This window comes from Astatotilapia calliptera, chromosome 8 (genome assembly GCF_900246225.1).
Source record: "Astatotilapia calliptera chromosome 8, fAstCal1.2, whole genome shotgun sequence".
NCBI classification, from domain to species: domain Eukaryota; kingdom Metazoa; phylum Chordata; class Actinopteri; order Cichliformes; family Cichlidae; genus Astatotilapia; species Astatotilapia calliptera.
This window is the reverse complement of record NC_039309.1, coordinates 1,864,042-1,985,937: the sequence shown is the minus strand read 5'-3', so window position 1 is coordinate 1,985,937 and position 121,896 is coordinate 1,864,042. Positions and strand designations below refer to the sequence as shown.

The 121,896-nt window shown below is 46.1% G+C and overlaps 1 protein-coding gene across 1 annotated transcript; it reads left to right on the top strand.

The window, feature by feature from the left end:
• The first annotated feature begins 1,822 nt into the window (after window positions 1–1,822).
• Window positions 1,823–109,380, top strand: LOC113027959 (glutamate receptor ionotropic, delta-1-like). Its single transcript, XM_026177826.1, has 15 exons — window positions 1,823–1,974; window positions 16,203–16,256; window positions 29,098–29,271; window positions 34,830–34,991; window positions 37,237–37,356; window positions 66,567–66,668; window positions 68,400–68,522; window positions 68,832–68,906; window positions 68,992–69,331; window positions 70,007–70,145; window positions 79,950–80,145; window positions 84,012–84,178; window positions 97,373–97,613; window positions 100,894–101,032; window positions 106,833–109,380. The coding sequence occupies exons 3-15, from the start codon at window positions 29,149–29,151 to the stop codon at window positions 107,297–107,299; spliced, it is 2,394 nt and encodes a 797-aa protein (XP_026033611.1). The 5' UTR covers window positions 1,823–1,974; window positions 16,203–16,256; window positions 29,098–29,148; the 3' UTR covers window positions 107,300–109,380.
• The last annotated feature ends 12,516 nt before the right edge of the window (window positions 109,381–121,896 follow it).

Genomic DNA, 121,896 nt, shown 5'->3' with positions numbered 1-121,896 from the left:
ACGTGTTATTGATTAGCAATGTTAAACTAATCAATGTGATATTTTAACTTTTAGCTTTGTGTCCCCAAAGACTACTTTCAGTTTTTAGTTTCCAATTTCCATCAAGCAGCCGATGGTTTAATGCAATCGTAGTACCGAGCAGGTGGTTCACTATAAAACTCTGTAATAGGGACAATGATACTGACAAACACCACGGAAACACCAAACCTTTCATCCTAAGAGAGCAGTTTGCAGTGCTTTGATTGGTGACTGTTTTCAGTGGCAGATTAATCAATATTTGACAATCAAGTGAGCAGTACAGATGCTATAATGCAGGCCTCGTGTTTATGGGATCATTGCTTTTTTTAAATAGTGAAAATTACAGCATTTCCATATAATACTGTCACGTTCCCATAGTAAGTGGTTATCCATCCCATGCTTACTCCATAGTTTATTCCAACATCCAACTGTATTGTGTTTCTGCTTAAGTACAGTAAAGAGAAACAGAGCCCAGCCTTGTTTCTGTACACATTTGGCCAATAAAGCTGTTTGTGATGTAACGACTGTCTGAAGATATCAGTATGATCAGGAGTTACTGTGGTTATCAAGAACAAAAGCTGGCAAAGCCAGGGTTAAATGTTATGTTACCGGCTGGTGTTCATGTGTGAATGAATACATGAATGCACAGATGGTAGAACCGCAGCTGTGCAGTGGGCGATCTCCTAAAAACTACAGGAAGAACTGTAACGTTGGTTGTATATTTGATTGCAATGTGCAGAAAAAAAATCATGTGGAGGATCGTGCCTGGTATAAGCGAACAGCAGATTCACCAAAGGTTGCAGTGTCCAAAAGTTTCGGCTCGTGCTAAAAGGCTCACTAAGCATTCGTCTGTACAGGAGTCCCTAAATACGCAGTTTGGAATGACAGTATGATTTGGGACACAGTCGGGTGGAGTTTTAGTCATTTTTAGCATAATTTGATTGTTGTAATCCAAACAAATCAAGACTCTTTCAGGTGCTTCCCCATCAGCTGTTGGTTAGGCTATAATTAAACCAACAGGTCGATGGCAGCGTGCAGAACTCGGTGACTGAAACAGGTTTGTTGTTCACATTAAAGCCCGAGAGGGAAAACCTCTGAGCTGCGGGTCAGTCGGTTGGTTCTCTCACCTCAGATGCACCGAGCCCCCGCGACATGAAACAAGCCGCCACAGGCAGTGTGTGTGTTTGTTTGCATCGACGTGAAACTATAAAGCAAGTTCAAAACAGAAATATCCCACCTTACATGTCGCCTTCTTCACCTGTTTCAAGGTGAAAAATTGGATCTCACACCAAGTGGCTCGCATTTTTGCAGACATTGTTTTTATCTTCCTCCGTTCAGCAGACGCGCACAGTTCAGGCAATTTCAAGCTCAGCTGTCATGTTTTAGAAAACATTACAATGACTTGCATTCATTTCCTGGAGCAACACGACTCGCAGCGCCTACAGCTGAACATCTGTTTTAATGACTCGTTCGCACCAGTATCAAAAACATCTGAACTAAGATGCTATCAGACGAGCTTGAACTCACTCACATCATCTCTCCATCCTCAGAACAACAGCTAACACAGTGAAGCAGAGCAGAACCAGCAGAGTCAGGAGGTTGGCTGACGAGGCGTCTGATTGGATGCACGCATTCTGGAACATCCTGTTTGACCCCGTACAGCTCTAAAGCTCAGCAGCAACATCCCCTCACAGATGACACATCGTGGATTTGACTTCACAGTGAATCTGGCACTTTTCACACATGGATTAAATACCACAGTCTCTAAACTGTGAACTGTGAATCTATTAATCATCAGGTTGCTCTTTTTTGATCTATAAAATTCCTCGCATTTGCACATCTATCCTCACATTCCTCTGTTTTCTCTGCTTCGCTCACCGAGGTGTCAGAACAATCCTTGTACTCGGCGCCGTTCCAGCAGGGCAGAGGAGGCGGGAGACCGAAACAGCTTCCGAGGTAGCGGAGATGACTGGTTTCCATGCCTACGCGGCAAACGGTTAAAACCGGGTCTCAGAGTGAGTTTTGCAGAGGCTGCTCACACCCCTCAGGACTGAGCAGGATAAATCCAGTAAAGCTTCAGGTGTTCTTGAAAATGAGTTACGAGCTTGCATAATTTCCTCTGGGATTAATAAAGCATTCTGATTTTGATTGATGGATCAAAGGCTGCTTTTGCCCAGAATAACATGCAACAGTGGAAACTATATCATTTTTAAGATGATCTTTTTCCACGTTAATGTGCTGACACTAGTTTCAGAACTATGATATACATAATAACCTTCCAAGTGGAACATTATTGCTATAGAGCAACACGATCATTTAACTGCACTGCGTGTTTCCACTTCGTGGCTGTACAGTAGTTCTCGCTTTTCTTTGTGCTTTCCTTCAGTAGCAGCTCCTAAAGGAATATTCAGAGCTCTGCAAGAGAACCATAACTACAAGTGGAAGGCCAAACAATGAACTAATAATTCATTATGAAGCCGAACCTTTAGCTGAGTCTTTGCAAGGTCTTTCTCACCATTCACATTGCCGATCACTGGCTTCAAATCCTCCATCCTTCAGACCTGCATACTCTCGACACACGAGGCCGGCCATTGTTGTGCAGCAGGAGGAAGCCAGGACCCAGCACAGTCTGACAGCGGGTCCAAGAATTTTATCCCAACACCTTAATGCCGTCAGGCTGCCGTTGGCTAGCCTGTTCACCTCTATGCATCCTTCTATGGATATTCCTATTGGCTCTATCCAAGCCTCTTAGAGTAACTTCCTGTTTCCTGGAATCTCCTCCATGTTCTTCAGACTACACTGGGAGACACAGCAAATCTATCTGATGGCATGTCTGTGAAGGTCCTCAGTCATCCAGGTCATCGTAGCCTAAGGAGCTTGGAAAGAAAAGTGTCTGGACTTCTTTAAGTTGCTTGAAGACGTTTCAGACATTGGCTCATGTGATTAGGTAGAGGATCATTAGGATCCCATGTCCCTCTTGGGGGGACACTCCCATAGGGCTTAAATCTGGGACCCTCCACCAATTGACCGTAGAACTGAAGAAGCTCTTGGGTACATCTGAAAGAAGTCCAGAAGCTTTTCTTTCCAAGCTCCTTAAACTGTATTGATGTGCCATTCTGGAGGAATTTGACTACCTGCACCTACCTGTTAATACATTAACGTACATGCGCGTCCGTCAAGTTCCTCAGTCTTCCTTAAACGTGACCCAGGCCTCTCAAAAAGCTGGTTGTGTTGTGGACAAAAAGTACCAATTGACTTACTGCCCAGTGCGACTCAGTTCTGAGCTCAAGTGTTTGCACTTGGAATGAAACTATCAAATTGCTTTCCACTGTCTGTGTTTCCACAGAAGCTTAAATTGAAAAGGTAGCGTCTGTTACAGCAGATGATGATAAATTAGTATTTTCTTCATTTATTTGAAAGATACTTTGAAGGAAGTAATGAATAAAAATTTATCTGCAGGCTTCACAAAAAATGGGAAACATGTCATCGAAGCCCACTGCAGTCGGTAAATTATCAGTTTAATATTCATTGTAATATCAGCATCATTATGTGCTGCAACAAGCTCTGATAAGATGTGTCAAATGTTGGAGAAAGTCATATTTGTCTGTCCGACCAAATAAATGAGATGTTCTGGGTGATTCAGGAGCTCATTTCTTTTGTAGTTTCAGTGAGAAATAGCATTCATAAACACTCACTATTAATGTCACTTTACAGATTGATATCATTTGTTTATGTGACCACAAACCTTCCTCTCATTCTCACCTTCCACGTCTTCTACCAAGCTTACAGGCTTTTCAAATTAAACTGAGACTTTGCATTTCAAGATTGTCGCATTACAGACACAAAAAGTCAAAATCCATGTTTTTCTGCTTTCTTTCTAAACTTCTTTTGGACAAGCGTAATCTTTTTGTAGTTCTGTTAGAGGACATACCGTCCATTTTTGGAACACTTGAGGGTGAAGATAGTTTCTAGAACTCTTTTCTCAAGCACCAAACCCAGGGTAGAGTTTGTGAGGATGTCTGCCTTGAGGCCGAGTTTTCAAACATTCAAATGAAAGGCAGTGAAAGGAGCTGGTGCTTCCTGGATGCCTCCAAAGTGAGGTGTTTTGGGCACGCCCAACTACGAGGAGATCCCAGAAAACACCAGGACACGATGGAGAGATTATGTTGGCTAACTTGGGATGTTGACGCCAGAGTAGGGAAGGCAGCTGGTGTCCTGCGACGTCTCCAACCTGTTTGGAACTCGACCTCCCTGAATGTTAGGGTCAAGATCAGACTATTGAACTCTATCGTCTTCACTACTGCACTTTACGCTAGTGAAACCTGGCGCTCAACAAGTGCAATTATTCAACACCTGAACGTGCTTCAACAACGTGACCTGCGGCGAATCCTGAGAATTTCCTACCGGGACCGAATAACAAACGAGGAGGTCCTACGAAGAGCAGGCACCCGCCCATTAGCCGATGTTGTCGCAGAAAGGCGCTTCCGCTTTGCGGGCCATATTTTACGCCTACCCCCTCATCGCCCAGCTAAGATTGCCATGACATGGCGTCCACACACTGGCAAGCGAAAGCAAGGCCGACCAAAAACCACATGGCGTCGAACATTCATGGACGATCTGAGAACTGTCGACATTGCCTGGGACGAAGCTGAAGCAGTCGCTGCTGACCGACATCGATGGAGATCACTAGCTGCCCGATGCGCCGCCCGGCGTAGGAGGAACTAAGTGCTAAATAAGACTTGGGATAATCGAAACAGGAGGTCCAAACAGGAGGTCCCCGCCTTTGGACCTCCCTTTCCAAAGGCAGGAACCCTACTGATGAAAAATGGTTCCATTTCCATATAAAGAGGAAGACTTGAACCAACCACAGCATATCCCTCAACATCGGTCAGCTCAGTGTTGTTCTTCTTGGGACAAGAGGATGATGGGAAGGTTGGGTTGGGGTTATGGGAGGGTTAATGTGATGTATGTTACCTGGAGGAACGAGGGTCCCTCAACATAATACGTAACACAGTAACATTTATGGTCTTCGAGGTGAAATTTGCAACAGCATAAGAGCTTTACCTAAAGAAGACAGACATAAATAACCTCACAAGGACACACTAAAGCACAGCTAAAGACATAATACGATAAAACACAGGTCTCTGGGAACACGGACACGCTGCTTTTCTGTCTGCAGCTAAAGAGAAAGGTGCTGATGATTTCACAGGAAATCCAGCTGCTGTTATCTCAGAACACAGGCTGTATTTCCACAGGCCTGCTGAACGATGTAGCTACACTCAGAAGGGGAAAAACATTACATATCCATCACAGAGAAATGGACCTTTTCAAAATCAGGCTAAAAGGCATTTAAAGCTCCTCTTGATGCGGATTGAGCAATCAGATTTCAGTCCCTCTTGAATTCATCTTGGATGCATTTGCACTTGTCCTTTGAGACCACGTACCTCCCCGGTCCAACCATGATTTAGCATAGATGGGATATTTAAGGTTTGCAGTGTAGATGATCCATCGGCAGGCAAATACCTGTAGGAAATATCCACAATTATTCAAGTAGTACATTTAAATAAACTGGCCAGGAGTTATAATAAGTATTCAAGTCAGATCATTTCCAGCTGAATTATTTCTGTAACATATGAGCTGAAATAGCAGAAACAGCCCTCTGAGGCCTGCATCTTTGCACTGACTGTTGCATGTTCATAAAGAAATAGGACCAAAAACCTTAACGAGTTAGTTTCATATGGGAGCTGTTGCTTCCACTCACCTCCACAGAGCCGTCAGCCTCACAGCGTTTGTGCCGACGAGGCAGCAGAGCTCTCGCAGCAGTGAAGGAGATGCTGCCTGACTATTTTTTTTAGCGTTCTCGGTGAACTGACACCATCTTGACTTTTTAAACATCATCTCGCAAAACCAAAAACATGAAACCTCCTCGTTCTCAGCTTTCTTCTTGAACTCTCACGTTGTGAAGAGCTGCTTTTAGTGCTACTCTCGTGGGCTTTAACACTCAGAAGGACGGCGAGGCGGCCGTTTTTCCCCGTACACTGACGAAGCGAGCGGGATGAGTGCTGACAGAATCAACTCGACCTGCAGTCAGTCTGGGAGTCACAGCGGCCTGGATGGACGGAGGTCATGACGTTGCTGTTAAGAACAGAGCTCCCTTAAGTACAGGGACGCCCTGGATTGCGAGCATCCGCATCCTTCGTGTTCAAATGAAATTGGAAAAAGTGTTTGTGTGCTTCGTTGTAGTGCAGGTGCAGATGTGAGCATCGCTGCTGGCTGCAGTGGACGGGTTTTCTTTGTGTTTGTTCTTTGTGTGCCTTCCTGATGCCTGTTAGTCTGTAAACTGAATGTAAAGGACACTGTGGTGCAGAAATAGAGACGGATAACGAGCCTGATGTCACGGCAGAGTACCATCCACATCAGGGACTGAATGTCAACAACACTCCGAGGCTTCATCTTCATCAGCTCTGCGACGTCAAGCAGACAAAGATCGAAGATTGATGATATCCTCTGCTTTTCATTTCAACCTGAAGAGGGTTTCCTTGTTTCGCAAAGCTGATTCTCGTTACACACACACACTGCTCACAGAGTGGGCAAACACACTGGACAGCGTCATCTTTGTGTAATAGTGGCAAACTTCACAATAACTGAGGAACACGTGTGACTGAGCCCGGCTTGACCTGTGCTGAGTAAAGTAACGTGCACGCTGAGCACTCCGGTTCAGCCTCTCCGTGGATCAGCCCCCGCGCTACACCTTTGATCTGAAGCGAAACACAGCGCCGTCAGTCTGCCTTCTTGAGTCGACCGCCGATGTTCTTTCTTCTTCAGTGTGGAGATGTTCACTGGTATTAATTTCAAACTAAATATTGTCTCTGTTCTTCAGTCCGCCTTGAGCTTTAAGTCGTCTTTGCTCTTCAAAGCTTCCCTCAAAAACTTTTCTTTTTTCTTTTGGAAGGATTGAAAGAGAGTCGATAAGAAGCCGACCCCAGCTGTTTCACTCGGTTTTCCATTTGTATCTCCATCATATTGGAACAACAACTCAATTTTGTGCTTTGACGGGAATCTTTTTCCCCTCCACCTCTAGAGTCCTGGGTGGATGTCCCACACGGAGGTCCATCCACACGAGTCTTTTACATTAACGTGGTGTTAAAAGCATCCTGTCTCGAGTGTAATGGCCCTGCTTCCCACTGCTCCCACCACCCATTAATGTTTGCTGTCAGGGATATTAAACCCATAGAGAGAGAAGGAGAGAGTCTGCGAGGCAGTGGAGCGAAATATAAACCAGCGAACTCCCTAATCCCCGCTGCACCGGACCACTCGCATCCCCCGAGCTCTGCTGCTGGCTTCAGATATAAAGCAGGAGCATTTCTAACAACTCAGCACGCTGGATTGTCAGCATCCATCCATCCATCCACGTTTAATTAGTTATCACAGTCCAAGCTGAGAACTTCCTGTCCAGAGCCTCCGCCTCCATCGGTGTCATCCAGGCGTAATCTCACATGTGCTGCATCACCCCCAAGCATCTCCTCTCACGCCTGAAGAAACCATTTCAGTTTCTGAAATCGAAGCCTGCAAAAATACTTATTTTCAGCAAATAGGGGAGAATTTTTGTTCTTTTCCAGTGACAGATTAATCAACTTCACGGTAATGAAGCAAATGTCATCCAGCACAACAGTGTGGCTCTTCGGTGTTTTAAATAGTCCTGTGGCACAGAGGAATAACAGATATAAGGCTCTGACACACACACACACACACACACACACACACACACACACACACACACACACACACACACACACAGAGGCTTGTTAGTAGGAAATATGCAATTAGCTCTTGGGCGCTGCATTATGTAATGACACCCACATTTATTTCTAATACTATATAATAAAAGTACCCCAGTAGTGCATTTCAGGGAGGAGAGCAGCTTCTCGTTCAGCAACATTCAGAAACACAACACAAAGTTAACGGCCAAAAATAAACAACCGTCTTTACCTAGAAGCTTCGTCACTCGATATTTAGCAGAGTAACCTTGATTGTGTTTCACAGCTTCCATGTATATCTGCTCTCCCGATCGATACGTCATTAGCACCTTGTAAGGTCGAGGTGCTGCTGGTGGATTTTAACAAATAGTTGGACAGCCGCTGTGGAGGAAAAGATGCTGCTATTCCAACTCCACGCTGTCTTCATTCTCTCTGAGCCTTCAGGCTCTTATTGTTGTTTCTCTGTCTGAATATTTATCGGCAGCATTTTTGATCTGCGGCCAAAGAAACCCTCCCAAAAAACTGCAGTACTTCTTACTAATACGTCCAGCACTGCAGACTCTTTGTGTAGAACGTTAACCACGCCTGTTATATCTGTTGGCTGTGCAGGATCTCTTGGTTTTCTTGATAATGGTTTAATTTGTCTCTTCAGTAAAATCAGTTCACGGCAGGCGTTTTTAAACCCGGAGAAGACGGTTTAATCTGTGCCGACGTGGCGTCTTTGGGAGGCGACGCGTCAGCCGGAGAAAAAGCCTAGCCGTAATCCTAACGATCTTTGGCTGCCGAGCGGCTTCTGTAATTAGCCTGCCAACCTCACAGCGCCACTGAGGGTGGGGCTTATAATCTAAAGCAAACTTGGAAGGGTTTGTGCTTGGTAATAACACGCCGGTGTCAAACCTGCAAATAAAAACTGAATGTTTGTCGTTTTTCTTAACGAGTCGGAGAGTGGCTCTAAAAGTTATTTGTTCAAAGGGTCAGAGGACTCTTCACTGACGTGCGTTAAATATAAATGTTGCTCTGCATGATGGAAAGTGAAGACAGATTCAAACACAATCTTTCAACAACACAAGATTTATGTGCTGGCTCCTCGGTACAGAACTGGCTGCAGGCTGTTGATACAATATTTATTTATTTGGTTATTTATTCTTCTTAACTGGTCTCCACTGGATGTTGGTAGACCTGCTCAGAGGTGTGGGCCAATTCAAACTCAGGCGAGTTACCTCTAAGACCGCTCGGAGTTGCGTGATTTGTTCAGTTTTAATTTGACTGCCTTTAAAAAGTGTAACAGATAATATATAGCTGATACAATGTAACATCATTATGCAAAAATTAACCTTTAAATAATAACCGCATGAGATTAAAATGAATAAACAGTGATTAGCTGAGCACATGGATGTCACATTTGATTGGGGTAATCTTGATGGTTTACCGAGGTCGAGCTCATTCTCTTCTTGCAGCTGACTGAGAACGTTTCTAAAATATAAAGAAAAAACTTCAGTAAAGTCTGAAAAGTTTTCTCTGTGGAGTTTTACGAACCTGTGGAAAAAAGAAAGATGATTCAGTAATGAGTAAAACTGCTCTCACGTGATTTGTTTAGCGGGTCTGTGCAGAAACGGTTAAACACTGATAACCAAGCAGAAGTGATTGTGCTGATCCTGGGTATCAGAAACCAGCTGCTGTCAAAACCACAGAACACATTTACACTGCAGCCCAACAGACACTCACTTGTTTCCCAGCCTGTTATATCTAGCTTTTCTCTCTCTTGACATGTTTCCCATCTGACTTTGTGCTTTCAACTGCTGAATAAAAGCAGAAGCACCGCTCTAGGAGTGATGCAAAAAGATGCAAGCAATCCATACAGCAGTCAGCTGTAGAGCAACTCCACAAAACTTACACAAACTAAAAACTACCAAACTGCCAGCTGCTGTGACCATCCTGCAACTTTAGCCTGTCAACATCCAACATGGGCTGAAGCTAAACGGTCACGGGGGGGTTGGGGGTTTCTTCCAGGAGTGGAAGGACTCCCTTTTACCAGGTTCAGGGACAACAGGGGGCTATGAGATCTTAAGGATATGTTGGGTTCTGGTTATTCGACCTACATGCTGCCAACAGAGAGAGGTCATTATTCTGGTTACAGTGACATAAAGATCTATCTGTTCTTATCTTATTCAAGACCTTGTGTGTCAAAGAGGTTAAAAAGTCTTGTGATGCATGACTGTGTATCCCCGTTGGGTCGTTGGACACTGATGATGATTAGCAGCAAGCTCAGCAGTCAGATTATCCTAACTTGTATGTCGTACTGTGTGTTGGCTGCTCTAAAGTCGTGGTGAAAGGGTTAAGCCTGCAGGTGTGTGTGTGTTTCAAACCTGGAGTTGAGGTTAGCACAGTACAACTCTTCCCTTTGAATGCAGTTCTGATCTGATGCTTTTGGATGTCAGTCAGTATTTCAGTTTGTTACGTGCAGCGGATGCTTCCTGCAGCGTCTGCCTTCGTTCCTCAGACAGACGAAGTGATCAAAAGTCCTGACCTGTGTGATGTCACGTATGAGACGAAGGAGAAAAAAGGCTAACTGTCTAAAGTCAACAGGACGCTTTGTTTACAGCCACAGTTCTCCCCGGGCCTCGTGTCTTTATGATTTCCTCAGCGTGTCGTCTGCCTCTCTGCTCTCAGTCGCGCTGAGCTTCTCGCACATTTGTGTAGCTGTCAGTCATGTGAGTCAGCCTTCATCATCGTCATCCCCCTGTACCGTCCCCCCGGGCCGACTGCTGCGGCGCGATGGGTCGAGGTCACGATGTAACCTCATCAGACAGCTCAGCGAGAGGGATGAGACGGAGCGAGCAGGCGGAGGCTCGTGCGTCGCTGCTAAACCGTCCTGACCTTCCAGGAAATATTCACAATCAAAACAGTGTCGCTTTCCCCCCCTGAGTATCCAAAAAATGGCGACATCAGTCTGTCACCGTTTTGGGCCCGTGGCCCGAAATATCTTGACTGACATGATGGCAGGTCTCTTGATAGTCATCGATCCCTAAACTGCCAGCTGAGTCAGTTCGTGATGGGACACGAGCGCCATCGGACTCGTTTTTGACCACGACACAAATGAACATTCAGACGGTGGAAATATGAGCTATAGCCACAAGTTTACCACAGGTATATAAAATGCGTAGCCACACAGTCCGCCTGTACTAACGTTTGTAAAAGAGCAGGTCGTTCTAAGGCAGCGGTCCCCAACCCCCGGGCCACGGGGCTGCGAGAGTTGAGGCTCTGGTGTGAAATTTATGGTTTTCAGGCTTTTTATCGTGAACTCTGTTTCCCTGGGTCTTTCCCATGTTGTAGTTGTGCGCCTTATTTTGAAAGAAATATTTACGCATTACCATAGCAACCAGAGAGCATTAAGGGGCAGAGAGGAGGATGTTACTCTGAATGTTGTTGGCACATTTCAGGAGGACGCTGCTAATAAAGTTGCACAGTTACACAGTAAATTCACGTTTATTATTATATTTACAGAATACCACAGTTTTTGTCTTGGTCGTATCATTTTATTTTGTTGTGTTTATCCTGCTGGTCTAAAGAGTATGGAAGCCCGTTTCCGCCACTAAATAAAAACAAATTTCGAGAAAAGTTTCTCAAAATTTCGAATTAGCTCTGCCAATCAAAAATCTACGTGAATGAGGTTCTTGTTACCCGGAAGCATATGGCGCAGAGGAGCGCGCACTCAAAAACGGATCCCAACAAATTGGCGCTTTCGCGAGTACGTTTGCTGATAGTAACACCGTGTGATTGTGCATTCACGACTGGATGTAATACCGGCAGCTTAGCTGTTGTAGCTGAGGGCTTCAGCTTCCGGGTAACAAGGAAATGACATCATTCACGTAGATTACTGATTGGCAGTGCTAACTCGAGTTACTTTTCTCAAATTTTTGAGTTAATAAGTCGAAATTTTGAGTTAATAAATCGAAATTTCGAGTTAATATGTCGAAATTTTGAAAAAGTAACTCGAAATTTCGAGAAAAGAACTCGAAATTTTGAGTTATGGATCCTTTTTTTTTTAGTGGTGGAAACAGGCTTCCATAAAAGAGCCTACCGAGGGGCGGGGCACTTAAACAGCTTTAATCTGATTGCCGTTTGACGTCAAGAATAGAAAAAACTGAGCTTTTAATTACACTGGACTCATTATCCACAATGTTACGATATGATCACCCTCCATCCGAGCATCTGTGAGACGGGAAATATTTTAAGTGACCGAAAGAAAGAAAAATCCAACTCTGTTTGATTTTCTTAGGAGGGTTAAACACAGCAGCTTCGTGCAGGTTTTAAACACTTAAAGACGCCATCATGGATCTGTGTTTTTAAGGCTTAGTATCAGTGTTCCTGTGTTGTGGTGAGGCACACTTTGCCGACGACACTGTTCCAGCGATCTACAGTTAGTGCCAAGATGTGCAGCAAACTGCCAAAAACAGGAAGAAGATGGCTTCTGGCAGCCAGACAGAAAAAAGAAACCCCAAAAATAGCTTTCACAAATGTTTTATGAGTAAAGAAACATAGAAAAGCCAATTATTTGGTCTCAAGGATGTTGAGAAACTTTAATGGTGGAATGTGAGTGTGGTTTATAAAACCCTCCCGAACGCAGCTTGAATTTTGAAACTCCTCTCTGATTGGTTAGACTCGCAGCCTCCATGTTGTTCAGCTGTCCATTCTCGCCGTGAGTTAAAAGCATAAATTTATTACATCTGAACGGCAGCCAAACTCACCTAAGACGGCTCTTAAAAAATAGCGAGATTGATGTAAGAAATATTTTGGATAATGCAATTATATGAACGGTGCACGGCGAGTCCGTCGGGAATAACAAGGTCAGCATGTTCTGCCAGTTCTTATATCGTGAATTAATTCCACTCCATACATTTTTATTCTCTTATTTTCTTCTCAGCCTTTGCTTCATCGTGTTTCTGCAAGCTCCCCTCTTCACCCACACTCGTCATTAAAAGCTACAATATACATGTTTTTACCTTCAGGGTTGACGGGTAATTGTTGTTGATAACCAATTTCTGTGCCCACAGTAGCAGAAAATAAACCAGAGGGCAATGTGGGCTGCATTTTAATGACCGAGCAGGAAGTAAGGACCCAGAGGCAGAATCTAAATAACACCAGCGAGGAAGAACGGAGTTGGATGGGAGGACGGAGGCGATCGAGGCGTGCGTGAGAACGCTCGCACTCTATCCAGGTCCAATAAAGGTTATGGTGACATCTCCACGTGGGAGATGTGAGGTGTGCTATGAGAACAGGTGCTGTGGCCTTTGCTATAGGTTAACCTGACATCATGTACACACACCGACTGGTTTCCATCACTTCACATAGAATCAGTATTGACTTCTCATTCATTATTTGGTTGTAAGTCTTTAAGGTGGGTGGGGTGCAATGAGATGTATGCCACATGAAGGGCAGAACGCCCTGCAGAACGCCGCGTTGTCACATGGCGATCAGCCTCACTCGCTCTGCACATGAATCGTGCAGCTGACTGGTGTATCTGCTCATAGCAGATGTGCACAAATAAAATGTGGGAAAAACACTTCTTTCTAAAAACGTCTGTGCGCGTTAGCTCTGTGGACATGCAGTTCACGAGCTGTTTATCCTCGAGGTTGTTGCTTGTGTGGAGCTTCACGAGTGTGTCAGCGTTTGTTGATCTGGAAGCCGAATGTGGAACCTGTTAGAAAACATCTGTCAGTCCGAGCCCCGAGGACAGAGAGCAAAGACGTGACACGAACTGATATTCATGGCCGAACGCTGTGTGGGAATACTCTTGTTTAGTGTGTGTGTGTGTGTGTGTGTGTGTGTGTGTGTGTGTGTGTGTGTGTGTGAAGTGAATGCACTCAGTGATGTAATATCCCAAACACAGATTCTTCTTCTGACTCCACCAGCTTCCTGGCTGCGTTCCACTGTCTGAATATGGATAATATGGAAAACCTGTTTCAAATGCCTCGTCTCAGGTATTTGTTCCCAAAGTCAGGACTGGACACAGTTTGGTTTTGTTAGAATCTGTCACGAGGTTTGGTCCTGCTCATTAGAGGATGTCTGTAAAATGCTAATGATGAATGAGCGATGGCTCTGTTGTATTCAGGTGTAGCTCGGCGCTATGACAGGAATCCAGCACGCAGAGCCTTTGAACAGCAGGCAGGTTTGGCACCGTTCCCCATTCAGGTGAGCTAGTTTCAGGCATGCTGGCTCATCATCATGCCTGACGGTTAGCCTCTTGGAACGGAGCCACTGGAAATGAAATTACCTGATGTGACACGTGAAAAAGGTCTGAAAAGGCTTCAGGCAGCAGGTGATATCAGTGAATCACCACTGCAGTCAGGTACAGGCTTTTAGAATGCTACATGCAGACATATTAGCATTAGCATAGGTAACATGATAAAAATTTGTGTTTATATCTATTTAAAAATATAATCTTCTGTGCTCTTTGTTGCATTTGATGAGATATGTGATTTTTTTAGCAACAGATCTTTTGAATGGCTGAAAAATTAGCTAGCTGTTTACTGCTAGTTAGCTGTTTACTGCTAGCTGGCTGTTTACTGCTAGCTAGCTGTTTACTGCTAGCTGGCTGTTTACTGCTAGCTAGCTCTTGGCTATCCTCTGAAAAGTGCTTTAAAAATGTTTGGTGGTCCCCCCAACTTAGCCAAGAAGGCCATTACACACCAGACTTTTTCGGGCTCGGCCGTTTGCAATGACTGCATAATTATGCTGTAAGATTTTGCGGCATTTTTTAGTTTTTGTTTTTTTTCCCAATATTACTTATTGATCTTGTTCAGAAACATCAGCACCAGCTCTTCATCATTTGATATCGACTTCATTTTTTTTTCAGTGTTTTTTGGAGACGATTTATTTGCAGAAGCTCAACGATTTCTTTTTTATTTTATTTTTGCATCTCAAAAAAATGTGAACTTCGTGCCATTTTTTGAGGCACGCTTGGTGTGTAATGAAACACGCAACTTTTTGACAGCTGCTTTCCATTGAGGTGTGAACACCTCTGCACTCCCTACAGGAGGCAACTAGACTTGTTCAGGCTGAAGCACCTGGGGAGGGATTCAGTGGCGGATTGCTGGTGTCGTAAGCCACCACGTCTGGTCACTGGTAGGCATTCAGTGGACATCGATGGCTTCAGAGGACAACCCCCACGAGAGGCTGAATACCTCGGACTGAAGAAGCTGATTGGATGAGAGGTGAAACTTAAAGAAGTCCAGTTCTTCTCAGGACTAGTGTGACCTGGACTGAAGACCTACGCAGATAAACACTCAAACCTTTATCAGGATACAGCAGCAGTTTTTCTTCGGCCAACAAACTTTGATATTTGTTACGAAGCATTAATAAAAAGAATAAACCAGGAATGTTCTCATTTCATTTTTCATTCAGTAGCATGATCACATTTTGAGACGTACAGCACGTGTGTGTTCAGTCATACTTCAGACCAGATGTTTCCTTTCGTTCTTTTATTATCTCTGTGAAATATTATTTTTTACTTCATATAATTTCGATCATTAGCTAACGACTCTGTGAGATCGTTGGTTTAAATATGCTGCTTCTAAACATGGAGCCAGAAGGCAGAACAACACCCACACGGCTCTGCAGTCAGACCATATGCTGGCGTGCGGCGCCGTGTGGGCACGCACTCAGATACATCCCTGCCTCCATCAACCTTTCACCTCTGAGACAATACAGGGTTTGCTGTTCAACCATCTCGGGTGGAGCCAAGTGTAAATGTCAGAATTAAGCGTCACTCAGGGAGAATAAAGGTTTATTTTTAAAACTGAATCATGAAGCAATGAGCATTTTGGGTGTTTTACAGTGATTTTACTTCTTCTTCATGATATCGCGTCATTATTTGAGATAACTCCACAGTTCTGTCATGTTTTGGGGGCGTTTGCATTACTAGCAGCTGCCTCTGTGCACGTGTTCCAGCTGGTCCAGGCTGATCTGCAGGACTGAGCTCTGCTCCACTTTGTGCTGTCAGCTGCGAGGCTGGCTGTCATCTGTAGGATGCTGCGTGTTATTAGGATTATCACATGGTGGCAGAGGACCGGCCGAGCTCCGGGGGCTTTGCTAAGTGCAAACCACTCGCTTTCTCAAAAGCCTCTGTTGCTCGACATTTTGGCAGGACGAGCCGTGACAGCGGAGGAGGAAGACGAAGGGGAGGAGGCCGACTTGAACTTTTCAAACGTGCACACCGCAATGACACGGGCGAGAACAAAGGCAGACGAGGCAGCTGTGGTGTCAGTACAGCAGCTGCTCCTCGGAGGCCACACTGCAAGATCTGGCTGCTGAACCTGAAGTGTGATAAAATGCTGCGTCAGCCTCTGAGAAGCGGCGTGTGATTAAATCGGCTTTGGGCGGTCCTTGTTATTAACCCCTCGTCTCTGTGTCTCTGTGTGTCTGCAGGCAGTGGAAACAAATCTGGCCTCCAAAGACAGTCACTGGGTGTTCGTCAACGAGGTAAGTCACACGAGACATTCAGAGCACGTGACACAAACTTTCTCCATCAGTGAACTTCTGATAGCAGGAAGTCCATCGTTCCCGACTTCCTGTGCTGTGAAACAGGGCAGAACCAATGAGACTGAAGCAGGGAATCATGCAAAGCTACTCTAGTAGAGTCCAAGAATAGAAACAAGCTGCCAGCTGTCAATCAATTAGCCTTTTTTCAAGCATCCCTCAATATTTTTTTATTTTTATCGATTACATTTGTTTTGGGTTTTTTCAGTTTTAGAATTTTGTTCTTAGCTTTTCAAATACTTATTTATGCTGTTTTGGCAGCTAGTTTGAAGCTGACTGTAACACATGAACACGCTCATTCATTCCCGATATTGTCAGGATTACTTACTGCCAGCAGATTAGACATGTGACCCTCCCGTCTCCAGACAGCTGACCAGAGCCGGCTACACAACAGCTGGTTAAACCAGTTAGTGTTAGCTGTGAGGCCCTTAAATATCAAACTTTCCCTCTGATAACCAGTTTGAATACATTTCCCCATGATATGAGAGTTTATTCAGTTTCATTCCAACAACGTTAGATAAAACAGCCACGCCCCACCTCAGTATCACTGTCATCGGACAGAAGTGAGCTTCGCTGACTCTTCCACTCATGTTGGACTCCTTTGACAAAGACTTACGGCCTCCTGCAGCCATCTTTTATGCTTTGTGCTGTTCTGGTCTAACTGGGGCAATAGCGACGTCTGTGCTAACCTCTTTAGCTCGTTGCTTTAACCGTTTCTCCTGACACGTCTGCATCGGTTTGGATAAAATCTCAGCTCGATTTAAATGTTGTTCTGAAAAGAACACAAATGAGTTCCTTTAAAGCATCATTTACATCACAGCGCGCCAAAGACTACCGAACTACCAAGCTTGGTTTCCTCTGGAAAAGTTTTCTCGCCATGTCGGCTTTGAGTTTTGATGATGTTGCTTTCATTACGGCTGATTTTGGACCAGAACAGTGGGACGGGCTGCACAGAGAACAAAAAGGCAGATAAGTTAAAGAGCCCCGTCCTGTGTGCTTGTTCTGATGGAAACCATTTATATGTGTGATACAAACACAAGCTGAGTGGGTTTGTTGCCGCCTCTCTCCAGCGGCTGGCTTTTTTTCTCCCCTCTGACGGGGATCGGCGAGCGTGGGCAACTTTCCATGCTGGAAGTAAAATTGAAATGATTGGAGGTGAAAAGAGAAAATGACAGCACCCTCCACCGCAGCTGGGATTGTGTTCAGTCACAAAATACCGACATCTCCAGAGCCGCGACTTCTCCCGACCTGCCTGCTCTTGCCAACTGGTTACAGGTTTATTTTTTTATAGTTTTAAATTATCTTTCCTTTTTAATTGCTCACTCTGCTCTCCCAGTATCAATCTTAAAGCAGCGACCCAGCCAATTAACTGAGCTGACAAGTGTTAACAGCATAATTCAGAGATGGCTGTTGGTGTCGTCTGCTGAAGGCTGAATACAAAAACCTCAGAGCTTTACTTTCAATGCCAGATTCCCTTTCCCCCCATTTTTCAGCTCCCAGCTTGGTAACAGCCTCCTCATTCACTTCAAATTATCTCCTTTATTTCAAAGTCATCATTCAGCTAATTACTGCATTTTTAATTAACCAGAAGATCGAAACAATGTTCAGATCCTGCAGCGTGTTTGGGCTTTTTGGCACATTAGACTTGTGATCACACGTTTCCTTTGATAAACACGCCCGTGCGTCTCGTCCTTCCACACTGTGTATGTATAATATCCTGTACCCATCAAAGGAAATCATTTAAATCATTCACAATTTTTTATTGCTCATTTTCTCCACTTTGCCACCTCCTCTTCTCCTTCCAATATGCTTTTAATTAGATTAACAGCAAATTATGATGTTTACATAGAAATATTCCTCAAAATATTCCAGTTATCTTCATTAATGTGGGATTTAAACTTCCTATGAAAGGAAGTGGGGAAACTCAGTCTACTGCATGTGTGATTTCTGGAATTCCTAATTATCCAAATTAAATTTTACATTTTTTAAATTATTCATGTTATTTTCACTGCTGGAGAGATCGTGGTAGGCAACAAAAGACAGGAAAGGTAAGTGGTCCTAAAAAGAAACAGCTGGAGGAACATATGCAGCCAATCAGGTTCATTGGCAGCAGGTTAGTGATTGGATATAAAAGGAGCCTTAGAGAGGCACCGTTTCAGAAGTAAAACTGGGAAGTGGTCTCAGGAAAAAAGTCGTCAGGTCTCTGAGACCCGACGACTTTTTTCCTGAGACCTGAGGATGTCCTAAAATGTACACTTTACTGGTGGGGATTTGGTCCTTCACTTATGTGGTATAGGAGTTTTGTGGGTTTCCAGTTTCATCTCTTAACCGGGCAGCAGTCTAGGAGTCCAGTTGCGCTTCTGAGGATATTTATTTCCATCCACCTCTATCTGCCTTCATGACCATAGGTGGGGGTAGGACCGCAGATTGACCAGCAAGCTTCACTATCACGTCTCTCTCTTCGTCACATCTGACATTCACATATCTATCCATCTATCAGTCGCTCGCTCCGCTCTCCCCTCACTTGTGAACAAGATCCTGAAGTATTTGAACTCCTGCACTTGGAGCAGCAACTCATTCCCGACCTGGAGTTTGCACCCCAGTCTTCTGTGGCTGTGTCACAGTGGGCTTCATGGTGGTGGGCTCTAGTGTAAGCAGAAGTCCACTACCTGATGAAGCGATGACATCCAGAGCATTTTCTTACTTTTTCATGAATGCAAACCACATGAAGCGTGTTGGTGTGAACCTTACAGGTAAAGATGGACCTTTTCCATAGATAAGAGAAGCACCAGCTTCCTTGTTACCATGGTGCCTCCTCCCCCTAATTCCTCCACACAAACATCATGTGAAATCGGCTCTCCAGCCTCCAACCTGCTTCATAAATACTGTTCTGTCCTTGTTCCCCACTTTGCTCTAAAGTTTTAGCAGCCTCTGTGTGTAGTGTGTCACCGAGCTCAGGCAGGTAACAGAGGTAGTTTCAAGTCCTGGTGGCGGCGCAGTGAGATGTCAGATGTCCTGCCAGCAGGTAGACACTGCCGACGAGCTAATTTCCATTTCCTTCCTCTTCCCTTCTTCCTGTCTGCTGTCAGCACCTCCCCGCGTAGTGTTCAGGTACACGGAAAAGACTTTCACCTTCATTGTGTAACGCAGACCCACAAAAACACACCACAACAACAGGTGAACAAAAACTCCAGAGTGATTTTAAACGCAGCGACGTGAAGGTTACAGTTCGTTTGAAATGGATTATTAATTATTAACTATTAAAAGGCCTCAGACTAGGTTTTTCAGTTATAAATTCATCCTTTAAGCCGCCAGTTTAAATTAAAATTATTATCATAATACTTCTGGTCAGATTTTACATTTAGATTAAAGAGTTTCCAGAAATCTCCATTCAGATGCTGGCAGACTTTTCCCCTGATTATCTCATCGATGGCAAACGCGGGGCTGAAAATACAAAGTGCAAACCAAGTGTAAGTGAATCAGTCTCCACAGACTGTTTACAGCTGGTCTCTATAGCTAATCTCCCCCTTTATAAAAACTGTACAGGAGTGTTTTTATAACGCTTCTGTTTAAAATGTTCTAAGGCTTAAAGTTATCCATTAAGAGCCATTAGCTGTCTGCTAGACTCCTCAGGTCATTGCAGTCCCTGAACCGGACCTCTGTGGTGCCATCCACCCATCCATCCATCGATCCATCCATCTTCTGAAATTGTCTGCCAGTCTTCACTTGTCTCCCAGTGATGCTGCAGTAAACTTCAAGGGGTACAACCATAACCAAGGATAACCCTGATGGCTGTAGAATAGGCTTGGCCAACTCCAGGCCTCGAGGGCCGGTGTCCTGCAGGTTTTAGATCACGCTGGGTCAGCACACCTGAATCAAATGATTAGTTCCTTACCAGGCCTCTGGAAAACTTGTTGAGGAGGTCATTTAGCCATTTAAATCAGCTGTGATGGACACATCTAAAACCTGCAGGACACCGGCCCTCGAGGCCTGGGTTTGGACACCACTGCTGTCGGACCTCCAGCTCTCCATGTCTGTGTCAGCAACTGAGTATAATCTAAGCTTCTTGTCAGGGTTGGCTGTGTGGCAGGCAGGCAGGAGTGGTGGGCCCAAAATGCAGGACTCAACATGGAAGTCAAACTTAAAGCGCAGCTTTATTGCTGGGACAAAAAGCAAAAAAAGCAAAAGCAAAGCTAGACACACTGACATGAGGCACAACCTTTCACAATAAAACAGGAAACAATTCACAAAGACGTAGACAAAGAAACACAGACTTTACACGGGCAGAACGAAACCAGAATGAACTAAAACCTACTAAATAATAACCATCATCATCATCATCATACCATAGATCAAGAAAATACCCAAAAATACAAAATCAAACCAAGACGTGAGAACTGAAAATACTGGGTCAAACTGACCCAGAACCGTGACACTTCTGCCCAACACACTTTGCACCTGACCCTGATAGCGCCTCCTGCTGGTGCTAAGGATACAGACGGCCACGCCAGCTCTAAGGGCTGCACTTCATAGACGAAGACCGGCCTGGAGGTGGGCTCCCTGAGGCTGGGCTCCACAGTGTAGGCCTGGTAATCCTGACCTGGACAGCATGAGCTGGTCCTTTGATTTTTCTTTGACTTTCTTTCATGGGGGGCACTTAAATCAGTTTGCCTGGGGTGACCCTATTAGGGGCAAAGGCCTCCAACAACATAGCCCCTGCTGTCACTGGTACACACAAACCCCTCCACCACCATAAGGTGGTGATTCATGAAGGAGGTGTTGTTGGTCCCCTTTGAAATGTTTTTATAGCATTAATGTGACACATAAATGAATCACTGAATCTTTAATTGCACTAAGAGACCATCCAAAAGTCTGTGCCTACTATCTTATTTATATTTTAGAACTAATGAGCTGATAACTTCGCACTCCACCCCCTCAAAGATGCAGTGTCTTCTGGCTTCAACAAACTCAGATCCAAAATACCAAATTGAAGGATTCGAAACAGCGACCACGGTCTGCAAACCTGTGGGTGACATCACCGTGCCCAGATCTAGCTTTTCCATGCATGGGTGCACGACTGAGAGACCTGCATTACAATGAACGGTTCCGCAAACACAACCAATAACAATCTGTTTGATGTCACTGATTGGATGGGTGAATTATCAAAAGTCTGTTTGTGCATTTTGAGCAAAGCAAGAAAATCTGCTGGTGCAGAAAACGGCTCCATGAAAAGTTTGTTTTATAGCACTTTAGGTTGTTTCCAGCCCGTAAAGGCTTCTGCATCTGCAGGATTCAGCTATAAATTTCACTTTTTTTCCCCAGGTACTGCAGTCTTTGCCAGAAATCCCTGCTCAAATAACCACACAGTTAGCGTAGTGCTGGGTGGCACTAAAGTACAAAGCGAGGCATGCTGTCAACAGAAGGAGAATGGCCTTTTCACCCTCTGTCTGCTGGCAACACAAACAGCCAGACAACACCACTGATGCCAATTAAAAAGACCTGGAGAGGGACAGAGACTTTGAGAGAGCAGAAGGGAGGAGAGAATCGAGAACAGAGCTGTAGAGGGAGGCAGTGTAACGGTAATGAGAGAAAGAGGTGAAGAGCGATGAGGACAACAATTAACCAGAGGGGGAAAGAGCGGCAGTGAGGGAGGGCTGGCAGTGAGAGGCACAGCAGTGAAGCCAAGCGGTCGGACGGTCGAGTTTGATCCGACGAACATTAATAACTCTGCACAAAGCGTCTGTGATCAGCTAAATAAAAATCCTCACATGTGTCAGAAGAAGCTGAAAGAAGAGTCCCGTGCTTTTTCAGTCATTAGTCGAAGAAAACAGATATAAACTAATCTGCTGACAGAAAACATTTGCAGCTCATCACTCCTGGCTACTATTTTACATTGAGAGCAGTGAGTAAAGATCTCCCTGGAAAACACAGATGGATGACGGGTGGTGGACGGGTGGAAACAGCAGGGCAGCAGCAGCACTGACTAATCAGGTGGAGAAATACTGAACATGAGTTGGTATCAACCTGTATGGTGTAGCTGTTAGTCTCCTACGATCAATCCTACGAGTAGAATTGATTAGAAATTCTAAACTAACAGGCTGAAAGTACAGGCTGTAATTAGGCTCTGTGGTATCTAACAATGAGCTCCAGATTGGTTTGTAAGCTACTGGATGACTTGTGTTGGCAATAAAGGGAAAAAACTGCTCCAAGTTGAGCCAATCAATGCTTTTTACTTGTTTTGGTCAGCTGATACTGACAGACACAAGATACAAGATGAGGAAAGGTTAGGAAATCTCACAGGTTTGTGTTTGCACAGGATCCAAAGTGAGATTAACAGCCAGTTAATCTACTCTATACCTACGTCCGGTCCAGACCACCCACCACTCCTCAAACTTTACCAAGAGGAAGCTAATATATGGCAAAAAATCAGCCTATTGGTGAATTTAAAATATTATTTTATATCATAAGCGATCTGCCTGATATTGTGTTGATGCCAAAGCAGCTTCATTAGACGCTGAAGGTCCTTTAAGTCCTGTACATTGTGCGTCGGGTCCTCCATGGATCAGACTTGTGTGTCTGGCACATCCCACAGATGCTCGAAGGCTGGTTCACCACAGTTCCTTCCTTGCATGGGTACCGACCACTGCACTCTCAGACTATGTTGATGGTAAACGCTAGGCTGGTTTAGCAAGGAAAATTCATGTTGGAGTACTGATCCCAATATTCCCAAACACAATGGCAACAATGAGCTGTTTAAAGATAATCCGGTGTAATGTTGTGCTGCTTCGTGCTGTTGCCATACCTCAGAAGAAACTGTAGAAGGTCCCCAAAACTTGATTCTGTTCATCTGGATGTTTTCAGCAGAAACGTTTCGTCACTCATCCAGGTGACTTCTTCAGTGTCAGCTGACTGCAGGACTGAAGGACTGAAGTCATTATGCTGTTACATACAACATTTGTTGTTGTAACAGCGTACCGACTCCAGCTCTTCACTTCCCCAGGACAGAGGAACTTTCAGAGACCTTTCACCCCTCATTGACACCATAGAGTAGAACAAACTGACAAAAGGAGCTCTCACCACCTCCTCACTGGTGCTTTTCTAGTCTTTGTAAGTCCGAACAGTCATTTGTGTTAAAAAAAGAGTTCATGTTGAACAAAATCTAATTACCTGCAGTGCACGATGGAAAACAGTTGGTGCAGATGAGATGAAAATGGACTCTAACTGTAAATGACACCCGTTCTTCTCTTTGAAATGCAAATCAGACTCTTTGTGAACATGAAGCAACCCCAGGTTACATTACAGCTGCTGCAGGTGTGACTGTTAAACAATCCATCTGCATCGACGGCTAAATCCATCAGAGACCCGTTTCTTTCTCACGGTTTTCCTTTTCTTCCTCCTCTTATCTCCGTCCATCAACACACAGAAGGGAAGCCAAGGCCGATGGAGTGCAGGTAATGAGAGCAGGGAAAGTCTTCCAGCAGTGGATTAGTAGGTAAAAAGCAAACTGAAGACTAATCATGTTCATAACAAATGAACTCCAAACTGTGAGTTAATTTCAGCTCATTTATTACAATCAAGACATTTAATAAAGTTGCACCCAATTAGTCCCCAAGTTCTGCAAAAAACACTCCATAATGTCTTATTTTAGTGTGATTTTAATCAAAATTCACTCTGCATTTACCCAAATAAACTGAGGGTAAGACACTGGTTCCAAGTTCTCGTGTTGAAGCGTGCCATGAGTTTTGAGTGTCTGTTATTACACCGGGCTCATCCCTCAATAATCAAAGTCAAAGCACGAAGAGCACAGAGATTTCATTATTGGAATTTTAAAAAATATATTTCATTTTCTCAGTTTTATTCGTTTAATTAGTCCAATCTGACACGTTTAAAAGTCTCCAGCAGCAGAGTTTTGACAGCTTTTATAACTACAGTTCACTTCAGAGAATCAACAGAGAATCAGCCGGTTTACAGAAGATTAATATCTGTTGCCTTAGCTATAACTAGCACCAGCTAATAACAGCTCATTGTCCCAGGTGTGTTTTTGCTTGTATTAGCGACTTGTCTTTGCTGGTTTGTCTCAGGTGCTTGTTTTTGCAACTTTTACACAACTACACCATTAATGCCCATCAGGGGGCCGGCGTCGGATGCTAGCCTCGGCTACATGTGAAGAACTTTGGACACGGCCTTACACCTGAGCAACTAAAGTGCAAACTACAAAGTAAATTAGGGTGAAAAGTCACAGCTTTCTACACTCAATGTTCTGAACATTATGAAAACACCAGGTAATCACACGGTGCCCTCGCTCACCGTGTGGTGAGAGGAAGAGGACCCAAATGCAGACACCTGGAAACAAAACTATATTTTAAGAAAGTGAGCTGTTTATTAGAGGCTGATGAAAAGGTACAAACACAAAGGGGAAGGGATACAAAAGTAAACACTAACCTAAAGACGAGGGAGACTTAAACTCAGGGGACTTGACAGACTCGCAACACTAAAGACACGACGCCATAACCAACACAGACCCGGGATGAAACTGGGCAGACGAGAACTAAACAGGGAAACAGAACTCACTATCAACAGGACTAACTGAAGTGTAAACTATACAAACAAGACCATTATAATACGAAAAATGCATAAAACTCAAAATGTTGGGTCAAAAAACCCGGACCCTGACTGAACTATCCATTAAGACTAAAAGTCTTTTGTCTCAGGCTGTAAACATGTTTTAACACTGGAGTCAGCCCCAAGTGGGCATTTGAGGAACTGCAGTCTTATTTATTTTCACTTCCTCATAAGCGCAGGTACTCTTGGACTGTGTGGTTTAAGACCCGAGTGCTCTGACATGCCGACTGTTTTGGCGTCCGTGAGGTCATGCGTGCTCCCCACAGGATGGACCCTGCTGGTGATCAGCTGATTACCATGAACTTCATGGTTTCCTGAGGATGAATCATAATAATATTGTTGATTCTCTGCAGTGCATCATCAGGTCAAAGCTGTCCTGCACGACTCTGATGTTGAACCCTCATATCATGCAGCACCTTGAGGAAGCTTATGAGCCGGCACCGTCTGAATAAACGGCGCTGACGTGTTAGCATGCTAATATCCCACAGTAATCATGTAAGGATGTATGAGAGCAGCTCTCTCCGTGAACCTGCTGATGTCTGCACTGCTCACACACAGCTCATCCCCACACTGCAGAGCCCTCACATTTTTCATCAGTGTGACAATTTTGTTTTCTGCTGTGTAATGAGCTGCACTCATGGTAGAAACTTGTGTTGCTTAATAACGCCTAACAGCAGTTGTATAATACCAGTCTCACGGCGGGCTATGATAAACAGCTCGCCATGGCGTGTTTTCTATCATCTGAAGTGTTAACCGACAGCCTCATTGCTTCTGAATAAGCTGCAGTAAGCTGTGCGCCCTGTGCTCTCGGTCAGGATCCCATCTTTCTTCACAGCACCATTACCTGTTCCTGAAAGCTACATCACACTGTGTTTTTCACCAAATAACTGCTCTCCAAACCTCTTATCTGATTCTTTCCGTGATCACCAGCTTCCCTCCCAGTCGCTGTCAGAATCAGCACCCCCCTCCCATTAAATCTGCTTGTGCCTGAATGCAGGTCATTACCATGCCCTGTAATATTGCATCCATCGGCGCCTCGCCTCAGAGGTGCCAAGTGCAACCAAATGGTCTGAATTGGATTTCTTTGAGTCCCTGCAGTCACTCAGAGATCAATCAAGCATCAAAGCGTGGCACGAAGCACCCGGTCGCAGCTAAAAGCCATGTTTTAAAATTATATATCAAAATAGGCCAAAGAATTAATAATAATAATGATGGATTGCATTTATATAGCCCTCAAAGCGCTTTACAATTCCACTATTCATTCACTCTCACGTTCACACACTGGTGGAGGCTACAGGTGTAGCCACAGCTGCCCTGGGACAGACTGACAGAAGCGAGGCTGCCACATCGCACCATCGGCCCCTCTGGCAACACCAGTAGGCGTGTCTTGCCCAAGGACACAACGACCAGGACAGATAGAGCTGGGGGATCGAACCGGCGACCTTACGGTTACAAGATGAGCTTCCCAACCCTCTGAACCTAACTAAACAATTCTTGTGTAGTTAGTGTGTAGTCAGTGTGTAGTTAGTGTGTAGTTAGCGTGTAGTTAGTGTGTAGTTAGTGTGTAGTTAGTGTGTAGTTAGTGTGTAGTTAGTGTGTAGTGTAGTCAGTAGTTTTGTTGTGTGTCAGAACAATGAGGCGCCTGCTGAGTGTTACAGGTGTTACAGCAGTGACACATCTGCTGCTGTCAGGCCTGCAGGTATCAGGCTGTTGTTCTCCTTCATCTCATAGTGGACAGAAATTATTTTTTGGAGCAGCACAAATAATTTGTGTGGCATCAGATTTGATGCAGAACAGCTGATTGTTCTGTAAATAGTTTGAAGTGTTTGTTTAAAAAACGCCTTGGCTGCATTTTTAGGTAAACAGCTGCAAAAAATGTTGTTGTTTGCAAAACTCAGTTACTTTTTTGAAGAAGTAACTATATAATTAACTGCCCAACATTGGTCATTATTTACTGTATTTGCAGACAGAGTTACAGACTCTCTCCCAGACCACAGACTCACAATACAGTCACAGCTTTATATAAAAGAAAATAAAAAAAATAGAAAGTTGTGTTTTCAAAATTGGAGTTGAAGTTATTTTTCCTTCCAATAGTGTTAACATGCTGCAGGTCATCAACAAGATTGTTTTAAATTTTCATTGTAAGTGGGCTGAAGCAGTTAATTAAAAGTAGTCTAACATAAATGCTGTAATTTGATTACTTTAATAAACATGTAACTTGGATGGATTCGATGCTGGCGTGACCACAGTGCACACGTCTGCTGTTGCTCACAGTGGTCCAAGGGACGCTCAGGGAGTTTGTGTGTTCGCTCAGACACGTGAAAAATTAGAGGGAACATTGCTCAGGACCCCAGCCCTCGGGGCCTGGACTCCCCCACCCCTGTTCTAAATGAACACTGATGTCACCGACCAGTCAAATCTGAACGGAGCTCATTTTGGCCTAAAAGTTTTTGGTTCCATCATAGCCGAGCTCGTACTCTGCTGCAGATACCAGCGTCTGTACAGCTTCCACTTAGTCTCTGCTTCAGTATCTGCCACAGAGCCGACCGTAAAATCAGTTTTCATGTGTTCTGCACGGAACATGAGAACTTTACGAGTCGCAAACGTTTCGTCTGCACTTTTGTGTCACCTCCACACACCCCAAACAAGCTGCCCAACAAACCAACAGTTTGCACACTGTTGGTTTGTTGGGGCCGCACTTGGTCATCATCAGGCGGATCATTCCTGATGATGTGACCCAAATATCTGACTTTATTCATCACATTTAGCTCAAACAGACTGAGGGGAAATTTCGATATCGTCGCGTCCAGCATCATCCTGCCGACTTCACTGAGAGCGCTTCTTGCAGACCAGCACAAAAATGTACAGAAAAGAGATGAAAGTAAACAAAGTGAATGAACCTGATCGTCTGAAGCTTCACACCTACTCAGGAACATTATTCCAGACTGGGATGTAAACAGGAACGAAGAGAGGGCGGCTGTAACGCCTGGCTCAACTAGTCTGATTCCACTTCAGGATGCACGTTAATAAATAACATTCGTGGAATAATAATTTTTATTAGCAGTGTCAGGAGCTCAGTAATAATGTTGCCTTTTTAAATTTGTTGTTCTTTAGGCCATAAAAAGTACTTCGGTAAACTCCACAGTTTTAATCAGTTGTGAGCATCTCCACAGTCCAGAGCACAAACATGTCCAGTTTGCTGTAAATGCCAGCATGATTTTCATTTTGCCCAAGAATACCAAACCGAGGTCATAGGTCACACAGCTCACGTTTTTTGGAGCAGGAGTAATCGCCCCCTAGTGGCCACTAGAAAGAAAGCAGGTTTAAGCAGCTTTCAGGCTTTGTCTACCTTTGAAACGCCGTGTACGGAGACAGCACAGAGGCTCGCGTACGTCTTTGTGTGTTCAGCAGGAGGGAGAGGAGCTATGCTTCAGCCAGCAAACTGAACTTAATGCCATCGCTGCAATTACCTGGAATCCAGCTTGTTTTGACTTTAAACCCTTTGGCCTGACAGAATGACATGTTTTCAAACCCGTGCAATAAATGAGCAACAAGTCTGCGTGACTTTTGTTTACAGGTTCACTTTTAATTGGATGAAGGCGACGTACATACAGAAATAGAAGAAAGTGGACTTTTCTAATAGATAAACTGCAGCAAGTCCTCGCTGCGTTCGCTTTTACTTAAGATGTAGACTGTAATTATGTTTGGTGTTATAAAACATAATAAAGCTAATATTCTTCATAGATATTTTTAATTATGCTTTTAGAGTTCGGCCAAGGCTATCTGTAATTACACCTCACAGAAAATAATTGGCTTTCTTCTCATCAAAGCAATTAGGCACAAAAGAAGCTTTTAAATGGCTGGCGTGCACCGTCCTTCCCGTTTGGCTTGACACTGACATTTGGTTTTCTTCGTGAAACGTCACATTCTCTGCAGTTAATTAACACGGCAGATGAAATAAACATACTTTTGTTCATCGGGCGCAGGGTTCAAAAACAAACACTCGAGAAATCTGCCACAATCAGCATCTGCCTCTCACCAAACCCTCGTCCGGCCTCTCGGGAGACAAACACTCAACCTCCAGCAGTTAATATGCAGACAAACAGACCGAGCGAGGTCAATAACGTCTCCTTCGCTTTGTCCCGCCGTCTCATCGCCACAGGAAATCAGCGACACAGAGATCCTGGAGCTTACCCACAGTGCACTGGGGCGCATGACGGTGATCCGGCAGATCTTCCCGTTGCTGAAGGACAGCAGCACCCGCTGCATGAGGCAGAACCACCGGATCTCCTCGCTGCTGTGTGACCCGCAGGAAGGACACCTGCAGAACCTGGAGGTAACAAGAATTCAGCTCAGTGTGCAGTAAAGGTTGTGCTATGGCAGAAAGTAGTGCTAGCTTTAAAGTCATGCCTCCCTGAGTTCTGTTATAAATGTGGACAAGTGTATTTGGGGTTTCCTCTAATCCACACAGACTCACATATATACATACAAACGCCCGCTTTAATATTTTAATAACTGGTGCTGAAGGTTCTGCAATGTCTTTAACCCAACGAGGCCAAGGCCTAAATCCTTTGCACAGTGATCAGGACCGGCTGCAGCTGGTAGTCTCTCTTTGCACTGTAGAAAGGATTTGTTTGACAGCACTCGTTGGACTGACCAAGACTCAGGAACTCAGTGAAGCTTGCAGAAGGAGAACTTTACATTTACACAAGTTTGGAAGGTTTGCATATTCCAAGGTTCAAACAACCGTAAGTAAAAGTTATCTGGATGTGTCTCTGCCAGGAAACCACCCAGTGTAAGTTAACTCAATTCTGCCAAGAAGAGTGCAGGATTATGCCAGAAGCTTGGTGATGGATACCGAAAGCATCCGACTGAGGTGCAACTTGCTAAGGGACATTTACCCAAATATTTCTGGGTGTCTGAGTATGTTTTAGCCTGTATGCATACCTGTGTGGATCAGGGAAAATCCCAAATAAATTGGGGACCCAACTCGTGTTTTTTAAACTTATTAAAGATGTATGGTGTACCATCCTTCCACTGTGCAAAAGAACAGTTCAAAGAAACACCAGAATTAATTGACATCCCTGCACACGATGAGTGTGCATGAATGGGTTTGAGTTAGGATTAGGTCGCTGATGATGACTTAGGCTACGTTCACTCTGCAGGTCTTGATGCTCAATTCAGATTTTTTGATCAAATCCCATTTTTTTGTCTGGTCGTTCACACTGCAAATAAAATGCGACAGCAAACGCGCTCTAGTGTGAACGCTCAAAGCGGCCGCATGCGCAAAAGAAGACGTCACACACAACGCGCTCTGTTTAGACCCAGAGCAACAGTATGTTTGACTGATGGCCGTTAATATAAAGACTTCGGACTTTACGTTTCCCAATTTTTGCTTTAAGTTATTTTGTTATTTACATAATAATGTAAATAACCTAATAATGATCCTTGTTGCTGTTTCAGAGGAGCGGTGCTTCGAAGGATAGCTGCAGATTTCTGTCAGAATCTGCAGATTATACAGTACAAATAAAATGTTCACGTTGTCTTCCCAACAGTTTCACGGGATGGCCAGGAAGCGTTCGCGATGTCTTCTCTGGCGCTGATAATCGGCGTCTGTCTTGTGTCAGTGACGTAAAAGACGCATTTAATGCGACCTGACCATCAAACAGCAGCTTTCTAAAACATCTGATATGTGTCGGATTCAGGACCACATACGAGAGTGACCCAGATCGGATTGGAAAATATCGGATTTGTGCCGTTCACACTGTCACACCATGATCGGATAGATGGTCGCACAGGGTCACAAAAATCTGATTTGATGCGCTTTCGCCTGCAGTGGGAGCGTAGCCTTAGACCTGAGTTGATGCAAAGTGGTACCTCTGCAACATGTAATGCACTTTTCCCTGTTAGGATACTTTAAAAACAACAATAGTGGGAATAAACACTGAAAAATCCACTGGAGTCCAGGTTCTGTGTGGAGGAACACTTTGGATAAGTCATTATAATTTAGGAATTTGTGTTTTCAAACAGTTTGTGTGGTCAGTGTTTAATTTATTCTGAGGAATTTGTCTCCATTTTTTTCCTTTCACATGGCTCCATCTGTCCTCAGCCTTTTGTCCTCCGGAGGACACAAAGACCTTCATCACACAACGGCAAAAATACCACAGAGATGTGTTTCAAACATGAAGATTCACATAGATGTGTTTCGCTCATCAAAGGCTCCATAATGAGAGTGCTGAATGAATGAATGCTTCAGAGAATGAATTAAAATGTCTGAGGGAATGAAGCAGTAATTCAAAGGGACTAATTATTAATCTGATGGGATGAGTAATTATGGGTGCAAATTATTCAGTTAAGTGAAAAAGAGAAATGTGATGAGAAGCAAAATCAGTTTCCTGTCTTCTAGACCTCCTCGGTCAAACTCTTCTCTCCACTTGTCGTACGTCCTGTTTTGTGATGGCGACCCGGGTGAATACACGCACACGTCCTGTCTTAACTTGTGGTGTTGAAACTTTTTTCTGCTGCACAAATCACTGATGCACATCCATAAATTCATGAGCGCATTCATAAAATTCAGCCGCCCACTCAAATACTGTGCACACGCACCGAGTGTACCAGAGCTGTCAGATCAGCTTCCAGCATCCAAACATCAGCTTAATGTTAAATGAGGACACAAACTTTTAGACAGAGTTCACTACCAGAGACTCGCTGATGACCCGGAACAACCACGAGGACATCACAGACCATCTGTTTCCATCACGTCCTGTCCTCTGACTCTTTCTCTGTCGGGTCAAACACCTGCATGTCCTCTCTCGCCACACACCTCCCGTGGGCCGTCTCCTTTTCCCCTTGTTCACTAGCTCCATCTTCATCATCCTTCTCCCAAACGACCTCGAGTTTTGTTATTGTTGTTGCAGAAAACCACAGTTAGTGTCGACTCTGTGGACAAACTCAGAATATCTACTACTGAGAAACTAAAGTTCTTACTTTACAGTCACGTGCAGGACTTTAAATATTGAGATCTTTTGATTGACCCATGTACTCCACATACCTCGAGGCAAGGACATGCCAGCCTATTGTGATCCCCGGGGAGTCGCTCAGCCCTGCTCTGTCAAACCTCTGGTGTGGCTAATTTATGCATTAAGGTGTCCTTTGGCATCATGATGGGTTATGATGCAACAGTCACTCCCATGTCGTCAAGGTTACTGTTGTTAATAGGCATATACTCACCCACACCATCATCTTTCCATAACCCTCAGAGGTCTAACCCGACCCTGGCGATTTACATTAAATGTATGTATGTGTACGTACTTTGTCTGTTCCTAAGTTGTGAGTCTGTGAGTTATGATTATTACTCAGACTAACGTAAAGTGTTCAGGCTAACAGAGCCACTAAAATACTGTCTTTAGTTCTTAACGTCTGAAATGATGAAGACACTTGAGAAGCTCCACAAAATTCGCTGCCTTTGCAGAACAACAAAAACTTGTACCTGTTTGCGCGTTCCCTCCCAGGCGTCTGGACTTCTGATTGGACTTCTACACGGTTAGGATTTGGCATGTCCTTGACAGCGTTTGATTTTGGCGTTTACATGTGGACGGAGATATTTTTTCAAAACTTCTTTTAAAAAATGAAAATGGAAAATCTCAGTTTTCAAAAATACCCGTGTACGTGTGAACGTAGCCTCAGCGCCTGACCCCAAACAAGCCGTTCCCGAAGAGTTTCCCATCCTTGAGATAAATGAAGTTTACATTTATTTTGTCTTTGGTACGTAAACCTAACCAGTGATTAGAACTGGAAGTAACAAGCAAAGGAAAAACTTATGATCAGAAGGCAGCATTTGGCCCTCCAACCTCCCCCTGAGGACCACATGTGCCTGTTAAACGTGTCCGTTACATCTCAGTGGCCGCTACCGCCACATCCACAGCACCAGTGATGCCAAAGGACAGCTTGTGGACAACAAGGGGACGCAGACACGCGACAATCTCTGGGCTTTCTGGTTTATGGACGTCAGATCACAGTAAAAGTTCACCAGGACACGGCTCACAAAGGCCGCTGCTCACGTTCAAACTACTCGCAGTTAAAAGCCTCATGGAGCTGTCGTTTTTTCTCACGTATGAATCGTGTACGAAAGCCGAGCCGCTTCCCCGCCTCTCAGTTTACACGCCAGTTTGCCTCGTGAAAAATAAGCCATCAAATTCAAGTTTATCTCGCTGACATGCAGAGGGCGCACAATAACCTCTGTGCTAGCTCGAACACACACACACAGTAACTGACTATTATTCCCAGGTGTGAAGAAGCACCGCTGACATTTACAGACAGCAAACAGAACAATTACTGTAATTCAGGACAAATGCTGTCTTTCTCTGCCTGATTTTGACATTTGTGGAGATGATTGTAGTTTTCACCAAACGTCCGACATCACGGCGGCGGCGTTATTATAAATTTTTCCTTTTATTCTGAAGATTATCTTCCTGTTTCTGTACATTTGCGTGCGCCGTCGTATTTCTTCACTGTGTCCTTGTCCTCACCTGTTTCCTCTCCTGTTTCCTCTCCTGTTTCCTCTCCTGTTCCCTTTTCTTCTTCCTCTCCATCCTTTCAGGCTGATTTTCTCTCATTTTAAACTTAATAAGCAGTCTCGTCTCCATCCCATGCTCCGCTTCATTCCCTCCTCAGCTGTGACTTTCTTCTTCTTGCTTCTGCCGGCTTCGCTGTGCGTTCACTCAGAGGGAGGTGTCTCAGTAATTTGTGTAAGAGAGGGTTAAATGTTCTTTGGTGCTGCACAGGAAGGATGAGTATGTTTTCAAAGAATGCCATCAGGATAAAGTGACGATTAGGAGACATTTGGGTTACACCTGTACAATGCAACCAGGGTGAGAGCATCTTAATCTATATTTCAGTCAGGCTCAGGTCAATGCAGTGAATATAAGCGGGAGTCGAGCCTTAATAAGCACTCACAGGGCTTTTACTGGGTAAACTGGGCTCAGCACACAGCAGGCAGAGGAGCAAACCAAGGAAAGATCTGAGCGAGTTACAGTTCATCATCAGGCTCCAGGTGGACGTCCATGCCTGCTTTCTGTGACCTCTGGGCACAAACTACTCGTGCAGACGTGAATAAAGTGCAACAGGAGCAACTCTGAGGATCAGAGAGCGACTGAGGAAAGCACAGCTGAACGTAGGTGCTACATGTTGGGGAAGAAAGCCAACAAACAAGCAGGAGCCTCACAGCAGGTCGCCGCAGGTGTGTGCTGTACACTGATGTGTGCTTCAGTGACACATGGAGACGTGCTGCAGGCTTCATGTAACAGAGGTCAGCTGTCACAGATGATGTGAGGGTGCTTGTGAAATGTAACACTAACCACATGCAAGAGACAGAAGCCATAAGATGTAACAACGACTTTATTAATTGTCTGATCCAGAAATTTTGATGTTGTTTCCCATCACAGAGGAATGAAATCTTCACGTGATCGTTCACCTGGCCGACAGAACAAAACATGCAGCTGATCACGAAAGTTAAAATAATGATAATTTTACATTACAGAGTAGAATAAAAGTAGGGTGTGTGTGTGTCAGCATCCAGCTGTGTCACACGTGCTCAGTGTTTGCAGATGTTCATAAATGTCCTCTTCCACCAATCACGTCACATCTCCCGTTCACGTGTTCACTCGCAGAAACCTACGATTTCATTCTCGAGATCCAGAGTGAAAATTCTGAAAACGTAGATCTTTGTCACACATACAGTAAATATTAGCATCTATATTCTTCATCGCCCTGCTGATGTGACGTTACGTTTGTTTCACGCGTCACGTTCGACAGATGTTACGTAACAGTCAGTGAAAAACTGATCGAAAGAAAAAGCGATCACGTGTATTCACCCTGCCCGTGTCTCGCCTTCAGGTGTCCAACCTGTACCTGTACGACAGCGTGCTGATGCTTGCCAACGCCTTCTACAGGAAGCTGGAGGACAGGAAGTGGCACAGCATGGCCAGCCTGAACTGCATCAAGAAGTCCACCAAGCCCTGGAACGGAGGCTGGTCCATGCTGGAGACCATCCAGAAGGTAAAACACATCCAGAGTAGAGCAGACCAAAACATGCCCGCTGATATCAAACTTACGATGGAAGAATTTAACCCTGAATCGAGTACTCGCCTTTTTCTTTCATTACAAAAACTGTGCAAATAAGAAGTTTTATCTGTACAGCCTCTCATTCAGTTTGGTTCAAAATAGTAAAGTTTTCTCAGAACTGTTATTTATTTAAAGAAAGTCGAGGCGAGCATTTGATTTGTACAATTTTCAAAATAAAAGAACAAACAGCTGCTTTGTCAACAGAAAATCAATCGCACATCAAAGATGCAGTGAAATTGCGCGCAGCAACCTGGAGTCAGTCCTCACAGTCTAATTGGAGAGAGATGCTCTTTGGCTGGGCTGATGAGTCCCTCCAGCACGCGCGGTTGTGTTTTATTAAAACACGAGTCTGCTTATCTGACACGCATCAGAGTAACCACCGCCGAGCTCATTAGCGCTCCTTTCCTACAGATTCCTGTAGAAAAGTCATAAAGCATCATGTTCTTGAATGATATTGACAGAAATATCCAGAGTTCCACCAAAGGATTATTACTCCTGCAGTCATCTTTGTATGCGGACGAGCCAGACAGAGCACGCGGCCGCTTAAAATTCTCATTTCATACCAAAAAGCTGCCGAAAACAGCAGCTCGTCTGATGAGGGGGAGGAGCCTCACCTCCGAGCTGATGAGGCTGTGACTCCTCACACGACCAACTGTCCTGCCTCTGCACTGGACCGGCATCGCTCGGAGGTCAAGGTTGCTGCATTTAACGTTTCACAAACTGCTCTGGAAATAACAAACGTGAGCTGCACCTGCAGCATCCATCAAGTGTAATGAATCTGAATGTGAGCTGTACAATCCTCAAACTGCCGCAGCTATTATTCCAGCTGGTTAGCGATGGAAACATTCATTCGGTCTTGTTCCATCTCAAACACGCCCTTTCTGAGGTTCCCCGTCCAACCTCGAAGCTCCTGTTTCGTGCTCCAGGCGGTCGTTTGTCAGTTTGATTGTTATGGACGCACTTTTGCTGCGTCTCACCTCAGAGTTGGTCATTACCCCCAGATGAGTCTGGGCTACTTTGCTGACGAAATGGACGATAACTTAAAGACAGGACGACATTCGCTGAGTGAAAAATGGCAGAAGCCGAGAACTTTTTATGTCGCGCGTATCCGAAGACGTGAAAAGCGGCGTCCCTCCTCTGGCAGGTGTGTGTTGAATGCGTTTACTCGGACACATCTTTGAAAGAGCCAAACATTTTCAAACATTAATTTCCTCCAGGTGACGACGAACGTGACCTTTGCTGCTGACAGAGGAACATTTAGTTGGCCGGCCTGCTGTGATGACCGTCTTCAGTCATGCTTTACATCCAACACGAACTGATGGAAGTCATGAAGTGACATTTCATCCGTGGCCTTTCGTGGCAGCGGCACAGCAGTCACGGGCTGAACTCATTCAGTCAGACTCTGATGATGTTCTATATGGCGCCTCATCGTTCTGCAGAGCAGCCAGACCTGATAAAGATGGTCATCAAATATTTAGGTCTATATTTATTGGCTCCCACTGCACCCTGGGATCTCTGCGTTCCTCACATTTTCGGTGTCGGTGTTAAAGATGCAGGAAGTGTAGCAGCAGGTGTTTCAGAGGTCACCTGGTCCTTTCTTCTTGCCCCTTTAACCTGTTAACATCTGCCTGATTGCTGGGACGGGGGTCAGGGTTATGCTCCCGTCTCATACACGTTATCCTCATTTGAAAGAGTCGTCTTGTGGATGACTCGTGTTTTTCATTATTTCAGTCAGGAGGGGCTTTTAGGATTTGTGTTCATATTTAACATAGACGTGTACGGCTGTAGTATTGCTGCATTTATCCCCTGGCATGGGTGCTGATACACGCTGCTGCGAGGCTCCCAGTACAAAAGAGGCCTGCTGCCTGTCATTGTTCAGGTAAATTGACAGATTTCTGGAGGATAAATCCATCAATAGCACAGGAAGTTGTCATTCTCAGCTCGTGTCTCGTTTGAACACGGATTACAAACTGTTCCTGAAATAACCAAATATAATCAGGTAGCAGGTAAAGAAGGTAGCAGCTCGAGTCAAAGATCGTCACAAAGTAATAAAAGAAGAAAGTGGGGCATCTGAAGGTTCTGGGGAAAGCCTGATTGTGTCAGACGGCGAGCACAGATCATCCTGCGTGACTTCTAAACCCCCGTCTCTCTCCTCTCTGTCTGCCACCCTCCTCTTCAGGGAAATATCACAGGTCTGACGGGTACGATGGACTTTAAGGACAACGGCTCCAACTCCCACGTCCAGTTTGAGATCCTCGGCTCGAGCTTCAGCGAGACCTTCGGCAAGGACATCAAGAGGGTGAGTTCATACTTTAACAGATGAGCAGTCGACGTCGCCCGAGTGTGTGTCGGATCTCGGAAGACGTTTTCCTCCTGGGGGAGGAACAAATAAAGCTAAAATATTCGATTTTTGATTATTCTCCAGCACGTCGCTGTGTTCAGTAAAGAGCAAAACACAGTTCTTCATGTGTTTGTGTCACGTGTGTTTTTGGGGAAGTGGAACCAGATAATCCACCCTGTCTGACACACACACACTGGTTTCCATATCTCAGTGAGGACGTCTCACTGACATAATGGTCTCACTAGGTGCCCCGACCCTAACCCATCACAAATGAAAGCTGAGCCTAAACCTAACCATCACCCTGCTGTACCCCTGAGACTAAAACCACAGTTTGAGTCTCAGAAATGTCTTGAAACTCATGCTAATTTTCTGTCCTCACAAAGATGTCTAAACATCTACACACACACACGTTTCTGGGGTTAAACTTGTGGAAATGGCTTCAGACAAACATCCACACCACAAACCCGTCCGACGGTGTCGCTGCGGCATGTTTGTTCAGAGCGGCGTTAGCCTGTGGCGCACAGAGGAGCGCCATTAGCTGCCGATGTTGCTGTCGGTGGAGTTCAGCGTCATCGGTCGTTGTGTTGGCCGTAGCGGAGCGCTGCGGTTGGTGCCCGCCCCTCCCAGCCTGCGTCTTTCATATCCTCACGAAGGCTCTGCTTCATTAAACGTGGGGATTCCTTCAACATTAAGTGCTCAGACTGAGCTTTGGCACCTGGGCCCTGCTGGGGCTGGACGTGCAGCTTCTGTGCTGAAGTTTGAAGTTGGAGAAGAGAAAACAACTGCTGATGTGATGGAAGGAAAACACACCTGGATCCCTCAGGTTTGGAAACTGAGGCGCTGCTTCGCTTTATCCAGGATGGTGAAAACTAACCACTGGTGTTTTTTTTACTCCTAGAAGAGCAACTAACGGCTGTACGACCTTAAATGAACTCTGTTTATTCCTTTCATTTAATTGTCATTTATTCTGTTTTCATTGGTGAGACTCTTCAGGTGGAGCGTTAACCTTTGAGCAATGAAGGGATTTTAACCCAACGAACAGGAATCAGTGCGACTGTCACGAGTGTTGCATCGTGGCGATGTATCAGTGTATTAGTGACTCCTTTATATACAGTCTTTGCTCCTGAGTCATGACGGCGTGTTTTTCAGTGTTGCTGACGATGCGCAAGATTAGGGGGTAACATGCAAACTCCACATACAGCTGGTCGCTAGTTATTACACCCATCAGACAGGCACGACTGGGTCAGAGCGTCTCCAGGACTGCAGCTCTTCTAGTTGTTTCTGGTCTGCAGGCTCACTGATGCACGTAGAGATCGAAGGCGAGCTGCTGTAGCTCGAACGAGTCCGATCCACGGAGGCCCGCCTCGCAGCTTAGAGGACTTAAAGGACATACTGCTAACATGTTGGTGATACCACAGCACACCTTCAGGGTAATCTACGCCTGATCGCTACATAAGCCTCCGGGAAGGAAATCTGTTCAGGTTTTGTAGCGACATGTTTGTGCAGGAGACAGCATAAGAGTCGCTTTGTTGGTAACAAAAGGTTTATTATAGTAGCAAAAGTGCAAAAAGGCCATAACAGGCACATGTATCAGTGACTCACATTAAAGGCGCTACAGCTCATTACAGCCCACTCTGGGTTATTTTCAGAGTCACATACAGTGCTGCAGGGTGTCCTCTGGCCTGCTGTTAATGTTGCCGCTACACGACCGGCGTCTGATAGCGGCGCTCTCTGTAATGACACAGATATGAATGTCAGCTGACTTCATCTGCTGCTGCTGAGCTGGCAGGAAAAACACAATCAGCTCTTTATAGGATGGAAAGCAGAGAAAGAGCAGTTTAAAGAGAAAACGTGCGTTTGGATTTAGCGACTGCGCTGACTCATCGGCCTGATTCGTAGCTCCTCTACAGAGGCACCTGTCATCTGCAGAAAAGGGTCTAAAAATGTGAAAAATTAAAACTGACAGTCAAACATAAACCGGCTACCGTCTGATGTATTTGGTTGAAATTATATTTAGAGTCTCTCAGTCTGCTGGTACGGGACCGGATGCTGCAGAACCTCCTTCCTGATGGAAGCAGTCTGAACAGTTTATGGCTGGGGTGACTGGAGTCCTTGATGATCCTCCCCGCTTTCCTCAGGCAGCGCTTCCTGTAGATGTCTTGGAGGGAGGGAAGCTCACCTCCAATTATCCGTTCAGAGCACCGCACTACTCGCTGGAGAGCTTTGCAGTTGTAGGCGGTGCTGTTGCCATACCAGGTGGTGATGCATCCAGTGAGGATGCTCTCAATGGCACAGTGATAGAAGGTCCTGAGGATGCGGGGGCTCATGCCGAATCTTTTCAGTCTCCTGAGAAAGAAGAGGCGCTGCTGCGCCTTCTTCACTGTTTTGTTTGTGTGTACTGACCACGTAAGATCCTCAGCCAGATGTACTCCAAGGAACCGGAAGCTGCTCACTCTCTCCACAGCAGCGCCGTTGATGGTGATGGGGGTGTGTACTTCTCTGCACCTCCGGAAGTCCACTATCAACTCCTTTGTCTTTGCGACGTTGAGGGTGAGATGGTTGTCTTGACACCAGTGGGTCAGGGCGCTGACCTCCTCCCTGTAAGCCGTCTCATCACCGTTGGTGATAAGACCCACCACTGTAGTGTCGTCCGCAAACTTCACAATGATGTTGGAGCTGTTAGTGGCTGTGCAGTCGTAGGTGTAGAGTGAGTACAGGAGAGGGCTCAGTACACACCCCTGTGGAGCACCAGTGTTCAGTGTGATGGGGGATGAGGTGATGCTGCCCAGTCTGACCACCTGGCGTCTGTCAGACAGGAAGCTAAGGATCCAGCTGCAGAGGGAGCTGCTCAGTCCTAGATCCTGCAGTTTCCTGTCCAGCTTCGAGGGAACGATGGTATTGAATGCTGAGCTGTAATCTACAAACAGCATTCTCACATACGTGTCTCTCTTCTCCAGGTGTGACAGGGCAGTGTGTAGTGTCAGGGCTATGGCATCATCAGTGGACCTGTTGTGGCGGTATGCAAACTGTAGAGGGTCCAGTGAGTCGGGTAGTGCAGAGCAGATGAAGTCCCTGACCAGCTTCTCGAAGCATTTGCTTACGATGGGGGTCAGGGCTACAGGTCGCCAGTCGTTCAATGAGGAGATGGTGGAGGATTTGGGTACAGGGACGATGGTGGCCATTTTGAAGCAGGCATGGGACTACAGACAGAGAGAGGGAAAGGTTGAAGATGTGCGTGAACACTCCAGCCAGCTGAGCCGCGCATGACCTGAGGACGCGGCCGGGAATCCCGTCCGGACCAGTAGCTTTGCGTGCGTTCACCTTCCTGAAGCACTTCCGCACATCCTCCTCAGACACAGTGTGCGCACTGACGTCATCCGCGGTGCGCACACTGTCCGGTCTCATGGTGTTCGCTGTGTCGAATCTAGCGTAGAATACGTTTAGATCCTCACACAGAGAGGCCGTGGTCTGCGGTGTGCTGGTTTTCCCTCTAAAGTCTGTGATCGTGTTTAGTCCCTGCCACATACTCCGAGGGTTGTCAAACTGTTGCGCCACCCTGTCGCTGTACTCACGTTTGGCTGCTTTGATCGTCTTCCGGAGTTGGTAATGTGCGTGTTTGTAGTCCGATGTGTTCGCGGAGGCAAAGGCGGTGTTCCGTGCCGCCAGTGCCGCGCGAACATCTCCGTTAATCCAGGGTTTTTGATTTGGGAAGGATTTAACTGTTCTGGATGGGACGACATCTTCCACGCATTTCCTGATAAATCCACAGACTGAGTCTGTGTATTCATCAATGTCTCTGGCGGCCACGTGAAACATTTCCCAGTCCGCGTGATCAAAACAGTCCCGCAGACTCCGATTGGTCCGTCCAACAGTGCACCGCCCTCCGGGTTGGAGCTTCCTGTTTCAGCTTCTGCCTGTAGGCGGGCAGGAGCAGGATGGAGCAGTGATCTGATTGGCCGAATGGGGCGCGGGGGAGGGCTTTGTACGCATCCCGGAAAGAGGTGTAGCAGTGGTCGAGTAGCCGGTTTCCACGTGTGTTGAAAAGGATGTGTTGGTGGAGTTTGGGTGAGACTTTCTTCAGGTTTCCCTTATTAAAGTCTCCGGCTGTGATAAACGCTGCCTCTGGGTGTGCGGTTTCCTCGCTGCTGATCGCGCTGTACAGTTCCCTGAGTGCTCGGTTAGTGTCGGCTTGTGGGGGAATGTAAACAGCCGTAATGATCACTGCTGTAAATTCCCTCGGTAGCCAGAATGGCCGGCACTTAATCATCAGGTACTCCAGGTCCGGTGAGCAGAAGGATTTGACCGGGTGCACGTTCGCATAATCACACCAGCTGTTGTTGATCATGAAACACACACCACCGCCTCTGCTTTTCCCAGTAAGATCCTGTGACCTGTCCGCGCGGTGCACAGAGAACCCCGGCAGTTGTATTGCGGAGTCCGGTACTTTGTCCGATAGCCAGGTTTCTGTGAGGCAGATCACGCAGCAGTCCCGCATCTCTCGCTGGAATGAGATCCGTGCCCGAAGCTCGCACAGCTTGTTCTCCAGAGACTGCACATTAGCCAGTAATAAACTGGGTAACGGTGGTCTGTAAGTGCGCCGTCTCAGTCGAACCAGAACGCCAGATCTTCTCCCTGTGTCGGCGTTTGCGGCCTCCAGGGCCAGAGAACAAAGGCGTCTCAGGTGAGATGAATGGGGGGTCTGCAAACGGAGCGTCCGTGTTGCAAAACTTGAACTCCGGAAAGTTATAAGAAAGACCGTCTTTTATGTCCAGTAAGGTTTGTCGGTCATACACAAGGAGACAAGTGCTGCTCGTGAAAAAATAAAGGAAAAGTAAAATTAAACACAGAAGAAAGCCGTTGCTTGGGGGAGCTCGCGACGAGGCTGCCATACTCGGCGCCATGTTGGATAATAGATAAAAGCAGGAAGTTAAAGGAGTCGGAGACATTACAAAGAAGAATCATTCAAAGTCTGTTGGATAGAAATCTGTGGTCCCGCCCCTTCCTCAAAGAGCCAATCAACACCCGTCAATCATATGTCTCTTTGCTTGAAACGCACGACTGCGTAGTTTAATGATGGAGCGCTCGTTGCTTTATGAAGCCACAGCAAAGCGTTTCACATTTATCAGAATGTGATATTTGTCATTAGAGCACACATCTGCACCAATGAATTAAGAAAATACGAATATCCACAGAAACTTTATGATTTTGTGAGGCCGTCTCAGCAGCTGTCATTATGCTGTGTGCTGAAACAAGCCGCGCAGAGGTGGAGCTCAGAAAGATGAAGCAGCCCGAGCCAGCCAATCACTGAGTGTTGCTGCCATATTTGAATGTAAAACATCAAACTTGCAGACTGGAAACAGAAAGAGTTCGCCTCCAAAGTAAAAGTGGAAGCCTTTGAACCCTGTTGGTTACAATGCCGAGGCAGAACTTTTACTTTGAAGGCGAGCTGTTTCTGGTTTAGCTTGATCCGTCTTTTCAGTCTCGCTGGCGTCTTCGAGGTAAACTACAGGCGACCGCGGCGACCGCTCTTTGTCACCGATTTCATCGAGCAGCAGTCTGCAACTACTTGCCACCTGGTTAAACACACATTTTGCCATGGCAACCAGAGCGTTTTCTAAAGAGGTTTGATACTGGAAATATCTCAGAACAAGAAAAAGAAGAGCATAATTTCATCTGCAGGAAAAAGTAAATTAGAATAGAACAGCCCTTTATTCGTATTTATTGTACACGTGCAATGAAACTGTAGACTTGAACTGTAAATGAAAGGCTTGTTTGCAGGAAACTTTGTGTTTAACTGCATCATCAGAAGGTTTCAGTTAGTAACTTGTTACTTAAAGTGACGAGTGTAGCATGAAACGAAAAACTGTGAAACTCGTGAAAATACAGTTCAGTCCAAATCTGATGGCCTTCATATTTTCCAAACTGTCCACTGGCTGACGTGGAGTCTTCGCCTCAGACGATCGAGTCGAACAGCGGAGTGACTCCTCCCTGGTCCATCGTGTAGGGCGCTGCAGAACGATCAAAATGTGTTTATTGAAGAAAAACGTAATTTACCTGCTCTGTGGTGCATCAGTCAGTCCGTCCTGATCTGAGTTTGTCTTTACTTGTTATTATAAATCACATTTTTACACATTATAAAGCTTCCAAACATCATCAGAGATTTTCTTTTCTAACCTTCGCTGTTTCTGATGTGCTTCCCTCGTCTGTGTCCACGAAGGCTACGGACGGCTGAGTAAATGCCAGAAAAGTAATCTGCTCGCTCATTTCCTGCACAGTTTTCATGTTTGTGCTGCACTTTTTCCTTTTCTTGTTCCGGCGGCAGACGGCAGGTTTTTTATTTCCTGTTGACTTTTTCCTGTTTTAGCTCTTCTGTCAGGACTTCATGTCTGTACTGCCAGAGCCTGGATATGCTGGATATATATACCAAGTAGTGTTACACAACCCGGTTCTGGGTAAAATGTTAAAAACAAAACACAAACAGAGCGCAAAAAATATCCGATGTGTAACCTGGACACATGCTTTAAGAGAGACATGGCTGACTTTGAATTTGATTGCAGCAACACGTCTCTATAAAACAGGATGGAAAAAGTAGGCGGTGCTAAGAAGAAACAGCTGGAGGGAAACTTTCTGACTGGCAGCAGGTCAGCAACACGAGTGGGTAAGAAAGAGCATCGGAGAGGCAGAGTTTAACAAAAGTAAAGATTAAAACCAAAACTACAAACTGACTATGGAAAGATTTCAAAATAATTTCCCTCAACATAGTTGATGATGTCATCAGAAGAGAAAAGACTGATAATCAGAGCTGCATGTCCAGGATGTTGAAGCCTTCAGCTGATTGTGTGATGGAATCAGTGCACGAGCTCAGGAACTCTGCACCAGGCTGCATGATGCAGAGAAGTCGTACACATAGTCCAGGGACGCCTTGTTTAGCATCAGCATCAGTGGATCTGACAGCTTACACATCTGGACAGGCTCCTGAACCGTTTATTTGGCTTATAGAGCAGCGTGATGCTGAACACTGGATGTTAACACCACGTGCAGTGTTTTTATGTCTGATGGAACTTCCTGTCGACCCTCCGCTCGACAGTCGCTTTGAGAAAGAGTGAAAACGGTTCGTCGACAGCAGCGCGGTCGCATATTTAAGTTTCACGGTTTCACAGTCGGCTGTGCAGCGCTGCGCCGTGCTTTGTGAAAGAAGGCAGCCATCGTTCACACGACAGCGATTAATTTTTCCAATCAGTGAAAAAGTTGTTAACCATGTTACGGTAACCTCGATTAACGGCGGCCCCGTTCACAACAGCGAGCTCTCCTCCACATCAAACCACTTAGTATTTAACAGGATGGATGAGGTTTTAATTCCAAACCTGTAAATGCAGGTTGCTGCTGTCTTACAGTCGATTAATCAGCACCGAGGAGCAGCAGGTATAATGAAACCACACGCGTGACATCACTGCGTCACCCTGACCTCCGCAGCAGCGCGCTGCCGTGGTTTCATCATGAAAGCCTGATTAGCTCCCTGAATAACTGAAGTCATCCCTCATCTGCACAATGCAGACAGTGGTAGAGCAGTACGCAGTGTGTGGTTATGCACAGTGTTACGCCATCGTAGTAATTTATGTGTGACTGTAGGCGGTAACACAGCAATGTAGAAATGCACCAGGACATCTGCCTTTAAGAAGAGGTCCAACTTTATTATGTAACACTGAAAGGACAAGGAGACAAGGAAACAAGGAAGGGAAAAACTCTGCAAGGAAAGAAGAATTAAAGAAAAGGGAGGGAGGGCAAAGGGAAAAGGAAACAAGGAAGGAGAGAAAGAAAAAGGAAAAAAATAATAGAGTTTGAGGCATAGAAAGGGAAAAATAAATAAAAAGGAAAAGCAAAAAGGAAGGAAAGACTGGGGACGAGAAAAAAATAGAAAGGACAGAAAAAAGGAACCAAAATAAATAGATTAAAAAAACAAGGAGTAAAAGGCACAAAGGAACAACAAAGAGAAAAAGAAAGGAAGACAGGAAAGACAGCTAAAGGCAATAAGGAGAGGAAGAAAGGAAGCAAGGAAGAAAAGGGAACAAACAAGGAAAGAAAGAATGAGGAAATAGGAAAAGGAAAGTAAAAAAGGGGGAAAATAAAGAAAAGGTAATAAAAAAGAAATGAAGGAGGAAATGAAAGAAAATAAAAATAAGAGAAATGAATCAAGGAAAGGAAAGATTAAAGGAATGGAAAAAGGAAGAGAGGGGAGGAAGGAAGCAGGAGGAATGAGGACAGGACAAAGGAAATGAAAGAAATGAAATAAAGATGGGAGAGGACATGAAAATAAAGGAAGGAAAACCAGGGTTAAAGCTGCCTGATGATTGGACGAAGGAGACGATGATGATGATGAAAAATGAGAATGAACGTGGGGCTCGAATCCATCGTGTTCAGTAACACAAACAGTCACACACTTCTGATCTATTACAGACAACTCTGTGCTTTTAATATTTAATTCGTCCTGAAAATAAGTCGACAGGTGGAGGGAGGTGATTTTTCCCATTTTCACTTTAAGTGAAAGATCTCTGACTGAGTGGGAAATCGCTCCGGGGAGTCTCGCTTCGAATCAGCTTTTGATTTGTGCTGAAAACATGAAACATTTTTCATTTTTTTACTCTCGTTGCATCAAATAAACGTGAATGAAAAAAAGCAGCAAAACGCAGGAAACATGCACACGTATGAACACTTTTACACTTTTACGAGCACGCATAGCAATTTAGATGATTTAGCAGCTTGCAGACACACACACACACACACACACACACACACACACACTCTGTGAGAGCAGTTGCTGCTGCAGTAATGAAGATCTAATCTCCCGGCTTCTCCTTCTGAGTTATGAGTCCCCCTGTGTTGCATAATGGCCATTAGGAGAAAACAAGCACAGAGCTTCTCTCACACACACACACACACACACACACACACACACACACACACACACACACACACACACACACACACACACACACACACACACACACACCATCATGTACCAGTACCCCCCAAACAGGAAGAGAAATCTATCTCTAATATACGGTAAACTCTAAGCATGTAATGCAGCCCCTGCTTTGTAACCCTCTCTGTGACATATTAATATTAATACACGTGCGATCTATTGTGCACCTTCATACACATATGTGCTGATGGATATTGTGCGCACTATATGTAAAATGGACATGTAGACACTGTGTAAATGTACAGCCTGTATGTTTATGTTGGCCTCCCGGGTGTGTGCTGTACCTACAGTAATACTCTGTAAGTGTCCACATCCTGCTCTTTCATGATCCACGGTTTAGTTTTGTTTACGTTCTTCAATCTTCAGAGGAAACAGTTGTTTCATGCTGCATGTCACTGCCGCACGTCTCTCTACCGTCTGCCTGAAGTCTTGATTAGTTACAACTGCAGAGTCTCTGGGAGCTATTTTACTTCCTTTAGTCAAACAGTACAGAAATGACTCCAGGCTTCATACAGCTTGGAAACAAAAATGTATAGCCTGAAGTTTGTCTCGCTGTGATGCCTGTTTCTAGACCAGGGGTGGCAATTCCAGGCCCTGAGGGCCGGTGTCCTGCAGGTTTTAGATCTCACCCTGGGTCAACACACCTGAATCACATGGTTAGTTCGTTACCAGGCCTCTGGAGAACTTCAGGACATGTCGAGGAGCTAATTTATCCATTTAAATCATCTGTGTTGGTTCAAGGACACATCTAAACCCTGCAGGGACACCGGCACTCGGGGCCTGGAATTGCCCACCCCTGGTCTAAAGGTACAGGGGTGCCTCACCACTAGATGTCAGCAGAATGAATTCTGAGTTCTGTTTTTTCCTCTCTCATTTTAAGAGCACAGTCTTCGCTACGATAGCTGCTGTCAGGCCAACAACTCCATCAGCTGTGTGTCTGCAGTGAGTGGAAGCTGTTTACCTCAGCTGTCATATGTGGCCGGTGTCTAATCACATGCATTAAACAACATTAGGAGACAATTAACTGTCTCTTTAAACCACAACAGCAACTTCCAGGTGTTCACGAGAAGTGGTTGGTTGTGCCTGAAATTTTAGATGATGTAAAGTGGCTCATGCTCCTGTGACGTACCAATATAAATCTGTGGGAAAACCTAAAACTTGGATTTCATCTCGAGCTGTTTTAGTGAAAATTGCCTCAAAAGAAAAATGTCCCCCACAGCTCCAGTCTCAGACACACTCCAGTAGAAATAAGACAGCAACCTCTTTCATGTCATTTTGTAGATAAATCCTCGTCCTGCAGCTAATACATCAGCTTTTACATACTTTAGTATTTCGTTTCTGAGTGTTATTTTAAATTTCTGTTTATGTAGAAAGCAACAGATTTATTATTGCTGCTGATTTATTCAAGTTAACAGCAAACAAATTGTGTGTAATTGCCAACTTGACCCCATTCAGTCACAGAGCGGCAACAGACTGACTCATTGCTATTGCCGTCTGTTTCCCCTGCTGTGACTGAAGCATAAAAAAATGTCAGAGTTTAGTCGTTTGCGTTTAAAACGGATTCAGATTGAGATTTTCAGGAGAAGCAACATCACACCAAACACATCTCCTAAACTCCCCCAGCTGAGAGCCGACATGGAGGGAAAGTAAAGTGTTAGTGGAGCTTTCCTGCCTTCCAGAAAGTTTGGAAAATTTATAGGTCAGGATTTCTGAAGCTCTGTGGGTGGATTTTGGTAAAGTGATAAACAGTCCCGATCAAAAGTTTAAAGCCACTTGAAAAATGGCCAGAAATCATATTTTGCATGGTTGGATCTAAACAAGGTTCCAAGTCGAGCTTCAACGTGCAACAAGAAGAAATGAGAGTGACACAAAACATGTTTTTAACATGTTTACGCCTCAAAATAACCAAAACAGAAATCAAAGTTCCAAACATGAACTCAGTAATGAGCAGCTCCAGCGTTATTGTTGAGCGTATGGATGTTGTGGTGTGCTTGATGCAAGCGTTTCCACGAGTGGGAACATTTCTCCAAGTGGTGAAGACGGCCGCACGAAGGACATCTACTGTCTGGAACTGTTTGTCCATTTTTTAAACTTCCCTTACCATCCGTCCCCAAAGGTTCTCAGTGGGATTTAGATCAGGATGGTCCGAAAGAGACGAGGCCTTTTGAAGCCCTTCAGTCTCAGAGGGCATCTGATGGTTATGGGGCTGCAGTCGGCACCAGTAACGGCCTTGCTTTGGGTCGAGATCGTCCAGTGTCTTGATGGAAAGCCAGTTGGATCCTCCGGCTCAGTGCTGGTGAATTTTTTGTTCCATAAGATATTCCAAATAACTGTCCTACTGCGTCCCACCTCAGCAGTGCTGCGAGAGACTCTGCAACCTGACCAGGTTCAAAAAGGGAACATTTCTTTGCCTTTGCCATCAGAACGTCATGACAGGGTGACTGCCTGATAGGAAGTGACAATCAATCCACATTTATAGACAGATTTGGCCTTGGTCATGGTCCAAAGCTGTAAAACTGCCTGTTTCAGTGTTTTTAATAAACTGCATGCTCAAAAACATGCTTCGTCTCACTCCCATTTCTTCTTGTTGCATGATGAAGCTCCACCTGGAACCCTGTTAAGATCCAACCATGCAAAATAGGATTTTTTTGTGCCAGTTTTCAAGTGAACGTTTGATCGGGACTGTACCGATGCTTTAAAAAGCAAAAAGTGTCATTAAAACATTAAAAATGTGTTTTTCAAGAGAACTTTAGAGGGCAGCAGATACTGAAACAAATATAACCTGACAGTTCTACAAACAGGGACCAAAAAGACTGGATTGATGATACTGTGGGATAAATGTGCTTCATAAATCCTGCTCACTACAGTCTGTTTGCACATGGAAACATCAGAATTCCCTTTTCGGCACATCACCGTCTTACTGGCTGCTAACAGCGAGGCTGCTGGTGCCGGCGGTTCGTGTGGTTCCTGTTTTACGTCCGAGCAGAACGAAGCTGGCATCTGCTTTGCAAACAAAATTAATTACAAGCTGAAAGTGAGACCGTCCCTCCCCAGTCTCTCATCAGTAATCGCGTCCCCCCCGTTTGTCTGATCTGTCCGATTCGGGAGGATTTAACCGAGCCGGGAGCGCAGACAGAGGACGGCGCTGTTTATCTCACATCTCATTTCTTTAGGCAGTCTAAATGTGTTTGGGGGGATAAAGATGAGGCTGATCACACACAGGAAAGTTTTCCGGAGTTTCCGACGTGCAGGTAGATGTTTTTTTCCTGGCTGGAGGTGCGATAAGAGCGACTCGCACTCAATTCATTTTCCCCCCACAGTGTTGGTGTTATCCCAATCTCCATCTCCATCTTTCTGTGCTGTCCATGCCTCTCCTCTCTCTCTCCCAGGGCCATTTCTCAAAGCAAATTTTCCCCGCAGATGAAACGCACCACTCCCCTCTCCCTCCTCCAGATCAGGACTGATAGAGATTGAAATGTTATTGCCCTCTTTCCCCTCAAACTTGTGCCGCAGCACTCGCCGCCTTCAGACCTCCCCCGCGTGTTATCCCATCTATCCGTCCTCACTTTTCTCATCTCATTGACTTTTGATGTGTCTTCCCAGCAATTTGTTGCCAGTAAATCGCCCTCCCATGAAAGACGGGGGGAGAAAAAAACGCTGGTATTCTTTCCGTCGCCTTCGATGGGCAGCAGCGACTGAACGTGTGTCGGAAGACATTATGCTCTCGCCCACAATCCTCGGAGGGAGTGTCTGCGAGTCGCAGTTTTTAATCAGACACTGGACAGCTGGGATGACTACAGCAGACAGATAACCTCTTCAGCTTCTAATAGGGGCCCGATTTAGCTGCAGTGGTTATCAAAGTAGGGTGTGAGGACCGTCAGCGGCCCTGCCCGGAGTTCTACGGGGTCGTGGAGCAAAACGAGGAGCATTAAGGACTATTCAGTTACGACTAAATGACTGTTAATTGGTTCAGTTTCTTACTGTCACATGCAGTCTAGTGCTGCTGAACGATGTCGTTTATGTCGTTTGATGCAGTTTCATTTCAGTTTAAATGAATGCATTGCATCATTTTAAAGTTATCCCCCACCGATGACCCCAACGCCACCAGACGCCATTAATTAATGAACTAACAGAGAACCAGAGGTGCTTTGTTTGACTCTAAGTGAACTCGGAGTCTGAGAGGTCATCCGTGACCACCCTAACTCTTATTCTAATCCCAGTTAATTTAGTTTTTTTGTTTTTACTCGTTCTTTCAAGCTGTGACAATCAGGCAACAAAGAAAATTCTTTCTAAGTGATGAACATCAAAACTACTTTTTTACTAAAAAAAGACCGTTTTGCCTCGTTGCAAAGTAAAATGTTTTAGTATTAAGCTGATCAGCGACAATGACTTCCCCCAACACTGTATAGACTTTCTAAAACATATAAAAACATATGAAACTCAGAAGAAACATGCTTGCATGTTTGCACACAGTGCATTCAGCTCCCCCACTCAAAGAAACCGTGTGCATAAATGAGCCACGCCAGCGGCTTCGTCATTAATTTGTTTCAGACTCCCATTTGTTCACATAAGTCCAGTTCTGTTTACATTATACATGCTTCCCTTAGGCAGCATCATTAGAAGACATAGCATACATTTACACTGCTATGCAGATGACACCCAGCTCTATCTGTCCATGAAGCCAGATAACACACACCAATGAGTTAAACTGCAGGAATGTCTTAAAGACATAAAGACCTGGATGGCCGCTAACTTTCTGCTTCTTAATTCAGATCAAACTGAGGTTATTGTACTCGGCCCTGAAAAGCCTAGAAATATGGTATCTAACCAGATTCTTACTCTGGGTGGCATTACCTTGGCCTCCAGTAACACTGTGACGAACCTTGGAGTCATGTTTGACCAGGACATGTCCTTCAACGCACATATTAAACAAATATGTAAGACTGCTTTCTTCCATGTGTGCAACATCTCTAAAGTTAGAAATATCCTGTCATCCAGAGAGCGTATTTCTCCTATACCGGCTTCTCTCCTGGCCTTTAGTCTTCTGTGGAACCAGCTTCCAGTTTGGATTCAGGAGACAGACACTATCTCTACTTTCAAGATTCAAGCTTTCCTCTTTGCTAAAGCATATAGTTAGGGCTGGACCAGGTGACCCTGAATCCTCCCTTAGTTATGCTGCAATAGACGTAGGCTGCCGGGGGATTCCCATGATGCACTGGGTGTTTCTTCTTTAGTCACTATGTGTTTATACACCTCTCTGGATTCAATGGTTTATTATTATGAACCTCTGTCTCTCTCCCACTGCATGTCTTCATCCCGTCTTCCTTCTCTCACCCCAACCATTCGGGGCAGATGACCCCGCCCCTCCCTGAGCCTGATTCTGACGGAGGTTTTTCATTGCCACCATCACCAAGTGCTTGGTCATAGGACTATTGATATGATGTCATGTGATTTTGGGGGTTTCGTCTGTTTTTTGTATTATTGTTTCAATCAACAGTTTACCCAGAAACATGTTTGTTACTATAATTGTTCAAACAGCATAAAGCAGCTGTTTCTAAACGAGATTCAGACTCAGGCCCACCAGCCTCAGTAGTTTATGGTTTCATTGTCCTTTCACACATGCTGCTGTGTTCAAGCATGACTCATAATCATCTATACATTCTTGTTGATCATTTCCCTGTTTCCTGTGTCGTGTCTTTGTTGTTGTTTGCTCTTCTCTGCCTCTGCTCTCTCACAGAAACGCTAAAGAGGTTTGCAGTTATTTTGTGCAGGATAGAAATTACCCACCCATTTGTCCAAAATGGGGACCACATTGTTACCGGCCCTTCTGAAATGAATCCATTAGAAATGTCGGAGAACGAAAATGAGCCTCAGACGGCACTAATTTCTAATCCCTGAGGTAATTTGGAGTCGTTAACAACAATTTGTGCCTTTGAAAACTCGAAGCTTCCTAATTTTTATGAATAATACATAGGAGAAGATAGATATTTCACTCCCTTTTTATTTCTTATTTTTTCAAAGCCACTAAGATGGAGTTTTTTCTTTTCTATTAAAGGCGTGGGCAGTGATGAATGACCGCCGAGATCTTGGACATCCCATAGAGAGACACCAAATTAGGGGAGCTGATAATGGAAGGGCTGAAAAGGAAAAAGCTGTAATGAAACAGAATGATGAAAAGCAGATGTAATGTTTGGATTTCAGATGGGACCCGGTATAGGGCCCATCCCCTCAGTTAGCCAGCTTCTGTTACTCTTTATCTACATTTGTCAAACAAACGCCTTTTGTCAGATTATATGTGATAAATAAACTCTTACTTCATCAAGATATCCTCAGAGCAAACAAAGCTAATGCTAAGCCTCGCTGCGGAGCACTCGATGATTCATCTCGGACACATTTGTGATAACAAGATGAAAAGAAATGCAGGCAGAAATCAAAAGGCTTCAATTCTGCAGTCCGAGACCGACGAGCTGCCTAAATGTGTCCATTTTGAAAGCGATGACATTTTTGTGTTCGCAAAAGGTTGAAATGACCTGCAAAATGCAACAAAAGCACCGAAAATTCGACTAAATGAATTAGATTAAGGGTAAGAGTACTGAAGACTTCTGAAAGCAGCGAGAAAATGTCAGATCAGACTTGTAATTCTGTAAAACAGGAGCTATTCTTTCTTCCAGCTCCATATGTTTTATTCTGCACTCCACTGGTGTCGCTGTGTGATCTGCAGCTCAAAGAAATCTGTATTTATTTTATCTGATACTGGACCTCAGTGCAGCGCATGATTTATGTAGAGCTTATAGAAACGTGCTGTTACCAGTGTCAGCAACGATGTGGAACAGCTAGCAGTGTTAGCCCAGCATCAGCTGCAGAGCGGGTGGAAGTAAAAGACATGCACATCATTTCACTGCACTGTGTTTGTGCTTATTTTGTCTTTGATAAATGTTTCATGCATCTTCCTTTTCTGTATCTGCAGACGATTAAAGTCATCTGCGTTCTACCTGTGCAAAGCGCCATCTTCAAGCTACGTGCTATTTTTCACCTTTTGCAACAGATCTTTAGCACGAAGCTTAAAAACAGAATCTCTCCCACAGAGTCTCCTGATACCACCAACCCTCACAAAGACAGGATGAGCTCATTGCTTCTATTTGTGGGCAGCTGAAGCTGCACGGGTCGATTTCAGAGGCAGGAAGAAGAAAGTGAGATTGTGCGCTCTGAGCGCTATTACCTGATTTTAATGGTTTTTGAGGTCGTGCTCTATTCTTTACATGACTTCTGATTTCTCACGCAGTCACACTCAGTGCTGACATCATTGCTTTAGTGTAGTTATTGTCCTTCCTGCCTCTATGAGCCAATCAGATTCTGTTCTGCATCCCTTTAATCTCAGCGCTCTTCTGCCATTTTGGCTCTCTGACTCTTTCGGGCAATGATATCCTCATTTTTTGTGCTTCCCTCGCCTTTTAAACCATGTCTGATTCTGCTAGCGACATGCTCGACGCTGCTGTCCTCTCCAGCCACGATCAGGAAGTCATCTGACTCCTCACCTGTGAAACATGCTAGCTGAACAAGGTCCTGTGTACTCTTAGTTAAACTTTCTCAACAAGCCTCCATTCCTGCTCTCGCTGCTCCATCAAAGAGCATCGCTCATTGATGTGGAAGAACCAGGAAGTCTGCTGGAACCGACTCCAGTATTAGTAAAGGTAAAGCGGTCCATACTGCGGAGGTTCTCTTCGTCCTCCCCCGTTAGCCCCCGAGATTACAAATAGCACCTGATTCAGATCTCTGACTCTCACTCAGGGGGCTGTTCTCCCCGGACCTCCAGCCTCCACATCCTCACCACAGTGTACCCTGTCATCCAGATCTCCCACTTCCCCACTGCACTATCCCTGCTTCGCTTGGGTCAGCTAGCTGTGCACAAAGTCTCTCCAACATTAAACTGACGTACATGTAAAGATCTCAACGTTAGCCTAGCAGTTGTTCTCCAATCATCTGATCCATCCCTGTGCAGACATGTGTCCATCAGTGAGTTTGAGGTTGCCTTTGGCATTTACTGACATTTTATGCACAGTTTATCGAGAGCAAAGGCGAGACCTGGATGCTTATCCAGTACAGAGGGTGCTCTGTTGGTATCCAGCAAATTTACCCTCTGCACTTCATTGTCAACAAGCCTCTGCTCCACCTGCGGCCATATTGGGCTCCGAGCTTCTCTAAGCCCTCGACTACCCTTTACACCTTTGGGTTCGACAAGTCCAGCTGCTCCTTCTCTGCTTGCCATAATTCCCATTGAGCTGTTCTTGCTCAATGGCCCCTCAGTCAATACTGTCAGGCTGATTAAGTTAGCTCGCTGCACAGCATGTCTGTCAAAAGCCGGCATCGCTGACGGTAGGGCTGTTCGATATAACGATATATATCGGATGACGATATACAAACGTCTGTCGTTTCATTTTATGCTATCGTTTGTTTCGTGGTGTCGCAAAATAAACTGTTTAAGGCGATATGTTTTCATGTTTTGATTTCACTGTAGTGGCTATATTCATTTCTTAAAGTTCTCTTTCTCTTATATTTAATATAACCACACTACGGACGGACAAGCGCCTGTTTTTATGGGTTGTCGTTAGCACCAACGACGGTGACAGCATCGCGTGTCCGCTTGTTTATTTTCCACATAAACCTTTCACAATAAAGCTCAAGATCCTGTTGAGACTTTTCAAAATAAACTGAATCACGTGAAAGATGCAGATTATTTACGGATGAGAAGCAAAAAACCAGGTGCTAAAAAATAAAGCTTAGACTCAAACGTTAGAACAGGCTTTTCCCCGCAGCACGCCGTGTGATAAATACTCAAAGAAAACGGCGCCGTTACAACTTATGTCTAAAAATGTGTCGTTTCATGCATCGTTAAAACTCCAGCTACATGACGCACAGCTGGAAACACTTCATGCAAGTCGAGCTGCCCGAGATTCACAGAATTTACAGAAAATGTTAAATTTTTGTGATTTATATCGTTATCGGACGATAGATGTCTGATATCGGGACGTGAGATTTTGGTCCTATCGCACAGCCCTGACTGACATATTCAAAATCGTCCCCCATTCATCCATCCCTGAATCCTGATTCTGGGTCTGAGTTAAATTAATGTTCAGGTGCCTGTGTTCGATCCAGTCTCCAAAGCGCTCTGTTGGATTCTGTTAAACTCCCCTTTCAGCTGAGAAAACACTCGGTGCTGCTACCAGTCTGGAGGTTTTAGGCACAACTCACATCTGTGGAATCCCTCAGTCGTCTCTGTCGCTTCAGTTACCGTCCCTGCTCGGTCTCCTTAGTGTCACCATGCCCATCACTGTCCCATGTAGGAACTTGGTTTTCCAATCAGCGATCAGTTGCGTTCCCCTCTTTACTCTCGCTGGCTGTAAAAACTGCTCGGCTGGATTTTTGGAAAGGTTTGGGTTACATGATGCTCCGTTGCAACAGTAACATTTGGAAATCCATTTGCATTTAAATGTGACACCAAGAGATCCGAGCATCCATATGTGACAGTTTGGAAGTGTTATGACAATACTGAGTCATCTCAGTGTTATAAATCTGGTGTGTTATGGCGCCATTGCTAAAGGACACACTGAGCATTTATGAAACTCATGTTTGATGCCCTGAGAATAAAAACTGCTCGTGCTGTTATTATTTTGCATGTCTGGCTTCATTTGGTGAACTCGATCAGAAACATTAGGAAAAAATGGACGAAAAGTTCAGCAAAAATGTTAAATTGGGGAAAGTTTGACGTTAGCAGTTGTTGAGCGGTTGAGACTTCTCGCTTTGGACCAGAGGTCACGGTGGGACCTTCGGCTCTTTCTCTGACGGCCTCCATTATTTATTTAAATCAGCTACGTAACGTATTCTGTGGTGAAGCCATCAGTGTCAGCTAAGACGACTTCACACGGCAGAAAACAGGATTTTCCGAATGTTCGTAATCCAGTGAAGGTTGAATATGAAGCGCGGCTCTGCGGAGTCCCTGCAGCAGCGCTAATTATCCGCCACCCACCAACCGTCCTTTAGATGAACAAAAAAGGTAGAAATCAAAAGCTGGCAAATACACACACGTGTGCACTAATTACCATTCGTATCACTGTTTCCTTTGAAAAGGCCCCGGAGAGCGTAACTTTGTGTAGATTAGAAAAATCAAAGCAGTTTCATAACAGTAAAATGCATCAGAGAGTCTCCTGAGAAGAGTGTGGAGTAGAAATCCTGCTCAGCGTGTGTGTGTGTGTGTGTGTGTGTGTGTGTGTGTGTGTGTGTGTGTGTGTGTGTGTGTGTGTGTGTGTGTGTGTGTGTGTGTGTGGACCTGACATTACTGTGTTTGTCTGTCCTTGGAGAAAATCTGTTTACTTCAGCAAAATCTCCTCATCCAGCTTTTGCCTTCGCACTTCACGTGTGCGCACTGTGTGGGTATTACTGCACACTGTCTCCCATTAGTGGAACATCATACGTGCTTTGTGTTGAAGTGCTTCACTTTCAGAGTGAAGTTTATTGATGATAATTTGAGTTCAGTGACAGTGCGTCACTGCCTCGAGCCTAAAACCAGCGTGGTGGTGTTAAAGTGGTGCAATGAGCTCCACATAAAATTATATGAAACAGGACACGTTTTTAGTCAGTGTCAGACCGACAGGATCAACACGTGCCTAACTTTTACCATGATGACCAGAGATGGCGCGTTACTGTAAACCGATTACTTTTTTCAAGTAACGAGTAAAGTAAGGGATTACTATTGCAAACGGTAATTAGATTACCGTTACTTTCCCGTAGGAACGCTGCGTTACTGCGTTACTAAAACCGTGATTTTTTTGCGAGAATGTCTCACGACAGTGACGTAAGCGAGTGCGCCGTTAGTGACAACAGCTGTGTGCAGATCAACAATGGATCATATATCGAGTGCAGAGAGAGTATGAGCGTGCAGCGTTTAAAGCGTGGAAGTACTGACCTTACTTTGAGTTTGATTCCATAAAAAGTGACAAAAACATTAGTGTCCGCTGTGCGTGGGAAGAAAACTTTTTACAGCGAAAAAACCCCTAAACTTCCAACAAGCACCGAGTAGCTACGAGGTAATGGGAAACTCACAGAGAAACTCACGGATTCTTCCACTGACCGCGGCACACCTGCACCAGGGTAACCCTCCGCCTACCCCACTCCTGCTTTACAGACGAAAATAGAGCAACAGGACCGCTGAGTCTGTGACTTTATTTATTTTCTGCTGTGTTTTACTTGCATCTATTTGAAAGACTGAGTGTAAACACACAAAATATTTTATTTTATGTGCTGGAATGTGCAGAAAATAGCTTTAAATGTTAAACTAATTTCTTCCAGTCAGAGAATGTTGCAGATAATTAAATGTTTGCTTGATGCATAAAGTTAAAAGATTAAAACTAATAAAACAAGTTTTAAAAAGAGACTTTTCCATTTGATTACATTTTGTATGATGGATTATGTAGAAAAAGTAGAATTGGGCTGAAAGATCTATCACTTTATCACCTCTTCAGGTTGTAAATCGTGTTTTTAAAAAGTAACTAAGTAATTAATTACTTTTGAAAATAAGTAATCAGTAAAGTAATGGGATTACTTTTTGGGGGAGCTAATCTGTAATTAGTTACTGATTACTTTTTTCAAGTAACTTGACCAACACTGATGATGACAAACACATGCACAGACAGTGAACACAGCACAGCTGGAGATCGCTTCATCTTTGTCCATGTTTGCAGAAAGTTCCGGGCACAAAGAGTCCAGCCGATAAGCTTTTTTGTGGTGCGTGTAACCGTAGCAAACATGACCGCAGACACTTTTCTGGATATCAGAGAGCTCGCTCGGTTCTTAATGGGCTTAAATGAAGAGGCGGGGCTCCTTTGATTATCCTGGCCGTACGTGCTCGGCAAAGTGCCGCTGGGTCGACCGAGAAAGATGATTTACTGCAGATAAACAAACAAGGAGCCCACACTTAATTACAGAAATAAGAAGACGTTACAGTAGCCGCCCACACGGCGTGACTGACGGGGGATCTCTGGGACATGTATAACTGCAGTGACAGCCGAGGGAAGATGGGCCCAGTGCTGTAAATCTCACCCTATAAAAGTCCATTTAAATCTTTAATCAGAAAAGGGATGTGGAGGAGGTGAAGGTGTGGAAGTAAAAAAAAAGAGGGGGTGGGGGGTGAGAAATGGTAGCAAACGCTGGCATTTCACTCCGCTGTCCACGGGGGAGTGAGCTACAGAAATACAGCCAGTGCAGCCTTTCAGATGACAGGAGGGGGAGAGGCCTGACATTTGAGGAAAAGGAAAGAAGCCGAGAGGACGGGAATAATGCATGAGCGCCGGCGCTGCGAGTGAGGGAGAGATTTATCCGCCACGTTGACCTCCACGGGGAGGAGAGCACGACGTTAAGACAGAAGGCGGATGTGAAGTGAACACTGTGTGGAGCGTTTCTGAGGATTCCTGAATTGACAGGGATTTGATTTAAGCCTCACTTCATCAGATAGTCTGTTTTAAATTGAAACCTCCTCGCTAGAGACTGAAAAGTCACCGAGTCGAGTCCAAACACTGGCTCGCCAGCAGAATCCAACCACTGCAGAACAATGACGCAGCTTTCAGGAGCCTTCTTCTCATTATTTAGCGTTCGGCCCATCAGTGGCAGTGTGCAGCTTGTGGCCTCGTCTCCATGTGCACGTTACTTGGACGCCGGGGTAAACATGATTGAAGACCGAGAGTATGCCTCCTCGTGGTGGTGAAACCCCCTGGACGATGCAGAGAAACTGCTTAGGGATGGCTCAAGTCGCACCACGACAGAGAAAATGTTGACCTGGCCTCTAATTTCCCCAGATGTCCATTATCCATCCGAGACCCAGCTTCACCTCCCAAAGATCCCCATTGCTCACATTTATCGTTATTTAAAGGAGAGTAGGTGGAAATAAAATAATATGTGGTAAAGCTGCACCTGGTGAAGATTCATAGATTCATTATGTAATCACCGAATTACTGCTGAGGTCGGTTCACTACGCTGACAGCCCGGGATATAAAGAAAAGAAGAATGAATTCAAGTAATGAAGTTTCCTTTGGAAACATGTTCACATTCAGAGTTTTGAAGAATTAGATGAAGGTCGAGTTTCACAACCTAATCATTTCATGGCAGGACGCATGAAAGGCTGCAGACACTGCAGCTGAATGAAAAGCAGCCGGTTCATCACTTCATGCTCGGTCAGAGTCAAGCAGTTTTAATGAAAGTCCCTCTTTTTTACTCTGTATGTGGGCAAAACAGTGAGTGGATGAACCTTAAAAGACCTCTTTGGTGCTGCCGGAGCTTTTTACAGCAGTTTTAATGCAATTATTGGACAAATAATACATCTGCTGTGCGCTTAATGGTGCGAAAGGACCGTCTAGGAAGTCTGACCTCCAGTTTTGCTCAGTGAAATTCTCCGTTTATTTGATTCATGGGTGTAGCTTCGCATCTAAAGCCGAGCTTATACTCTGCTGTGGCCACCGGGGCACGTGCATCACGGGTGGCTGTAGCTCAGGAGGTCACCTACTGATCGGAAGGTCGGTGGTTCGATCCCTGGCTCCTCCAGTCTGCATGTCAAGTATCCTTGGGCAAGATACTAACCCCAACTTGCTCTCCGATGCATCCATCGGAGTGTGAATGTGTATGAATGTCATTAGAAAGCACTAAGTGTAGATAAAGTGCTTGTGAGAATTGGGTGAATGAGGCATGTTGTATAGAGCTTTGAGTACTCCGTGAGAGTAGAAAAGCGCTGTATAAGAATCAGTCCATTTACCATCACATCCATGATGAAATGTACGTCACCGGGTTGGGGTGTGCTTGGGTACGTTTCCACAGAACGCTTGAACCATTTGGCATCAGCTGATTAGCCTAATTCTTTGGCTCGTAAAACCGTAACGTTGTTACACTTTGAGGCCTGGATGTCACAAACCAGTGGGTGGCGCCACCTTCCTGAAAAGCCGAGGTTTGGCCTTTTAGACTGAGATTGTTGGTGTTCGTCAGATATATGGAGGGATGATGTGTCTTTAGCCAAGTGTTAGCAGATGTACAAATGGTAGAAAAGCACACAAAGTGTGAGCTATGCTGTGAGTTTAACACCTGAAAAGGTTTATGCTCGGCAGCATTGCTCTATTTGTGTGTCTCGACATTTAATGTAACCTTTACCAACTCGTTTGTTTTATTGTCATTGCAGAAAGATAAATAACATCAGGTCCGTTATTAATGCTTGAGTCCATCCTTACAGTATATAATCCCTGTACTCTGCACACAGTGCAGCTAGGTTTGTGGGTATTAGTTTGAATCATCAGTTTGTTTTCAAGAAATCCAGGGGACATAAATATGAATTAATTGAATAAAAGAAGCGTCAGATATGGTTGTGCTCTGAGCTGAAGCTGTTCTGAAACACCAACCGTCCCTCGACACGTTCTCGGAGCACGCCTCATATTTTTGTTGTGTCCTCGTGCTCTCATTACCGGCTCCCCTCACAGCGCAGAGCAACGTGGCTGCCGTAAGTCAGCAGAACGAGCTGCAGTTAGAAAGACAGGCCGTTCGCCTGGGACTGTCTGGCATTTTGGAAAATCTATTTCTGCTATTAATAATCTAATAATTGTCAGGAATTATAGGTGGTGTGTTCACGGTGATGTGCAGCTGGGCCTCTTTGGTGCAGAACAAACTGCCTTCGTTATTTCTTCAAAGTTTAGTTTTGTTCAAGTGCAGTAAAAAGTGTTGATAGCCAGAAAAAAGACCATTTTCTTTTCTATCGATAATTAAAAGCAGATAAAAGAAACATTTTTCAGCATTTGTTCTGCTGGGACGTAAAGTCGTCCTCAGCCAGTAACCCCAGCAGGTCAGCTGACCTGGGTGCCAGCTGACTGATGACTCACTGATTAGCCTTCTACGTAGCCTTTTGAAAAACCTTAAGTATAGCTCATGCAACTTAAGCAATTTGAGCTGTTTAGGCATCCATACAGTTACTGCAGCCTCTGCAAACCACTTGGCAACCCCCCTTCAGCCAGGACTGTGTCACTGTTACAGCTGCTGTCGTTCATGCTTGGTTTCCGTCACTGTTGCCTCTTACTCAAACATAGCTCCTTCACAGCACTGATTAGCATAAAGTGTTTTGTCTCTTTTGATCTTCCAGCAGCAGTTAACAGAGATCTCGAGCTCAGAACAAAAAGTAGGCTCCTTCTCCTTCGGGCTGTGTGGCTCAGGCTTGTTCTCCGTCCTGCAGGTCATCTATCACATTAGCATTTAGCAGCAGCTTTGTGTCAGTCCTGAACAACGGTGTGCTGCAGTGCCCCGTTTACAGAGACCAGTGCTGCCGGGGAGCGAGCCGAACTACAGCTGGGCTGTAATGAGATGCTTGGGCTGTGTTGCTGTGCCTGCTCTCCCACATCAGTGCTGCGTTAAATCCTCACAAAGACGTCGCGCTCCTGTCTGAAAGTTTGAAACTAGCTTTTGTAACTATGTAACTAATATTTGTTTCTTCCCGTGTTGTTAGCTTCCTTTGGCTCAGTTAGCTGGCCTGTTGAGAGACACAGCAGCTCATAAAGCCATCTGCCATCTCAAGACCCTTCAGTTTTCCCAGCATGCCACTCCTCCCTTGATGATGTGGCATCACGCGCTCTTACTGTTGCCGTAGCGCCTTCTCTTCTATCCAGTCATGTCTTCCCTTTCACACCCGACTTCCCTCTGATTTACAGCACGTGATGCACTTTCTCCAAACCCAAATCCCAGCAGAGAGCACAGCTGTGCGTGTTTAGCTTCCAGGGGAAATCATCCTCACTCTGCTTTTTCTTTAAACTTCTGGTGCATGTCTTCATATCAGTTTTGATTTGCGAGGCATTAAATATAATTGTGTGTTGGCTATGTGTTTACTCAAGTGAAGCGGGAAAGTTAAATGAAGGATTGTAAAATGCGTGCAGGCTACACGACACCGCCTTTAAAAGAAAATCACACTTTCCATTGTAGCATTAACATTTAATGCCATCTAAGAGCCTGCAAAGCCTGAAGTATTGCATTTGTAGGACATTAAAGGAAGCACCAAACGTGAATCGTGGACTTATTTCAACCACAGCCGCCGAATCTGTTCACGAGTTTGTGCTGCAAACACACTTAATAATGCGACAGGGACGGCGATGTCCCATTCTGGCCTGCAGGCAGCAGACGTCCCACCGGCTCTGCTGTGTCTTACTGTCACTGACGACCCAGAGGGAACAAAAAGCACTTCATCGCTGCTGGGAGGGGGGGGGGTCATATTCTTCTTCTTCTCTTCTGGTCGATTTCAGCGCCCGCTGCGATGGTCCAACAGTTCAAATAAGAAAAGACTTGAAGCGGAGCTGGTGCTTCAAACTGTGGAGATTATTTCTGTGTGTCTGCGAGTTAATGAAGACCACCCCACTGTGTCACACACATAAAGAAAAACGAGGGTCTGAGATCATCTAAAGGACAGCGCTGCTCAGAATAGCTCCATGATTATTAAACAAGTGCTCCCTCCTTCCTTCCTTCTCCGCCTCCTTCCTCTCATCTCCATTTAGCCTCGTTCTCTCCGCTTCCCCATCAGCCTCGCCTCGCTCGCCGCCTCGCTCATTCTGTTCGTCTCATCCTGAACTCGTGTAGACGCCGTGTTTGTTTGCAGGGCGTGAGCACGGAGTGGGCATCGTACAGGCTGTGAAGCCCTTTGAGACTAACGTGATGTTGTGTGACACAGATTATTAGACTTGACAGACTCCTTCCTCATGTCTGTCCTATTTCTCTGTTTAAACTATAAACACCAGCTGTGTCTGACGCCTGGTACCACTTATCAGTTTTTGGTGTGCAAAGCTAAATCCAACCATCAAAAGCTGGATTTTTCCAAGGCCTGAGAAGCAACCAGAACTGCAGTTCCACTAATGTCCACTCGAGGCTGGAGCCAAACAAGGAGAGCACTGCGAGACAGGATTAAAGCAGAAAGTTCGGCATGGCTGTAACTAACACAACATCTAAGAAGTCAGTGTTTTGGTCAGAATGAATGCAAACACTTGCAACAGGAAGTCAGCGATGACTATTTTATGTTCTGGTCACCTGGTAAGAGGCGACCTGTCTCCAACCATCAGGGTCAGGCAGTCAGACTGATCGCCAGCGTGTTGCAGTCAGTCGGGCCTGATTTAGACTTCGGTGACTCTTTGTACAGCCCACCATGTAACCTGTGTCAGTGTAAGTTGTGTTACTTACACTAAGTACCAAACAGACCAATCACAACAGTCTTGGGCCGCATTGACCTGACGTGCCGTTACGTTTCTGTAAGTGTGAGCAAAGCTACGCCGCAGGTCACGTCGCTGGGTTTGGAAAAAGGTTTGTGGTTAAGATGTAGCATAAAATCCCGGTCAGTTTACATATGGATCACGTCTCTTTGCAGTGGAGGGCTCAGCTGGCTGTATTCTGAGTTAAACTGCTGTCCTGCAGCTTTTACGTCACTATTTGCAGATTTTTGAACTTCTGGTTCAGATCTGTGAGGTCCTGGCTGGATGCTGGATGTGATACCTGTATTCCAGACAGATGCCTGCCAGGTTGACTCATTCGGTTGCAGACTGATAGCAGACTGACTTTGTCTCATTGCTGTCTTTCAGTAATGCTTTAACAAACTGTGTCCAAAGTGAATGCTGAATACAGAGGATGAGAACAGCACCTACATATCTGATTTTTAATGATATTTTTCCTGCTTTCCAAAGACGATGCAGCAGCCGTGCAGCTTTCAGCTGCTCGTTACATGTGACTGCAGCACCATCATTAGCAAAGCGGTTGGTTGCAGGCGCTCGTGTCGTGTTGGCAGCGTGTCACCGTGCGACCCCGGCTGGATGTTTACAGCTCCACGCATGACAAACCGCGCCGCGTGTTTAGCTCAACAACGCTAATTAAAACGTCCTGTCAGAGGTTAGCGAGCATGCTAACGTTAACCACCGTCTAACATTAGACACTGCACGGCTCATCGCTCCGGCTTCTAAGCACTGACCTGTTTTTTCCTTCCATAGATTTCTTTCCCCATTTATTATGCTCCTGCATGAAGCTGCTCGTGAACTGATTTGTGTAATTGTGCAACACAATGAGCGTGCACTCATCACGGAGCTGCAGTGAAGCTCTGTTTCCTTCACAAGAAGCAAAACTGCTCAGCGTGTGCAAACTGAAGTGGAAGAGAATCAAACCTTCAGCCTCCACCATCCCACCTGATCGATAAATCTGTGTGTGTGTGTCTTCAATAACAAACAGAAACTCACACACCGCCTCCCTGCACAGGAAGGACAACACAAGGCTGCTTTTGTCTGTTTGTGTGTTTCCATGGTGACTGAAACAACTGAAAAAGGCACGGACGAACGCAGAGAGCTAAATGGACGGGGGGGGGGAGGCTCTAATGGCAAACATTTATTTTAAGCAAAGAGCTAAAAATCAAAGTGAAAAACGCCGCCTGCTCTGACTGAGGGAGGTTATCGATCCTCGGTCTGCTCTGAAAATCTGTCCCCACAAGTCAGAGCGAGTCCTTCACAGAGATGTTTGTGTCAGACAATCAGATTCAACATGGAAGGAAAACTCAGATTTTTAAGGTTAAACTCTAGAGACTAGGGCTGGGCCATATCATACCGTTCACAGTAATACCGGTGTAATGTTGGGCAAAGATAAGAAAATGAAATATGGCGATAGAATATGGGTAAAACGCGCATGCGCAGTGCCTTTGTTTACATACGCACATGGCGGCGACGGAGAATGAGAAGAGTGAAAGTGGATCGTTGAGTGAAACAGATGAACCAGAACTGGTTTGTAAAAATGCTGCAGCTTCACTGGTGTGGAACTGGTTCAGCTTTCGTCCGTCAGATACACAACAAAGCACTATTTTTGGTAGAGCATGCTAGCGGGCCGTCGTTATTACCGTGTTGTTTGGAAAATACGGCGCACTTAAAATCAATCCTTTGATTTTTCTGAAAGTCGACAGAGCCCCTTATAATCCCGTGTGCCTTATGTATGAACTCTGGTTGTGTTTACTGACCTCGAAACGATTTTATGTGCACGGCGCTGGAAAATCTGTCAGATGTTTCAGTACGACTTTGCTGAGCTTAATCTGAAGCTCTTATGAAAGACTTCATTTCAAACTTGTGTTGGATAAGTAAGGAAGTGCAGTATTTGTACAGATATGAATACTTTGTGCCCGGCTCGTCTCTCACTGACTAACTGATTGGTAACTATGCCAATAAAATACAACATAGACTCTTGTCTTATTAATGAATTCATGTATTTATTTTGATTTGACCAAAAGAAAGATCAGTAACTGTCTGACCTGCTTGGTTTTTAAGTTTTTAAAAGGATGGAGCCGCCTCCTCAGACTGTACTCAGTAATCAATAATGTGAACCTCTCTCTGCTGTGGCTCTGAGTTGTGTTCAGCTGCTTCCTGCATGGACAGGTGAGTTTGCACCTGTGAGTGAGGAGTGTCTTTATCGGCTGATTTTTCATGAAATCATGAAATAATAAAATCTGAATTCTGACTTTGTCGCCTGTTTGTGACCCGTCAGTGAATCTGTCCGTTTTTATATTTTTTAAATTTACTCAAAAGAAGGGGTTGCTGTAATTAGATTACTTTATGCAGGCATAGAGAATTACATTGAAGCTATTATGGGATGCTCGTATTAACGCACTTCATTTTCATTGTTAAGCTTCAAAGGGGAGAATCTGTAAGAGGACTTCATTTAAGTGAGCCGTGATGTGTGAGTGTGCTCGATGAACTCGTGATGCTCTCTGAGAGGCTGTTTGGGCCTCTGAGAGCGCTGCTGGAGCTGGCGGGAGGTTTTTAGGGGGGCTGTGGACCTAATTAGGTCAGGTTGGTTTTGTGTGTGGCTGGAAATGTGCACAATGAAGCCACACCGGAGTGGTTTTCTGGCAGGCTCTTATTTTGATTCATTTAATACATTTTTTGGCCTCATTGTCTCCGTCTGATTCGCAGCGGCGCGCTCTGAAACCTGATGAGGCCGAGGAGTAAATGGTAAAATTGCAGCCTGTGAGCCGGGCAGCATGATTCCACCGCGCTTTGTTCCCCGGGAGGGCTGCTCGCACGCGGACACACGAACCGATCGCATCTCAGTGTGCTGCGGCTGATGTCTCCACTGTACATTGTTTGTTTACAGTCTGTCTCCTGTTGCCCCGCAGCTCGCCACGTGGGACTCGGTTCACGGCCTGAACGGCAGCCTGAAGGAGAGCCGGATAGAGAACGGCATGCAGGGAGTCACGGTCAAAGTGGTCACGTTGCTGGTAAGTGGACGCTATCGTGGACACAATCAGTCGATCCATCTTCCTGTAAGAAAGGAGAGCACAAGCTGACCAGAAAACACGAGGTCAAAGGTCAAGACTTTTCATTTCCTCATAGTCTTCTTATTGTAAGCAGAGGGGTGGTCCTTTGTGATCATTAGAAAGAAGTAGGTTTAAGGGTCCCGGTGACAGCAGAGTAATCGGGGTAATCAGAGTAATCGGGGTAATCAGAGTAATCAGAGTAATCGGGGTAATCAGAGTAATCGGGGTAATCAGGGTAATCGGGGTAATCAGGGTAATCAGAGTAATCGGGTATTTCAGACGTCCCTTCCTTCAGCAGTGTTTGGTGTCCTCGGTCAGATGAGATTTGTTGGAATCCGAGGTTTGGTGCTCGGATGCCTTGTGCATGATAAAGATCTGCAGTAGCTGAATATCTCTTGTTAGCATTCACTGATGCTCCCTGCAGCTCCAAGAGCGTGCGATCCAGAGGAGGGCGGGCGCTGCATGGCGAGTAAATCAACAGCATAAACAGTGAAGCATCGCAGCGCCGTGTTTACATCCGTGCTGCTTGCGTTACGATGGATAGATCCACTCCAGGGTTGTTGTACTTGTTGTTATTATTACAGCATTTTCAGTTCAGTCCTTTAAGCGTCGGTTCAACTGCGTCTCAAAAATATCAGCACAAAATAAACCCCAGAGAATCCACAGAAAGCTCTCAGCCAATAGAAGAACTGCTTTGTACGTTTTTAGGTTTGGTGTTTGATCAGCTTCGAGTCTCCGCGCTCGCTCGTGTTTCTCGGTCTAAGCAGCTCCTCAGGTCGCTGTGATTAGAAACACCAGCAGCAGCTTCCTCCAGCACTTCCTCTCGTGCCGGCACAGCGGCGTGGAGACGCAGGTGTAACCGAGCGAGACTAATACCTTTACCCTGCCATTCATCCACTGCAGCTGCAACACTTCAGGTCTCACGCTGCCAGAAACCTGCCCTCAACACTTTAACCACCAAACTCGGCACCCGTGCTTTTCTACGGAGAAACACAGCATGTGCCTCTGTGAACCTTCTTTATCCCGAGCACGCTGTTGTTTTAGGCTCTGCTCAGAGTCAAAGCGAGCCTCTCAGCGTGGCCTGTGGGAACAGCCCCCGCAGTCCCTGATTATTAAACATGGAGGTTCGTGTCATTCAGAAGATGAGGAGACGACGCCTTTCTGGGAATAACTGTGGATTGTGACCTGCCCTGTATTAGCATCATAGCTAAACGTGCAGTTATACTACCTGTGAACACGTCCTCTCCTGCAGACACCTGGTGCAGCCTAAAAAACAACCAAGTGAATCCAGATGATTCTGTTTAATATCTGAGATCGAACGGCTGAAAAGCTTTGAACAGAAAGACAAACGTTGTCTTGTTGCAGCACATTAAAGGCAGCGTCACATCGCCCTGTTGTGGATATTCAGTCTGGGCTTGCAAAGCAGATTTTCTCTTTAGTGCAGCTGGAGCCGAGTAAAGTTCAGCTTTGGGGTATTTTTGCATTTTTTAGGTCCATTTCTAAGATGCATGAAATGAAACTTTCAGCTAGTCAAACTCAGCTGGAGAGTTTTCACCGTTTGTGCGCTCTCCTCCTAAAGGCTGACAAAAGTTGATCTCGCTCTTTGTTTCTCGGTGTTTTTGCTCGGAGCTGCAGTTTGTTGAACGCGCAGCATCGCTCGGCCCTTTTCTTCACTGCTCTTTCTCACTGCAGGAGGATCCTTTTGTCATGGTGGCGGAGAACATCCTCGGGCAGCCGAAGAGATATAAAGGCTTCTCCATCGACGTCCTGGACGCCCTCGCCAAGATCCTGGGCTTCAAATACGAGATCTACCAGGTGGGGCTGACCAGCAGTCTGTCATTTGGTTTGAGCACTAACTCAGCTTCACCTCAGCTCCAATCTCACCATTTAAAATACCGTTTAATTTCATTTATTCAGCACCAAATCACAACAACAGTCGCCTCAAGGAGCTTCACTGATTATAATCTCCAACTTTCCTGTTATCTCAAAGATTCTTGACAGAGCAGCTGTCAAACAGCTGGCAGATCATCTGCAGAGGAGAGGCTTTTGTTTTCGGGCCGATATAAACGAGCTTCTGAGACGTTGGAATAAACTCGCTGATTTTCTTCTTCTCCTTCCTCTCAGGTAGCGGACAGTAAATATGGAAGTCGGCTTCCCAACGGCTCGTGGAACGGCATGATTGGCGATCTAATCAACAAGGTAGGGCCTGCACCATCTTTCTGTTCTCTTACACTCGGTCACTTTGGAGCGTGAACAAAAACCCTTCCTCTCCCTCGCCCTGCAGAGAGCGGACCTGGCGGTGTCCGCCATCACCATCACGCCAGAACGGGAGAACGTGGTCGATTTCAGCAAGCGCTACCTGGACTACAGCGTCGGCATCCTGCTCCGAAAGCCCGAAGAGAAGATCAACATCTTCTCTCTGTTCGCGCCCTTCGACCTCGCCGTCTGGGCCTGCATCGCCGCCGCAATCCCCGTGGTGGGAGTGCTCATATTCCTCCTCAACAGACTGCAGGCGCTGCGCTCCTCGTCCCAGAATGCACCTCCCGGTCAGCCGGCTAACGGAGCGGGGTCGGGCACCCTGCACAGCGCCATCTGGATCGTTTACGGAGCGTTCGTGCAGCAAGGTGAGCGAAAGGTGACATCGAGAGGAACGCTGTTAGGGACGATTCGGAGCAGGCAGGCGTTCCCGTGTTCCAATTTTCCTCTTTCAGGAATTTGAGCAGTCATCATGCTTGACTGTGACTTTGTCCTCAGTGTTTTAAATGTCATGACTTTCCAAAAAGTTCTCTGTGAACACTTTCCAAGAATTCTGTAACAGAAAAAACTTCCTCTCGCTCCAAAATCTTCTGTCGTTTCTGAGCGTCACCTCTGCCCCTGAAATGTCCTCAGTGTGGACGTAAAACAGTGCACACACACACACACACACACACACACACACGCTTTCCCTGCAGATGCATCCAGCTGCATCTATTATGGGCTGGCAGGTTGCCTGGGAAACCTTTTAGGCCTAACAGTGTGTGATTAGACGCAGCCTCTCGGCTCGCTGTGATGAAGCACCGCTCTCACCTGCCGGTTGGATCAGGTGGCAGGCGGGCTCCTGGTTGCCGAGAGCAACTGAGAGGTCGCAGGTCTGACGCCCACTCCAGCTCGTGAGCACAAACACTTGCATGATTTAAAAATGGGCACTCGACACTCGAAAATCCCCACGTCTGAATAACGACCTGTGTGTGTGTGTGTGTGTGTGTGTGTGTGTGTGTGTGTGTGTGTGTGTGTGTGTGTGTGTGTGTGTGCGTGCGCAGGTGGGGACGGTGTGGTGGGATCGGTCGCTCTGAGGATCGTCATGGGCAGCTGGTGGCTCTTCACGCTCATAGTTTGTTCATCGTACACCGCCAACCTGGCGGCGTACCTCACCGTGTCACGCATGGATCACGCTATACGGTGAGGTTCACACACACACACACTCGCCCTGACATGAACAGCTTGCTGTGCGTGTTTGTCTGCAGCTCCGGACTTTGTAAACATACATCTTTCATTCGCACGCTCCGAGCAGACACACACAGCATCCTGCCACAGCAATGGGTTTCTTCCATCAGCCAATCACACGCTCTGCCACAATCTGCACTTCCTGTCGGGGTCGGTGACGCTGACCTGCTTCTAAAGCTCCGCGAGCTCAGACATCAGGGACGGAAGAACTGACCTGAGCTATAGGGGTGCAACGATATTCGTATCGATATTGAACCGTTCGATACTGTGCTTTCGGTTCGGTACGCATATGTATCGAACAATACAACATTTGTAATTTATTTTATCAACTTTCCTTCTGACGATGCTGTCTGTGTTGAGCGCTCAGTGAATCTGTGTTCGACTACTCCGCCTAGGCTGCACTGTCGAGCGCAGATCCACTGAGCGCTCAACACAGACAGCATAGTCAGAAGGAAGAGCGCAGGGCAAGCTAGCGAGACAGAAGTTAAGCTCTCCTTGCAAGATGGACCTCCCCCATTCAGATCTGGCGTTTGGAATTATTTTGGTTTTCATGTGACGTATGACCCTGAAGGTAAGCGAGTCATGGACTAAAGTAAAACAGTATGTTGGATGTGCCATGCAATGCTCAATTACATTGGTGTGAACTAGTGTGTTAGAGCAGTTAGCTTGTTAACGTGTTGGCCGTCTAGCCCCATGCACGGAGCGATCGGCGGTAGCTCGTTAACGGAGATTTGCCGTGTTGTGGCGTTAAGGTCATTTCAACGAGATTAACCTGAAAGCACTAGTGGGAACACAACGAATATGACTGCACATTTACGCAGACATCATCCTAGTGCAAAGACAAAAACAACAAGCATGCTACTAACTTTAGCCGAGTCATTTAGACAGCTGTTAGCACATGATTCTCCTTATGCTGCTGAGAATATAGCCCAGAAGAAGCGGATAGTATAGCTTTTATTTTGGAAAGAGACATTTCTCTGTAATAAACTCTCTTTTCCAAAGATGAGTGATTCCTCAATCAGATACAGGGCTTGCAATATCGCTAGCCCGACGTCCCGGAGCTAGCGATTTTTTCAGTCGGGCTACCAAAATCTCTCTGCCCTGCCCGTCGGGCTATTGTAGGAAAAATATATGTCAATGCTTTTGCATTCTTTCAGAAATGTAGCTGGATAATTATGTCATTGGCATCGGTGAGCCACTGTCAATATGTGACATATTGAAGTCGCGTTTGAATTTGCGCTTGTTTTTTTGCTTTCACTTTGCAATCGTGCGAACTGTGTATAGAGAGCGACAGCACTGATCTGTGAGTGATGATAATTTGTGCACCAATTCCTCTGACATCGTCTTATTAATCGTTAGCTTACTATGCAAACATGACAAGTGAAATCTCCCGCAGCTTAAACATGTGAGAGGTTGATCGCGCAGAGAATCGCTGAGCTTATGTGAGTCCGTGTGTAAAAGCAGCAGGATATATATTTTAGTTCTGCTGAGCCAAATAAGACAGGTCAGGGTGAAGAAGTGACAGCCAAAGAAAAGCTTACCACAAAACGGAGAAGTTATGACAAATCAGACTATAAGGCAAAAAGAAAGTGCAGCTTTATGGTTTCATGGACAAAAGAATTTCTGTGGCTGCAATATGACGAGCTAAATAACCAGGGCTGCACATAAGTGGTCCGCAGGTGCGCATTCGCTGTCAAAATAAAAAACGCGCACAAGGGTTAGGGTTAAATTTAAAAACTGTACTTTTGAGTTAAAATATATATTTATAATTTTAATAAATGACAAATTAAAAATGCATGAACATTTTTTTGTATCGAAAAAATATCGAACCGTGACACCAAAGTATCGAACCGAACCGTGAATTTTGTGTATCGTTGCACCCCTACTGAGCTAATATTGTAAACAATGAAACAATCCTGGTGGACGGCACGCTGGCTCAGAGGTTCGAGCTCTTCCTCGGAGAAACATGCTAATGCCCGACACACGCGATCAAGAGTTTCCCTTCCCGAAACATGACTGTACAAAAGATTTTCATCAACACTTTGGATCTTGATGTTTTTCATCTCCACCAGTGACGTTATGTGAATTTTTTCGTTGTCTGGTTGTTAGCAGGATTGTTCCAAGCGTTCTGAGCAGATTACAGCCAGATGTTAGCAGAGGTGGAGCCAATCCAGATCCAGGAAACAAACTCCAACTCAAACACAAGTTTCTGGGTCTCACGCAAAAATGAAACTATAACTAAAACCCAAACTGTAGAAAGCGACACATGAGAGCAGAAAGTTCTGTGTGTCCGGTTCTCCGACACACAGCAGCACTTTGTCGGGATCAGTGCTCAGACGATAAATAGGGAGCAAGGACTCTGCAGCTGGAGGAAGTTCACTCAGTCTTTATGATCTCAGAGGTCAGGCTGAGCTCTGTCCAGTAAGAGTACATTTATAGGGTTCAGGGTTTTAGAGACTTGCAGCTGCAGCTGTTCCTGCAACGGTACGTCCTGATTCAGAGTATCAGACACTGTCCACACCACTGCTTTACTGCACAGGACAGAAGCCTCCCATCCAAAGCTAACATCTGCGGGATTATGACTGAACGCCTCTAAATCAGAATCCTGCCTCGACGCAGGGACATCGTAGCGCTGTGGATCTGCTCGTATTGATTGATTGCTGGGTCGGGGATTCGTGCGTTGCAGAACAACTAATTGCTGCAATCTTTTGAAAGTTAGTGAGCAACTGTGGTTCTTGAGCTACAGCAGTCAGAAGGTCGGTGGTTCAATGCCCATCTACTGCAGTCTGCATGCTGCGTCCATCGGAGCGTGAGTGCATGCACGATGTTAGACGAGGCCGTTATGGGCTCGTGCGTGATTGGTTGAAGAAGGCACACCAATAACAAAAAGCACACTTAGAGAGAAAAGCTGTAACTAGCAGCCTGTTAACCATTTACCACTATAAGACCACGTGCACACAGAGACTTGGCTCGAACACAGGCTGCTTCTTCACTTTCTTCATCTGCTCCTCATTTGTGACATACAGTTTCAAATAGAGTAGAATAGAGTAGAATAGAGTAGCCTTTTATTGTACTGAACATGTACAACGAAACCAACTGTGGACGACACACAGTGGAGGACAAACTGCTAATAGGAGTGACGTCACATGGCTCTGTCCATCTTTTAAATACAGTCTCTGTGAGCTGATGTGGCGTGGAGCCGTCACTGCAACGGTTTGAAAAACAGAGACCAGACATTAAGCAAATTTGTGGATACTTAATTAAAGCTGTTTCCTCATTACGCCGATAAACACGTTGGAGTTTCTGCTGAATAAATTATAACATCTAAAGACCAGTTCTGTAAAACTGTAACTGAGTGACCTCGTCGGCTCTGCGGCGGCTAATTAGCAGCGAGCACAGCGTTTTCCGTCCACGGGAAGCTCGGCTCTTAAAGAGACGCCTGACTCGGCTGAACGTGGCCGCCGCTCCTCTGCAGCACCGTGTTAATTGCTCGGCCGACCTCGGGAGCTTCTCCCGCCGATTCTTAACCTTAAGGAGGGAACTAAAGAAACTGATTTACATCAGTGCTGTGGGAGGCTGGAGACGGGCTGCTCATCCTCTCTGATTTAACAAACCCCGAGAGAGGAGGGTGTGAAGGTGCAGCTGATCTGCAGATGGATTGAGAGGCTCGCCTGCGCTGCTGAAACGGCTCTCGGCTTGAATATTTCTTCATGAAGGAGCCACGCTGCAGCGGCTGAGTTCAAGTATTTAATGCACTGCAAAAAAAAGCCCGTCTAACCAGCGCCGGCTGCCTCGCCGCTTCAGTCTTTTTCACATTTAACACTCTCGCTGTTGACGAAGAACGCGCTGACCTCGTGGCGAGGAGCGCTGGCGGATCTTGCAACTCGTCCAAAAGCCGAGGAGAGGGAAAGTTTGGAGATGTTGAAAGTTCACGTGTGATTTGCATAAATACTTAAATCCTCAGCACTAAAAAAAATACTCAGTTTGGTTTGTGAAGTGTGTTACGCAAGAAATGCAACGATAGCTGCGGACTCCTCTGGGCGAACACGGGAGCTCGAGCTGATCCAGTAACTCGTCCGTCACGTTCACCAAATATGAGGCAGGAAATTAAAAAAAGGCTGTTTAGAAGAAACCTCAACAGGAAACCGCAGTAAAAGGTTCAAAGCATGAAGGAGACCACTGACTCACACGGGTCAGTTTGGAAACCCACTGGAGTCTGAGCATTGTCTTCAGCTCATCCGGGACCAGGTCTTGGTCCTGAGCCGCCTCCTCCAGCGTGTCCTTGGTCTGCTCTGAGGCCACGCCCCTAATGATGCCAACTTTAGGCTTTAATACAGTTTAAACAGGTGAGTCATGGAAAAAATTAACCACAGAGAACAAAACAGACTCAGGGCTGGAGTGAGCCTCCAGTGGACATTCGAGGAACTGCAGTTTGTGGCATCTCTGGCACTTTCTCCGCTGCAGAGTTCAGCACACACTGCTTGTGATCTGTGAAGAAAACAAACATCAAAAATACAGAAATAAACTGTCCTGAGTTCACAGAGCATCACCAAAATTCACTGAAGTCTTTGTTTCATGACCAAAAGGAACCAAGCTGCTCTGAGTGATAACAACGATTTCCACCTCCTCAAACTTCTGCTCGGCCTCTTTAACCTTTCTGAGAACTTTTGCACAGCTCAATAAATTTCCTGCAGACATCTAATGAGCAGCTTTTAAGCTGGACAGATAAAGCTGACCCCCTTCATCGCAGCGAACTGACTGACGGTAATTTAATGTTCCAGGCGAGCAGGGCTCACCGTGACTCATGTTGTTTGAACAAACAGGCAAACACAAACCCGTCACAGGGTCAGAAACTCTCGTTTCCAGAAACAACCTGGAAAAACAAGAAGAGTCGCAAAAGTGGGAAATATTTGACTTTGATTCAGACGTTTTTCTGCAAATGTGCAGAGATGGGATCGGTCAGCGACGGCTTATAGATCAGGAGTGTGTCCGCTTACAGGAGCCGCACACTCAGAAGAAATCCGCCCGCCTGAGCAGACACGGCGTGTTGAACAGTCTGCGCCTGAGTTTGATCCTCCAGGATATTTCACCTCGTTCGCTTCACAATTCAGATTTAAATTTAAATAAAATTGGAGTTCATAAAGAGAAGCCTGGAGCAGCTCTTCATATTCAAAAGTACAACTTTCCTCATGTTGTAAATACTTTTTAGTATCAGGGTGTGTCAGAGTGTGATGAACCCCAACTCGCAGACCGGCCGCTAAGTCGACGACTTCACCGCCCAGCTCGTTCAGCTCCCTGGATCAGCACCCCGACCCGGAGGGCTCAGGCTGAGAATCACGACCTTTTTCTCTGACTGGAGTCAGGTATGAGGCCTCCACTCGGGCTCTTTGTACCGCAGTGATAATGTGTTTTTTTTCTCACTGAAACCCAAAAACACTCGAGTGCTGAAGCGTGAGCGGTGTCAACGGCGTTGGCGAGTGTTTGCCTCCCACCCAGCGCCGCAGGCATCAGATCAAAAGCAATATTTCATTTTTCTCTCTTTTTTTGTTGTCGTCTTCACCTCAATAAAACCCGAGTGGTCCGACATCAAAGTCCGGAGCCTCTTTTTATATCGTCACCGGCCATCATCGCGCCTCTGTGTGCGGCTCTGCCCAGGTTTCAGGTTCAAAGACCCAACTGCTCCGAGCCCTTGTTGTTCAGCAGCTCCGTTTCCCTTTAGAGTGTTCGGCATCCGGAGTGGCCATTAATGCTGCTCTGCATTCACGGCCGAACAACACAATCAGAGGTGGACGAGCTCGATCGGAGCCAATCAGATCAGAACAGCGATTAGCTGCTGGAGCGAGGCGGCGATCACACGGGGGTCCGTGCTGCCACGGCTACTGAAGATGAAACACTAATCAGGACGTCTGAAGGCTTTGCAGGAGGACTGCGGGGTGTTCACAGTGGCCGACCTTCACTTTGCATCCGGAGATCAATCCTGAAAGTCCAAAATTCAGGTTTAACTCACAGCCAGTCCTGCCTGAAATCATTGTTTAGAGAGCTGTAGTCATCTTTAATGTGGCACAATGCTGTTAGACAACTGGAGAAATCACTGCTTTGAAATCTCTCGTTACTCATTTGAAGTGAAGCAGATTTTTATTCAAATCAGTTTTTATTTCAAAGGATTTTGATACAACGTCAGGAAAAAGTTCCCAGTTAAACCATCGTGCTGACAGGAAGTGTGTGCACTTCATCACACGTACAACACATCTGGCTTCCAGTACAAAACGAGCAGCTCATCAACACCGAAGACGGCCCCTCAGCAGGCCACAGCAAACTGGCCAATCAAGAGAAAGTGGGCTTTTAGGAAGGGGCGGGGTCCTTAAAGAGACAGGAAGTAAAACGGCTCACTTCAGTCAGAGAAAAAGTGAATCTGGATTCTTCTGCACTGCGAGTAGTTGAAAGCTACTCCAGAAGTTCAAGAGCAGTCCTGCAGCTCCTCACTCTGTTTAGGAGTTTAGCTTGTCTTCACTGCGCACACACACACACACACACACACACACACACCCTCTGGATGCACGAGTACACTTGTGACACGCTCGGCACAAATGCACAGCTCAGGTACGTCGCCGTTTATCTGGGCGGTGCGTGCGGAGCGTTATCTCTCACTTCCTGTCTGAAGGTTCAAAACAGCCATTAATATCAGCTCAGCTCCGCCCTCTTCTGTCTTTACTCATCCGGGAATCAAATCCCCGCTGACATTTCCATCAGCAGGCCGGCGGCGTCACTCCGTGACAGGCGGCTCATTGAACAGCGTGACGCCTAAATGCTGAAATGTTGCTTTTACTGACACTCGCAGATTTGCACGTGATGCAGACTTCCTTTAAAATCTCCTCAGACAACAGAGCGGTCTCCTCTCAGAGCGACAAACATCAAGCCCGCAGCTGCGCGTGTGGACGCAGCGACGCGTGAACGCGCGTCCTCGCTCAGATTTACGACGCGTGTCTGTGAAGGATTTATTATTTCAAAGGCTCAGCAGGCTCTGTTTATAAATATAGATCAGGACATTAACAGTTATGAGGAACAGAAAGTAAAATATAATAATGATAAATATCGTTTAACAAAGTCAGGTTTCCCTTTTAGCTCGTTGACGCCTCGAACCGCACAGCGAATCATAAACGCTGCCTTTCAGGAAACGTTTACTTCACCTTCACTCAGACGGCGTCTGCTTCGGTCCAAACAACAACAGTGAATGCTCACGCCCGCCGGTCATATCCGAGTATTTATTATTGATATGTGCAGCAGGACTTTATTTACTTTCATTTCCACAGGCTGTGTGAAGCTGAAGCCAAACGGTCAGTACACACTCACAACATAAAGAAGACTTTTCATTTTAAAACCGTCGATTCATCTCCAACTTTGTCATCAATACTGAGGCCTCGGAGATGAAGCCGGTGCAGAAAATGCCTCAAAGCTGAAATAAAACTTCTTTATTCAGATTAGTTTAGTGTCACTGCCGTCTGATTGGTTATTTGTCCTGAGTCCTTATGAGTTGGCTGGCTTTGTCCCATCTCCCTCCCTGAGCCTGGTTCTGCCCGATCTTCTTCCTGTGAAAACAGAGTTTTTCCTTCCCACTGTCGCCAAAGTGCTTGTTCACAGGTGGCCGTCTGATCGTTGAGGTTTTCTCTGTGTTACGATCTCTAACTTACAATAGAGAGCACTGTGAGGTGACTGTTGTTGTGATTTGGTGCTGCATAAATAAAATTGAAGCAAATTTTTGTGTTGAGCTCAACAATCTACTTTAAATTGCTCACAATAAGAGCATTTCATTTAAGTCAGATTGTATGTTAAAAACAAAAACGTATTAAATCAGCCACGGAGGAGCCAGCATGAGGTTACATTTAAAGAATATGAACGAACATGACACATTCAAGCAGAAAGTGACAAATGTCAGATTTACAGTAACATTTTGGGCGTCCGGACCAAAGCTGCAGACGAGGGAAGGATGTTTCTCAGATTTCAAGTGGAAGTGAAACTCCCGCCCACTTGTACATAAAATAAGAAGGTGTAAATACAGGACATAACTTCAGCTCCACAGGTCAGAAATCACCTTTTACACCGGCTGGGTGACACACTGACCCCTCGCTGAAGAGGCCGGCACTTTAACCGAGCGCACTCGTCAGACTGCGGTTTCCTGTCGGTTCGTTTAAAACAACGCTCTTTGGTCTGAAGTGGTCTCAGATCCCAGCCTGCAGGGAGGAGCGGGGGTCCCAGCAATGACCCACACTGACCTCTGTTTATTCCACACATTACTGTTTAAACATAATTACAGAACCAACACGATGGAATCAATCGCAGCAGGAACAAAGAAGCGCGAGGCCTTGTTGGCGCAAGACGACTCCTCCAGAGAACAAAACACATCGATTCACAGACTTTAACAAAGCAAAAACAGACAAATTAGTGTGTGACTGCATCTGAGCAGAAAGTGTGTTTAAAGTATTTTTAGCCTGGCGGGGACCCTCCGAACACTCGTCTGCCATCGAGCTGTTTCAGTTTGGACCACATTAGGTTAGCTGCAGCACCTTCAGACCGAGCCTCCCTTTGAAGTCTTATGATGGAAACATTAGTAAACCGACTGGCTTACAGCAGGTATGTCAAACATAAGGCCCAGGGGCTGGAATCAGCCGTGCAAAGACTCCAGTTTGGCCCACTGGGTGGCTCTGGAAAACGTTTTCATGTTTCACAATATTTCGACAGAAAAAATAAATACAAACATAAAGAAATTACCAAGTGAAGCAGAAACTACAAAGGTCCCAACCTGATGCAAACCAGTGATATGACATCAGGGACATGTTTGGGCTCCATACTGTCATACTACCTCCTCCATGTTTGGTAGATGATGTGGTAAACTTCAGATCCTGAGATTTTCTGTCTTTCTCTGTGCCTTTCTCGTCCCATCATTCTGGTGATCTTGGTTCCACCTGTCTGGACCTGGGCTGCTTCTCTCAGATGTCTTCGTGTTCCTCATTGTAAACTCTGTATTTCCATTTGTAAGGACTCTGAACTCTTTGAGAGTGTGTTTGACTTGGTGAAGGTTTAGTTCAGAGGATCCTGTGGTCTTTTAGGTCTTTCTTTTAGGTCTTTAGGCCTCCTTCACTTGCAACAACATCTCTTTGGACCTCATCCTGAAGTTTAGCGTTCCATTTGAATTCTTTGTCATAGGTTTGCTGATGCAGATTTAAAATAGTCTTTGTGTTCCCGTTGAACTATGTGGAGCTCTGTTTGTACTTTCTTATTAAAATGACAGAAACTGCGAGCCGCTCAAACACCTGAAGGCGATGGAAGAACGAATCAGCTCTTCTCGCGGTGTCCTTGATTACAACCAGTCTCCCACCTCTTCAGTGTCCACAGGCTCCACGTCTCCACAAACCTGTAAAACACTGAAATCAGTTCACCGTCACACCAGGATGTCTCCAGACACTTCCAGTTAATTTGTCACACTGTAGAAAGAAAACACAGAGACAGACTTTAGAAAGGTATGAAGAGATGAGCATAAGCAAACAATATAATGACATGACAACATGTGAATGATTATGATCGGTAATTACTTTGGACTCTCCGACTGCTGTATGACTGAGGTCACGGCTGCAAACTGGACGTGTGCACTGAGCCTCAGATGGCCCTACACGAGCCTCCTCCAGTCTAATGTCCTTCACCTGTGCTTCACCTCTTACCTTCACCTAGTTTGTTTTTAACAACCCTTCCATTTCTGTCCTCCAGGTCTTTCCAGGACCTGGCGAGGCAGATCGACGTGGACTACGGCACTGTGAGGGACTCGGCGGTCTACGACTACTTCAGGAACAAAGGCACCAACCCTCTGGAGCAGGACAGCACCTACTCAGAGCTGTGGAGGACCATCAGCAAGAACAACGGCATGGATTACTCCGTGTCCAGCCCATCAGAGGGAATACGCAAGGTACCGCAGAGGTGCTGGTGTGTGATTGTAATAGAGTAAAATCATCAGCTTTGGTTCTAACATCCATGGTTTGGCCTGCAGATGCAGCAAAAATAAATATCTCATAAATCACTGACGTGCAGTGGAAGCATGCAGAGTTAGTGGGAGAGCAGGGGTCAAACACCAGCGGCCTCCAATGAAAACCCAGATCAAATGTCCGAGTCAGCTGAGAACAGCTGTGTTCAACACTGGCTTGCTGTAGTAGTTACAATATTCACCTGACATGTGAAATCTTGAGCCTGGGAGGAAACACAAACCTGGATAACCTGAAGTGTATCCTGTAAAAATCCTTATCCAGCCAGATAGGTGGGTCTGTGGGAAATAAGGGGGCGTTCCTGTTACGTTTGCCTCTTTGATGGACAGGTCCATAGTGCCACGGGCAGCTGTAGCTGCTAACTGGACCAAATGTCCCCGGTTTCTCTGGGAGACCAGATCCAGATGGTCCCAGCATCCTACCCCACCTGTTTTAACTCAAGCTGAAAGCGCCTCTCTTTGCTGAGTGTCCAAAGAGGCCACAGATCGGATGAAGGGATTACAAAGTGGGCTGTGCTCGTGTCACATGTGCTTGGTGTGATGCTTGTTATGGACAAATAACAGACCAACACTCAGCTTCAGATCTGACAGGCTGTTCCTCCCAGTCACAGCCCTGCAGGTCTCACTGCAGGACAGTGGAGTCTCTTAATAGGACACTCTCCCCTCAGGGGCCCGAGGAAGGCCGAGTGCTCCGACCTGTTGTTTGGTAGAAGCACAAATGGCAGTCGGGGTCCGTCCCTCGAGCAGAGGTGATACACGTATACTCACATCTGCACTTCTCATCAGGGGCAACTTCAGATTGGAGGGGTCCGCGTCCTCTCCAGAGCGCAGTCCCAACCTCCAGGTAAAAGTAACAGGAAGTCGTGCTCAAAGTTTCCCCCTTTCTAATGAAGGGCTGAGCAGCTGAACTCTTTCATGCTATTTCCCCTTTTTTGCAGTAAACCCTGCAGCACTCGTTCCTCCAAGAACACCATTTGTGTGTTATATTGATGCACGCATATCAATAATGGTGAAAACAGAAGCACACGCTCCTCCTGCGTTATTCCCAGCAGGCCGCATGCAAAGACACTCCTCTGTTTACCCATTACTTAATTTCAACAGCAGTTTCACAATATCCCAATTAGAGTGTGTGTGTGTGTGTGTGTGTGTGTGTGTGTGTGTGTGTGTGTGTGTGTGTGTGTGTGTGTGTGTGTGTGTGAGAGAGGTGGTGTTTCTCTGCTCTACACTGTTGTGCTCATAGATCTCCCAAAAAGCCGATGACAAATTAGCGTCAAAGACAAATCGTCTCCGAGCGCATCCATTATTCAGCCATTTGCATGATAAACATCCCCACAGATTCTTTGACGGTTTCTCCCCACAGTCTCACACACACACACACACACACACACACACACACACACACACACACACACACACACACACACACACACACACACACACACACTCTCTAATCAGTTTTATTGCTATTGTCGACTGCTTCCTCCCACACGCTGCTTGAGACTCACATCCAGAAGCTGCAGTCACAGGACTTTTAGGCACCAGTGCAAACTGTAAGACGACCTCATACATGACTCTTCATAACCAGGACGTCCTCAGCTTTGATCAGTGTCGACTCCGAAGCTTTCCATGAACTGAGGTGACCGCAGGGACTGAATGATCTGGAGCGCTTTTGGCTCCCATCCGGTCCCCGTTTGTCAAATCCTGGATCTGAGCTGGAAAAACAAACGAACGTTTTTCCTGTCAAACTGAGTTGTCTTTGACATTTCTCATAGATAAACTACAGAAATGGGAACAAATGATGTGGTTTGTAAATAAGCAGCTAAGAGCCTAAAGACATATAAAGCTGGTTCTTTGCCAAACTGTGTTATGTGCAGACACAGCGCTCGCTTTGCTGGGATGTCTGCACCAGCGTGAGCCGAGTGTTTGTGCTGCAATATGAACTCTAATCATCTTAAATCTTAGATTGAATGAAACTCAAACATTTCTCATGAATAAAAACTGATGACAGATATAAAACTACAGTAACTGTGACGTGAATGAATTTCCACGTTCAAATTCTTCATGTTGTTCACACCGTAGAGCGAAAGCTTTGTACTGCAGGTATCTTTGTACAAATCAGAAAACCGTGTCTGACGAGGAAGAATCGTTCGATGAGTCGGGCTCCGAATAACAACTAGAAACACCTGGAGTGTCGACGGGACGAACTCTGACTAAAACCGAGAATAGTAAAAGACTGATTAATCTGAAATATTATGTTTAAATACATGTTTTCAGTAACTCGTGTATATTTTGGGACGTTGGGGACGAACATGTCATGAGCGCCTCAGCCTAACTGAAGAAACAGCTCTAGGCTCTGATGTTTAAACTACGAGAGCGATCGAGGAGGAAGTCGACTTTTTGGCACAAGTTTGAAATTCTCATTTGCATTTAAATGCATCAGATCTCAGTGACATCGTGTTATTTCTGGCCAATCTCAGCCCTGCTTTCGCCACAGCTCGGTGAGAAGGCGGGGTCGGGAGGGCGTGCAGGGATTGGCTAAGACAAAGCAGTAAGCTTTGTAAGTTTCTGGCCTCTGCAGGATTATCAGGCTGGAAAAATAAACCCTGGAATATTTTGTATGCATTGTGCAGCGTGATTCCTGTAAGTCAGCCTGGAGACTGAACCTTCCTGTAAAAGTTACTGATGGATGGATGAGAGTCTTCAGATAAATCCTGACGTCACTTCCCAGCATTCGCTGTCCCGCTGGCTGAATGCAGACGAGCTGTGAGCTCTTCTCGGGGTTGTGAGAGCAGGTCAGGGGTCTGTCTGTGCTTGGTGCCCTGATTCGTCCTCCTTTGATTCAGAGGAATGTCTCCTCTGCTGTCCCTGTGTCCTCTCCTAGCGTAGCACGGTGCACATCCTCATCTCCTCAGAGAGAGAGAGAAGCCCCTCCCTCCCTCCCCGCTCTCTTTAAATAAGAGGACGGAGCTAACAGCAGCACCTGCGCGCAGCAGATCATCAGACAGACGTGACGTCGTCATTAGTTTGTAACAGCGGGGAGGATCTGAGAAAGAGGAGCGCGCACAGTTTTCAGTTATAGTGAACAGGTTGAAGGAGGCAGATGCAGCAGATCTGCTGACACAGTGAAAAAAACACCGACAACCTCATCCACTTCACCCCACCTGCTGCTGCTCCCGTATCTGTGTTACTGTCATCTCCTCACCCGGCCGGGAGGAGCACACCAGCCTGACTAACACTCCTGCAGGTATTTAGCATCACAAAGAGACTTAGACACATTTACAGAGCGCAGCTGCAGCTGCACGAGGTTATTTATAGAGATGTATGCATGCAGGGGAGGAAATCACACTGCAGGATTTATAAGCTAATTTGTTTCGGTGTCAACATTTCAAAGTGAAGAAAACAAATGCAAACATAAAAAATGTATTCAAGACAGAATATATCCAAGAAAAAGTCTGTAAGCGTGGATATCTGAGGCACTATCAAATATTTATGACTGTGCAGTCGTGACACCAGCCGACAGCGACGTTAATAAATACCCATGGCGCCGCGTGCATTTCCACACGTGACACGGTCACTGTGGAACTGAATCAGGATCTGAGGGTAAATACGGTCGGTGTTCTTGTGCACAGTGTCGGGTCAGCTGCAGACTTCAGGTTTAGCTCTGCTCTGGATGAAGCCGCCGGAGAAAAGTCTGAATCCAGTAACAGCGGAGGCATTTGAGAGTCGCTGATGATGACGAATAAGAAACCATCAAATAACCATGTCCCCCCCCCCCCCCCCCTCTGTGTCTGCAGGCAAAGAAGGGTCCCTACGCCTTCCTCTGGGACATGGCGGTGCTGGAGTACGTGGCCCTGACGGATGACGACTGCACCGTCACCGTGTCGGGAAGCAGCATGAGCAGTAAAGGCTACGGCATCGCCATGCAGCACGGCAGCCCCTACAGAGACCTCTTCTCACAGAAGTAAGTGAGCTCGTGTTGCGGAGGAGGGAAACCTCCTTATTCCCAAACTGCACCTGTAAAGCTGAACTTTACCTGGCAGGAGTCAGGGTGGAGGTGGCAGGAGTCAGGGTGGAGTCAGGGTGGAGGTGGCAGGAGTCAGGGTGGAGGTGGCAGGAGTCAGGGTGGGGTCAGGGTGGAGTCAGGGTGGAGGTGGCAGGAGTCAGGGTGGAGGTGGTAGGAGTCAGGGTGGAGTCAGGGTGGAGGTGGCAGGAGTCAGGGTGGAGGTGGCAGGAGTCAGGGTGGAGGTGGTAGGAGTCAGGGTGGAGGTGGCAGGAGGCAGGGTGGAGTCAGGGTGGAGGTGGCAGGAGTCAGGGTGGGGTCAGGGTGGAGTCCGGGTGGAGGTGGCAGGAGTCAGGGTGGAGGTGGTAGGAGTCAGGGTGGAGGTGGCAGGAGTCAGGGTGGAGTCAGGGGGGAGGTGGCAGGAGTCAGGGTGGAGTCAGGGTGGAGGTGGCAGGAGTCAGGGTGGGGTCAGGGTGGAGTCAGGGTGGAGGTGGCAGGAGTCAGGGTGGAGGTGGTAGGAGTCAGGGTGGAGTCAGGGTGGAGGTGGCAGGAGTCAGGGTGGAGTCAGGGGGGAGGTGGCAGGAGTCAGGGTGGAGGTGGCAGGAGTCAGGGTGGGGTCAGGGTGGAGTCAGGGTGGAGGTGGTAGGAGTCAGGGTGGAGTCAGGGTGGAGGTGGCAGGAGTCAGGGTGGAGGTGGCAGGAGTCAGGGTGGGGTCAGGGTGGAGGTGGCAGGAGTCAGGGTGGAGGTGGCAGGAGTCAGGGTGGGGTCAGGGTGGAGTCAGGGTGGAGGTGGCAGGAGTCAGGGTGGAGGTGGCAGGAGGCAGGGTGGAGTCAGGGTGGAGGTGGCAGGAGTCAGGGTGGAGGTGGTAGGAGTCAGGGTGGAGGTAGTAGGAGTCACGTGGAGTCAGAGTGGAGGTGGCAGGAGTCAGGGTGGAGGTGGCAGGAGTTAGGGTGGAGTCAGGGTGGAGGTGGTAGGAGTCAGGGTGGAGGTGGCAGGAGGCAGGGTGGAGTCAGGGTGGAGGTGGCAGGAGTCAGGGTGGGGTCAGGGTGGAGTCCGGGTGGAGGTGGCAGGAGTCAGGGTGGAGGTGGTAGGAGTCAGGGTGGAGGTGGCAGGAGTCAGGGTGGAGTCAGGGTGGAGGTGGCAGGAGTCAGGGTGGGGTCAGGGTGGAGTCAGGGTGGAGGTGGCAGGAGTCAGGGTGGAGGTGGTAGGAGTCAGGGTGGAGTCAGGGTGGAGGTGGCAGGAGTCAGGGTGGAGTCAGGGTGGAGGTGGCAGGAGTCAGGGTGGAGGTGGCAGGAGTCAGGGTGGGGTCAGGGTGGAGGTGGCAGGAGTCAGGGTGGAGGTGGCAGGAGTCAGGGTGGGGTCAGGGTGGAGTCAGGGTGGAGGTGGCAGGAGTCAGGGTGGAGGTGGTAGGAGTCAGGGTGGAGTCAGGGTGGAGGTGGCAGGAGTCAGGGTGGAGGTGGCAGGAATCAGGGTGGGGTCAGGGTGGAGTCGGGGTGGAGGTGGCAGGAGTCAGGGTGGAGGTGGTAGGAGTCAGGGTGGAGGTGGCAGGAGTCAGGGTGGAGTCAGGGGGGAGGTGGCAGGAGTCAGCGTGGAGTCAGGGTGGAGGTGGCAGGAGTCAGGGTGGGGTCAGGGTGGAGTCAGGGTGGAGGTGGCAGGAGTCAGGGTGGAGTCAGGGGGGAGGTGGCAGGAGTCAGGGTGGAGTCAGGGTGGAGGTGGCAGGAGTCAGGGTGGGGTCAGGGTGGAGTCAGGGTGGAGGTGGCAGGAGTCCGGGTGGAGGTGGCAGCAGTCAGGGTGGAGTCAGGGTGGAGGTGGCAGGAGTCAGGGTGGAGGTGGTAGGAGTCAGGGTGGAGGTAGTAGGAGTCACGTGGAGTCAGAGTGGAGGTGGCAGGAGTCAGGGTGGAGGTGGCAGGAGTCAGGGTGGCAGGAGTCAGGGTGGAGGTGGTAGGAGTCAGGGTGGAGGTGGTAGGAGTCACGTGGAGTCAGAGTGGAGGTGGTAGGAGTCACGTGGAGTCAGAGTGGAGGTGGTAGGAGTCAGGGTGGAGTCAGGGTGGAGGTGGCAGGAGTCAGGGTGGAGTCAGGGTGGAGGTGGCAGGAGTCCGGGTGGAGGTGGCAGCAGTCAGGGTGGAGTCAGGGTGGAGGTGGCAGGAGTCAGGGTGGAGGTGGTAGGAGTCAGGGTGGAGGTAGTAGGAGTCACGTGGAGTCAGAGTGGAGGTGGCAGGAGTCAGGGTGGAGGTGGCAGGAGTCAGGGTGGCAGGAGTCAGGGTGGAGTCAGGGTGGAGGTGGCAGAAGTCAGGGTGGAGGTGGTAGGAGTCAGGGTGGAGTCAGGGTCGAGGTGGCAGGAGTCAGGGTGGAGTCAGGGTGGAGGTGGTAGGAGTCAGGGTGGAGTCAGGGTGGAGGTGGCAGGAGTCAGGGTGGAGGTGGTAGGAGTCAGGGTGGAGGTAGTAGGAGTCACGTGGAGTCAGAGTGGAGGTGGCAGGAGTCAGGGTGGAGGTGGCAGGAGTTAGGGTGGAGTCAGGGTGGAGGTGGTAGGCGTCAGGGTGGAGTCAGGGTGGAGGTGGCAGGAGTCAGGGTGGAGTCAGGGTGGAGGTGGCAGGAGTCCGGGTGGAGGTGCGTACCAGAGGAGTTGGACTTACAGAACGTGCACTCAGCTTGTTCCTTTAATGGTGTAAAAAGCGCTGCAGCAACAAAAACATTTAAAGCCAGAAACACGTGTTGCAGATCCGATCAGCTGTTCATAGCTATCACATGTCTGCTATTACCTGCCAAGACAGGAAGTGATGTCATTTTCCATGTAGTTTTTCCCCTACAGGGCCTTTCAAAGGTCTCCTGCTGTTTACTGGAGTCGTGTCTGACTTGGTGCCTTTCTGTGTAGTTTCTGGGAGACTCAGAACTCAAACTGCACTGCTGGAAATCGTTTATTTTGATGCTGTTTTTTGTGCAAATCGTGCACAATAATATTTATTTTGTTTTTCCTGTAAATTTCCTGTGCTTGCAAACTATTTTGTGCAACTTTTTTGCCTTTACAGTTTTGAGGGACAACATCTGAAACTTCACAAGTAAAAAAACTAAAAGTATTTTGTAGTTTATTGCACTTTTGTGCAATTTATGTAATTACTATGGACTTAATGCATGCATGTTATTAAAATTTGGGATATAGCTGTTGTATTGACGTATAACAACTTGACATGCTCCCAAAGATGGCACTACAGCAGGTAAAAGTAAAAGAGATCAGCTCTGCAGACTTGGTTCTGTGGTGGGCTTTAAAGGGTTAAAACAGCTCACAGAAGATGTTCAGGCTAATATCTGCCCGAGCAGGCCGAGCCGCAGTGAATGACTGTCGGAGGTGCAGAGTGCAGTCCAGCTGTACAGCGACTGAAACGTGTTTCATTGTGATGTGGAGCGGTCTAATTCCTGCAGTAATGTGTTCCCCGTGTTCAGGTGGGAGCGAATGATCTGATGGGTCTGCTGACATTGTGATAACGTGAGCCTAACGTCAGCTGGATTGATGTTAGCCTATAACCAGCTGTTGTTGTTGCCAGCTGTCCGGACATGTGACATGTGAGCGTCACATGTGACAATATCGGGAGTAAATGAGGAGGAAGAGGATGCTCGGTGGCGTCTCCTTCATATCTTTAATACCAGAGTTTAGATACGCCTCCAGCTTCTCCTTCCACATGTGTGTCTCCAGCCACACAATCAGTCAGAAGGCGGAGTCCAGTCACTGCATTCAAATATGGCGGGGAACATGGCGGCTTCCACAAACAACAAACCTGCTCTGGAGGTTTAATTACATTAATTATAAGTTTATGAGGATGCATCAGTTTGTTGGTGCAACTACACACCACTCTTTGTGTACTGACTTTAGGGAACATTATGCTCACCCCATTGGTGTTGGATTACAGAAATCAAGAGGTGCACAAACAGAGGTTCGTGAGGGCAGAGCACGTGGCGTTGGTCCAGATGTCCACACTGCATCACGTGGAAATGTGAACGCCCGCTCCGATGTCTGACCCATCCGACCTCATCCCGGGAGGCTCAAACATTTTTCTGTGCTTGTTTCAATAAAAAAGTGCAGATCTGAGCTGCTGTGATGTAAATGTTACATCTGCAGTTTCTCCACGTTTGATCGGTCCAGGTGCACGGCGCCCACGCTCAGCGCCGCCAGTGTAGGAAGCTTTATTTAAAATAGATATGGGTTCATAAAGCAGATAACGCGTGCGTGCTGAAAACACGGGCTCTCTCGCTTTCCGATGATGTTTCTGTTTCCACGGAGGCTGTAAACACGATCGCCGGGGCGCGATGGCGTCGCTCTGAGTTTGAGCCTTAAACGACAGTCGGAGGCGCGACTGCGCGGCAGCGCTTTGAATAAAAGCTTGTGTTTTGTGCAGCGAATGTGAGCCTGAGGAGGAGTTAATGATGAAGGCTGGAGGCTTTTGTCAGGAGTTTGATCCCCTTTGCTGACATTAAGGCTTCATTATCTTCCTGTAAATCCTCCGATGTGAGTGAAGAGTCCTCACAGCGGCGCCGTCTGAGCCAATTACGGCAGGCTGCTTTTAAACGTACGCTAACGAGGCGACACTTTGACTGGAGGATGAATCGGTGTCACGCCGACTAATCTGAAACTTCACGGAGGAGTGCAGGTGTTTGAAAGTTGGAGAAGTGCTGCAGCGCGAGGTGAGGAACACCTCCTGCAGGCAGACTTTGCTCGCCATTAAATCAATAACCGCGCTCGGTGCTAAAGTCAATTAAGCTCACATGAAACGAGCCCGTATTAAGGGCAGCGTTGTGAAGCAAATGGGATTATTATGTGTAAACAGAAGGCCGCGTGCTAATTACTCACTCGATTTTGCGAGGCAGATGTCTCAACACGGGCTGCGAATTTTGAGGAAATTCAATCTTCCCTCCAGATGAAACGAGCGAGGCCGAGAGCCCCAAACGCAAATTGATCCCAGAGCGAGTTTAAACACCTCGTAGATCATTTAGTAAATCTCCACATTATTACATCATGAAATTAACACCGAGCGCCCGAAAACTCAAAACTTTCTCATCCGTCTCGTATCGATCGGCTCCGAGAACGAAGAGGAAGGAAGCTGATGTAAGAGGCGACCCACGTCGACAAAGTGGCCGCCAAACACAGGAAGCTAGTTTTCGTGGGGTTTGAGAGCTTCACACGTCCTTCCAGGAAACAGGTCGTTAATACTGAGGTAAAAGTGGAGCAGGTGGACAGAAAACACCCGTCTGCCGCTGAGTCTGCAGGTCCAGAATTTTAATAAAACCTACGACGAGATTTATCCTTGAAGCTGTCTCCAAACGTGAAACAGAGGCTGAGACAAAACCAGGTCGACGGTGAGGGATGATTGGTCGCGACTCAGGAAACAATCTGAAGTTTTTATAGCACAAATAAGCTCCGCCTCCCCTGCAGCACTGAGTGTGTGCGAATGCGGTCAAAGCCCTTTCCCCGCTGTGCGAGAGCCTCACTCCAGAGTGCTCGTGTCTAACCTTATGCACAAGATGCCCTTTGACCCTGCTGTATGAGACCTGTGGTTTTACACTGTGTGAAAATCCTTGAATGCGCACAGACGTCAGTGGATCCTGGAAGCTGACAGCTGTTTGTAGCCTGTTAGCCTGAGTCAGTGTCTGACGGCTGCCTCCAGATTCAGGTAAACAGTCATCGAGTTGCAGTGATGGTAATATTATCCACAGCGTGTACAGCGTTCCACATCTCAGCGTTCTGCACTGGCCTGCTGGAGGTTTGCAGCTCGCACGCATTAGAAGAGCCCATCCCTCCTCTGCTCCGGCACAGAGGAGCAGATCCCGGTCCTCTTGGTGGGCCCTGTTCAGCTCTCCTACAGTAACTGGCCGTCTCCTGGAGTCTCCTCCAGGCTCTGGAGACGGTCCTGGGAGACACAGCAAACCTCGATGTGCCACCCTGGAGGAGTTGGACTACCTGTGGAAACTCTGGAAGGTCCAGGTATCACCTCATGCTCTTTAACTGACCGGATCAATATCCCAGGAGTTTAACGGGCTCGATGCTGCACTCGGATTTAAACACATTCCTTTAACTTTGGTTTTGGCTCTTTGTTAACATCCACTGCTAACTCGAACCACATTATCCGTGCTGTGAGCACCAGCACATCTGGTGGGTCAAGTATGAGATCAGTAGCAGCACAAAGCACAGCAGAGCTCACGATGGTTTCTTCCAGACTTTTCTTAACTTTATTTAACCGGCAAATGAAAGTGGACAGGCCAGCCGGACAGGTGGTGAATTCAAACCGTTAGACGTTTCCCCTCCAACTGTCACGGACCCGGGAGTGTCACAGGGAACGACTTAATTCATATTAAAGAATCTGAGTTAGGTCCAACCGCCGGCTGACTTCAATGAAACCTCTCGTCTGTGTCGCAGCAGGCCTCCTCACCTGCCTCCCAGGTGTGCACGCTCTGTGATTTGGCGTGGGGAATGAAAGCAGCTGGAGTCCGAGGAGCCGCTCTGAAAGCGTCTGAACCGACCGCGTGAAGTTTGGGAGCAGCCGTGACTCTCTGTGTAATCCTGCGACAAACAGGAAGCCACAAACAGCCGCTGTGAGCGTTAATAGAGATTTTAACACAAAGCATTAGCAGCAGCACCGCTGTGCTGCGAGTGCTTCATCACCACAGAAAAGGGGAAATGGCTTCTTCAGGCTGCGTTAGAGGCAGCGTGGGAGGGCCGCCCGGGGCCCGACTCCATGAAATGTCAACTATGCCTCCTCCTATCTTGTCTTCTTCATCCTTTGCTCTCTGTTTCCTCATCCTCTCAGGTCGTGTTCACGCAGCGGGCTAATCCCGTTTCTCTTTAAAGCTTTGAGACTGTCCGCTTTGTCACCGAAGAGCGACCACAGGACAGGATAACACAGCACAGCCATTGAAATCCAGGGAACACCTGCACAGTTCAATAGTAAATCAGATGAATCCAAGTTTAATCTGCCTCGGGTCATTGTAAGAACCGGCTGAGAGGTGACCCTCAGCAGGAAGCTCCTCCAAGAGAAAGCTGATGTCCAGTTACAACAATGTTTGATGGGCGAAGGAGCAGCAGGGAAAAACTCGTTTGTGCACGTTTGTTTTAATGTTTTTCCTTTGAGCAGAAATGCTTAAAGAGCCACGTGATTCTGACCGCCGCACATTTTCTAGCAGCTGCTTTACTGTGAGTCTCAGTAAGCCGGATCGAAGTGCGCATGGATGGGATTTCCTCCTCTGCCTGCGGATAACCGTCCTGTATTAAAGCTTAACAAGATGTTTGGGGGTGATAGCCAGCATGTGTGAGTCTCCCCCACAGTTACACGCAGAGAGCCTCTCGCAGTAATGGAGGTACCACACAACACCTCCTCAGTCTGACAGCAGCAGAGGTCTGTGTTGGATGGGGAGAAGTCAGTAACTTCATGTTAACATTTTTCTGACTTTACCATAAAACACAACGATGACCAGATTAGAGCAAATCTAGGAAGTCCAAATGTTTCAGGAGAGGAATCTGCGGATGGAAAATGATCGTACCCAGCAGCTCAAGTTCCACTCATGATTTCACAGAGGATGAATCCTCTCAGTCACATCCTCATGCGTCCATCCACCGAGTTCTCTCGGCTAGCTCTTTCCCCTTGGACGACTCCTGGAGGGCGTACCCTCGCTTCTCCTTTCTGACCTGAGCGGTGTCCATCCTATTTCAGACCTGCTTCCACAACGAGGCGACTCGCTGTGCATCAGCTTACTGTACAGCTTACTGAGGCTACCACAACCTGGAGTATCCACTGACACCAACCATCAGCTGTGAAGCTTCGGACAGTTCAGTTGATGTGTGTCTGCAGACCTGCAGCAAACCCGCGTCGTCACTCTTAAACTTCAGGGTTTAGCAGTGTTTTAATATTTTACTCTGGGATATGAGAGCGATGCCGATGCTCGTATTCAATCCTCAACGAGCAGCAAAAAGAGTTAAAGTAGGTTTTGATTGGGCCTCATCACCTCCTCTGGCCTCAGTCTGCAGGAGATCTGAGGCGCGAGTCTGTGAAAGGAGCTGGATTTGCATGATTGTCGTCCTGCTTTTGTTCCTCTTGTGTTTCCAGCTTCTCCATCATGGCGTCACCTTTTACTCCTCCTCCCTCTGTTCCTCGCACCTCCTCCTTAATTAAAGGTGTTTATTTAGGGATTAATTTGCACCCCGAACGGAGACAAAACGCTCCTTCCCGCCCGGCTCAGCAAGCATCCGACAGCCCGAGGCGCCCCGGCAGCACGGCACTCGGGGACGTGTAGGAATAATGTGCTCGGGTGTTAAATTGAGAGCAGAGCTATTGTTCAGCACAAAAACCATTATCTCCACATTTCCAACCATCATTTTAATACCTCGTCCCATAACTGCTGTATTACCTCATGTGATAATCCTGCCATTAATAACCTTTGCAGACTTTGTTGCTTCTGCTGCTCATTTGTGCTGTGAAACTATTTTGTCCTCGGGCTGTTTCGGGGGGGTACAGATGGAAACGCCGGCGCTCTGACCTTCAGCATGTTCACGCTGAGCTGAGCAGATTAAATATAGCAAATTGGGCTCTGATTGTACTGTAGCTGAAAGTGGTTTGGACTTCTGTGGTCATGGCAGAGTTGCTTAATTAACTACATAAATGAACAACAGCACCAGGCCTGCTGGCTGAAACTGCCACCAGGTCTTTGTACAGGACGCGTAGCCATGTGAACACGTTCACGTACCCAGCCACATGTTCCAGGTTTCCAGAGGATCCGTGCTCCTGGTTGCTGGGATACGCTGGCGCTCTTATTTCCACACAAAATGCTGAGAAACTCATTAATATGAACTTTTCATCAGATTTATTCATCCAACGCCAAAATGCAGCAAGAGTCACCTCAAGACCCTTTATGTTGTGAGGTTAAGGACCCAACAACAATACAGACAACGGCCCAACAATCAAACTGCCTCCTGTGAGCGAGCGCTTTGGCGTCAGTGGGACAGAAAAACTCCTGTTTAACAGGAAGTAGGCTCAGGGAAGGGGAAGCCGTCTGCAGCGACCGGTTGGGCGTGAGAGGAGGAAGGCTGGACATCTTCCTGTCACAGAAGTCGGCCTCTCCACTGACTGGGCAACGATATTCAGCTAAATCAGAGTTTGAAGAATAAATGATTTATTTTCAGCCGCATCGAATCACAACGACAGTCGGGGCGCTTTATGTTGGATAAATGCTGATTTGATCCCGTCTCTCTCAAAGAAATGAACAGTCTCTGCTGAGTTACATTTATTTTAGCGCAGATCTCAACCAAAGACTCAGGAAAAACATATTTTGCTGTAGAAAAACTCTGAACCCTTGAAGCTTCGGCCCCATGCACAGTCTGAGGTCTGGGGACTGGCGAGACCACTCCGTATCTTAATGTGCTTTGTTTGGGTCATTGTCATGATGGAGGATCCATACACCACGTCACTTCAGTGTTCTGGCTGAGAGAAGGAGATTCTTCTCTGAGATTTTACCCTACGTCCCCTCAATGTGGTGTCCTGTACCCCTAACAGAAAGGTGCAGTGTGTTCAATCAAGCTCCTACCACGTAGATTTATTCTGATCCAAAACTTCTCTCGTCATCCCATGAACTGAGATCTCGAACGGAGCTCCAGACTAGCGCTGCCACAAATGATTATTTTGATAGTTGACTACGCACTGATTATTTTTGCGATTAGTCGACTAATCAGATCATCATCCATTGGACGTAAAACTACAGCTTATTGCACCAGCAACATCTGCTCTTATATATCATTAGCTTACAGTTTTAAGTGTTTAAGGTGAAATTTGCAGATTGTTTCGGTGAAGTTTAATAAACTCCTTGCTATCTAAAATATAACAGGACACCGGAGTAAATTCTGGAGCATCTCACACTTCTGATAATCAGCTGTCTGCTTGAGTTTATTCAGCTGTGTAAAAACTATAACTTTAATCTCAGCCAAACAGATTTACTCAGGAACAAATAAAATACTAAAAAAGCCAAACAATAACATTTTTAAGTTATCTAAGTGACTCATATATCATGTTTAACCTGAGTAGTGAAAGACGGCGGTGGGTTTGAAAACGATTTGTCGGGAGTCCGGTGTTCTCACGGCTCTAGTTAGCCTAGCCCCCGGCTAGCTATCGAGCTAGTGGGTAACAGACGTCTCCGAAAACGTCGGAGCGCTTTTGAAAATATGTGGTGTCCTGATAAACTGAGCAGATATTTGAGGTTTACACAGCTACATTCTCGCCTGAAAATATGTTAAACGTTTATTTTGTGACCCAGAAAGAATAATAAGAGTAACATTAAAACTAACTAGCTGCCGCCATTGTTGGAAACTGAGCTGGGACGCGCTATGAATTCTGGGACACAGCTTCTTCTTCTTCGGGGTTTAACGGCAGCTGGCATCCTTGTACATGCGGTGCTGCCATTTTCTGTTTCAGTCCGTTATTACACTCTTAAATCCTACTACTCATTCCTGCGTCTTTCAGGATCTTACAAAGCTTCAAACGACGCGTCGACTATTAAATCAGTCGTCGACGATTTTGATAGTCGACTAATCCTGGCAGCCCTAGTCCAGACCCAGAGCGTCTGACCCCAACAGCTGTCACCTTCTCACCAGGCTTCCTGCTGATGGTCTTGTAGTTTATTCCAGCCTTGTGCAGGTCTGCATCTTCTCCCTGACGTCCTTTAACAGCTCGTTGGACGTTGGAAGAAAGCGATTCTGTCGTGCTTCATAAACGACGAGACAATATCAGGAGTGTTTCCAACTGATTGACTGTAACTCACGTGAGCACTCGGCTAATCTGTGGGTCGCTCCGTCACATACGCATCAGGTTATAACTTTTACGTAACACATTTTTCTGGACTCTTGGTTGATATTCTGTCTCTCCATTAAAATAAAACTACCATTAAACTCAGAGGCTCTTTGGACGTTCAGCAGGAGATGAAATATTATCTCCCCACTGTCACATGATCCCTACGACGGCGGTCACGTCAAAGACCTTATTCTCTGCTCTTTGGTTGGTTTCAAACTGTTGAGTCATCGTGGGCGGAACAACAAATAAATCCAGCTGCTGTGCTGAAAGGATGAAGCCACAAATCATCACCTGCATTCAGCCTCAGCGGGGGAAAGGAGCTCAGTGCAGAAGCTTACGATTGATGCGCCGTGATTATTTTCCAACGACGGCGAAATCCCCGTCGCATTGAATTCGATGGTTCACAATCTCATTTCATGGAAAAGTCTGAATCTTGGAACGCCTCCCCTCGTCTATAACATTGATTAGCACCGTGTAACACGTGGTGTAATGGCCCATAATGACCCCCCGGGCAATGACAAAATTACAGCCGTGATGAGCCGAGGTACATCGCTCCGTACCGTGGTACATCGCTCCGTACCGTGGTACATCGCTCCGTACCGTGGTACATCGCGGGCCTATTGTGGGATTTTTTGGCAAATTTAAATAATTAGAGCGAGAAAGTCTCGGCCTTCTCCGAACTGTCTGTTCTTCTTCACGTCGTAGGTTGATGTCGCGAGGTAAACTGGGCCACGCGGACGCGCAGCTGCTCGCTGTGATGCTTTTTCTAGTTTTGAATCATCAGCTTTAATTTGTTCCAAGTGTAAAAACTGCCTCTGCAGATCAGATCTACTTCATCAGATCTTAATGGGAAAAAAATCGATGCTTCTCTCAGCTGAAAATGTGTCTATTCAGAGCCTGCGGAGTCTTGTACAGCAGTTCACAGGCCTGCAGGCCAGTTTTCCCATGACTTCAGAAACAGGACGTGTTCCTGAGTAAAGAGGGCGCGAGGTCGAACGGAGATGAAGGACGATGGGATACCGAGAACAGCCGAGAGCATCGACAGGCTCCGACCGTAACGAGAGGGGAGGATTTAAAAACACACACTGATGCTTAGACAGTTACATCTTATGAAAGCGCACCTGACAAAGTGAAAGAGATGAATGTGATTACATTTGTTATATTTAGTTTTGTTTGACAGTGGCTGACGGGGGGCGTCCCCTTCAGAGGCTGTGCTTCCTTTACAGCATCCTTAAAGCTCAGTCTGTGCACTTTCCCTCTGTCCTGTTATTTCTTCTTTGTTGCTTTGACTCAGTCTGAACTGTTGTACCTTCTACACTTTCTTTGTTATCAGTGCAAAGTGTAACGTTACTAATACAGCCCTGATAAAAAAAAGCTTAAGACCACCTGAAAAATGGCCAAAACTCATATTTTGCATGGTTGGATCTTAACAAAGCTCAGAGTCGAGCTTCAACATGCAACAAGAAGAAATGGGAGGTTTTTTTGAGCCTGCGATTTATTGAGAGCAACACTTAAACTGAAACAGGCTGAACGTGCTTAAAGGCCAAAAATGTGGATTTATTGTCATTTTCTGTCAGGTAGTCACACCGTCACCACGTTCTGATGGCAAAGGCAAAAAAAGTTTCCTTTTTTGAACATTGTCAGTTTCTTCTTGTCGCAGGTTGAAGCTCTACTTGGAACCTCGTTAAGATCCAACCATGCAAAATGTGATTGTTGCCATTTTTCAGGTGATCATAAACTTTGGATCCTGACTGTATGTTCTTGTTGTAAGGAGCAGGCGTGATCGGTGCACACGTGTCGGTGGGTCGCTCGCTCCTGTGTCGTTCTGTTTTCAGACGCCGTGCATCAGCAGCGGGAGATCTAACAGCATGAAGGAAGCTAGAACGGGTTGGAAATGTCAACACCAGCTTTTATTTCTTTGTAGTTTGTTTGCCAGCAAAGACAAAAAGAAACACATTTTCGTCCACAAACGTGTGTTTGGATGTATTTGTCTTTGGAAAGCAGGAAATCGGTGTTAAGCGGACACCTTTTGCTTCGGCACATCTCACACTTCATGTAAATAAAAGCTGGAGAATCAGGAGAATGGCTTGTATTTATCTGAGCTGGACAAAGTAAGACGTTGAGGTGCGTTCTCACGGTAGGCTGGGATTTATTAGGCGCTGCAGAGCGACTGCGACTCTGCTGCGTGTGCAGAGGAGACGCCGCAGTAAGACTGTGTGACATAGCAGCGAGCGCGACGTCCCGCCCGAGGGTCGCAGACTGTTCTTGTTGCCTTCGGGTAAGAAGGATTAATTGGTGTTCTCTGCGTCTCACCTGCTGCTCTCGTCTCTTCTTCCAGGATCTTGGAGCTGCAGGAGAAAGGCGACCTGGACATCATGAAGCAGAAGTGGTGGCCCCGCGCCGGCCGCTGCGACCTCAGCAGCCACGCCAGCGCCCACCCCGATGGCCGCTCCCTCAAGCTGCACAGCTTCGCCGGCATCTTCTGCATCTTGGCCGCGGGCCTGCTGCTGGCCTGCCTGGTGGCTGGGCTGGAGGCTTGGTGGAACAGCAACCACTGCCGCCAGGAGCAGCCCAAAGAGGTGACCGAGCACAGGGCCCGGCGGACGGGCCAGCGGGGGGAAGACACTGCCACACTCTACTTTAAGGATCCAGCCGCAGACGCGAGCCCCGACTTAGTGGAGCTCCAGTACACCCAGCTGTAGAGGAGAGAGGTTTAGGAGTCAGTCTAGTGTCGGAGAGCTGGGGGACAGAGGGCGGGAGGCAGGGCAGAGTAGGTAGATGTGCTCTGTGCCGCTGACTGAAATCAAATTTGGTCTCTTCTCCTTATTATTACTACACCCCCTTCATGTTTTTATTTTACCCGTGCATCGCTCCCCACCCACCCTGTCCCCAACTACCAGGGCACACTCCACCTCACCATTACCTTTACTAATATGCTCATAAAACGACGAGGCCTTACGAGCAAACGGTGCCGAATTAGCTCAGCCAGCCAGGGATCAAATCCCAGCGTGGAAGCACCCGCAGACTTTAATGATTAATTCCCGCAGCGGCGGCTCTGTAGCATTCAAGGGCTCGGTATTGAATTATTGCTATAAACTCATTTTGTGTGGTAAGGCTTTGGTAATTTTCTGCACCCAGGGGTTGTTAAAAGAGATTATAATTAGCAGGAGAGGGTGGGAGCTTGCTGAGGCAGAGAAGGACACTTACGGAGTTTTTAGCGTGGAAAGAAAAAGTTGTTTGTCACATTAAACGCAGCTCGACCTGCGTTTCAACAACCGTGCACTGTTGCTGTTGGAAACTGGAGCCTCACCAAGTGCCTGCCGAATAAGAATCACTGAGAACTCAGCGACCACCTCGCTCTTTTATGAATGAAACACACGCTGCTCTTACAGCCGAGCTAATAGTTACACCTGCGGTTCGTGAAAGATGAACGCACCCCCGATCGATATTAATGAACGGCCGCCTCCTCGAAAGCTGGAAACATCCCGTAATTGAAACGTCTTTAGTGGATAATTATCCGGAACTTCTGCCGTCACAGCAGGATCGTATTGTTCCGATTTAACACGACGTCATTAAAAAACACAAATCTGTGTTAACCTCTCAGAGTGACGCTGTCCCTGTGCCAAACAATAGGCTCTGACGTACAAGTGCTCCGTGTAATTTTACGCTGCTGCCATTTCAAAGTGTGAATGTGGGAACTTTGGCTCTGCAGATGAGAATCTGACAGTTTCAGTGGCTGCTGCTGCTGCACATCTGCAACAGGCCATAAAGCTTCAATAACAAAATCTGACTCCAAAACAAATTCAGCATCAGCTCATCGAGTTTCGTCCCATCGGAGTCGTGAACGTGCGGCTCTTTAGCTGCTAAATGTTCCACTTTGCTCACCTCGCTGGGCTCCAACTGTCTGCTGTGCAAAGTGGCTCTTTAGAGCTTTTTTCCCTGAAAGGGCCACAAAAGATTTATGCAGGGAGCTCATCAACGTAACCTTTCACTCTGTCTGCAGCCACAGAAGCAAGCGTGCAGGAAACTCAGTAACAAAGATCAGTACTTTCCGTCAGTATTAAAATAAATATCCAATCGCAAACTAAGTCATTAATAATCAGGTTTCATGCATAATCGTTAGTGGCAGCCAATCTCCTCACACCAGAGCTGTGACATCACTCAGCATGAAATATGGACATGAGTTTAAATGGGACATTTTGACACCGGAAACACCTTCAGTCGGCTGGTTTCTGTGCAGAGTGATGCTTCAGACATCAGCCTGCAGAGAACAGAGCGAGGCAGCCGTCTGCTTCTGTGTCAGTGTGAGAGGATAAAAGCTTTGAACAGAGATCAGCTGGCCTCATATAACACAATACCAACACAGGGCAGCGTGCAACTACAGATGAATTTGGATGCCCCATCACAACTCAACAAGCAGCCCATCAGAAAGCACTGACCTGCAGCACAAAGCTCCCTGTAAAGTCTCAACCACCCAGACATCTGCTAATAAACATCCTAGAGTCTCCCCGTGCACCAAAACTGGAGCTCAGACTTCTAGAAAGGTCTGTTAGTACAACAACGTCCCAACAGCCGTATAGTTGGTCAGATAATGTCATTAAAAATGTTCCAGCAGCACAAACATGGTCCACAGGTCCAGTTCAGGGACTTCAGTTGGCTGAGGTGGAGAATAGCAGACAGCTAGCAGCTGCAGCCGCCTGTGTCACCATCCACCTGCCAGTCAACATTGGAGTCTATGCGGTAAGACTCACTGATGGGGACAGCCCCAAGTGGACAAGAGAGGAACTGCAGCTTGTGGCAGTTCCACAGTGAGTTCAAATTACCAAAAAAACCCACAATCCTCTGTGAAACTGAAATTATGTCACATGCATCATTTGAATAAGCTTTGAGTGACCAGAGTTACTCACATCTTTATTTATAATCACAACAACAGTTGCCTCAAGACAACTGTAAAGTAAAGACCCTCCAATAATACAGAGAAAAACCCAACAATCATATGACCCCCTATGAGCAGCACTTTGGTGACAGTGGGAAGGAAAAACTCCCTTTTAACAGGAAGAAACCTCCGGCAGAACCAGGCTCAGGGAGGGGCGGGGCCATCTGCTGCGACAGGTTAGGAGTGAGGGGAGGAAGGCGGGACAAAGAGATTAATGATCAGCTGATAACTACGATGTGGTCGCTTCTGACTCCACAAAACGTACGATGACAGAAGCTGCGATGCTAAACCCGAGTTAGCTCCATTCAGCCTTTGACTCCTCCTTCCAGTCATACATGACGTTTGTTATTGGTTGAGAACCACCAAGTATTCAATGTTAAACATGATGGTGGGACAGAAATACAGGAGGAGAATGGATGTTGGGGCTACACTGATACTGACGTGTGTGCTGTGTGTTACAGTGGTTATTGTGTGGTCTGTATATTGTTTGAAACGGGGACACGGGCGCTACCAAAGACACCGCTCGAACACGAAACTGACCTCAGACCTGCCTTTCCATGTCCTACCTCCAGACATCAACAACATACACCTCCCAGCACTACACAGGGCCGACCTCACCTCACTGTGCGAACACCCCCAGACAGGCTTCAGTCATGTGACAGGGGACAAACGGGCAGGAAGGCCTCGATGTGGATCCATAAACTAAAGTGTGAGCAGGCAGTGTGCACGCTGGGTGTGTCACCCTTTAGCAATAAGATCTGTCTCCGACATCCCCGTCCATAACCCCTGGTTCTATCACTGTGTCACGTCTTATTGCAAATTATATGTCAATGTGGACACCCCTGTTATCTATCTCCTCTCCTTCTCTCCATCTATCCTTTTCATTTTTTGATTTACACTTGACTGTCTATGATCTCGTGCAGGTTACTAAGGATTACAGGCTGGCAAGGGTTTCTGGTCCATTGACATATAATGACATTACAACTGCTTCATCGGAGGGGAGGAGGGACATTTGGACAGACAGAGAGAGAGGCTGGGATGAAGCAGAAGCTATTGATACAGGTCAGAATAGACCTCCTATATACAACCTTCTAAAATACGACAAAAGAAATCAAACACATCTGTGCCGTCGCCAAGCTCCTCTTTGTTTTTGTTCTTTCCTTTCGGGGGTTAAAGTCTTTCTGATTTTCTGAAACTAAATCTGCAGGCATACAGGAAGTCATTTTTGTCAGTTTCCAGCACAAATTCAATTATGTCTGTGATCATCTTAAAGGTTAGAACTCATTCTTCCCCTGGTATAATGCTTATTAAGCAGCGTTTGCTAATTAGAGGAGTGTAGAATAATAATAAAATAAAGAATTAGGATTTTGCTCTATGCAGATGATAAAGTTGTAACCTTCTGAGAACTCGCTACTAACGCTGCATCCCGTCATCATTAGAAACCTTCCCGGTTCTCACGGTGCCTTTTCTGTTTCTCCTTGCTTTCTCTCATTTGGTCATCTTTAACTGTTTGAACACATCTCATAAGGGCTGACCTCACACCTCAGTTTGACCTGTTTCGGGAGAACAGAATCACCAAGGTTCACGACAAACTCAGTGCCTTTCACGCAGCTTTTATTGAGCAGTGTTTGCATAAACCTTTAAAAATTCATCAAGACATCTACGAGAAATGGAGCAGCTCAATATCAGAAAGCCTGATAAGGCTAGTTTTGAGTTGGTGGCCATAAGAATATTGGTGATCGTGCCTACAACCAGCAAGCAGCTCCGTGGAAGGCCTGCACGTGCATTTGCAAACCTTTGCCTTGAATTTAATTTTAACATTGCAAGGAGCCAAATCTCTCACAGGACAAGCAGTGAGTGTGAATCGTGTTGAGGTGACTGAGAAGCTTCAGGAAACAGCTCAGGAAGTCATAGCAGAATTTTGCATCTGACCCTGGAGAGTATAAGATGCTTCTGGTTGAGCCACTTTCAGCCCTGGATACTGAACTCTTCCCCTTAAAACTCTGGGTTTTAAGGGGAAGAGTCTTTGGGTTGTAGATGGAGAACCAGCTTTTATCCTTGACGTAAACTCACACGAAAACTCCCACATGTAAGAAAATCTTTTTTGTTTTTCACAGGCAAAGTCTTTTTGATCGTACCTTCTGTTTCTCCGTCTGAATCAGCTCTGTGTAGCTGCTGTGTGAAAGTGGCAGCTGGCAAATTTCCCTGATGGAGCCAGACTGCATTAGAAAAAGTCTGACTTTAAGACTTTTGGAGAGCCACTTAGCTAACAGCAAATTAGCTTCACAAAGCCAGACTCCATTTCAGATTTCATTGTAAAAATGATCCAGTCAACTGAAGTGGCAGCTGGAGCCTGAAGCGTTCAATCTGAACAGTGTGGCGTTCACATGTGATGTCACTCGCCGTGAACCCGGCGATCTCCTTGAAAAAATGTTGCACCTGCGCCTGGATCGTTTTTCCTCTGCACAGGTTCTGATCGATGCTTTGAGAGCTCTCGGACGTTTTGAAAATAAAGGTCAATAACAGCTTAAGAAAGTCATGCACTCATCTAAATACTTGTATCAAGACCTTCTGACCTAAGCGTCTGGGTCAGCAGCACTTTATTGATTAAGATGTCCATCGATCGACTGAAAACCACAATGACGAACGCAGAAAATATGGTTTTGCTTTGCCAAGCCGAATCTAAATTGAAAGAAACGATTTGCCTCACTTGACCTTTCATCTTATGGTGTCAGTAGCTGGTAATAAAGTTTTGACCTATCGGTTATTGCTCGTTTCTAAGCCTAAAATAAGACAGCGAGATGATTAAGACTGTAGATGATTGCTAACTGCGGCTTTACCGAGTGTGCTTATCTGGAGGCTTTGACCACGTTGTGGATTCAACGATTAAATGAAGACACAGAAATGTTGTTCTGGATTTTATTGCACGCGTGATGAATATTATTACCTGCTTCCTGAGGACTGCATGCCGTGTGTCATGTTTCCAGACGTCTGTGGCTTTTGTTCAGCATTTCTGTGTTTGTTATTTAAGTGATGACCGAGCAAATTTAACTCTTTCATTAAAAAACTGACTGTTTTTGAAAATCAGTATTGCAGTAAAACAGGATTCTCCTCCATTTAAACGCGCTTGGTGATGCTGGCTGGTCAGCAGGAGGACTAACTGCAGTTGGTGGTAAAGAGCAAACCAACGATACCTTTAAACCACACCTGGAAAGCTGGCAGGAAACCTCCGGGTCTCAAGTCCTACACGAAGGATTATTTTGGTCTTCGTCTCTTTGCCACATAAAATTCCTCAAACCTGCTGAAACATGGACTGTTTTTGGCACCTACACAGAACTGTCGTAGAACTGATGGGAAACACGTGTTGGGAAGATGTCGGGCTACTTTGTGCTCATTGACTTTTCTAGAAGTTTCTAGAAGTCTGCTGGAGAGATGAACTCATCTAGTGTTTGTTGATGGTGCGAGAGACGCTGGTCCAACGTTTACTCCAAATTCTTCCACAGACATTTAGCTGGACTGAGATGAAGTGACAGCATTATTAACATGATTGTCACCCTCAGCCCTCGTGTGGCGGTTCCCTCTAAGCAGGACCATGGCACAAAAAGAGCCCCTCACGAATAATCAAAAATCCAAAGGCTTGTTTGGGCTCCAGCAAGCGCACAGATCCGTCAGTCAGCTGCGGCTTTTAAAACGCGTCACTATACTATCGAGATTTGGTTGAAAACTGAAAGGTGACAACACTTTTCCAGGATTTTGGAAAGATATTGGAAAAACGATTCTTAAGACGAAAAGAAAGACTCTTGCACAAAGTCCTGCAAGAAGACATCTGGTCCTATCAGAGTGAAGATCACGGCCCTCTGCCTGGACCTCAGTGGCTACTTTCAAGTCACAAAGGATGAATAAAGTTTTGTAGATTTTGGTCATTCTACGTTTAAGAAAGAAGGTTACCCAGGGTACAACCCTCACCAGGCCCAAAACTGGCCAATGAGCATGCAGCTGGACAGTCGAGTGCTCTTGAAGAACGCTGAGATGGCAACAATGAAAACACTAGGATACAGTTTCACGCGTTGCTGCTAATTTAAAAACAGAAATGCAAACACAAGTTCTTGTCTTTTATCTTTTTTATTGCGCTTGATTGGCAGTTCTGACCAACTTACACAGTCAAGTATTACCTACTATATAAAAGTGTACGCGGCGTCTAAATGGAAATGATTCTCCTTTGCTGATCTTATTCATAATAAGCCTCTGGACAGTGAAAACATATCCTCGTAAGAAGCTGCTGGTCAGAGGTGCAGAGGTGTTCAGGAGGAAGAGATGTGCTTTCACTGTTCAACTAAATTTTGAGTTGAAATGACTTCCTTATACAACCAGAAAAGACAACTTTGACCTTTCATCTTTCCACCAAATCTCAACATCTAGCAAAGTTCTCCTCAGCTGGGTTGGATGTAGAGACACAGTCGATGGTGACCTTTGGATAATAAGACGTTATCAGATGGAAGATGTCGGTGTTAGAGGCGATCGCCGTGCAGAACAGCCTTCGCTCATCTTCGCAGGGCCACTTGAATCTAAAATGAACCAGAAACAATCAGTAACTGTTCTTATCGCACTTGAGCACAACCCACTCGACAGTCACAGTATTTGCAAAGTAGCAGGAAGCAGAGTGATTTAAAAGGCCCCCCAGTGGGAGCACTCACTAAAAGAGCTGTTTGTTTTCCAAATTAATGGAGACTTTCAGACGGCTGTTCTTCCTCTGCACTTACTTCACCAGCCTGCCTTTAACGACCGGCTGAGGTTTAATCCCTGGCATTTATTTATTTAGGCTAGCTGCCAGTTTGAAAACATATTTTAATGAGGCGCTGGTCGGCTGAAACAATAACCTGAGCTGAGATGTTTTAATTGGCTTTGAGAGGAGCTCTCAGAGGCTGGAGTGGGATCATTCAAAGCAAACACGCTGCATGTTCGTGTGTTGCTTAAAGGTTGGAACAAAGGTACACGATTAGCCTCGGCGCTGCTCCACCGCAGCGCATCGAGACGCTCTGAGAGTCGGAGGCTTCGCTAGTGTGTTTCCACCAGAAGGGCTCTCTGCACCACTCTACATGAAGAAATGTTCATCTGCACGGCTCACACTTTACTTTAAATGACTCCGAGACAAACTTCTCCCTTGTTTTTTTCATTTTAAGTCTTCATCCTGCTAACTAAAAGAGCACTGAGGTCAGGTCCTGGGTAGATTTGGTGACACAGAGTGTCGATTGGCCAACAGGAGCATCTGAGAAAATGAAGCTTTGGTTCATTTAATCTACGAGCAAGAAGAAAAGACTAAGCAGGGTGTGATTAGGAGTGCGTGTAATCGGCAGGTCACCAACGTACGAGCAGGCGGCGTCCTTCAGCTTCTCAGTCAGATCGACACCACCACCAAACACCGCGTGAACTCGAGTGCTCTGCAGAGAACCGGCCCTCACACAGCACTCACTGTTTGCAGTTAAAGCCAGCTGCTGGATTGCTAGTTTAACATTTTTAACATTAGCAGTCTGAGACTGCATCCTTTCACCTGACTGAAAATTCACTTTGTGTCATGCATCCAGTCCCTGGATCCAGAATACGGTCTGATTGTGCTCCGAACGTGTCGTAGCTGTAAAGCTTCTCAAATGTCTTTTGTCTGAGCTCATAAAATCTCTCATAATTTAACAAAGCTGCCCAGAACGTTTTGAACAGTCACATGATCTGTTTATCAGTGGAATAAAATCATGAACAGCGATTTTCAGTCCATGCCAGTAGTAATCCCAACAGTGTGACAGTAAAACAGACTCGAAATGATCAAACCTGCGGGGGTGGGGTAGTTGCATGCCTTCTGTATTATGTGCTGCTAACACTGCACCATGACTGAATATGTATGTGGTATTAATCTGTAATGTGTCGTGTGCATTGTGTTGAGTGTCGCCGGTGTCACTGTGAGTTCCTGGGACTAATCTCACTGTGTTTCTGGACTGAAGCGAGCCCGATGCTGGAGCCAGGCTGCGTTCAGGAATGTTAGCTGCTTTGCTGTAAAGCGATTGGCCGCTTTAAGACCCTCTCCTAAAACATCATCCGGCCGGGCTGCAGCAGTCGCACGCGGACGTGTCGAGAATCTGGCCTCAGATTCAAAGCCTCGCTTTCACTATGCGAATCACGCCTCCTTCCTCCCGCACGCCCCTCGTCCTTTATCTTCCCCTGACCAGTGTACTAAAGCAGACCTGCGGTTCAACAGGGAAACACTCGGGTGTCTATTAATACCTAACAAGTATGCATGTCTGCAGTCAGCAGGAGATGCATCGTCAGCCAGTGTGTGCTAGGAAACCAATTCTCTGATCCTCCTGTGACGAGCGTAGCAGCTCCGAGGGCGGCGAGGGCAGAGAAAGCACAAACATAGCTTCAGTTTATGAATCTAAAATTGATCTCAGATGTGATTCATGACAATCTCGACATAGTCAAGCCTCCAACAGCTCTGCAGCACACGACAGTCAGCTTGGCTCCAGGGTCGGTTTCCTCCATACATCAAGCCTTTACTGCTCACTGGCCAAGTTTGATTTCAAGTTGCACATTCAGATTGGTTTCTGTGGCCTCAGTTTCCACTGGGCTCTTCAAACCAGACTACAAAATGAAACCAGGCCGGTCTATCAGCTGGATCGCTGATAGAAGCTCGTCAGTTAAAAAAAAACCCATATCAGATTGAGAATGCATGGAGCACACGCTGACCTGAATCAGTCTGAGAAATCGGCCCATCGCCAATCTCAGCCTCTGTGTCCCTCCCTCCCTCTCTCCCTCCCCCTGTCTCTCCACTGTCCTCCTCCATCCCCACCCCACCGCCCCACTCCTCAACTTATAGGACAAGGAGGTGAATCTGGAACAGGTGCATCGTCGTATGAACAGTCTTTTGGACGAGGACTTGGCCCACAAGCAGATCCCCGGCCCCTCTATCGAGATCTCTGCGCTGGACATCGGCAGCATGCAGCCCAGCCAGGCCTCTCTGGTCCCGGGCCCGGAGTCCAGGCGGGACTACCCGCCCTCGGGCCTCGCTGTGACCACCTTCCTCCCCGGGGAGGGGGGACCACCTCCTCCTCTTCCCCATCCTCACCATGGGGGGACCCTAGGCAGGACGCTACCCCCATCCCAGGGCCCTGGCAGCAGCACGTTGCCCCCGCACCACCCGCTCAGCAGCACCAACCTCAGCGGCACCATGCAGTGCAAACACAGGGCACCCAACGGGGGGCTCTTCCGGCAGAGCCCTGGCAAGACACCCATGCCAATGTCCTACCAGGCAGTCTCCGCAGGACCCATACCCGAAGCCATTGAGGCCACCCACAGTACATCGATATAAGATCGGAGGGGTAAAAGGGGGGCGGTGGGTGGGAGGGAGGCTGCTCTCTGGACCTGGGTCCAGGTTCGGATGCGAGGCGGGTTGGGGAACCCTAGAGGAAAATTATTATAGAGGAAAAAAACATATATGTACAAAGTAAAAAGATTTTGTATCTCACTATCTGTTCAGAAACACACACACGAAAAATCTAACAAAAAACAACAAAAAGCGGGCGGCGGGCTGGAGGGTGTAATTTTTCTCGTGTACATATCTGTAAATACCAAGAGAACGAAGTGAGGTTAAAGTGTATTTTGAATATTCTCAATTTTTGAAGTTGAGTTATAAAAACAAACAAAATGAGATAAAAAAAAATATAAACATTGATGAAAAAGTTATGACTGTTTGAATGGCTTTGTAAATTTTGTTCAATTAAACAATGACGCGAAATTCATTGTGATTGTTTTCTAAGTGCCGAAATTAAACGATGTCTTTCCACAACTCATTGATGTAAACGACTACCCATGATGCACCGCTGTAGGGACATTTTTAGTGGTGGACACCTACTGTTATGCACCTCTGTACCAACCCTATATATATCTTCAGCATCGGACAAAAAAAAATCACTCTTTGTTTTTTCCCCATTTGTATTAAATATATAATATACATAGTTTTTTCCAAGCAAAAGTCTACATTCTTTTCTTACGTTGACTGTAAATGATGTTCATTCAAACACTGAGGGGGAACAAGCGGGTTTTTATTGGGTTCATATTTTACACACAGCTCAATGGTTTGTTTTTATAGCGAGTTTTTATTTGGCGTCAGTACTGTCCAGGTGAGAGTCTGTTTGTGACGAGCAAATGAGCGAAGAAGAGTACGTACGGCTGCGAGCGCACCAACCGCTGTCTTTAGGTCAAACGATGATGCAGTCATGCAAGCCTGGCCTCTTTGTGGAACACGACAGGGTGTAGAACCGTGGCTCCCTACCCACGCGGTACAGGTCTTAGTCTTAAAGTCAAATATCATATTTTTGAACTGTAAATGCAGTCGCGCGTTTGACGTGATGAAATCTCCCAACAGTTTCTGTAGTCCCGTTTAACCACTTACTACAAAAACCTTTTCTGGGTCACGTTAAAGCTTCAAAATTACGAGAATTGCTTCTGTATTTTAAGCTGTGGAAAGAAATGAACATGTTTAGGGTTGGATGAACCACAGACCTTTAGACATCAAACAGAAACCAACCCGACTTCGAGATGAGGAAATCAGGAACACAAAAACACTTGTTCTGGGTTTCAGAGAGATGCTTGCACCTTCTAAATGATGAATAGTTTTAGAGTTCGTCTTCTTCATCGCACCACCAGCAAACCAGTGAAAATCAGTTACAGTCTTTTTCTATGAAACTCTGTCCAGATGCTTTTAGACTAATGAAAAGTTGGCACCAATTTAAAACAAGTACTGGCATGCTTCCCAACTCTGAGACAGACCCTCTTGTTAGCCAAATATATACAAAAAAACAGAAACGGTCCAGAGTATCAGCCAGCCTGGTATTCATTTTATTTGATATTTTTGAGCTTCTGTTTGTATTTGAAGGAAGTGTCAGATTCAAATTGGTGCCAGAACGATTGATGGTTATTAATTTATTCAAACAAACTTCGACAACAGTCGAAGTCTGAAAGTCTGAAATTACAGACCTGAAACACAAGAAAAGTTGTGACAGATCAAACGTATTCGCCTTTCCATCCTTACTCTTACTAACCGCTCCCACAGAGTTCCTAAAGGAGGGCCGACACTTTTGTTTTCAGGCAGTCGTAATGCTTCGTTTGTGGCCAAATATCGAAGCTCGGCCGAGTTCCAACAGCGGTCGGTGTGAACGCAGCCTTAACCTTAAGAAAAAATATAAAGGTACTAAATATATATGTCTTTAATTTTTATACTCGAGAATTTTACGTCACGCTCTCGTACGCAAGTTTCGTCTTGCAAAGCAGTGCAGTTATTCTAACGAGGAGTGAGAGAGTGACTCAGAGAGGCATCGTATTTAATAATAATAATAATGGATACTTTATTGATCCCCATGGGGAAATTACTTGTTTTTCTCTGCATTTGACCCATTCACTCAGTGAAGCAGTGGGCAGCCCACTAAGCAGGCGCCCGGGGAGCAGTGTGTAGGGACGGTACCTTGCTCAGGGGTACCTCAGGGTAGCCGTTAAGTGGATTCAAACCGCCGACCTTCCGATCATGGGGCGACCACTTTACCTACTGAGCTATCCCTGCCCCACAAGTCATTCCTAATGAGATCCATTATCACCTGCAGGGATGACAGAGGGCGTCATTACCCAAAGTGCAGACAGAGGCTCATGATGATGGCCGTTCTGCAGGTGCCATACCTCAACTGCTTGTAAAACAGAGGGAAGTTAAATATATTTGCTAAACACTGGATAGTATTTTCTCTATAGGATACTGTGAGAGGAACATTTATGGTAAAAGTATTTAACAACAGAAATATATAAAACGACCATATCACCCCCACCTTTTTGCTTTTACAAGCACGGTTAACGTGCATCTATGGGCCTAATGACTGTCGACTTCATTTACATTAGCCTGACGCTGGCTGTTCGGATCTATGTTGATCACACACAGTTTTCAGGACATTAGCAGCAAAACGCAGACCCGCTCATCTCTCCATTTATAGAACGTGTACGTGGGCAGAGGAAACTGAGGAACCTTAACTTGTCAGAATGAAGAGCTTTAGTTCCAAAACTGTAGATCGGACATCGAATCTTGTGTTGTTAGTAGGTTTGTGGTTGTTGGACAGGCGGCAGATTAACTCGTTCCTTAAACTACAGACACGAGCGTTCTGTGGAGGTTTTACTGTCCGGTTCTGTCGCACAGCACTTCTTCCACACTGGGGAAACCCAGACTGAAAGATTTTTAAGTGTCCATATCATGTATGTCCACTCTATTCTTACAGACAGACAGTCAGACAGCAGAAATACTGGAGCTGAAGCCTTCTAACAGCGAGTTGTTTTTGGGCAGTCCCTTAGAAAAGATGACCAGGGGTGGGGAACTCCAGGCCTCGAGGGCCGGTGTCCTGCAGGTTTTAGATTTCATCCTGGGTCAACACACCTGACTCAGATGATTAGTTCATTATCAGGCCTCTGGAGAACTTCAAGACATGTTGAGGAGGTCATTTAGCCATTTAAATCATCTGTGTTGGATCAAGGACACATCTAAACCCTGCAGGACACCGGCCCTCGAAGCCTGGAGTGAAGTAGATGATGCTTTTATCACTGTGTGCAGAGCAAGCACACTCCCTAATGTCTCCTTAAGGGTGCCCCCCAACGGCAGCAGTCTCCATCATATTAAGCTCAACTCTGAAGTTTCTGCAAATGAAAAAAATCCTTCAGAGCTTTTTGCTTTTCAAGCAAACAATTTGACACCAGAATAATAAAAACATTCTTTATTAATTCAGATAGGTTTGCTACTAAACCACAACACATCCAACAATTACAACCCGAGGAAAAAATGTGACCTCGTAAACTCTTGGAAACATCCCCAACAAAGCCTATTTGTCCAGTATTTTTCAGTGTTCACACCGAGGTGTTGACCCAGATCAAAATTTAGAAAAACGGTCCAGAACAAATCTGATCTACGTCCTCGATACCACCGGAAACCCCAGTATGGGTCCACTGCCCAAAAGCCAAAGCTGTTGAACAGGTGGCTTTAATGTTGTGGCTGATTGAATCCAGTGGTCTGTTAAAGACTCAACCACAAAACACAGAGATTTAGGAATAAATTCTTCCAGCACCAATGACAAGCCGATGTACTTCTTTGTTTCGCACCATGCAAAAGCATGTTATGGCTCTTATCAATGACAGGTTAAAGGTAACATTTACAGTTTGTCCCCGACTACGCATACACGCAGTACCGCTCTCACGTAACACCTTAGAGTGTGGATAAAATACTTGGTTCTGTTGCTGTTCATTCATGCTCCTAATTCTTGATCACTTGAGAAATGTAACTGTAAAAGCACTGTGCCGAATCACTCAGATCATAGGACCAAGGTTTGTTTTTCATAGCTGTATTAAATCTGAGTCATTGAACTGGGAAGAAAAAGTTTAACGTGTGACTGTGAAGATTTACGTTGTTGCCAAGCAGAAATGTTCATTATTCAGTTTCACCATGATTCTGTTAGAGCTCTGCTGAAACGCTAATGTTCTGTGTCTGTGTGAAAACCAATTCTCCGGTGACACCAAGTAAAACCTGCCATGTGTTTCATCCTGTGCGTAAACGGACACGCAGAAACGTGACGGTCCTCGACTCTGACGCAGCTCCCATCTGAACACACTCTATATGGATGTTTTCTTACTGTGTCAGTAGTTGCTTCTCTGTCGTGAACCAACTTGCTTTTTGCACTGTGCTCCACCACGTGACGGACGGACAGAGCGAGGTTACGATTGGTCAGCAATGAGGAAGTGACCGGGAGGGCGGGGCGATAAGGGCCTACGTGTGTCCTGTTTATGTTCGAACTCCAACACCCCGACAGAGGATGAAAACATGAACTGTCAGAGCATACAGACTGTCACAGTACATCTAAGGGAGACCCTTATTTTATTTATGAATATGCTGCTTGGAGTTTCTTAAACTTTAATAAAGAAATATGGTTTACAAATCTGTTTCTGATATGTGTCACTGACAACACGTCTCTTCTACTTAATGCAAACTGTTACCGTGATATTGTCAAGAAGCAGCAACCTCCGAGGGTAAACTGTGCCAAAAGCAGCACTTCCTCTAATATCCAAAAGAATCAGTCCTCGTAGACTCGTATATTATAATGTCTGTTTGCCGAGTGCAGTTCCAGTGATTTATTGGCATGGCCCTGATCACTGCCACTGATTAACGGGTATCTGTGTCTGCTCGTTGTACCCATACCTTGTTAGTGTTAGGCCGCAGTCACACAGGCCTATAGATCGGTCAGGGACTCCATGGTAACCACCAGTTGCTGGGTAAAAATGTGTGACTATTTGGCGAGTGTTTTCAGGAGGTTGTTTGCTGTTGTTAAATGTGCTGCACTGCTTTGGTTGCTCACAGATTGCTGCTGTCCTCAGTAGTCTGCAAATGGTCTGCAAACATGTGACAACTACTTACCAACCAACTGTGAAAATGTGAAGAGTGCGACTGGAAGCAGAGACTGTTTGCCTTCAAAGTAAAAGCAGTAAGGCATGACTTTTACTTTGAAGACAAATGGTCTCAGTTTCTGGTGTGCTTTGACTTTTTCACTGCTGCTTGGTGGTTGGAGAGTGTTAGCAGACCGGTTGGTATCTGCTTGTGTATCTATCCCACTTATCGGTTCCACTTGCACCACAATCGTGTGATTTGAGTTTGTGTGCTGGAGGAGGAAAAAGCGGCGCGGTCTACAGTGGATATGGACGTTACCGTTATATCTGTCACATGAAAAGGTCGAGAGCACGATGGACAGAAACAGCTGCATTATGCTGCTAACACAACTTCAGCTGTGCGCAAGCATCTGCACAGACAGCATGCTAACGCTAAGCTAGCCACAAACCCAGAGTGGAAGCTGAGCGAGTGCCGACGCCAGAAGCCAGACCCTGAACTTCAACAGGTAACAAACCGATGAGCAGTCAGGCTGGAGCCGCCGTTTCTACCTGTTCATGTTTCTAAAGCAGAATCACCATGGCAATGGCTTCAGAGTGTCTTTATGCTGTGTTTTCATCTTTGTGTGTGTCCTCATTATGATAGAGGTTTGTGTTGTGTGTGTGATGTAGCCTGTAGGTTTATACTGTTAACTGGTAACGATGAGACTGTTTCAGGTCATTTTACAGAGAAATGCAAATATATTCTCCTTGGAGTAATTAAGTACTGAACTGCATTACTTTTAAGAAAGTGTTATGTGTAATGTGTGTAAGCAGCCAAAACAGTCCTGAAACTAATGGTATCTTTTATATACTTTACTCTGACACTTACACCAGCAAACTTAAACTCTGAACCATCTCATTTTCTTTCAAAGCAATCAGCAGGTAACACTTTTCCTTGTTAATTTAAATTCCCCCCAAATTGCATAAAAGTGGCCGTCAGTATCCAAGGTGACATCTTCAAATGTGCAACCAGGACCCTAAAGTCCGAATCAGCTGTTTCCCGTCATGTAGCAAATCATCATGTTTGACAAGTGGAACCAAAAGGTCTGACATGTTTATGTCATAATTCAATGTCAGCCATGCATTTTGTGTTCTGTGAGTGCCTCGGTGTGTCCCAGCTGCTAAGATGAAGTAAAACTGAACACCAGCATTTCCAACATCAGCTCTGAATGCGTCTCTTTGTCCTCGACTGCAGACTGAACTGAAAATGATTGGGTTTGTAACTGTTAATTGAATCAAAATAAATGCATCATGTTTAGCTGTGACAAATTCTGAGATTATATTTTTTATAATGTCTAAAGAAACAGAAGGAAAGTAAAATAAACCAGGCCTCTCAGTAGTCTGTGTGTACACTCGGCTCAAGGTTGGAGCTTTTTCTCAGTTCTCCACTGATTTTCATGAAATTGAGTTTGGTGATTGGTGCTGGAAACAAATCTGTCCTGTGGCTGTGGTGGAGGAGGTCGAAGAGCACCGGGAGACAACTTTCAATAAAGCCATCAACAAAGACTTCCAACAAAATCAGCAGGTTTGTTCGAAACTAGCTTTTTACGTTTGAGGCAAATCAAGAGGCTGAAAACACCAGGCGCACACAGATTTAACAAACAACCACTTTCCTCGGGTCCTGATGCCAGAAAATCTACATTGTTGTCACATGTTGGTGTCACATGCTGCATGCATTTTGACATTAGTATATTAGAGGCCACAGAGATTACAGGTTTTTGTCCTGTCACTGCTGCTATAACATGCTGGGATTCGTGCTGCTGTCAAAGGCACCTTGTGTCCAACTGAGATAAAGCAACATTACCTGATACCCAGACAATTACTCATCGAATAAAATTGGACTAAAATACAGCTACAAGATCAAACTTTCCTTTTTGCTAATGGGGGATTCCCATGATGCACTGGGTGTTTCTTCTTCACTCACTATGTGTTAACAGACCTCTCTGCATTGAATCATATCTGTTATTAACCTCTGTCTCTCTTCCACAGCATGTCTTTATCCTGTCTTCCTTCTCTCACCCCAACCAATCACAGCAGATGGCCCCGCCCCTCCCTGAGCCTGGTTCTGCCGGAGGTTTCTTCCTGGTAAAAGGGAGTTTTTCCTTCCTACTGTCACCAAAGTGCTTGCTCATAGGGGGTCATAAGATTTTGGGGGTTTTCTCTGTTATATTTTAGGGTCTGTACCTCACAATGTAAAGACTGTTTTTATGATTTGGTGCTAAAAATGAAAATGAATTGAAAATGAACCAAATTGTTCATAAAGTAACTGATACATTCTGACCTCGCAGGTTTGGGTTTTAAAGCTTTGTGCAGCACTGACTGGGAGGTAGAAGAGGCCAACAGGTGGTATCGGTTAAAAACCAGTCATGACGTGGGGGTATTTGTGAGTATTAGAAGTGTACACATCATTTGCGATTTTGTGCCTTGTTGCCCGAGGAGAAAAACATTAAAGATTATTTTTTAATGTTTCTTCAGAAACACTTTCTCCTGGTTTCAGGTAACGGCTGCCCAGCTGCAGCGTGAGAATCCTCTCCAGAGTCCGTGCTTTGATAACAGCAGGACGTCTCTCCGATACAGGGAACCAACCATCTTCTCTGAGAGGTAAACGCCACTAACACGTTAAAAATTCCCCTTAAAGTCTCCGTGCACGTCAAACATTTACAAACTCATAATAGAAATGTTTTGGTGTTTAAAAGCTAAAATGACTGCAGTCGAAGCTACAAGGTCTCTGGATCTGCCAGCGTTTAATGAGATATTGGTCCGCACACGTTCTCCTCATCTCCAGTTCAAATGTGATCAATGACTCTGCTTATGACGCCAAACACATCATTTCATGTGTGATCTGTTGCCAGATTTTTCAGCTTTTCTCTTTAAATATCACACCGAACTGAACATTTTGGTGTCATATCCAAAGATATGATCTCCGAAACACTAATTTAAAAAACTCACCTGCGTCTGATCAGAGACGTCACGCTCCACTGCCAGACAAAAGGAAAAATGTCACCAGGAAGTCTGAAATCTTTGGGGGTTTAAATTTGGAGTTAAACAGACAGGACATTTTATTTGGGCAAAGGGAACGACGCCAGGAGGGACGTGAAGCTGGACAAGTTGTTCACCAAGAGAAAGCAGATGGGCGGACTTTAATTTGTCTCACACTGTGTGCCTGTAAGCTGTTTTTAAGGGGAGATTATTTCGTCTAAGGCTAATCCTTCCAATCAACACCATTTTCAGTGTTAGTCGGTCCCTGGAGCCATTTAATGCTTTTCACTCCAAGCAACCTGAAAATGTAGCACTTGCTCTGAGTCTGTTTTCAACAACCTGGAGATCAGCCTCATCCACACTGCTCACAGCTTTGAAACAACTTTACTTTTTCTGTTGTTTTAATTTTCTCTGAGCCCCCCCCTCCCTCCCATAAATACATGCAGAGGGATTTGAGATCCTTTAAACTGTGGTTGTTCCAACCTCCTCTCTCGCCACATTAGAAGTCTTTTCTTACCGGTTTGATCGGATATCTTCAGGAATCATCCTTCAGGGTTTTGAGATCATGTTTATTCTCAGATACTTTCATCTAAGCTGGCTGCATTTCAGAAACACACACTGCTGTTCAAACTGTTTGTGAGGGGCACCCAATCAGAAGAAAATTACCTTAAAGTGGGAGGAGCTTAAGCAGCTTGTTTCAGGCATTGTGTACTTAAAGCAAAGTGTGTCTTTAAACCAAAACAACCAGTTTTGTGACTTAAACCTGAGAAAACAACGAGGAGTAAAATACTAAGTAAAAAGTAAACAATGCCAGTGTAGCTACAACTCTGAGTTAGTTACCGTGGTAACAAACCATGTTTCTCTCAGACTCCTCCCAGCAGTGTGTGCTGCTGAATGACGCTCAGACGTGATCAAGCCTGGATCCAGTTCAGATCCAGTCTGGGTCTGTTTCGGATCTGCCCACAGTGGTTTATTTACTCCATGATCCATATTCCTTATTCAAAGTCCATCCAAGTTATTCTCAGAAAGCTGCCCTGTGTTTTCTCACTTCCATGTTAAACTGTAAAACTAGAAAGTTAAAACTAGTTGCTGTGAGAGAAACTGCAGCAGGGAACAGTACTGTTCTTCGGCAGCACACATTGCCGCTGCGTCTGAATGAATGTAAGGTGACGTTGCTCGTGTTTTACAGCCCTGGCATATTCTGTAAGGTAAAATAACATCACTGGTTCATAAGTAACAGTGAGCCAGTGAGCAGAGGAGACATTTCTGTGGATCCTCGAGCCTCCCCCTCCCTCTCTCTGCTGCATCCAGCCGTCAGTGCGCCTGGCAGAAAACATCCTCTGCTCTGTCAATTAGGGGGAAGATTTAGTCGGATGCACCGCGAGGAATATTTAAACCGACACACCGGGATGTGCGGGATGTCAGCTGTCCCCTGGCTTTTAATGTTGGCTCTGCAGCACGTTTAGCTGTCACCACGGCGACTGTCGGGGTAGACAGTCGACTTGACTAAATGGTTACATGTGCCACCTGCTCTGACGAGCCGGCAGATGGAATATCTGATTTTTCACGGGTGAGGTGCCTCGCTGGCGTCGTGTTTCGCTGAGCAGTCGGACATGTGACAAAGTGACGGGTACACGAAGTGACGCCAGAGGTGAAAGATGGCTTAGCTGGCTGTTAGCTTTTTTGCTAACTGAATGATAGGTGGATGGATAGATGCAGCGTATCTGTCAAATTCTGCAAATCAAATTTTAAGCCTATAAGAATTCAACAAGGAAAATTTAGCTTTCCTGGCAGAGCAAATGCACAATAAGGCTGAGCAGCAAACGTGATATTAACATGGATTTGTTTCCCCCAAATACTGACACAACTTTCCAAAGAGCAGGTGGAGGAACTGAGAAACGCTTTGCTACATCGCTCCTTCATTTACCAAAGCTCTGCAACTGTTTGAAACCTGAGCAGACAAGCTGCTGTGTTTCTTAAAGATACATTTTCCCATACAGTCACGACTACAGGCAAGCATGACATTGGAATAGATATGCAGGTACGGTGGCCCTGAAAGGTCAAACACACTGCGACTTAAGAAAACACCAGTAAATAGAAAAATACAGCGAAAGCACACAAAACACAACAGAAATAGAAAAAAATACAGTAAAAGCTCACAAAAAGAAAAGAAAACATCTCAGATGACAGCAAAAGTATTTTTGGGAAACAGAAAAGTCACAGAAGTGACATGCTAACAGCTAACAGTAAACAGCTAACAGCAAACTGCTAACAGCTAATAGTAAACAGCTAACTGCTAACAGCTAACAGTAAACAGCAAACTGCTAACAGCTAACAGTAAACAGCTAACAGCAAACTGCTAACAGTAAACAGCCAACAGCAAACTGCTAACAGCTAACAGTAAACAGCTAACAGCAAACTGCTAACAGTAAACAGCCAACAGCAAACTGCTAACAGCTAACAGTAAACAGCTAACAGCAACTGTGTATCTAAGTATCACCTGAATCGTGTCATTAAAACACACATACCTGCATTCTTGAGTGGCATTCTCTGCAGACATGCTCCATCCAGTTGACGGTACAGACCAAAACCCTGTGGTTACAGCCGCTCAATCTCCTGCTGTTGTTTGGTTTCACAATTTTGTCCTTTCATATGTTGCCTTTGTACTAATTTTGATCTAACACATAGTTCTAACTATTTTTATTGACACATTCGATACTTTTTGAGACAGAGGTTCGCCTGTCCACCCGTCCATCCTCGTTATCCGGTTCGGGGATGAAGTTTGTCCCGGCTGTCCTAGAGTGAGAGACGTGGTACAGTCTCTCACAGGACCAACAACCTTTCTTACCCACATTCACCTACAGCCAATTTCGAATCACCAGACAACACAAACCCCGCCCACACACCAAGAAGCTCCAGGTCTGACTCCGCTGGCCGGCTGGGGCCTTTCTGTTTGCAGGTTTGTACAATCATATATAAATTCTTGGCTTGATTTCTTCTCTCCTCCTCACCGAAAGGATCTTTTCACTTTTTCAGTGTCGGTTACACTCAAACCTTTTGCTACCCTGTGGCATAACTCTGCTTAAAAATACAGGATAATCTGCTTTCCTTGTACTACTTAAGTTTCAGAGCACTTAGTGCGTTTGTATGGCACATCCCTCCTCCTCCTCCTCCCCTGCTGCTGAGTTGTGCCTTCTGGATAAAACAGCTCATTACTCACTTTACCTCCAGCAGCTGGAAGAAATAAAAGCCAATATGATTGTGAGAGTCCAGTTGTGCCGGGCAGTTATGGGCCATTATATGGTTACAGGCTGAGCCGCTGTCACACAGGGAGATGGGTCCGTGTGTGTAAATCAAGCGAGGGATGGCGTGAAGCCGTGAGGTTATGTTATCATGGCTGAGCTGTGCACATGAAATACAGGGGAGGGACTCTGAAGCCACACGGGCATGAAATGGAGGCTGCTTCACTGTCATAAATATGCAGATTCACTGAAAGTGCTGCAAACTCCTGCCATCGCTCGGCCACAGCGCACTTACTGAAGACGAGTAGCTCGGGAGGGGAAATAAACCAGCTGGAATTTCTGCTCTGTATTCTCGATATCTGTTTTTCTAAAACGAAAAAGAAATCCCAGAGAATCTCTGAAAAGCCCACGAGGCGGTTTAACAGCAGTTAGCAAAGTTTGGAGGTATTTCCACAATCCTCCATGATTCTTCTGTGCAGCTGGGCTCTGCCTGCAAGGAAAAGACATTCCCACACCCACGACCAGGAGAGCAGCGTGGACACTTCCTGCCTGTGCTGCATTTTCATCATCAACTAAAGGAGGCCATCGGTATGCAAAGTCACTCGTCTTTCAGCATTCACTATTCAGCAGTGAGAGGTGTCGCTGAGACTTATTTAGCAGGTCACCAAGATAACATACTCTGTGCATGAGAAGAATGCGTGGCTGAGTCAAATCAAAGCTTAAATCGAACTTTATATGTTTTTATATGCTTACTTGTGTGAATGATTGATCTTCTAACACTTTATTAGAACGCTGGTTTGAGTCAAGGAGGCTGTTTAACCTGCAGTCAGCTGAGACTGAAGGAGTCACCTGGATGAATGACGAAACGTTTCTCCCACTGAAAACGTCCAGATGAACAGAATCAACTTTTCGGGGTTCTAATACTTTAAAACATATAAGGTTAATCAGAGTGTGCAAAGTGCAAGTCTTCTATTTCCCCTCTTGAAGAACAAAGTGTTGGCATGGGTCCATCCTGGTGGCACTCTATGTTGTTGCCCCAATAGAAGGAGTTCTAGTAAAGCTGTTCTGTGGCCATAAGCTGTGTGTAGTGACCAACAGAATCAGACTGTTTATAAGCAAAGCAGATGAGCTTCCTCCAGAGGACCCCTGGGACCAGCCTCAGCCTCAGGGAAAGGTTGAAGACTTCTGTCATTTCCAGGGAAATCAGGGGACATCAACACTCCTTCACACTCAAAGGAACCCCTTGAGGTGGTTCATCTGAACATGTTGCCTCCTGAACGGCTCATACATGAGTTGTTTTGGGCATGTCATACCAGAAGGAGTCCCTGGGGAGACCCAGGGGATGCTGGAGAGATTATCGGTGCCCCCACAGGTAATCCTGAAGCCATAGTTGTTCACTTCTGCTCAGACTGCCGCCCCCGTGACGCAGACCCAGATAAACAGCAGATAATCCATGGTTGGATAGACGGACAGTATTTGACACAAGGGAGGAGCACTGGTTTGAACCAATAAGCTTTTAGCTAGCAGGAGTCCCCCTGGGTTCCATAATAGTACCACTGCAGGTCTGCATATATATCAGGATAGTTTTTAGTCTGAGGACAGTTTTTTATGGCTCATCTGCTTCAGTCATGTGTGACATTTAAATTGCAAACTGGAAAGTGTAGCTAGCTAAACAAATATTTTGTTTTCCCTTTTTGTAAAAGGTAGAAATAAGGTTTTTCCCTGCAGAAGAGGAAACATTTGAGCTTTTTATTATTATTTTGCTTTTACTTTTACTGCATCGTGGATACCTGCTCGTTATGAATGCTATGAGTGCTTTACATTTTATTACTGGTTATGGAAATGGCATAAATCCCTGTTCTCATCAATTTGTTGCTGCTAAGTGGCCCCACTGGATCCAAACCTGCAAATTAAAACAGGAACTGTGGCAGCAGGAAACAAACACCTCCCGGACTCTAAAATGACTGTTTTTGTCAGTGAAGTCTGGTTAATGGCTTCACTTCGTTCTCAGCACTGCCTGAGTGCAGGTGAAGTGGTGAAAATGTTCTAAAGATAGCTTCCCCTCAAAGAATCCATACTGGTTCTTTGAGGGGTTTAGCCGCTGTGCCAGCTGGTGACACCCCACAGAATGAAAGCAGGCTGCAAAAGGTTTTATTTGAAACTTGCAGCAGCTCCTCAGTGAGGAACAATTAGATTTTTAAATGAGTTTAAAAGCAGAGCGTGGTTTTCGGTCTGTGTTGAACATCTTTTTCTTCAGCCGTCAGTCTCCACCTCCCCCCTTCTCTGCTGCTGTATGTGCAGCAGAGCGGCAGCTCAATGTGATGGTTCGAATCACAACCTCACAGCAACAAGCTTTGAATCTGTGTGGAGTTTGCATCTTCTGGTGATTCTTATTCGGCCGTGGGTGGGAATGACCGACTCTGTCCTGTTCTTCCCTGTCCTAGGCTCAAACACAACTCCAGACTGGAATTGTTTGCATTGATGGAGAAAAGCTGTTTGTTTGGTTAAAAGTTCTTTAAAGTCACGACGGATCATCTTCTAGTGAGGTGTTCTTTAAAATTCAGCTCAGTGTCACGTAAGCTTCATTTTTCCACTATCCATCCTTTTTCTTCTACTGATCCATGACTCTCCCCGGTAACATCGGCCAGTTTTTCCTGGGACATCTCCAGGCGCTCCAGGCCCGTTGAGGAAAATGCTTTTAGAGGTAGTTGTTGGTCTAACCAGGGTTTCCTCTGAGTTGGGCGTAGAAAGCATCCTAGTCAAATGCCCAAACTACCTCAGCTTCCTCTGTTCACCTCAGAGGACCAGTAGATCTGCTCTTCAACCACAGACCAGTTCAGCAGTTTGTCAGCAAACTCATACTTGTGGTCACTGCCCAGAGCTCACGGCTGTGGGGGAGGGGCCGAATGTCGACTGAATGATAGACGTGAACGCCTTCGATCGTGTTAACGTGCAGGTTCACAGCAGTGAATCGAGTAATTTAACAACAATTCGTGATCGTTTCGAAGAGTGGATGAAAACAAACTGAAACAAAGAACAAGCAGAATCCACCCTCGATCTCCATCCTCTGTGTACAGTCTTTGCTGCTGCTGCACGCCAAACACCACCTTATCTCCGAGACGCAACAACGGACACGATGGCGGTATTTGACGCCCCTGCAGTGGAGATGGTTTGGCTGCAGGCAGTTAGTTACGGTTTTTCTTCAACGACACTTTGTTCTCA

Excerpts from the sequence above, each read along its gene's own strand:
- LOC113027959 (XM_026177826.1), top strand. The coding sequence starts at position 29,149 with ATGACGGTGATCCGGCAGATCTTCCCGTTGCTGAAGGACAGCAGCACC. Across the intron at positions 66,669-68,399 it reads TCAAAGTGGTCACGTTGCTG|GAGGATCCTTTTGTCATGGT; the intron begins GTAAGTGGACGC and ends TTCTCACTGCAG. Across the intron at positions 68,907-68,991 it reads TTGGCGATCTAATCAACAAG|AGAGCGGACCTGGCGGTGTC; the intron begins GTAGGGCCTGCA and ends CTCGCCCTGCAG.